The sequence below is a fragment of the Pinus tabuliformis genome, chromosome 4_2, assembly GCF_031772625.1.
Source record: "Pinus tabuliformis cultivar Carrire ecotype Pingquan chromosome 4_2, CPIR1, whole genome shotgun sequence".
Classification (NCBI taxonomy): Eukaryota; Viridiplantae; Streptophyta; class Pinopsida; order Pinales; family Pinaceae; genus Pinus; species Pinus tabuliformis.
Genome location: NC_142304.1, coordinates 51094450 through 51213927, shown reverse-complemented (window position 1 = coordinate 51213927; position 119478 = coordinate 51094450). Strand labels below are relative to the sequence as shown.

Here is a 119478-nt window from a genome sequence, read left to right as displayed (position 1 = left end):
AAACCAAAACTGAAGAACAATGCCTAGTCTGATCAGCACACCTGTAACACAGTGAACTTGAAATGCAGCGCACCTACTACACTCGGGAAGTGCACTGAATTTCAGATTCACAGAACAGAGCCTGCGCTGGGCCAAAGACGAGACTTTTCTTGGGTTCCAAGTCACAGTTTACAGTTCAGTTCAGGGGTTTTGGCCGAGCAAATGGTAATCAGTAAATCAACAATCAGTGGTAGATCTAAGGAGGTTACTAGAGCTACCACCAGGGAAATCAGAGAGTTTGTAAATCAGTTGTTTAATTCATAAACAAAACCCGGAGATTGACTGAAGCGGCGTTTATCTACTTTGCATTTGCATAGAAAATGCATTTCGAAAGCTACCTGGCTCGACTTCAGGCTTCGTCTGTAAGTTTATAAAATAAACAACAAGGAAGATAAACAAACAACCTAGTCGCTCCCCAGTGGAGTCGCCATTTTGTTATAGGGAAAAGTGTCTATATAGAACTGCTTATCCCACTAAGGTGTGGTAGCTACCTTAGAAAAAAACAAAGTAAAGCTACTTTTGTTTTTCCTTTATGAAAGATAGATGAGAGTAGAATACAAGAGACCAACCTCTGTCTTACGCTTGGCTCCTAGTTTGATTCCTCTCTCTTCTAATAGTCTTTTACTACTTGCTTCCTTGTACGCCCAGCTTCACAGAGTACCTGTAGAATCAGAGTAGCATAACACTATACAAGAACATGGATCTATAATCATAAACAATCTAGGATCAGATATAAATTGACCATACAAATGCATAAAACATAAATGACACAAGAGTATGGAGGAAAACTTGAATAGCTTTTATTGATAATCAAGAAAGAGCCAAGGGAGTTACAACCAGTTGTTCTGACCCAACATCATCCTCTCAGCAAGTAAGCCCTTCTTCACCTCATACAAAGCTTATATCACCCAACACTATGATGTTGTCTCAAGAAACCAACAACAATTCCTTACAAGATGCAAAATTCCAGCCTCTGGATCTCTGGGATGAAGGATCCATATATAGATATCTGTAAGGGAGATGAGTCGGCTTGTGATTTGATTAGTGTCTTCCCTCTGATAGTTCTTGCTTCCACATGGAGATTGATGATCTCTTACTCATCCTTGGTCGAATTCAGAGAGGCAAGTGTCACATGAGAAGTTTCTGGAAGATTCCATGCCTCTCCACCTCGCGGATTGACACTTCCATTTGTCACTTCTCGCCCATCGCACCCCATAGAAGGGCTTTTTGAAATGAAACACACCCACAGAGTGTACTTAGGTGAGATGCAACGCACTTTTCCTATGGAGCAGCTGAAATGATCCTGTTTTGACCAGTTCTGAGCAATTTTTCATGGAGAACTTCTGGGAGAAGCTGTAATCAGTTGACCTTGTTCCTTTAGGGGTTAGAACAACACTTTTAGGGACTTAGGAGCCCTTGGTTTATGGACATTTTATGCTTGGGGTTGCAGTGCCCAAAAATGTCTATAACACATGTCTCCAAATATTTCAGGTGTTCATCCATCACTCAGTAATGCAGGATTAATGGCCTCAAAGAGAGCAGGATCAAAGGACACCAATGTAAGCACAACTGGAGTAATGGTTGAGTGAGTGTCTACAAGTTTTCTGATCTATGAAGACACCAAGTTGATTGTAGACAAATACATCAAGCTGACATGGAAATAGGTCAATGATCCATTCTTAGGCACATTACGAGAAGATCTCAAAGTCCACCAAGTATATGTGAACATTCACAAGTCCGGCTTGTGCCAGATTGCATGCAGGTATCCCTTGTTCCCATGCACAGACATGATACACTGGATCATCTTGCACACAGATCCCGAGACGATGAAGTTGAGAAGTGTCAGTAGGATTGAGATTTCTACCTTTAGGGCATAGGATTATCAGGAGATGTGCCATTTTTTGAGGCCAGTGATCACCATGGAGACACCCTTCACCATACCCAGCAGAATTCCAACCCTAGGGATATCTTGAAGAACTAGGTAAACGAGCCAACCAAATTCAGGATGACACCCAACCAAATTTACAAGATGAAGATACTTCGAAAGGTGTATCAATACTTGGTAATCTTTGCATGTCACTTGTATGACCAAGAGAGCATAGAGACCTTCCTGCAGAGTTGGGTGATCGCGTTGGACCAACTGGACAGTGAAGGAAAAGCATGTAACTGGTCTAACATGCTGGATCACAGGCTGAAGGAACAAGTAGCAAGAGCTAGACAATCTACCAAAGGTCAAAAAGTAGAAATCTACATGTTCGTGTACATATTGGATGCAATCTGTGCCCGTCAGCATGATGGGCCTCTAAATTAAACATAAATTAAGCCCCATGCCTATAATTTAAAACATAAGTTAAGGCCTATAACCATCCTTCACCACATTAAACCTCTCTTTTTGCATTAGATAATTTATTTTTAACTTTAATAAATTCATTAGGAAGGTTTATGAATAATTGAATATTTGTGCCTAATATTATTTATTTTTGTGGAATATTATGAGAATATTGGGCATATTATGAAGAGTTGGAGGAGGAGATAATTTATGGACTTGTTCCCTACTACTGGAGGATCAATAATAAATAATAAGTCTACAAGATATTATGGAATTATGGCACAAATTGTGGAACTCCAATGATTGAGAAAATCTAGGAATGTGTTCCACTAATCAAGGGAGCATATCCACCAACCAATGGAGTAGATCCACTTATCAAGGGATTTTGGTGGGGAAACCTTCCTCCATCCATGGGGAATGATTCTTAATCAATTTGTATAAGTACCAAGTCGAATTTTCCTCTAGGGAATGATTGAGAAAATCTAGGAATGGGTTCCCCGTCATTTAATGCATATTCTTAGTATTGGGGACTAGATCCACTAATCAAGGGATTTTGGTGGGGAAAGCTTCTTCCATTTATGGGGAATGATTCCTAATCATTTTTTATAAGTATCAAGTGGAATTTTCCTCTAGGGAGAGATTTTCATTAGTGTTATTGTGGAGAGAGCTTGTATTCTTTCAGCTCCATTGTATTTTCAGCAATGTAAACTTTGAAACAGGAACTATAAACTCAAAACGGGAACTCTTGCCAAAAAACCCCAAAAAAAATTAAAAACAGTGCTAAAAACGAAAAGTGTGTATACTGGAACAATGGTTTTTTTTTTAGGGTCAATTTTCAACATTTTTAAAATATTCTAGTAAAACCGAATTTTTATGTGCAAAAAAACAATTGTTTATGAGGAAAAAAACACACTAATGTTTTTGGTAGAATAATATTTTTATTTCCTAAGTATAAATTCAACATTTTTTCAACCATAACATGCTAGATACAAAATAAATTGGAACTTTTTCAACGATAAAATTAAAAAACCATGACATTATGAACAAATTACATGACTAAATGAATCAAAATGTCATTATTTGTATATTGAATGAAACATACATTATATCACTAATTTAATGTTGCATTGTAGATATTCTAAACAATAAAAATTATCATAGTTAAGACATAATCAAACAACATAAAAATGACTCATAACTTCTAATTTAACACCATATGGAAATCAAAAATTTTGTTTGAAGATACGATGCAAACATCACTTATATAAACTATCTTAGACAACTATTCAAAATCACTCATATTTTCTTGCACACCATGAGAATTCACATCTTCAGATGAATGACTGGATGCAGACGAAGATGTTCCATATTCTTCTCTTTCATCAACTAGTGCCCCATCTGAGTCCACATGCATGCCCACCATTTTAGGTTTCAAAATTCTTCTAGATCTATGACTGGTTTCAGCAGACTCCCATCTCAAAATTGTTCCTTCTGGTAACAACCTTTTAAGAATCTCTATCGTCATAGCCAACCCAGACACGAAATTGGTGTATGAGACCCCCTTGTCTGTGGGACAAGAGACCCACCTCCATGCAACGATTTGATTATTATGTCTATGAAGGCATACCTACTCTAACCCCTTCTGGTTTTTGAACCTGTGACCTCTTAGGAGGAAACACATGCTATTAACCATTAGGCCTATTCATGCTCTAAGAAAGTGGATTTGATTAGCTAAAGATAGTAATCTAGAAACTCACAATTATAACTCATGATCACAATATATAACACACATGTAACACACCTGTAAGATTACAAATTATGATAATATGTTTGAGAATGCAAGCATAACTATTTCCTTTTATGCATTTCCAATGGGAATATAATTGTGAACTTGAACATTCATGCATTTTTTTTCTTCCATTAAGACGTTCATGCAAGTTAGTAAATTGGCGGCAACAAAAAAGTTGGATAAATGACTTTGGTTAACTATTATGTAGTCAAAGAAATCATTTTTGGTTAAATCATGATCATTCATTATTTAAAATATAATCTTTAACTATATATAGATTCAACACTTAAAAAAGTTCTTAAAACTTTTTAACTAAAAATTTAAAGCCTTTTAACTAAAAATTCACAATTGAAATTTGTGATTTTAACAAATTCCTACCAACTTATAAATAAATTTAACCAACAAAATGTACTTCAAAACTATAAACCATATAACACTAACACAACAAATGAGATAACATGGATACAAGTTGTCGTAGTGATAGATTTCCATAAATGAATTACCAAATCCTATATACTGACCTACCAAGAGTACAACCCCCACCAACATCAGCACCCGACCAGCCTATGGTTCCAAATCCAAAGCGGTTGTCAGCACCTATAAGGAGATGCATGATAAATTTTTTTTAATTTTTAATTTTTAATGTTCAAATGTTGGTTTCGGAAATATCGCTTCTTTCCGCATAACCTTTTCATACATATTTCTATGTAGAACAAGGACCTCATTAGTTTATTAAAATTGTATATTTTTTAAGATGGATGTAATGAAGTAAGGTAAATAATAACCATGAGATTTATTCATTCTTTGTGAGGTTTAATTTTATTAGGGTATTAAAGATAATTGTTTGTTTAAGAACTAATTAAACAAAATATATAGCATAATTGCTAGAACAATATCACACATTCTATCATTCTCAAATCTGATCAGTTTGATATGTGCGGGTGCAGTCGTAATATGCAAGGAAAATTAATTCTATATTATATGTGGGAGGAGTCGTGAGTAGCCATAGCTATCGTCAACCACCATTACGAGCGTGCCATCAAAGAGAGCCGCAGCTCTTGCCGTGACTGCAGCCGCATGTTTTTAATCTTTCGGTTGAATTTTTACGTTATCATGATCTAGCGTACAACAAACATGAAGAAAGAAGTGAAAGAAAATTCAACATTACAGACACAAGAAAGAAGTGAAAGAAAAGTTGGCATTAGAGAAAGCACAAACATAGTTATTTTGGAAAGACAAGTCAACCTTCTTGTAATGCACTTCGAAGGAGTCAAAAATATTGTCCATCACGTGGGAAAAGTATAAATAAAGATTTTTAGATGGGTAATTCCATCTGTCGAATTTGAAGTAAGAGGGTGATTCTAAGAATCGCCCTCGCCCCACCACCATGATCACCAGAGGTGGCGCTGAGAATCGTCCTATTACTTCAATTTCAACAGATGGAAACACAACGAATAAAATACTAAAATGTACCTCCTTTTCTGTCATGTGGCACCAGCTATGGCTGATCTACTGTAATTTCAGAAAGCCAATCGATTTCAAAGGACATTACCTCATTTTTCTTACTGATATGGTGATGGAATCCAAGAGGTGGCAGGGCGAGGGCGATTCTCAAAATCGCTCTATTACTTCAAATTTGACAGATGGAAAATTTAAGTAATATGGTGATTATGAGAATCGCCCTCGCCCCGCCACCTTATAAAAAATAATGACGGTTGCAGAGTTTAAGTCACGTGCTTGCACTCAACACTTCATATATCTGCATCAACTTCTTCTGTAAAGAAAATACCAGCATTATCTATACTTTTTGTGAAAAATTGAAGTTGTTGTGTGTGCGTGCAAATTTATAAATGAGATAAAACATGGATTTGGCGTTATGCTTTCATGCGCATGCAATTTTGCAGAAATATTATATTCCAGGAAAGCTGCAGGAAAAAAAAAAAGTAAAGTTGCATAGTGGGCGAGTTGTTGAATAAATATAGTTGTCTGGTGCAGTCGCCCCAGTTTTACCAGCCCTTGGGAGCAATGATTTTGTCCATATATGTATATGCAAACACCATTCTTGAAAAACTCCCCCATGCCCTTCCAAGGTAAAACGCCCCCACTCCTGTTACTTTGCATTTCACGAAAGAGAACCTTGTTGCCTCCAATAAGCTATCCCGCTTCTGCGCTATCATAGCTCCATATCTACTTGATATGGCATGCAAGTGACATTCTTGAGAGTGTTGTCAATCAAATGAAATATTGTTGGGTTACAATGCGATATTGACTCAAGCTGACTGAGCTGACTTGTAGATTCTAAATCGAAATCTAGCAGTAAATAGTAATGATACCATTGATTTTCTCTAAAATATTTGTACATGTATGCAGAAAACCAGGAAATAGTAATGATACCATTTCTTTTGTTAACACTCCAGTTGTTCCCTTTGACTCCAAAGGGAATACAGCCGAGGTAACCACTAACCAATATTTTAGCCACAGGTCCTAGCCTACCTACAACCAGAGAGGGCTCTCTCTTTCTGATTTAGCTTTGTTTGGTGAAATTTTAGGCTAGTTATGATGCACAGGATTTTGTTTTGAATTTGTTAGGATGATGATTTCAATCAGAACTGGCATGTTTTTGCAGAATAATCTAGGCCATTGGGCATGGAGTCAATGATGGTGAACTGCTGGAAATGCTTTTTGAGGGAAAAGGTTATGCTACAGAGCCAGACAAGCATCTATGGAACAATTGTTTCAAATCTGTAATATGATGGGATGAAATCAGGGAGTGAAAGGCAGCTAAGGATCTTTCACTAAACTGATAGAGGGAATGGTGGGAATATTATCTAGGAGCATTTAAGAATTACTGAACAACATTCATGATGATAGAATGAATACAAAAATGAGCAGTTAAGAATTCATGTTTATGATTAATTCTGAAGAAAACACATTTAACAACAGAGATTGAACAGAGGGTGTACTCAAACAATTCCTCTACTATTCTTTTTCTCTTTTGCTAAATAAATGAAACATATATTTGAGTTAAGAAAACATAGAAAGACAAAACATAGTTTAGGATAACTTATTGCTCCATCAAACAACACATGAATTCTGTAGCAGAACGCAGATCATCACTTTGACATCAAACAGTGCAGAGATCAGGAACTTTTCCAACCATTTGTATTAGATAGTCTAAAAATTTACAAAACAGTGTCTCAGAGAGAAAATCACCGACCCCAAATACGTTGTATGGGGAGGTATATATACAAAAATTAGATACAAAATATCTAGCTGATGAGTCAATAGCTCATAAATTCTATGCCAACCCCTGAGGAATTACAGCTGAAAGAGTAAATGCTGCAGTAAATACTTAGTGCATTAGCTGTCCATCTTGTCAGAAAGTTTTGACTTTTGTGACCAACTGAGTTGGCTGGAGCTGCGTTGTCCAAAATCTGCGTTTTTTCCCTTCTTGGGCTTGCTGTCCCAATATTTTAGTCATTATTCTCACCTGCTCTGCCAGTTGTCTTCATGCTGCATTAAATTTCGTTGACTTGAGGCTGATTAGAAGAGACAAAACTGAGATCATTAGGGCAAAATTTGCAGCATTGCTTGCCACCAATCTTCTTTAGGCAGTTGGTGTCTTCGTATTTTTATTAGAGTTTCATCTGCCTCTGTTGTACCTGTAAAAATTGGGTGGGACCTCAAACAGGTGATTAATTTCATGCTCAATGTAAAATAAATTTTCTAGCTTGTCATAGAGGCTCTGCCCTGATGGAGGTCCTGCATCTTCTGAAGTGCTTGTGGATGTTGTGATCTGATTTGAAATGAAATTGGTCATCCTAGTGGCATACTTCTCACGGGTGAGCAGTCTTCCAGCACCGGTCAATAGGCTGGGAAATCCTTTGCCTTGTAATGCACCCATTCTTAGCTTGTAGTCATCTACCTCAGCCTGCATTTCTTGACATTTTCTCTCCAAATTCTGCACAAAATTTCTGAGGGTCGGCACCTTTTTGGCTGTTAAAATAGATCTATTCTGTTTTTGATGTCTAAGGCTACCAAATCCTCCTTGGTGTGAGTGTTGAGGAAATGTATCATCCTGCTAGCCTGCTCAGGCATATTTCCTAGTGCTACTCTGGCCTTTTGGCTTTCAATTTGAGCTTGGCCTATTAACTCAATCTGCTCATGCTCTTTTTTGATTGATTTCCACTGTTTGGTGATAGAGTGGTCAATCCGGGTCCACAAAATTTTCTTTATTTCAGCCAGAGTCTTCTCTAAATTCAGTTCCTTTTCCAAGGCCTTTATTCTGTCTTTCAGGGCCTTAATTTCTCTGGTCTGCTCAGCTACTGTCATTTTGGACTTGTCATATTTTGCTTCTAGCTCAGCCAATTTTTCTTTTGCTTGTTTAATCTCTGTTGCTTGAAGCTCTAGCTCCTTGACAGCTTTTGTCAAATCATCCATGCTTATGCTAGACTCAGGAGCTGTTGTTGTTGCTGCCGCAGTATCTGAAGTTGTTGTAGCCATTGGAGGGGTCACTGCTGCTTCTGTAGTTGCTGCAGTAGTTGGGGCAGTTTGAGGAGGCTGGGAGGACGACTCTCCCTGCTTGTTTTGCAATGCATTTTCCAATTCTTCTTCCATTTGGACTATTATTTGATTCATTTGCATTAGGAGGTCCAATGTATCCTCAGCTTCTTTCTCTTTTACTAGATCTCTCGTTTGTGGATGCATGGTTGAGGAGAGCCTCATTTGCTTTTTTAGAGCAGCAATATCGTCCTCCTTTTTCTTCATTAGAGCCTTGATAGCCTTGGGATTCTTAGGATCGTGCCCCAGGTCTACAATAATGTCCTCCAATGTTTCAATTCTGTTGTCTTTGGCTGTGGAGGACATTCTTTCTAAATCAAGCTGAGTATTAGTGTTCCTCAGAGATTCTTTTAACTCATGGGCCATTGTGGCCTTGTCTACCAATGTGGCATAGACCATTTCCCCTGTTTGCTTATGCAGTTCTATTTGATCCATGGGGCGAATGTCTTTTTCCATAACCTCCAACTTCGTTCCGACATAATCTGTAGCCGACTGAGTTTACTGAACCTTAGGTTTAAAATGGCTGAGGATCATTTTTTCCTCTTTGATGTCATATGCTGCCATCAACCTTTCTTGTTTGGCAGGTGTTTCCTTGAGGAATTGGTCATATAACTGCACTCTTAGCAGCTCATTTTGTGCTTTAATTTCTTTAAAGGTGGCCTTAATGCTAGTTGGCCTCTTGCTTTGCTGTGTGGAGGAGGACACCTCCATGCCATGCTGCCTTTCTTGCTCTTGTTGAAAAGAGCTTGTAGCTGTTTGTTGACTGTCTTCTTTATCTTTCCTTAGGCTTCCAAGGATTTCTTCACTGATTTCCTCCACAACTGGAGAATCAACCCTTTGCCTCTTGGCTTCGGGCTACTGAGTGGACCCACTAGCAGGTGTGGACTCATCTCGGTCTTGTTTTTTGCCTCTTTCCTCATGGGTAGGAGTCTGCAAGGTAGGCACTGTTGGTGCTTCTGTCTGTTGTAGAGGAACCTGTACTTGAGGTTGCTCCATTGAAGAGGCAGGCTGTTCTGTGACCACTTCCTTTTCTGTACCCATTATCTCCTTCCCTTTTGTTGTACCTGTTGCTGATGTAGATGGTCCCTGGGCGGCTTGTGTGGCTGCAGCAGCGGATGTACCTTCTCCAATTTGATGTGGCAACTTGAATGTTACCTGCTGCACAGAATCCAAGTCAAGATTTTTTTCTAAATTCTTTACATTTTTCTCCATTATTTCCTCTTGAGTTAATTCCTCAACTAATGTACCTTGCAACCACTCATCTTTGTTGGCATATTGCTCAATTTGTGGATATTTACAGTGGTCATAACCTAGTAGCCTGTATTTAATTCTTCTGGCACTGATAAAACCTTCCAGGTCATAAGGGACCCACCAGAAGCTCCTCTTTAGCTTATATTTGTCCCTGAGAATTTGATCAGCATCTTGCCAACCTTCTTTCTTGTTCATGATGAAGGGGCCTAGATGGTCTTTGAATTTGAGGTGGGCTTTCTTTCTGGAACTATGAAAATCGGTGAGATCCGAACTAATGAGTTGCCTATAGTATTCCAAGGCAAAAAGTCTCATTGGTACATACCTTGGAAACCTGTAAGGACAAAGCTCACAGCCATAGATTCTGATGACAGTATGGTTTTGATATAGGTACCAATCACCTATTTTATAGCTCTTGGACAGCTGCAAGGTCTTCTGAATCTCAAACGACAATCTAGGAGGAGGGGATCTCATTAGGAGGCAAGATAATGGGTATACAAATTCGTCAATAAACTCAGAGTAAGAAAATGGAGAGTTTTGAACTTCATGGAAAACCGATAACCAGAAGATGACAGACCTCTTTTCACCCCTAGAATCCAATGTCTTGATGGGGCATTAGAAGCTTTCAGACTGGTAATACATTTGTGGTAGATATATGATGAATATTTGAATACTCCCTCCCTATCCACTTTCAATAGCTGGTCATGTATTTTATTGGCTATAAACTTGGCAAAGTTATACTTGTAAGCAGGGGGCTGGCCTAGACTATATGCAGCTAATAGTACCAACATTGTTTCATCAATGTGCTCACTAGTTTTGAAGCCCAGCACATAAGAGATCATATCAACTAGAAGCTTTCCCACCTCATTAAAATGGACATATACGAAAGGAGGTGGCCCTGTAGGCTGGCGGTCTGCCCTCATGAATGTCTTGGTGATTTTTTTAATGTCAGCACTGGAGAGTTTGGAGCCTGCATCCAGCAAATAGTTCATGGAGAAGGGAAACAAAAGCTGAGTCTGCTTGAAGTTGAGCATTTGGTTGATGGAATCAGGAGTAATGTGGAAAAGTATGCTCCCAGATGGAGACTTAACAGCTCTCTGAGTTGGCTCATAGTTCTCAGCACATATGCGGATGATATTTGGAAAAATATTAACAGATGGGAGGAAGTAATAAGGCAGATTGGACTCCCATATACCATACATGTCATTGTTGCTTAGATAGCTATTTCTCAACTAGCATAAAGTTTGCAAGTGGTTTCTGTCACCAACAAGATCTTGGATAAGGTAGTCTCTATCAGCAAGAGGCATGGCTTCAAGCTCTTTGTTTGGTGGATTCATAGGAGTGACACTAAGAGCTGATGGAGTAGCCATTACAGAACTTTCAGATGTTATCTTTAGAATGAAATTTTTGAGCAGAATAGGCTGAGGATGATAGCTTGTGAGGACTTGAAGAGGAGTGGCAGGATGAGTTTAGCTGAAGCCAAAGTCTTCAATATTTTGTGGTTGTATTGAAAAGAACAAACTTTGCAGAGTTTGATTTGAGCTTTGGTTTCTTTTGGAAAACTCTCTAAATTTAGAGACAATGAGGGCAAATGCAGAGGAGAAAGGGATTATACAGCTTGATGTACTGAAAGTTTGAAGTGAAACACGGCAAAATGGAACAATGCCGGGCAGGTGTAAAACTGTATTGGAAATTCAAGCCCGAAAATGGATTCTAGCATGGTGAAATTATGAACAGTCCATGGTTCTCTTAAACAGGGGGTGCATTAGATAATTTAGGCCAACATTTAAAGGACAACACCATTAAATTTAGGAGTTTGTAGGCAATTTAGTGAAAAAATTCCAGAGAACGGGAAGAACACGGGCAAACAGGTGGAATTCGGCAAATACCTGGATTAGCTAGTGCCGAGGGTGGTTGAGTTGATTGAAGGGCGAAGATTGACGTCGAATTTGCAGGTGGCGGCGTCCAAAGTGTTGAAATTTGAAATCTGGAGGCAGTTTGGTGTGAACAGCAGAACAACACACCCGAAACTTTCCATTGAAAATGACCGAAAACTGTCACTTTCGGTGTTTTTAACGAAAAATTTGGCGCATATGCACTTTTGGTGCTTTCCCATGATGACGTCAGCATGATGTCATCAGTGGGTCCCAAGTACGGATGGGTGACGTGGACGCTGACTGGGATGATGATGTGGCGGGACACAGTGGCACAGCGTGGGTGCGGGAGGACAACGTGGCGGGCGACGTGGGGCAGCGGTGGAGACCGGGTGTGACGTCATGGTGACAGGATTGTTGACGTAGTGACAGGACTGTTGACGTAGTGGGACGGAGGGCGGTTTCTTGGACGACGGTTTCTGGTTTCCCCGCACCGTCTTTGAGCAGAGGCAGTTTCGGGGGGGAGGCCTCCGAACAGTCCGGGCGATCGACACGTGGCGGGGGTATGGCGGAAAAACCACCCACCCCCCAGACGCTAAAGCCCGGCGTGTTGTGGGCTGAAAACACCCGCCCATCGTTGGATCGGGCGCGGTGGGAGATCAACGGCTGGCGGGGCTTTCGGAGCGGGTCCCACCCGCATTTAAATAATATATTACAGCTGCGGGTCCAAACTTTAGCTCATGTGGGTTTTTTGCGGGTCGGATTAATGTGGGTTAATGTGGCACAATGTTTACTTAAAAACATTTTAACATTTAAACATTGGGGTTTAACTGCGGGGGCAATTTGGAAGGGTTTAGGTGGGTGAGGGTTTAGGCATAGGCTATTAATCTTAACCAGAGGTTAGACTAATTCCAGGGTAAGGACGCAGAAGGGTTGATTATAGCCCCAAATGGACTAATGTCTCCCATAACTATGTTACTTAGCTATAATGCTAGGGGGTGGGATAGTTAATATGTTTTTGGGAACTTTATATAGTTTTTGTAGAAAATAGGGGTGGGGATGTACTAGGGAGCTATATAATAGGGTTAGGAGTTAATATGGGTATGTGAGGTGAAGTGTGAGAGAGAAATTGAGCTTGAGAACTGAAACTTAGAAACCAGAAATGGATGAAGTATGAAGTGAGGGTTTTACACAAGAAATGTGGCTTCTTTTTTGAGGAAGAAGGTCACAACTTGTCATGACTTTCTCAAGGGAGAAATGTAAGTAGGATTGTTTAGGTAGATCCTAAAGTCCTCAAGGGGATATCAGTAAGAAACCTTTTGAAGGGAATGAGGGAAGTTAGACATGCTTTGATAGTTTGCCATATAGACCATTGTTCTTGCCCTTATCTTATTGATGAGATGAGATATGATTTTCAATATATCAGGTGGTCATAGCTTGCTTCTACAACCCCCAACTGCCTACCCTGCCTAATAGACCTAACATTTTCTCTTCTTTTGGATGGGTGCACTTAGCCTTGCAAACCCTGATAATCCTCTTTTCTTTTGGCTGCCCTCCTATCTAAATCTACCCTTATGTCTTCCAAGGGCCCAGATTAAGCAGTTGGGCTCCTTCCTTTCTCTATCTAGCTACTCATCTGCCAAGCTTGAACTGTTTGGACAAGTATTCATTCTCTAGTCTAGAGCAAGCAATTTAAAACATGGCATGGTCCAGTTTGAACTGTTGGGCCATCCATCAAGATAGCAGTGGCACTTTTGTCAGCCACTTTCATGGTCTTTCCTTGGGGTTCATTCTAATTATTTTTTCTGACCAATTCATTTTCTTGCCTTTTGATTATTCTTTTAAGGCATACCCTCTTTACATTTTTTAACTCTCTGTTCCTTTCACAAAATACGGAACCTTTGTAGCATCAAAGATGAACATTTTTGGCACTTCCCCTATCAATCATGAAAAATGAAACCCTATTGGTATAGGAGACTAACAGTGGCTCCACTTGGGGATGGCTTTTCCAGATGAAAAGCCAGGAACAGCAGGTCAGATCGCCTTATTTTCCCATTCTTGCTGCAGTCCGAATTTTCCTTTTGTTAAAGACCATTGATCTGAATCCTAGAAACTTGTATGACATACCCTTTAAGTTGATTTGCTGTGAAATGAAAACTCTGTTTTTGCTTGTTTCTCTGAGTATTCCTCATCACCTTAATAGTTCCCAACTATTTTCTCTTGCTTTCCAATGATAGGATCAAAACATATATCAAAAAGATGGTGCAGTACCCTGGTCCTCCTCAAAATCTACTTCACTTGGTCCTTTATCTATCTGTTGTAAATGAAAAAAATGAAAATAGAAATATTTTATGTACAATATGTGGCTATGTAGTGTTTCATCAAAGGGGGTCAAAATAATGTTTGAGCATTCTCCCATTGACTGGGCCTTCCTCAGTGTTTGAGCCATCCAAACCAAGGATAATTTTAGGGGCGAATGTTCGCCCTTTGGCGAAATTAAGGGGTTTTAAATTTTTAGTGGGCGAATATTTTGTATCATAGTACATTTTTACAAATCACCTCAAATAGCCCACCTTATTTTAAGGGAGAGGGTAAAAAAGGTAAATTTAGCCCTTGAAATTAGGACTTACAACCTTCCATTCGCCCATTTTCAAGAATAGGTTTTATTTAAGTGAATCCTATGGGCCAAATACCATATTTATAAAAGAGGTATGGTAAATTAATAAAAATATAAATAAATGAGAGGTATGGTAAATAAATAAAACATTTTTTGTATTTACTCCATAAGTCACCTTATATACATGTAACGGTGTAAACAAATAAAAATATAAGTAAAGTGGAGGTATGGTAAATAAATAAAACGTCTTTTTATACTTACTCAAATGGTATGGTAAATGAATAAAAATATAAATAAACTAGACGTATCGTAAATAAATAAAACCTCTTTTTATATTTAGTCCATAACCCTCGTTCTATTTATGAAGGCTCAAGAAAGAGGTTTTATTTAAGTGAATCCTATGGGCCAAATACCATATTTGTAAAAGAGGTATAGTAAATTAATAAAAATATAAATAAATGAGAGGTATGGTAAAAAAATAAAACATTTTTTTATATTTACTCCATATGTCACCTTATATTTACGAACACTCAAAAAATGGGTTATATTTAAGTGAAACCTATGGCCAAAATACTATGGGACAAATACCATGGACTAGATTGTTATTAATACCATGCAAAAAACCATTATTAACCCTAATATTAGAATTAATAAAAATAAAAATGGCACATGGTATTGACCCATGGTATTCACCAAAATGGCACATGGTATTGACCCATGGTATTCACCTAGAATGTAGCCTATTTAAATGGGGGAATTAAACCAACATGTAGCCTATGCTAAGATTCACTAGGACTTTACAAAGTTTTATTATTTAGTGAAAGACTCGCCAAGATCTTACAAGATTTTATAATTGAGTAAAATATTCGCCATGCCTGGTGAGAGATTCGCCAAAAAATTATATATACATATTATATTATTGATAAAATCGCCTTCCATTTTCCTATATACCATGGAGATTCGCCCATTTATTATATTTATAAATTTAGGGGGGGGTTCTTAAAATTTTCCCTGATCCAAACTCTTTAGAAAATAGGTGTTATTACCTTGTATAGCATAAATGACATAAGGTCCCTTCCACAAGAAATCAAACTTGCCATGTTTTCCTTTGTCCTCTCTCCTAGAATCCCATCTCAACACTTTGCTTCCTATGAAGAAGTCTTCAGTTTTGGTTCTTTTGTCAAATATTCTCTTGAGGTTATCTTGCAGTACTTGGGTTCTCTGATAGACTTCCTCTCTTGTTTGTTGTAGGTGAATTGTCTGATTGATCCTTCTTTGAATGTCATTAGGCTCAGCTTGTATCTTGCAGCAATTTGATTACAGGGATCCCTAAAGATGAAGGAAATCTTGCTTCCATTCCATAAACTAGTTCATAAGGGCTTGTGCCAATAGATCTCTTGGTGGTCAATCTGTCTGCCCATAGTGCATTTACCAACTTCTTATGCCAATTCTTTTTGTTCTCCTCCAAGACCTTCTTGATGATGTTGATAAGGCTTTTGTTGGAAGACTCAGCTAGGCCATTGCCTTGAGGATAATAGGCAGTGGAATGGCCCAAGGTCATGTGATATTTATGGCAAAAGTTGATCATTTTTTTGGACTTGAAAGCAGCAACATTGTCTGTAATAATTTTATCTGGAGATCTAAACCTGGACAAGGTGTTGGTTTCTAGAAATTGCATAATAATGGAGTCATTGGCTTGCCTACAAGGGATGGCTTCTATCCATTTGGTAAAATAGTCTGTAGCAGTCTGAATCCACCTATGCTGACCAGAGGATGAAGGGTGGATTTCACCAATAAAGTCTAAACCCCATTGCTGGAATGGTCTCTCAGTTGAAACAGGTTTGAGTGGTAAAGGTAACAACGTTCTCTTGCCTTCAAAAATTTGGCATTTGTGACAAGACATTACAAATTTTCGTACATCAGTAAACAAGGAAGGCCAATAAAATCCAGCCCTTAGGATTTTATCAGCTGTGGATTTCCAGTATAAGTTGTCCTCCCCAGTCACCTGCATGAAATTCCTTGAGAACATTGTTAGTTTCATCCAATGTTAGGCAATTAAGTAAAATTCCTTCATGATTTCTCCAAAACAAAACATTGTCTATGATACAAAACTTTGATGCTCTCATTTTCAAGAACCTTTTCTTAGTTCTGGACAACCCTGGAGGAGCTTGCAGGTTTAACAATACAAAACATATATCAGCATACCAGGGATATTGCAAAAAGGCTTGATTGATCTGTGGAGTCGCCATCTCCTCTTCGTTGTCCAGTTCATTAATGTCAAGGGCTTGGAAGTTGGTTTCAGTCATTAGCTTGGCTAGACCTTGTCCTTTTATCAGTTTGGTAGGCTTGATTTCAATGTCATATTCTAAGATATTGGCAATCCATTTGCCCCTTTTGCCTTCAATTCCTTCTTGGGTTAAAATGTTCTTAACCACTGCATTCGGGACATAGGTAATCACATGAGAGTATAAAATATAGATTCTAAAGTTTTTGATGGCCTTTACCAATGCATAGGCTTGCTTTTCCATAATATGATATTTTAAGGGAGCATCTCTAAGAGCTTTGCTAAAAAATGCAATGGGTTTTTCACATCCTTGGTCATCTTTTTGTAATAGGACTGCAACAATTGTATGCTCAGATGCAAAAGAAAAAATGATGAAATCTCTATCAAACCTAGGACTTGTTAGGACTGGTGTGTTTGTCAATGCTCTTTTGATATCCTCAAAGGCCTGTTTAGCTTCCATGGTCCATTTGACCTTAGAATCCTTCTTCAACATATTGTTTAACAGTATTATGAGCTCAGCCAAATTAGGAATGAATCTTCTCAAGAAGTTAATCTTTCCTAGAAAGCCTTGTAGTTCTTTGATGTTTCTTGGATGAGGCACTTGAAGGATGGCTTGAATTCTGTGCGGATCAATCCTAATACCATCTTTTGAGATTATATGACCTAGGAGCTTACCTTCCTCTAGGCCAAACAGTGATTTATTTGGATTCAAAGATATGCCATATTTTCTACAAATTAAGAAAACCTGCCTCAAATGTTCTAAGTGTTCTTGATCTGATTTTGAAAAGGCAGTAAGATCATCCAGGTAGACCACTAGAAAATCATGGATTTCTTTGGCAAAGGCTATATCCATTGCTCTTTGGAATGTGGCCCCTGCATTCTTAAGCCCAAAAGGCATTTTGACATATTTAAAAGTTCCCCAAGGTGTTGTAAAGGCAGTTTTGTCTTGATCATCTGGGTGTACTAAAATCTGATTGAATCCAGAGAATCCATCTAGTAATGAGATCCTAGAGGCTCCCACTACCCTTTGTAGGATATGATCCATTTTTGGTAAGGGGTAATGGTCTTTGAGAGAGACTTTTTTCAAATTCCTTAGGTCAACACACACTCTAATCTCTCCCGTCTTCTTCCTAGTGGGCACTAGGTTTGAAATCCACTCTGAGAACCTGATTGGAGCAATGATTCCTGCTTCATACATACGTTTAACTTCTTTTTCAATGAGGGGAAGGAGAACATGATTCACTCTCCTAAGCTTTTGTTTAAAACATTTTTGGTTTTCTTTTAAAGGTATGGTGTGTTGGATGACTGAGGTATCATAGGACTTGAGGTCCTCATAACTCCAAGCAAAGATATCTTGGAATTCTTTGAACAACTCAATGTATTTCAACTTCTGATCAACTGTTAATGCCTTGGATAATTTTATCATTTTGGGATTTTCTTTGGTTCCAATGTTACATTCTTCAATTTCAACATTCAGTGGCTGCATTTTTGGTTTCCTTGAGATATCATTTGAATCAAACAAATCCTCCAATGGGGTAAACCTATGGGCAGAAAATTGTTTTTTAGATCAATTACTTCGGCTTTTGTCTCAACTATTTCATCCAAGTCTGTTTGCTTCAGCTCCTGTACATTCTAGTTATTAAAGGTAGTAGGATGCAAAACTAGATTCGCTGCTTCAGCTGATATATTCTGCTTGATTGTGTATGCCTGTTGTTGATCATCCATAGTGCTAGTATCAATGTTAATGCCGGAAAATTCTTCTTTTAAAGTAAGGAAGTTATTTATCTATGTGTCACTCTCAAAGACTTTCCAATTCTTGATGTTATCCGGGACTGCAGGCCTATGTTTGATTTCAGCAGTGAAATTGTGATTGGGTCTGAAAGGTAGCTTGCAAGTGTTGGCAAAGGTTGCCAAGCTATGAGCATGTAAATTGAGCTTTCTTGAAATTTTGGTTAATTGAGATTCTGAGAAAGTGTCAAGTACTTGAATAGCTGCTCCCTTATAAGCTCTTAACCTTAGATAATTTGTGATCAAGTTTCCTTTCATCTGTTGTATGATCAGATCTGAATCTCCTAAGATTGAAATTTTGCTTGCACCTAAATTTTTGATGAGTTTGAGACCTAACAAAAGGGCTTCATACTCAGCCATATTGTTTGTGCATCAAAATTTTAACCTATATGCATGACCTTCAGCCTGGTCATTCTGCATATTGTGAATCTAGACTCCTGCCCCAGCTCCCAACTTGTTTACAAAGCCATCAAATTCTAAATACCATAAAGTTTCATGGTCAAGGTTTGTATTGAGACTCTTAGAAGGTTGGATCATGGGCAGATTGGTTTCTTGCAAGTCATTTGATGTAACATTCTCCTTTGTTGTATCAATTATATCAAAAGTCTTTTGGTATTGAGAGGCAAATTGTTCATTCAATCCCTCTGTCTGTGCTGCCACTAATAGTTTGGGATAAGCTTTGGTGCACATGTCAGCATTATACAGAATGAATGAATCCATGTCTAAATGTATTGAATAGATGGGTAAGTTTTGGGGTTTTTCTTGACTACTCACCACATATTTCATTAATGTTTCTCGGTATAATCTCTTAGGCTGTCCAAAGACTGAAATGGTGGCTTAGGACATGTCTAGTTGCAAAGATACTTGGAGTTTGGCTCCCCAAGATCTGGATAAAAGCATACTGTACTTGGGTGGAATGTCAGCTACCACCACATCCATCAAAATCGTTTTGGTTGGGTAATGGACCAGGGAGACACACAAATCTTTAATTAAGCCTAGGCACCTGACTTGGCTTGAATCAAATGAGAATAGATCTTTGTAAGGTCTTGTGATATCTAGGTCTAGTTTTTCCATTACAGATTTGGGCATTAAGTTATGTGAGGCCCCGGAATCAAACATTTCATTGTGTAGAACCTTGTCATGAATGTTTAAACTAACATAGAAGGGTGGAACCCCTCCATTTGCTGTCTTTCTGTTAACCTCGGGACCAAACAGCAATTCAGGTTGATCATCTAGAACATTTACAGCATCCCTATTATCTGATATTTGGAGTGACCTATTGATTTGCTGTCTATACACTTGATGTTTGACTAATTCAGAAAGAGGGACAGCTATCTTTAGCTTACTTATTTCTATTTCTAAGTTGAAGGGATTTTCCATTTGAGTCTTGGCATTAAGTGCAGCAGATTTTTCCTTTTCAGCTGGATTTTCAGTAACCCTTCCTTCATGATTGGTATGATTTTGAATGAAATCAGTCCTAGATTTATTTTCAAGGATGCTGTTTGAACTTGCTTTTGAAGGGTGGGATGGGGATGGCTAGTTTCCAGAGGGCTGTGCATCTGATATATCCTCCATAGTGACTTCTCTTGGATGCGGGTCTGTTTTATCAGAGGATTCTGGAAGAACAATTTTATCTTTTATCTTTTTTGGGTGTTTATTGTCCTTTGGTTTGATAGTTTCAGGCACATCTATGGTTCTACTCCTTAGTTTATACTGTTTATGCACCTCATACACCACTGCATCATAGCCTTCCCTAAAGTCAAAAGACTCTCCTGACTTGGTTTGATTGATTGCAGTTATAAGCCTCTTGATCTTCCTGTGTTAGAAAGACCTGATGTTCGCTGTCCAGACCCATTAGGTTGATGTGAGGGTCCTCGGTTAGTTCACTAGATGTTGAGGCCTCAGCATAATTTTCTTGAAAATGAGGTCTAATGTTTTTGTCAGGATCAGCCCTTCCAACATTTGGATTTTGATTCTTTCTAAAATTTGGGTTTCTAGCAGTACTTGGTTGACCTTCCCATGATGATTTTCTTTCTATGGTTTCTACCCTGTCCCCAAGTCTGTCCATGCCTTTGATGATTGAATCTAGCTTTTGTTCAAATGCTGAAGGTTCTTCCTTAAAAGTGGTTCTTCTCTCAGCTCTTGCTCTATTTCTTTTAGCAATAAGGTTTGCCTCTACACTGACAGCTATGTTTTGCATGTCTGCCAAGGTTGCAGGGGCTCTTTCCCTCAGTTGATATGCCATGTCAGAATCAAATCCATCAGGGAATTTGATTAAGGCTAAATTAGGTGGAGGTCTAAGGTTTTGAGAAATCGCATTGTAAACATTGTTGAATCTTGCACAATAATCTAGGACAGTTTCTTGAGGGCCTCTTCTTATGGTGTCATACTTAGATAAAATATGTAGTGGGTCTTTTTTCTTTTCCCATCTGTTCAGGAAGGATTGGTAAAGAGCACCCGGATCGGCTATGGAATTTGCAGCAAGTGCTCTGAACCAAATTCTTACTTCACCTGTTAAACTTTGGACAAAAAATTTCATTCTCACATCATCATCATCTATTTCATAATTTTCAAAGTAGTCTTGCGTTTTCTTGGTATGCTGTAAGGCAGTATATGTGTCAGTACCATCAAAATAAGTGATCTTACTTTGGTAGTCGTGAGGCATAGCCCCAGGATTACTAGGCAGCTGTAGAGGGGCATAATTATTTGCCATATTTACAGGGATAAATGGGACAACATGAAGGAAGGGAACAGCTGGAACAACAGGGACAACAACGACAGTTTTTGCAGTGGATGGAGGTGTGAAGAATATGTTTTGATAAGTGGACGAGGAGGAAGGAGAAGAAGGATTTACGTGAGGATGAACTGATGGCGTAGCAAGGGTTGGGATATAACTTTGTTGAACTACCTCAGGGCTGGAATCAACAATATCTTCTTGTTCTTCTTGCTTCCTAAGAACCTTAGGGATTAAATTAGGATTGTCAAAAATATTTGGAGGATTTGGGTCAGGATTTGACCTGGTATACCTAGTTTTCTTTTTAGGAGCCAACTTCCGAATTTGTTTTTTTTTTGGTATTTTTGGGAATGTGTTTAGAATTAACAAGGAACTGCTCAAATTTTGGAACAACTATCTAGAGTTTTGAAACTAGCATGAAGTTTGACTGGAGCAGCTTTAATTTACTCCTGTAAATGCAAAGCAAGAACAATTTCAAAGGCTTCCTGGCTGACATTCAGGCTTCATCTGTAGTTTTAAACAAATAGACAGCAACTGAAAAATTCGTTCTGTTCCCCAGTTGAGTCGCCAATTATGTTAACACTCAGGTTGTTCCCTTTGACTTCAAAGGGAATACGGCCGAGGTAACCACTAACCAATATTTTAGCCACAGGTCCTAGCCTACCTGCAACCAGAGAGGGCTCTCTCTTTCTGATTTAGCTTTGTTTGGTGAAATTTTAGGCTAGTTATGATGCACAGGATTTTGTTTTGAATTTGTTGGGATGATGATTTCAGTCAGAACTGGCATGTTTTTGCAGAATAATCTAGGCCATTGGGCATGGAGTCAATGATGGTGAACTGCTGGAAATGCTTTTTGAGGGAAAAGGTTGTGCTACAGAGCCAGACAAGCATCTATGGAACAATTTTTTCAAATCTGTAATATGATGGGGTGAAATCAAGGAGTGAAAGGCAGCTAAGGATCTTTCACTAAACTGATAGAAGGAATGGTGGGAATATTATCTAGGAGCATTTAAGAATTCCTGAACAACATTCATGATGATAGAACGAATACAAAAATGAGCAGTTAAAAATTCATGTTTATGATTAATTCTAAAGAAAACACATTTAACAACAGAGATTGAACAGAGGGTGTACTCAAACAATTCCTCTACTATTCTTTTTCTCTTTTGCTAAGTTAATGAAACATATATTTGAGTTAAGCAAACATAGAAAGACAAAACATAGTTTAGGATAACTTATTGCTCCATCAAACAACACAAGAATTTTGTAGCAGAACACAAATCATCACTTTGACATCAAACAGTGCAGAGATCAGGAACTTTTCCAGCCATTTGTATTAGATAGTCTGAAAATTTACAAAACAGTGTCTCAGAGAGAAAATCACCAACCTCAAATACGTTGTATGGGGAGGTATATATACAAAAATTAGATACAAAATATCTAGCTGATGAGTTAATAGCTCATAAATTCTATGCCAACCCCTGAGCAATTACAACTGAAAGAGTAAATGCTACAGTAAATATTTAGTGCATTAGTTTTCCATCTTGTCAGAAAGTTTTGACTTTTGTGACCAACTGAGTCAGCTGGAGCTGCGCTGTCCAAAATCTGCGTTTTTTCCCTTCTTGGGCTTGCTGTCCCAGTATTTTGCTGAGTCATTATTCTCATCCGCTCTACCAGTTGTCTTCATGCTGTATTAAATTTCGTTGACCTGAGGCTGATTAGAAGAGACAGAACTGAGATCATTGGGGAAAAATTTGCAGCATTGCTTGCCACCAATCTTCTTTAGGCAGTTGGTGTCTTTGTATTTTTATTAGAGTTTCATCTACCTCTGTGTACTTGTAAAAATTGGGTGGGACCTCAAACAAGTGATTAATTTCATGCTCAATGTAAAATAAATTTTCTAGCTGGTCATACAGGCTCTGCCCTGATGGAGGTCCTACTTCTTCTGAAGTGCTTGTGGATGTTGTGATCTGATTTGAAATGAAATTGGTCATCCTAGTGGCATACTGCTCACAGGTGAGCTGTCTTCTAGCACCGGTCAATAGGCTGGGCAATCCTTTGCCTTGTAATGCACCCATTCTTAGCTTGTAGTCATCTACCTCAACCTGCATTTCCTGACATTTTCTCTCCAAATTCTGCACAAAATTTCTGAGGGTCAGCACCTTTTTGGCTGTTAAAACGGTATCTGTTCTGTTGCTGATGCCTAAGGCTACCAACTCCTCCTTGGTGTGAGTGTTGAGGAAATGTATCATCCTGCTAGCCTGCTCAGGCATATTTCCTAGTGTTGCTCTAGCCTTTTGGCTTTCAATTTGAGCTTGGCCTATTAACTCAATCTGCTCATGCACTCTTTTGATTGATTTCCACTGTTTGGTGATAGAGTGGTCAATCCGAGTCCACAAAATTTTCTTTATTTCAGCCAAAGTCTTCTCTAAATTCAGTTCCTTTTCCAAGGCCTTTATTCTGTCTTTCAGGGCCTTAATTTCTCTGGTGTGCTTAGCTACTGTCATTTTGGACTTGCCATATTTTGCTTCTAGCTCAGCTAATTTTTCTTTTGCTTGTTTAATCTCTGTTGCCTGAAGCTCTAGCTCCTTGACAGCTTTTGTCAAATCATCCATGCTTATGCTAGACTCAGGAGCTGTTGTTGTTGTTGCCGCAGTATCTGAAGTTGTTGTAGCCGTTGGAGGGGTCACTGCTACTTTTGTAGTTGCTGCAGTAGTTGGGGCAGTTTGAGGAGGCTGGGAGGACGACTCTCCATGCTTGTTTTGTAGTGTCTTTTCCAATTATTCTTCCATTTGGACTATTCTTTGATTCATTTGCATTAGGAGGTCCAATGTATCCTCAGCTTCTTTCTCTTTTACTAGCTCTCCCGTTTGTGGATGCATGGTTGAGGAGAGACTCATTTGCTTTTTTAGAGCAGCAATATCGTCCTCCTTTTTCTTCATTAGAGACTTGATAGCCTTGGGATTCTTAGGATCATGCCCCAGGTCTACAATAATGTCCTCCAATGTTTTGATTCTGTTGTCTTTGGTTGTGGAGGACATTCTTTCTAAATCAAGATGAGTATTAGTGTTCCTCAGAGACTCTTTTAACTCATGGGCCATTGTGGCCTTGTCTACCAATGTGGCATAGACCATTTCCCCTGTTTGCTTATGCAGTTCTATTTGATCCATGGGGTGAATGTCTTTTGCCATAACCTCCAACTTCGTTCTGACATAATCTGCAGCCGACTGAGGCTACTGAACGTTAGGTTTAAAATGGTTGACGATCATTTTTTCCTCTTTGATGTCATATGCTGCCATCAACCTTTCTTGTTTGGCAGGTGTTTCCTTGAGGAATTGGTCATATAACTGCACTCTTAGCAGCTCATTTTGTGCTTTAATTTCTTTAAAGGTGGCCTTAATGCTAGCTGGCCTCTTGCTTTGCTGTGTGGAGGAGGACACCTCCATGCCATGCTTCCTTTCTTGCTCTTGTTGAAAAGAGCTTGTAGCTGTTTGTTGACTGTCTTCTTTATCTTTCCTTGGGCTTCCAAGGATTTCTTCACTGATTTCCTCCACAACTGGAGAATCAACCCTTTGCCTCTTGGCTTTGGGCTGCTGAGTGGACCCACTAGCAGGTTTGGACTCATCTCGGTCTCGTTTTCTGCCTCTTTCCTCATGGGTAGGAGTCTGCAAGGCAGGCACTATTGGTGCTTCTGTCTGTTGCAGAGGAGCCTGTACTTGAGGTTGCTCCATTGAAGAGGCAGGCTGTTCTATGACCACTTCCTTTTCTACACCCATTATCTCCTTCCCTTTTGCTGTACCTGTTGCTGATGTAGATGGTCCCTGGGCGGCTTGTGTGGCTGCAGCAGCGGATGTACCTTCTCCAATTTGATGTGGCAACTTGAATGTTACCTGCTGCACAGAATCCAAGTCAAGAGTTTTTTCTAAATCCTTGACATTTTTCTCCATTATTTCCTCTTGAGTTAATTCCTCAACTAATGTACCTTGCAACCACTCATCTTGGTTGGCATATTGCTCAATTTGTGGATATTTACAGTGGTCATAACCTAGCAGCCTGTATTTAATTCTTCTGGCACTGATAAAACCTTCCAGGTCATAAGGGACCCACCAGAAGCCCCTCTTTAGCTTATATGTGTCCCTAAGAATTTGATCAACATCTTTCCAACCTTCTTTCTTGTTCATGATGAAGGGGCCTAGATGGTCTTTGAATTTGAGGTGGGCTTTCTTTTTGGCACTATTAAAATGGGTGAGATCTGAACTAATGAGTTGCCTATAGTATTCCAAGGCAAACAATCTCATTGGTACATACCTTGGAAGCCTGTAAGGACAGAGCTCATAGCCATAGATTCTGATGACAGTATGGTTTTGATATAGGTACCAATCAACTATTTTATAGCTCTTGGACAGTTGCAAGATCTTCTGAATCTCAAACAACAATCTGGGAGGAGGGGATCTCATTAGGAGGCAAGAGACTGGGTATACAAATTGGTCAATAAACTCACAGTAAGAAAATGGAGAGTTTTGAACTTCATGGAAAACCGATGACCAGAAGATGACAGACCTCTTTTCACCCCTAGAATCCAATTTCTTGATGGGGCATTGGAAGATTTCAGACTGGTAATACACGAATAAGTGGTAGATATATGATGAATATTTGAATACTCCCTCCCTATCCACTTTCAATAGATGGTCATGTATTTTATTGGCTATAAACTTGGCAAAGTTATACTTGTAAGCAAGGGGCTGGCCTGGACTATATGCAGCTAATAGTACCAACACTGTTTCATCAATGTGCTCACTAGTTTTGAAGCCCAACACATAAGAGATCATATCAACTAGAAGCTTTCCCACCTCATTAAAATGGACATATAAGAAAGGAGGTGGCCCTGTATGCTGGCGGTCTGCCCTCATGAATGTCTTGGTGATTTTTTTAATGTCAGCACTAGAGAGTTTGGAGCCTGCATCCAGCAAATAGTTCATGGATAAGGGAAACAACAACTGAGTCTACTTGAAGTTGAGAATTTGGTTGATGGAATCAGGAGTAATGTGGAAAAGTATGCTCCCAGATGGAGACTTAACAGCTCTCTGAGTTGGTTCATAGTTCTCAGCACATAAGCGGATGATCTCTGGAAAAATATTAACAGATGGGAGGAAGTAATAAGGAAGATTGGACTCCCATATACCATACATGTCATTGTTGCTTAGATAGATGTTTCTCAACTGGAAGAAAGTGTGCAAGTGGTTTCTGTCACCAACAAGATCTTGGATAAGGTAGTCTCTATCAGCAAGAGGCATGGCTTCAAGCTCTTTGTTTGGTGGATTCATAGGAGTGACACTAAGAGCTGATGGAGTAGCCATTACAGAACTTTCAGATGCTATCTTTAGAATGAAGTTTTTTAGCAGAACAGGCTAAGGATGATAGCTTGTGAGGACTTGAAGAGGAGTGGCAGGATGAGTTTAGCTTAAGCCAAAGTCTTCAATATTTTGTGGCTGTATTGAAAAGAACAAACTTTGCAGAGTTTGATTTGAGCTTTGGTTTCTTTTGGAAAACTCTCTGAATTTAGAGACAGTGAGGGAAAATGCAGAGGAGAAGGGATTATACAGCTTGATGTACCGAAAGTTTGAAGTGAAACACGGCAAAAGGGAACAATGCCAGGCAGGTGTAAAACTTTATTGGAAATTCAAGCCTGAAAATGGATTCTAGCTCGGTGAAATTATGAACAGTCCGTGGTTCTCTTAAATAGGGGGTGCATTAGATAATTTAGGCCAACATTTAAAGGACAACACCATTAAATTTAGGAGTTTGTAGGCAATTTAGTGAAAAAATTCCAGAGAACGGGATGAACACGAGCAAACAGGTGGAATTCGGCAAATACCTAGATTAGCTAGCGCCGAGGGTGGTTGAGTTGATTGAAGGGCGAAGATTGACGTCGAATTTGCAGGTGGCGGCGTCCAAAGTGTTGAAATTTGAAATCTGGAGGCAGTTTTGTGTGAACAGCAGAACAACGCACCCGAAACTTTCTAATGAAAATGACCGAAAACGGTCACTTTCGGTGTTTTTAACGAAAAATTTGGCACATACGTGCTTTTGGCGCTTTCCCGTGATGACGTCAGCATGAAGTCATCAGCGGGTCCCGGGTACAGATGGGTGACGTGGACGTTGACTGGGATGATGATGTGGCAGGACACGGTGGCACAGCGTGGGCGCGGGAGGAAAATGTGGCGGGCGATGTGGGGCAGCGGCGGAGAGTGGGTGTGACGTCATGGTGACGGGACTGCTGACGTAATGGGACGGAGGGAGGTTTCTGGTTTCCCCGCACCGCCTTTGAGCAGAGGCGGTTTCAGGGGGAGGCCTCCAAACAACCCGGGCGGTCGACACATGGCCGGGGTACGACGGCAAAACTGCCCATCCCCCGGACGTTAAAGCCCGGCGTGTTGTGGGCTGAAAACACCTGCCCATCGTTGGATCGGGCGCGGTGGGAGATCGACGGCTGGCGGGGTTTTCGGTGCTGCGTGCAACTTCGGAGCAGATCCCGTCCGCATTTAAATAATATATTACAGCTGCGGGTCCAAACTTTAGCTCAGGTGGGTTTTCTGCGGGTCAAATTAATGTGGGTTAATGTGGCACAATTTTTAATTAAAAACATTTTAACATTTTAACATTTAAACATTGGGGTTTAACTGCGGGGGCAATTTGCAAGGGTTTAGGTGGGCGAGGGTTTAGGCATAGGCTATTAATCTTAACCAGAGGTTAGACTAATTCCGGGGTAAGGACGCAGAAGGGTTGATTATAGCCCCAAATGGACTAATTTCTCCCATAACTATGTTACTTAGCTATAATGCTAGGGGGTGGGATAGTTAATATGTTTTGGGAACTTTATATAGTTTTTGTAGAAAATAGGGGTGGGGATGTACTAGGGAGCTATATAATAGGGTTAGGAGTTAATATGGGTATGTGAGGTGAAGTGTGAGGGAGAAATTGAGCTTGAGAACTGAAACTTAGAAACCAGAAATGGATGAAGTATGAAGTGAGGGTTTTACACAAGAAATGTGGCTTCTTTTTTGAGGAAGAAGGTCACAACTTGTCATGACTTTCTCAAGGGAGAAATGTAAGTAGGACTGTTTAGGCAGATCCTAAAGTCCTCAAGGGGATATTAGTAAGAAACCTTTTGAAGGGAATGAGGGAAGTTAGACATGCTTTGATAGTTTTCCATATAGACCATTGTTCTTGCCCTTCTCTTATTGATGAGATGAGATATGAATTTCAATATATCAGGTGGTCATAGCTTGCTTCTGCAACCTCCAACTGCCTACCCTGCCTAATAGACCTAACATTTTTTCTTATTTTGGATGGGTGCACTTAGCCTTGCAAACCCTGATAATCCTCTTTTCTTTTGGCTGCCCTCCTATCTAAATCTACCCTTATGTCTTCCAAGGTCCCAGATTAAGCAGTTGGGCTCCTTCCTTTCTCTATCTAGCTACTCATCTGCCAAGCTTGAACTGTTTGGACAGGTATTCATTCTCTAGTCTAGAGCAAGCAATTTAAAACATGGCATGGTCCAGTTTGAACTGTTGGGCCATCCATCAAGATAGCAGTGGCACTTTGGTCAGCCACTTTCATGGTCTTTCCTTGGGGTTCATTTCAATTATTTTTTATGACCAATTCATTTTCTTGCCTTTTGATTATTCTTTTAAGGCATACCCTCTTTACATTTTTTAACTCTCTGTTCCTTTCACAAAATATGGAACCTTTGTAGCATCAAAGATGAACATTTTTGGCACTTCCCGTGTCAAACATGAAAAATGAAACCCTATTGGTATAGGAGACTAACAGCTTTTCTCTAAAATATTTATATATGTATGTAGCAAACCATAAATTAACATTGGTCAATGAAATGAATGGATGATTCTATATGTGGGCGCAATTTAACTTGAAGGCTTTTGTCTTTTTGGTTTTCTCTTTGTTTTTTTCCCTGTGCTAGAATTAGATAATACCCTTTGTTATAATTAGGCCATACCATTTTTAAGATGGTGTTATTTAATTATTAGGTAATAATTTTTGTCAGGATTAGGCAAACAATTTTTAAGATGGTATTATTTACTTATTTTAGATTGAGTATTCAGTAGAATTTGGCCAAGCAATTTTTTTATTCTAAGGTAATGCCATTGTTAAGATGGTGTTGTTTTATTATTTTATGCCAAGCTTTTGGTTGAATTTGGCCCAGCCACTTTTGGTTAGATTTTTTTATTAGATTGGATTTTTTGGTTGTGGTTTGAAATTTGTTTTTTAATAAATAAAAAGGATTTAGTGTTATAAAAAATGTGTAGGGTTTTCACAAATATTTTTGTGGTTTATCAAATTTTTGACAAACTTGATCACAAAATATATCCTCAAAACTCTAGAATTTATAACAATTAAATTATTTTTTATTAGTATTATAATTTTTGGTAAATAAATTTTTGAATGAATTCAAAATCCTTTGGTTATGTAGATCTGAACAAATCTCTATCAAAATTTTATTAAAATTTACTTAAGAAATTTGCCCCAAATCAACAGATAAACCAATTCCAATAAAAACATAAGAATATTATAAACAAAGCAGGACAATAAACATTCCCATAGGTGAAAAATTTCACAATGGTTTTTGATAAATGGGTTTTGGAATGAACATATTCCAACAAACCACTATGTACAAAAGTAATTGGAAAATATGACTAGAGTCCACAAACAAACAAATTGCAAAAAAAAACACAAGAATATTGTAAACAAAGTAGGACAATAAACACCGAGAGAAAAAGTTTCGGTTACAGCAGAAAAGTCTGACAATTGATCATGACTGAAGCCTACCCAGGAAAACACCAAAGAAGTAATTAATATAGAAAAGGGGAATGATATTGCAAGAAGAATGCCAGAGCATTTCTGCGCTGAAAACCATCATAGAAAAATGACCAGTTTGTAAAGAGGTTGCTTTTGTATTATTTCAAGTTCCCAGTAAAATTTGATACGGTGACTTTTCCTAGTTATCGTCTCTCGAGATTCAGTGATTAGCTCATATCTGTACAATCCAATGAGTTAGTTATAATGAAGGAATTAATGAAATTCACGGCCAGCTAAGCTCATAAAGTGAAAGTCCATTACTGAAAATGAAATCGATTGAGCCTTCGATGTAACAATCTTTGAAGTAATGTCGTCCAATGTGGTCATACAGTGTATCCTATGCACCCAGAAACTTGTAGCCTAGAAACGAGGTTGTATCTCCTGATATTTTGAATGACACAACTTGCTTTCTAGATGCTCCAGAAGGAGGAGAAGGGGTTATGTTCTGCAATACTCTAAACATTATATATCTAAAAGCATATAGGATAATATTTTATATAGTAAAAGCCATTCCATAACCACAAGGCAACAAGGTAAGCATATTCCACCATTTTTGCGCCCACACAAAACACAGTAGCTGGCATAGAACAGAATAAAAAGAAAAGGCAGAACTAGAAGATTCAAATGTATAAGAGATGTGAGAGATTAGAACCTTGAAAGTTAAGTTTTTAGCAATGAAATAATTAGAATTGACTGCAACCGTTGCAGAGAAGTAAGTGCCCATGGGGTGTCCATTAGATCCTGGAGTCCCATCATTGTCCCCTCACTGGATCACTGTTTTGTCTACCCCTACACCCTGAAATGTTATTAATGCCTTAGTTGGTGGGATGTCCACTTTTTCCCTGCACACACAAGCTTATATTGTTGAAGAAACGAGAATATATTTATATATTGTGGAGAATTTTCTAAGAAAACTGTGTAAAGGATTTTTAATCAGAACCAACTGAGCAAAATATTTATAATTTGTACAATGTTTGGAGATGATACTCTATTCATCATCCAAGCCAAAAAGGAATGTCTACCCAAAATATTGGAGTAATGTAATATCCATCTAAAAAAGAGTATTCACCCAAAAGATTGGATATGTTCACCCAAAACATTGGATGGATTAATGAATATCCACCCAAAACATTACAGGGGAATAAAAAAATCTTTACACTTTTTTTTCTAAAATTCTCCAAACTATGAAAATCTACATTGTCTTACATTTATATACATTGATCCATAACAATTCAAGTTGCGGAAAATTACTCACGTGTATACACCCGGATTGGTTTTCTGCATACATGTACAAATATTTCAGAGAAAAGCGATCGTATCATTACTATTACAATTAGATTTTGATTCAGAATCTACCAGCCAGCTCAATCAGCTTGAGTCAATATCGCATTATAACCCAGCAATATTTCATTTGATTGACAACACTCTCAGGAATGTCACTTGCATGCCATATCAAGTATATATGGATCTCTGACAGCGCAGAAGCAGGATAGATTACTGGAGGAAACAAGGTTCTCTTTCGTGAAATGCAAAGTAACAAGATCGGGAGTGTTTTACCTTGGAAGGGCATGGGGAAGTTTTTCAAGGGTGGTGTTTACATATACATATATGGACAAAATCATTGCTCCCAAGGGTTGGTACAACTGGGGTGACTGCACCAAACAATTGTACTTATTCAACAACCCACCCACTATACAACTTTCCTTTTTTATTTTTCTTTTTTTTGTTGTTTTCCTATAATATAATATTTCTACAAAATTGCATCTGTGCGAAAGCATAACACCAATCCCTGTTTTATCTCATTTATCCATTTACACACACATAACAACTTCACTTTTAAAAAAAAAAATATAGATAATGTTCGTATTTTCTTTACGGAAGAAGTTGATGCAGAGATACGAAGTATTGAGTGTGAGCACGAGACTGAAACTCTGCAACCGTCGTTATTTTTTGCGAGGTGGTGGGGGGAGGGTGATTCTCAGAATCACACTATTACTTCAAATTTTCCATCTGTCGAATTTGAAGTAATAGGGGAATTCTGAGAATCGCCCTCGCCCTGCCACCTCTTGGATTCTATCATCATATCAGCAAGGAAAACGAGGTATTTTCCTTCAAAATTGATTGGCTTTGCAAAATTTCGGTAGATCAGCGATAGCAGGTGCCACATGATAGAAAAGGAGGTACATTTTAGTATTTTATTCATTGTGTTTCCATCTGTCGAATTTGAAGTAATAGGGTGATTCTGAGAATCGCCCTCGCCCCGCCACCTCTGGTGATCATGGTGGTGGGGCGAGGGCGATTCTCAGAATCACCCTCTTACTTCAAATTCGACAGATGGAATTACCCAACTAAAAATCTTTATTTATACTTTTCCCACGTGATGGACAATATTTTTGACTCCTTCGAAGTGCGTTCCAAGAAGGTTGACTTGTCTTTCCAAAATAACTATTTTTGTGCTTTCTCTAATGCCAACTTTTCTTTCACTTCTTTCTTGTGTCTGTAATGTTGAATTTTCTTTCACTTCTTTCTTCGTGTTTGTTGTATGCTAGATCACGACAACGTAGAAATTTGACCGAAAGATTAAAAACATGCAGCTGTAGTGATGGCAAGAGCTGCGACTCTCTCTGATGGCACGCTCGTGATGGTGGTTGACGGCAGCTATGGCTTCTCATGACTCCTCCCACATATAATATAGAATTAATTTTCTCTGCATACTACGACTTCACCTGATTAAGTGCGATGCACATCTCAAATTGATCGGATTCGAGAATGATAGAATGCGTGATATTGTTCTCGAAATTATGTTATATATTTTGTTTAATTAGTTATTAAAAAAACAATTATCTTTAATACCCTAATAAAATTAAATCTCACAAAGAACAAATAAATCTCATGGTTATTCTTGACTTTACTTCATTACATCCATCTTAAAAAATATACTATTTTAATAAACTAATGAGGTCCTTGTTCTGCATAGAAATATGTATGAAAAGGTTATGCGGAAAGAAGCGATATTTCTAAAACTAACATTTGAACATTATAAATTTAAAATTTAAAATAAAATTACCATGCATCTCCATATAGGTGCTGACAACCACTTTGGATTTGGAACCACAGGCTGACCGGGTGCTGATGTTGGTGGGGGTTGTACTCTTGGCAGGTCTGTATATAGGATTTGGTAATTCATTTATGGAAATCTATCACTACGGCAACTTGTATCCATGTTATCTCATTTGTTGTGTTAGTGTTCTATGGTTTATAGTTTTTTAAGTATATTTTGTTGGTTGAATTTATTTATAAGTTGGTAGGAATTTGTTAAAATCACAAATTTCAATTGTGAATTTTTAGTTAAAAGGCTTTAAATTTTTAGTTAAAAAATTTTAAGGATTTTTTTAAGTGTTGAATCTATATATAGTTAAAGATTATATTTTAAATAATGAATGATCATGATTTAACCAAAAATGATTTCTTTGACTACATAATAGTTAACCAAAGTCCTTTATCCAACTTTTTTGTTGCCACCAATTTACTAACTTGCATGAACGTCTTAATGGAAAAAAAACATGCATGAATGTTCTAGTTCATAATTACATTCCCATTGGAGATTCATAAAAGGAAATAGTTATGCTTGTATTCTCAAACATATTATCATAATTTGTAATCTTACAGGTGTGTTACATGTGTGTTATATATTGTGATCGTGAGTTATAATTGTGAGTTTCTAGATTACTATCTTTAGCTAATCAAATCCACTTTCTTAGAGCATGAATAGGCCTAATGGTTAAGAGCATGTGTTTCCTCCTAAGAGGTCATAGGTTCAAAAACCAGAAGGGGTTAGAGTAGGTATGCCTTCATAGACATAATAATCAAATCGTTGTGTGGAGGTGGGTCTCTTGTCCCACAAACAAGGGGGTCTCATTCAACAATTTGGTGTCTGGCTTGGCTATGACCTTAAAATTGGATAATAATAATAATTAGGATATAGATTGTTAGAAATTCATAATCTATAAGGGTGAAGGCATGGAGCTGGGTTACACTTTTTGGCAAGAGATGGCACGTTTGGGTGGAAAAAATGATTGCTCGATAGATCCCTTTTTAAGCGCTCGATCGAGCTGTTTGAGCACTTAAACAATGTAACCCAATGTTATTTAGGAGCTTGATTTAGCCATGTCTTTGTGGCAGTCAAATGAAGGAGATTGGGTCTTGGATTTATTTTCGAGCTCAGGTAAGTTTTATTATATGGAATTTAATTTCAATATTTTATTTATTAATTTATATGTCATTGTAGTAATTTACTTCATTATTTCTTTTGGGCTTGATAATTAGATACAACACTAGCATGTTGCCTTCAAAAAGGGAGAAATTGCATTTTCATTGAAAAAGATCCAATACAGTGCAATTTTATTTAGCAAAGAATTAATGCTCTTCAATTTCTTCCAGATGCAATGAAAGAAATTGGGTTGAAGAAAGGGGACTTTAGTGAATCACGTGTGGTAAAAAAGGCAAAGGAACCCCAACCACCATTACACGGAATGATTGGAAAGGCATACATTGGGAGATTCACAGACATCAAAGATCCATTAGAGGAAGAAAATGAGCAAAATGAAGCAAAAAATATTGTGGAAGAAGACAATGATGAAACTCCAAAGGATGAAGAGTTTGGATTACGTGACATTGTTGATTAAATTTAAGTTATGCTTGGAAATCAAGCTCATTTTTGGAAACTATTAATTAGTTATACTTGTAATGTTTTGACTTTGACATTTTATGAGAAGAATAAGCACTCAATTAAAGTTGTTATGTGTTCAATATTTGTATTATGTGATTTTCGCATTAATTTTTATGTTAATAATTATTTTTTGAAAAAAAACAGTGATTATTATTATTTTTTGACATGAAATTCATTAAAAAAACTATTATTTAACCATTTTTAGTTAAAATTTTCCTATAAAAATTGTGATTTTGACATGTCATCTCTAGCAAAAAATTATCAAAACGTGTAGTTTTTTAGTTATATTTATGTTAAAAATGGTTATTTTTTTGTCAATTGTTAAAAATTATTGTTTTCTAGAGACAATTATTTCATTTGGATTGAAATATCAATTAACTATGTATAAATATGTAGAATATCGAAAATTCAAATTATCAACCTTCTTCTTTAAATATGCAAAACAATAAAAACCTCACTACAAAAAAAATAAAATAAAAACAAGAATATATGAAGAAGAAGACCACTTCAAAAATTATTAAATTTAGAAAATAATTATTTACATTTCATATATTAGAAAATTTAAATTCAAAAAATAGGTTTTTTTAAAAAATGGCCTCATGCATAATTACCACTTTTTAAAATCAGCATGAAAATCACTACCATTCTAAAACGTAATGTACATAAAAAAATTAAAGTGCCAAAAACTATGCTCTAAAAAAGACGTGTGTTCTACATCACCCCTTTTCAAAATCGGGTCACTTTTTTGCTATCTCTACAAAACGGGTAACAGTATCAATTCCTGTTTCAAAGTTTACATTGTTTTTCTTGTAGGTATGTAATTCTATTGATGAAAATAATGAAGATTGGTGTCATGTTCAGCTTCTAAATATTGTTCTCCTGCATATGTCTCTGAGTTTTGTTGGGCTTGGCCATCCCAGGAACCTCAAAGCTTTTTTGTATCATTTTCTTTCTTTCTTTTCACTGCTTATTCACATGCATCTCTAGTTTTTTTTCTTTCTATTTCTCCATTTAGTATTAATGATTTCTTGCTATGGGATTGAGTTAAATGGTTGACGTAAGTTATTTTGTAGGATCACAAGTATTATTTCATCCTTGGAGAATATTTTGAAGTTCATAAAAATCATTGAGTTGCTTGGATTAGTCTTCTTATTCCCAAATCTAGATCGCTGGACTCCTTTTTAGCAAAGAACAATAAATTTATGCTATTTTTTAGAGCATCCTAACGAACTTCAATCAAATTTATTCCACTTGCATTAGATCACAAAAACATTCCAGCTCATAACAAAACTTACCCCATTGGATTTTCACTTGATTTGGTTAGACATTTTTTAGATTTACTAGCTCACTAGTTCTCAAATTCCTAAATTTTCGACTAGTAATGTTTTTCATTTTTTTTAGCATGGGTTAACAAAGGTCTTTTTGAGTGATTCCACTTAGAGCGGGGACCTAAGACATCCTAGTTAATAAAAAAAAGTGTGCCATCCAATTTGGATTTGAGTTGCTTGGCCATTAAAACCTCACCAATTTCATCATTTCACAAGGAAACTTCTCCAAGCTTCTTGAGAAAATCCATCCATCTCCCAACTTTGGTTTGAGTTCTAAACGATCCTAGGAATTTTCCCACTCCATTCCACCCATCACACACCTTTCGTAGGCCTCCCATCACCTCCAACACCTCACATTTTTCTCTCGGCTCTATCTTGTAGGTTCACTATAATTCCTACAAGATCATCGTGTAGGTTTCTAGTACATCCTGTAGGTTTTCCTAAAATGGCCTTTTTTAAGGCCGAATTGATGGAAAACCTCTAGGAAGTCACCAAAAGCCTACCAAGGGTCTCCCACACCATCCAACCATCTTCTAACCCTTCCATCCAATCTCCAACATCCTTAATTCACCTTCCACGTCACCAAAAGAAATAAATTTGCATACTTGATTTTGCATGAAAAGACAAAAAGACAAAAATAAATTTATTTCAGTCCCTTTACTTGCACATTAGTGATGTTTGATTCTTCTTACTTCCATGCTTAGATAGTAGCATTTGGTTCATGATAGTTTAGCATTATCGCAAATCATAGTTTCTTGGCAATTAATTAGGAAATGGTGTGATTTAGCATTGAATTTCCATCTCTTTCCTTGTACTTTCTTTCTTGCAATAGGTTAATGTTCCATTTCGAACATTTCATTTTCTGCAATTATTTTAGAATTTGACTTCAATACATGCACTCCATTACATCATGATAGCAAAGGAAGGACACATTGTATGCCGCACATATACTGCAGACACCTCTTAAGTTTGTACGAAGCCCGAGTTGATAATTAAAGTCGGTAGCCTTGGCAATTGTAGCATTCTTGTTGCAATACTGAGGCTCATCACTTTTTGGTGTCGTTGCCAGGGAGGTGTCAAGATATGCATTGTTTTCTTCCCTAGTTTATTCATTTTTTTTTATTTTTGCAAAAACAAAAAAAAATATTTTCATTAGGCATATTTAATTTCAAAAGTATAAAATTGCATTGCATTATAGTTTTCATTCAATAATAAAAACAAAAAACAAAATTCTCCAATACCAACCCACCCCCCCATTTGATCACATGGTGCAGTAAGATCCATATCAACATTCACTTTTGTAGGTAGAAGAAGAATATGGCGAAGAATGTAGAAGAAATTGATGGCGAAGATGACAATGAGGAAAATCCTCTCGGATTTCCCATTCAATATATGGATATCAAATGTGCACATGAAGAACATCCCTCCATCTTTTCTTCTAAAATTTCATGGTCTAAGGTCAGAGGATCCAGAAACCTTTCTCTTTGAATTTGAAATTGTGTGTAGATCTTATGGTTACTTATTAAAAACTCAAAAATTGAGATTGTTTCCGGCAACATTGAAGGATAGAGCTCTTTAATGGTTCATGAGTTTAGGGACTAATTCAATAAGATCATGGAATGATATGCAAAAGATATTTTTAGAAAAGTATAAAAATCATGGTATTAAGGAAGAAATATTTAGAATGAATCAAAGAGAAGATGAGAGCCTTGAGGATCTAGTAGAGAGGTTCATGTATAATGTTAATAGGGAAAAACTACATCATTTAGGATTCAACACACTAAAAACTCTCTTACTTAGAACAATTATGGATGAATGGATTGATATCTTTAATCTCGTGAGTAGAGGTGATGTTTATCAATTATCATTTGAGGAAATTTGTCAACCATGTAAACACATATCAAGAGGAAAAGCAAGAGTAGGTAAATCAGCATCAAGATCAGTAAGTCAAGCTAAACTTGGAAATTTGTTTGATGATTTTAAAACAAAAATTCTTAGCAATCTAACAAAACAAGTAGAAATGTTAAGAATGCAAGATGAAGGAAAAGAAAATGCTGATGTTAAACATTGTCCATCATTACCAAGGTTGAAAGAAGTTCACCAAGAGGACAATGGAGCAAATCAATCACCAATGCAATAATGTTATGTAGCTCCAAGAGGACCATGGTAGCCTATTTAGACTGATATGATGCAAGAGACTAATTCATAATTTCAAGGTTATGCATATCCACCTCAAAGAAATTGGAACACACCCTTTCCTTGGCAACATTTGCCATATCAACCCCAAAACCAATCTTGGCAACAAGGTTGGCAAGGAACTTATAGGAGCCATCCACAATATTTTCCTCAATATCCTCCATACTCAACTCCATGTTATCCCTACCCTTCATCTCCACCACAACCACAACCCCAACCACATCCATCTCAAATATCCACTCCCACTCAACTACCTGTACCACCATTTCCAAACCCACACATTGAAGTAGCTCAACCGACTTACAATGCTGAGGTACAACACTTCCAAACATCTCCTCTTGAGATCAATGGTATTCACCATAGCTCAGGAAGAGTATTGCAAAAAAGAGATAATCTTGATATTATTGAAGAACCACATCTAGAAGAAGAAGATTCAAATGAGAATACCAAAGGATCATGGGTTGTATTTGATGAAGAGCAGATAAAAAAATCAGAGGTCGAGAAATATCCCTCATGGTTACCATCAAATCCTCCATGTGGTCAAAAGAACATTCAACAAAAAGAGGAAGATTTGAATGTCATGGAAGAAGAAGACATCCAAGATGATCCAAATTAGCAAGTGGACCAGGGGCATCACAACTATATTGAAATATGGTTCTAGATAGTCATTAAGTTGAAACCATACCCTCTTCTTCAAATGTGCTTGATATCAGCAAATTCAAATCATTTGATCTCTCAAATACAAATACATGTCAAAGCATACATTTCATGCCTCCACATCATTTTTTCTGTCATCTTGATGTGTACATGGCTCCATTGGAAGTGTTCTTATACTTGAAAGAGATTTTGTTTTTCAAGTAACATAGGGTAGAAGAAAAAAAATGAAAAATAAGAGAAAAAATAAAAATCTAAGGTGAAAACCTCCTTGGAGGTGCCTCACATAGGCTCATTGATTGAAAATATCCATGAGGTAATCAATGGATTGGAAAAAAGAAAGAAAAAGAGAAGAAATAAAAGATCCTAGGTGAAAACCTCCTTTGAGGCGCCTAGGTAGACCTACTAGCTGAAAACCTCATTGAGACGGCTAGTAGGCCTAGAAGAAAAAAGAGAAAAATAATAATAAAAGAACTCGTTGCTCCATGCATCTCTTTGATGAATGCATGTACTCTCCAACATTTGCAAGCAACAAGAACAAGTTGGTACCAAAATAAAAATTGGTCAAACCTAGTCCAAAGAAGTCAACTTTTGACTTTCTCCTCCTTCGCTCAAATGCTCCAACAAGACCAAGGTCATGCCAATCCCTCACCCTCATCTATTTTCACCATCCACCCATCATTCTCAAGCTTCTACCACTCGTTTTCCTTGTTGTCCTAAAAAAGTACAAGATGCTCTGTTTTACTACAAGACAGGAAAATACATAGAGTAGAATTTTTTTTTTGCCATAACTTGTAAACCATGCATCCATTTTCCAAGTTGTTTCAATGGGAGATGCATATGGATGATGGTAACATGCTCAAGTAATTTCAGTAAATTCCAGTCCATGGTTTTCAAGAAATTGGCCTCCATCACCTTCAACCACTTTTGCATTTTCTCAATATCAATGCATCCATTTAGAAAGCTATTCCATGGGAAGATGCATATGGATGATGGTAACATGCCCAAGCAATTTCAGAAAATTCCAGTGCATGGTTTCCAAGAAATAGGCCACCATCACCTTCATCCATTTTTAGTTTTTCTCTAGGTTCGTGCATCCACTAACCGAACGTTTTCTATGTGGAGGTGCAAAATGATGATGGCAACATGCTCAAAATGTTTCAGCTCAATCTAGTCTACTATTTGGGAGGTATAGACAAAACAAGTCGTTGTCCTGTAAACCTATAGGATATAGAACAACACCTACAGGATTGGTAGTGAGCAGTTTTAAAGGAGATCCAGAGGTTAAAGAAGCTCCTCCAGAACTTAGTAGTAGCATTAGGATCATCAACATCACCATCCAACACCTGCACATCAACATCAACTTAGTAACAGCATGCATGTCTCTCTTACAACCATTAGGTAGGTACAGGTAAGCAATATTATTGACCTCTTCTCTTAAGCATATTATAATTAGAAATTTATTTCCGACGCATGAGAGATGAGGTTTTATAAGCTAAGGATTGGTCAGCAGTCTCAGCCACCTTCAACTAGTTAATTTCAACTCACTCCTTCACTCATGCAATGTTGGAAAGTCAAACTATGAAGGGTGATGATTTCAAGGAATGAGGACAGCAGTTAAAAGAATAAATTTTTGCAAAGAACAAGGTCACCACAACACTCCAAGCCCTCCATACACTTCATATTCACTATCCATTCATCATTCATCCATCCCATTTTATTCTTGAAAAAAAAACAAAGAGAGCATCCTCTCCATTTTCATGAAATTTTCACTTGCATGTCAGCAAGAAGGATGGTCAAAGAGCAAAGGAGTATCACAAAGAGACCCCTATCACTCACATTTTTATTTTATCACTCATTACTATTCATTCCTCCACCATTTCTGTCATTTTTTCCACTCCTTTACTTCCGTTTACAAAGGGACTGTGTTTTCTATAGGACAATCCTGTAGGAATTACAGTGACCCAGAAATCCTACACGAGGCAGTGCTAAGGCAAATAAATGACTTTCTATGCCAATAAAATGCCAATAAATTACTTGCTAAACAAAAAATAATTCAAGAACTCATCTTGAATAAGGGCAAGAAAGCAAGCTAATGGTCTCAAGAAACAATTATTTTTCTTTGAACAAATATGTTTTTGGGCTTCTCCTTGCAGAGATTACAGCCAATATTCTTAATGCAAAAGAGAGAAACCACCTGGGCCATGGATGCGACACAATGAGGTCACTAAGTTTCTCAAGGGATGAGCAACACTTTTAGCAGGGGGATATGATGGGCCTCTCAATTAGACATAAATTAAGGCACATGCCTCTAATTTAAAACATAAATTAAGGCCTATGACCATCCTTCAGCACATTAAACCTCTCTTTTTGCATTAGATAATTTTTTTAACTTTAATAAATTCATTAGGAAAGTTTATGAATAATTGAATATTTGTGCCTAATATTATTTATTTTTGTGGAATATTATGAGAATATTTTGTAGATTATGAAGAGTTGGAGGATGAGATAATTTAGGGACTTGTTCCATACTACTGGAGAATCAATAATAAATAATAAGTCAACAAGATGTTATGGAATTATGGCACACATTGTGGAACTCTAATGATTGAGAAAATCTAGGAATGTGTTCCACTAATCAAGGAAGCAGATCCACCAATCAATGGAGCAGATCCACTAATCAAGGGAATTCGATGGGCAAAGCTTCCTCCATCCATGGGCAATGATTCTTAATCATTTTTTATAAGTACCAAGTCAAATTTGCCTCTAGGGAATTGGTCCAGGTCCAGGTGTGAAGAAGGACCCTTCCAAGACCTTTTACTTTCGTGATGTGTTAAAATTGCTTTTTAGAATAACATTAATGAATACATATGCATGCGGAAAAGAAGAGGAACATAACAATCATTAGCACATGAAGACATTGGCGTTGATAATGGAGTTCATCCAGGAGGGACTACGTCTCAGGGCCCCGATGTCAACATGGTGTAGGCCATTGCATTAGGTGTTGTCAATAAAGGTGATGTACAGAAGAGATGATGCCTCGACCATACAAGGAAAAATTCTCTTACGCAGGAGTGGCTCTAAGAGATGTTCAACAACTAGAACTCTGAATCAAAAGACTCCTATCAGTATGATACAAAAACATGCATGGTAAACATCCCACCAACATGGCACAAAAGGGAATCATGTCAAAACAAACCACATGCATGACGACAACAAGAGTATCCCAGTAACATACAACAAGGGATCTCAACATAACATGATGAGTTATGACAACAAGTACATCATATAAAAGATTCCCATAACATGAAGCAAGGAATCATGACAACATGAAATAAACAAGATCATGCATCAATATCAATCAAGGATCCGTGCAACATAATGTAAAAGAAGAAGTACATGGACAATAACCATATACCTCACACAACGGACCATGTGGAGAAGTGGATGTCTCACTACTGAAGTTTTTTAGACCATCGATCTCAAGGCATCAATGAAAGTAGATCGTTGCTCACACAAGAATGTGGACATCTGACACATAGCTGTCAATAAAAAGCTGAAGCTTACTGAACATCGATTTCTTATTATTGATTGGAAGAAGAATCAAACAAAGAAGAATCAATCAAAGAAGAATTGATCAAAAGATGAATCAATCACAAGAAGAAGAATCGATCATAAAGAGAAGAACTACTCTAGAATCTCGGCTCTGTAGCTCATTGGTTATCTGGCTCTATAGCACTCTGGCTTATGTCACTACAACTCTGGATGTACCTGAATTTCAAGTGTTGTGACTCTATGGCTATCTGCACTATGAATTTATCAAGCTTTGTAGCTCTATGGGATTCAAGCACTGCACTGGCTTTCAAGCTCTCTCTGGCACTCAGGCACTCAGGCCTCTTCCTTGCAGCCTTTCCACGCAACCTCTTAGGCTTTCTGTCATACTGCTCTCACCCAATGTTACATAGCCTTTTTGAATTATTTTTTTCTTCTTGGCTCTCTATCACCATCGTGTGTTATAACACATTTGGATCAAAGCCATGCTTAAAAATCGAAGGTTGGTTTTGTTCAGAATAGTATTCGTTTGCTTAAAAGCATCGATTGGTGCAACAAAATCCTCGCAATAGTCTTCTTTATGTTTAAAACAGAAATACACTAAAAACTAATAAATCCGACCAAAATCCTTTAAATCCAGACTTCAAAACATTTTAAGTCAGCCCTACAAACCCTATCGGGTCCACCTTTAGACACTTGTCGCAATTGCTGTGGCCTGAGGTCCTGCCTTTGGCATCCCTGATCGTAGACGCCGATTGTTCTGATTACCGATATTGATGATCGCTAGTCGTAATCACAATCGGCCCAAAGTTCCAGGTCTTTTGCCTTGGGTTTCTCCGACCCAATCCACTGATGTCGACATTCCGTCGCCGATTTGCAAGCACCGATATCTCTGATTTGACTTCTCTGACCCCATATATCGGCAATCGCTGATTGGGGGTCTTAAAGTCTACACTTTACACGATTCCCAATGGAATTTTCCTTATAAAGGCTTTAAGTCCATTTTTATGAGAAAAACCTCCTTTTCTCAAAGGAACCAAGGCAACTCTTTTTGCGATAACTTCATCATCTGGACTCAGATTGACAAACCGTTCACACCTCCGCGATCAAGAAGACGAGAGCTATGCTCTGGTCCTAGTTCGAAGTCATTCTAAGTGCTTTGATTTTTGAGCATTCATAACCCCTTTTTATCCTACGTGTCTTTCTAGAGCCACCTGGATCAATCCTCCCCACTGAGGAGCTTTTGGTCCTCCAAAAGCATAAAAAGTAATCTGTAACTCTCTTTGTAGCCTGTATGCATCACAAGCATCCTGAGAGGTCTCGCTTCCATCTCCTTCACCTTTGTTCTTCAAAGCCTTAAGCGACGAACTAACACCTGCTACATCTACAGTCTGTAGTACATTGTTTTGCAAATTACATGCTCGAATGACATGACGAAATAAAGACCCAAACATCCCACACTTGCCACAAGTTTATAACTCATACTCAGTGGTCAAGTTTACACTAAGATGGACGTAATATTCTAGCTATAACAACAAGGCCAACCTATCATGGTTGCTTCAAAAAGTGATGGAAAACACATCATCACTACAACACATGATTTACATACATAAGGCTATAGACTATTGTGTGGACAAGTGATGGAAACATAACATCACTTTCAGAGTTTTGATATGCGACTCAAAACATTACCAAATATCATTGTTGTTGACCACGTGATGGAAACACCTCTTCACGTTTACATTTTAAAATGCAACAAGTGATTTAAAAAAGAATTACCATGAAACGACAACATGTCTAGAAACCATTTCTCACTTATCGTTGTGAATGGGTCACCTCCTTGATGTGGTTTTACTTTTCGAATGACCGCTCTTCCTGGTTCACGCACCGACGCTTTGTCGTTAAAGCGCTGCTCTAGATGGAGCATCCATCAAGTGGCTTTTTAATGGCCATTTCTATCACAATGACTGCATTAGGCTTTCTTCCTCCATATTTGCCTAACCCGTTTCTTTCCATGCTATTGAGAGGGTATTTTAGGCCTCATGAGTGTTTCCATTCTTTTCCAACACTTGGAAAAGGTATGGTTATGTAAACCACAAAAAGTACATGTTTTTCGATGCCTTGATCTTCATTCATTATTAGCAACATGATCATAATCAAAATGAACATTCAGAGATAGAAAATGGTCATACCTTCCTTTGCTATTTTTGATGTTCGTATGGCGATGAGAGCTCGCCTTGGCTCTCTCCTTGCAATGGAAACTTCCATGGAATGATGGGGATGTTTTCCCATCATTCTCTTTCCTCGACGATGTCTCGGACAAATATAACACCTTTGAGCACTCTACTTTAGTGTATCTCGAGCATAAAAATCGATGTTCATCCAAAACCTCCAAAAGTTGAGTGATTCCTTGGTTATTAGCACCAAGTTCTTCTTTCTCCTCGTGCCTCGTCTTTGTAAGGAGCCTCACGTTTGTCCCTGTAATTGGGATCTCCAAATCTCCAACAGACATAATACTATGAGAAGATGAAATCGAAAGGAAATCAACATCTTTTGCCTTCTCTTTTGATTTGGAAAGATCTGATGAGGGTTTCTCATCATCCATTGTTGGTGGTTTGCTCGCTATCTCAACGCATTCCCAAACTTCTTTCCTGACATACCCAAGTCCTGTTTGACATGGTAATTCCTCTACTTTGATGGGATTGACAATGCCTTGGCCATTAACGCCCAAGCCTTTTTCTTCATACCCCATTCTCTTCAACAGTTTGGAGCCAATTCCTGTGGTATGATTTTCAAAAACAACGAAATCATCATCAGGAAACATACATTAAGATGGAGAACTCGTTTTTACCTCACATGGGTCACGCTGCAGCTTTTCCAAGGCCTCGTCCTTTTCTTGCAGCTGTCGTAGCAAACTTTGTTTTTCCTCTTTCTCTTCATGTAAGTGCATATTCAATTCATCATTCTTTGTTTGAAGATTATGTTTGTTTTGCTTCAGTTCCTCCATGGCCTCTTCCGTGGCTTTCAACTGAAGTTGTAACCACTCCTTTTCCTCCATTTCTTTCTGTAGAGTTTCATACACAATTTCCACTTTCTTGGAAATGTCGAGCATGGTCTTGCACATCGCTCTTTCATCCTCTATCATTGCACGTTTCATTGTTCATGCTACAATTCACATACACATAAAGACCACTCCGATACCACTTGATCCAGGTCCGGATGTGAAGAAGGAGCCTTCCAAGACCTTTTACTTTCGTGATGTGTTAATTTTTTTTTTTAAAAGAACATTAATGAATACATCTGCATGCAGAAAAGAAGAGGATAATAACAATCATCAGCACATGAAGACATAGACGTTGATAATGGATTTCATCTTCGGGCCCCAGTGTCAAGATGGTGTAGGCCGTTGCATTAGGTGTTGTCAATAAAGGTGATGTAAACAAGAGATGATGCCTCAATCATACAAGGAAAAATGCCCTCACGCAGGAGTGGCTCTAAGAGATGTTCCACAACTAGAATTCTCAATCAAAAGACTCCTATCAGTATGATACAAAAAAATGCATGGTAAGGATCCCACCAACATGGCACAAAAGGGATGTCAAAACAAACCACATGCATGAAGACAAAAAGAGTATCCCAGAAACAAACAATGAGGGATCTCAACATAACATGATGAGTTACGACAACAAGTACATCATATAAAATACTCCACATAACATGAAGCAAGGAATCATGACAACATGAAATAAACAAGATCCTGCATCAATATCAATCAAGGATCCATGCAGCATAATGTAAAAGAAGAAGTACATGGACAATAACCATATACCTCACACCACGGGCCATCTGAAGAAGTGGATGTCTCACTGCTGAAGTTGCTCAGACCATCAATCTCAAGGCATCGATGAAAGCAGATGGTTGCTCACATAAGAATGTGGACATCTGACACATGGTTGTCAATAAAATGCTAAAGCTTGTTGAACATTGATTTCTCAGCATTGATTGCAAGAAGAATTGAACAAGGAAGATTCAATCAAGGAAGAATTGATCAAAAGATGAATCAATCACAAGAAGAAGAATCGATCATAAAGAGAAGAACTGCTTTGGACTCTCGGCTCTGTAGCTGATGAGCCCCAAAAATGGGTAACTTATTGGGCTCATTTTGCCTACTGTTCTTCATCAATCCACCATTTTTCATAGTTTATGCATGTTTTTTTAGTATGTTTATGTTATTTGAATGAATGAGGGTGGTCACTTTACCAAGAAGGTTGATACATGGTTATTTCAGGTTTTTGGACAAATTTTGGAACAAGGACAAGCAATTATGAGCCAGATGACAGCCAAGCATGAAGGAACAGGGGTTAGGATTCATAGGAAGGGTGTCTCTTGCATTAAATAGCCCTTCCTTGAAATCTCCACCCTAAAACTCGGAGCTCAGTAGGCCACCAAAAGGAATCCTAAAGGCAACCGAGCAGCTTTGTGAAGAGTGACTGTTTACTGGTAGTTTGAATAGTCAATCCCCTTGAGTTAAGGAGGGCTGCTAGGACCCTCGTAGTGCATAAATAGGAAGGCTTCAATATTCGTAGTTTACTTTTTGGACTGTTGTTTTTTTGCACTAGAGTGTTGTTATTCTCCAGCTCATTTTGTAGCTGCTACTGTATAAATTTCTTGTGACATGGTTATTTTTGGGTAATGAAAAGAAGCTCTATTTGGCATCAACTCTGAGTTTTTTATAGGAGCTTGTAGCTCTTGGGGTTGGGCCCAACCCAAGTGCGAAGGCCTCCTTTGTGTACCGTTATTTGTTTTTAGTATTTTTGCATAATAATTTCTGTTAAGTAGATTAGAATCTTGCTTGGTTATCTAGATCATAGTTGATGGTTCAGAAGGACTTTCATGTTCATATTGACTTTATAGGATAATAACAGGGAAGATCTTCAAAAAAGGGCCATCAAGCACCTCTGATTTCACCTCTCCCTCAGTGGGATCAGGAGCTGGGATCAAGGTGACCTTGCTGCCACCAAAAACATTGTCTTTGCTTCGCCATGCAATCATTAGTGTTCGATTTTTATTTGAAGAAGTTGGTTACATGTTCAGATTATTGATTGCTTCGTTGGATAGTTATTTCACATGGTTTCATTGCAAATAAACTTATGTTCATTCTCTTTACTGTTAGCTAGATCAGATTAGGTTAACGTAACTAGGTCTCTGATTTTCCAAGTATTTGTTGGTTCAGTTGGATAAACAACTTACAGAGCACCCGTACCACTTCTCTATCTACCCATACTCCATCAATCCCACCTGCTCCATCCTCTGACTCGGGTTCTTGCTTCACGGTTGCCACCTTCGCTCATCTTGCCCTAATTCACACATTTCTGTACAACATCGCTCTACCCCTCCTTGAACAAATCCAACCATCCTCACCATTCCTTAGCTCCATCCACCAAGTCTTGGACCTCCTCACACCCTTGTCTAACCTCCGTACCCACTTCTTCACCTTTCTTCCTTCATCAACCCTCAAAAATCCCCTTTCTGGAAATCCTGTAGAAATTACAGAGTATCCTGTAGAAAACCCAGAACATCCTGTAGAACCCCTGCAGAGTTCCTGTAGAAGCTCACGAAAGCAGTCTCTTGATAGGAAAACTTTGTGAAGCTCTCTAGAAGGGTGTTAGGGACCCTTTAGGCCCTCTCCAAACCTTCCCGACCTCCTGCAAGCATTTCCTCTCGCCCATCCACCTCTGCATAGCCAAAAATAGTTAAAGCACATGCATGATAATTTTGACAACTTATTCCAAAAATACAAAAAAGATGTTTTCTTCAAATTTTACTATAGAAGCAGCTTAGACACGTGAACTTCACCTTCCTAGAAGTTAATGGCATCCCTTCCAGTAGCTTGCGTCCTCTTTCTTGCATCAGTAAGGCTAGCTGGTAAAATTAGGGTTTGCTAGGGTTTGATTTCCTTTTAGCTTTTCAGTTTCTTTTCGCTAGCAGAATAGCTTCCCTTGAGTTAGCTTCCATCCATCAGCTAAAAAGCTTCTTCTCAGAGCTCATAGGAGTTGGCTTAAGCTCCTAGCGGACTTGTGCCAGCTAACCAAGTGACAACTGCGGCAAGAGCTAGTACTTGTGCATACAGCACCGTCGCTTCCAAGTTTGTTACAAACTACCGGGTTGATAAGAGTAAAGAAGGGAGTCCCAGGAGTTGCAACACTATTGTTGCAATACTGGAGCCCACCATATTTTTGGCGCCGTTTCCAGGGAAGCGTCAGAGTATTTGTGATTATTGCTTTTCTTCTATTTTCTACTACAAGCTTCTGCTAATTAGTTTAATTCATTTCCATTCTGCAATTTCATTTCCGCAAAAGTAGAGTAGACATTTCCTGCTTTCGTAGATTAGCATTTCAATTCTACAAGCACAGATTAGCATTTCACTTCCGCAATTTCAATTCTGCAAGTGTAGCCTAGCATTTCATTCCTGCAATTTCATTTCAGCAAAATAGATTAGTCCTTTAATGCTTTCATTTCAATTCCGCGTTTTCATTTCAGCAAGATAGATTTTAGTTAGTTGCCATTTAATCTATTTCAGTTTTGCAGGTACAAGCAGAGAAAAAAAAAAAAGTAGCCAAAATCTTGTCATTTCATGCCTCGTAGGAATAGAGACAATACTGGAAAATTCCTACCCAACACCCCCACCACATCATTGAGTCACCCTTCTCTCTTCTTTGCTGGCAGTGATCCAGAAGAACCTATAGGTGAACCTCCTGAGATATACGAAGATACCATAACAGAAGAAGAGCAAGAAAATATTCCTTTTGAGACCATGGCTGAAAACAGAAATGGTAGAGAGGATGATGAGAGAATAGAAGGTGCCTTGCCCATCCGAGAGACCAATGGAGATATGAAAATGAAAAACATAAGTCCCTCCGCCTTACCTCAGTTCCATGGATTGACCACTGAAGACCCTGATACCTTCCTGTTTGAGTTTGTTGTCCTTTGTCGAACTTATGACTATGCAGAAGACGAGAAAAACTTGAAACTCTTTCGCTCTACCCTCAAGGATGCAGCACTACGCCGGTTCATGGGGTTACCTGGAAACAGTATCACCACTTGGGCTCAGATGCAACAAGCCTTTAACAATAAATACCGGGACTACTGTCGATTAAAGGAAACAACGGGAGAAATATTTCGGATGACCATGGGGAATGACGAATCTTTAGAAGACTATGAGGAAAGGTTCCAACTTAGTTATAAACGGGTCAGGTGCACACTTGACCCTGAATCTCTGAAGCTGGTTCTGCTCCGAGGAGTCCCTGAAGACCTTCTAGTTACCCTTCGCATGCCAGCTGGAGGAGACATCTACCAACTACCTTATGAGGACTTAAAGACTGTGTTTAGAAACCATTCTAGGGCAGCCCGGAAAAGAGGTAGGGGGAATCCACTTTCAGCTAGTACCACCTTCTCCAAGAATGAGTTTTCTAATCAGATGGAAGAGCTCAAAAGTGAGATGAGACAGACCATTTCCATGCAACTTGATACTCTTTGAATCCAACAAAAGAAAGAGTAAGCTGAGAGGGCTTTGGCCATTTTTTTTCCGAGATGTACGAGGAAGCACCCTAAGAACGAGTGTCCATTGCATTCAGTAGAGGTATGTTTCGTTTATGAGAAAAACTACCCCACAAAACAATGCCCAACCTTGCCTGGATTTAAAGCCATGTACCTGGGGACTGAGGCAACCACTGAACCTCTCTACTTCCTCAACCAAAGGAGGCCGCATGGGCCCAGACCTTACCAACAGGGGATGCAAGGCACATCCCAAGCTTATTATAGCCCCAACCAATCCGCTCATATACCTCCATGGGGTCCCCCTGCTCATCCTTCCTAGTCCGCACCTCCTCCGTGGTATTATCCATCTCAATACCATACTCAACCCACTGCTCATTCGTTTCACTCACATGTCCAGCCACAACCTCAGTGGAGTGCACCTCAACCGGGGTGGATGCCCCAATACAACTCTCCTCCCCCCATTCTGCCTCCACCACCAGCTCAACCACAACCATTACCTCCTGCTCCTCCAAGACAACCCGAGATTCCTGCTCAACCGAACCCGAACCCCAACAACAGATAGGCCCAACAGGTATACACTGGGGAGACAACATGCCCTACCTATGCTGTGGAGATCCAGGAGATCAACCTGTGATCTGGGAAGGTCCTTCCAAATCGCCAACCTACTCCCCCGGAGGATGAGGAAGATAAATAGGAAAGTGAACCCAAAGCCATTCCACCCTTTCCTGGGCGACTAACAGTAACCACGCAACCAAACCCAGAGGAGACTGAACTTCTGGGAGAACTCAAGAAGTTGTGTGTGAAAATACCACTTCTCTAGGCCATAAAAGATGTACCAATATACAACAAATTGATCAAAGAGAAGTGTTTCAAGCACCCAGGCAGGTGCAAGAGAGATGCCCCGACTATCAATGTCATAGGAAAACTGTCCGATCTAATGTTGGGAAAAGTAATCTACCCAAAGTATTTGGACCCTGGGAGTCTTTTAGTTGATGTCCACAGTAATGGCACCATAATCCCCCACACCTTGATCGATCTAGGGGCTGCCATTGATGTGATGAACATGGGCACTATGCTTAAACTCAACCTTTAGAGTTCCTTAAAGAAGACCTCGACAGCACTATAGTTAGCAGACCACTCCACCGTGACTCTCGAAGGGATTGTGGAAGATGTCCTGGTCTCTATTGACTCTTGGGAGTACCCTGTGGACTTCTTGGTCCTTCAGCCAAAGGCAAAGCTCACTGGATATCCCCTCATTTTTGGAAGGCCTTGGCTAGCTACTGCGGATGCTTACATCAGTTGTCGAGATGGAAGCATCACCATCAAGAATGGGCCTATGTCCAAACAGTTAGTCCTATACCCTCCTGCCCAACCTTTGCTAGAACATGACTTACCACTCTGGTTGGAAGAGGGAGATGAGGATGAGGTCTACTCTGCACCTTTGTGCGTAGTGGAAATCACCAGGGGAGGCCCTCAAACCGAGGACGACTTGATTGAGAACTTGATTCAAAATCCACCTCCCAGTGCACTGTCCTTAGAAGAGTTGGTGGAGGGTACCCAAGCCAGCACTTTAGTGGACCTCTGTGTGACTGATCTGACCTCTCCCAGAGTTAAGAATGTGGAGTTTGGCCCCAAAAGAACTTTAAAGATCAACTCCTCCCTATCTCCCTCCCAGGAGAAGGAGTTGCGTAGCTTGTTGAGCAATCATTTGGATGCTTTCACTTGGAGCTATAAGGAGATGAAAGGTGTCCACCCATCGGTCTGTACCCATCACATTTACATTAAAGAGGATTGTAAACCAACCAGGTAGCCTCAGAGGAGAATGAATCTCGCCCTTAAAGACATTTTCAAAGAAGAATTGCAAAAGTTGTTGGATGCAGGATTCATCTACCCCATCTCTGACAGTGAGTGGGTCTCACCTCTAGTGCTTGTGCCTAAGAAAAACGGGAAGTGGAGAATCTATGTAGATTACCGAGAACTTAACAAAGCCACCAAGAAGGACCATTTGCCTTTACCTTTCATAGATCAAGTGTTGGATGGACTGGCGGGGAAGAAGTTCTTCTCTTTCCTAGATGGGTTCAGCGGGTATAGTAAGATCCAAATCAGCCCGGAGGACCAAGATAAGACCACCTTCACTTGTCCATGGGGTACATTTTCCTACCGAGTCCTTCCCTTTGGGCTATGCAATGCTCCTGCCACTTTCCAAAGAGCAGTATTGAGCATATTTTTTGAGTTGGTCCATGATTCGGTAGAAATCTATATGGATGACTTTACTCCTTATGGGTCCAACTTCCAAGAAGCATTGACCAACCTGGGAAAAGTTTTAACCAAGTGCATTGAGATGAACCTGTCCCTCAGTCCCGAACAATGTGAATTCCTGATGACTGAAGGGACTATGCTAGGTCATACCATTTCTCGGCAAGGATTGCAGGTGGATCCTAACAAGATTACTATCATCCAAAAGGTCCCACCTCCTCAAAAGGTAAGAGATGTTCGGAGTTTCCTAGGCTTAGCAAGATATTATTGAAGATTCATTAAAGATTTCAATAAGATAGCCTCGCCATTGTTTGGCCTCTTAGGGAAAGATGTTGAGTTTAAATGGACTGACGACTGCCAAGGGGCTCTGGATGAGTTGAAAGATAAGCTGGTGTCCGCCCCGATCTTGAGAGGTCCAAACTGGGCCCTACCTTTCCACATCCACACTGATGCCTTGAACAAAGCCATAGGGGCATCCCTAAGACAAGTTGAGGAGAAACTACCATATGCCATAGACTTCGTCAGCAAAAACCTATCCAAGGAAGAAATGAACTATACTGTAACCGAGAAAGAGTTCCTAGCCGTAGTCCATTCCCTAAACAAGTTCAGACACTACATCACTAGTTATCAAACATTCGTACACACTGATCATGCTGCGATTAGATATCTAATGAATAAGCCTGATGTGAATGCTCGTACCATTAGATGGTTACTTTTGTTACAGCAATTTGATTTGACTATTGTCAACAAGCCAGGTAAGGAAAATGTTGTTGCTAACTTCCTATCTAGATTGGATTTGCCTGCAGGTGAAGAAGGGACAGTGGATGACCAGTTATTGGATGAACACTTGTTTGCTATCTCAGTACTCTCTCCATGGTTTGCTGATATAGAAAATTACTTGGTCTCAGCACAGTTCCCTCCGCATCTATCCTCAAAGGAGAAGAGCAGAATTGTGAGGAAGAGTGCCCCATTCACTTGGATCGGGGGAAACCTATTTAAACTTGGGCCAGATTAGATATTGAGGCATTGTGTTAGGGAGGAGGAAGTCTTTGACATCCTCCTAACCTGTCACGATGGGCTCTTTGGAGGCCACTTTGCAGCAAAAAGGACCACCTTCAAAATTCTACAGGCAGGCTACTATTGGCCTACTCTTCATCAAGATGTCAAAAGATACCTCAGCCGGTGTGACCGATGTCAGAGTATGGGGAAACCGACTCCAAGGGATGAAATGCCTCTCTGGCCCCAAGTGACCTTCGAGCCATTTGAAAAGTGGGGCATGGATTTTTTGGGTCCTATCAACCCTCCTTCAAAGCAAAGGTCTTACATCATTGTGTGCAGCGACTACCTAACCAAGTGGGCAGAAACAAAGGCAATCAAAGCAGTGACAGAAGAAAAGGTGGTTGAGTTTTTAAGGGAAAATATCTTCTACAAGTTTGGCTACCCACAAGAGTTAGTCACCGATCAAGGAAGCCATTTCACCTCTAACTTGATCGAAGACCTGCTCGCTCATCACAAGATCAAACACAGAACTTCCACCCCATATCACCCACAAGAAAACGGGCAGGTGGAAGTCACTAATAAAGCATTGGAAGGAATTTTGACTAAGGTGGTGAGTAGCAGTAGAAAGGATTGGGCAGATCCCCTGGTTGAGGCCACTTGGGCCTACAACACCACTTGGAAAACTACAACAGGTTTCACACCTTATGAGCTGGTCTACGGGAAGAAAGCTTTACTATCCATCGAGTTTGAGTACAACACATTGAGGGTGGCAGCTCAGTTGGACTTAGATCTCAGCCATGCTCAACATGAACGATTACTACAACTGAATGGATTAGATGAACAAAGAATGCAGGCCCTCCTCCACTCAGAAGTAGTTCAACTCCGGAGGAAGATATGGCATGACCGACACATTAATGAAAAGCAATTCTAGCCAAGAGATTGGGCACTGTTGTATGACTCAAGATACAAGGATTTCAAAGGGAAGCTCAGGACAAGATGGTTAGGACCATATGAAGTGGAAAAATGCAATGACAATGGGTCAGTCCTTATCAGGACCATTGATGAAGAAGCCATCCCCATGCTTTTCAATGGGCATCGATTGAAAATCTACAGGAAACCCCTTTCGAAGTAGGAGTTCATTGAAACTTTGGGAAAATCAATTCTAGTAGTGGAGCAAGGCTTTACCTCTATTCCACCCACACCTTGAGCATCAAAAAATAAAATAAAAAATGGGAATAAAAAGATCCTTGGGTGAGAACCTCTCTGAGGCATCCAGGGCAGACAGTGAGGGGGAAAACCTCAGGGAGGCGCCCCAGCTGTCTCTCAAAAAATAAATAAATAAAAAAAAAACAAAAAAAAAAGAGATCCTTGGGTGAAAACCTCTCTAAGGTGCCCAGGGCAGATAGTGGGGGTGAAAACCTCATGGAGGCACCCTAGCTGCCTCTCTCTCAAAAAAAAAAAAAGGAAAAAAGAGTAAAAAGAAGAGGAAAAAAGAAACAATCCTAATCTCTGTAAAATTATTGCAGGTTGTAGGGAATACATTACAAATAAAGAAGGTCACGCAAAACGAGGACAGGGGTCCGTACTAGGCTACAGGACATCCTTACAGATACTCCCTCCATGGCCACTTGCCTATCCCAGGATTTGATCACATTCAAGTCACGATTCCACCTTCTACAAGAAGTTTTGGACTTTCGATTAGAACCTTTAAGTGGGCTAAATTCGATTTTGGAAGGGGATTTGAAGCTTGGAATCTGTTGGTTAGGCCTGTAGCCACCCCTCCATTCCATCCATCACTACATGTCACACTTGTTTCATCTCTTTCCACCGCCATTGCACCCACATGGTTACGTGTTCCTTCACAATCATACAAGGAATCTTGTTTTTTCAAATGGACAGGAAAATTTTCAAGTGACAAATAAAGTAGCAAAGGCCCAGACACTCTACCTACTCAAGCCCCATCTAGACTCTTCATCAGTGAATATAGCCCTGCTCATTTAGCCTGGATCCCAGAAGGAGAAGTAGCTACAGGAAATCCTACAGGAATCCTGTAGCAGCTGATCCCTCTGGAAGACATACTCTAGAGGCAGGGGCAGCCGAAACCAAAAAAAGGAAACATGTAAAAAGGCTCCTCTTCGACGTGAAGACATCCATGACAGCTGATACCAAACAGAACCTATGCATGTAACGTTGCTAACCGAAGGATCGGGTTCCAAAGCTATGCATACAACATCAACCAATGAAATAATGGGTCCTAGCACCTGTGCATGAGGCAGCAGCAAGCGAAGTAGTCATTCCAAGTCCCAAATCTTGCATAACACGTATATAGCCACATAGGTAACTGTCTAACCTTATTCGTCAAATTGCATAAACTATATTCCGAAAACTGCATGTCTATGAAATGGTTCGGACTGAACAAATTTGGTGGCCAGTCAACTGGCCACCCACAGCCAGTCACAGAACTTCGTGGGATCTGAACCAACTTAGTTACATTCAAAATTTCCGACGAGACATGAAGCCGACACGTGTGGGGTGTCGAGTCGGGGAAAATCGGCGCACTAGCAGTGGTGGTGGCGGATAATGGCAGAGGGAAGTAATGGCGGCCAGGGACACGCAGAAGAATGATGGTCGTGACGTTGGATAACGGTTCGGTCTGGCCACCTCACCCCCCTCGCCACGAATTGCGTCGTAATTCAAAATGCTCGGTAGAAGACTCGCACCACCCGTTGTTCAATTGCACTCGCGACGTCCTCGGTCGAAGTACATGTCCTATGCATCCACATTCTGTTAACCTGTCGTCCTCCTCCAAGCTTTTCAGCCTGATTCAAAATTCTCCCACATACCAAGCTCCTTCAAAGGCTCAGATACATCCTACAGAATCCGGCCAGCGTTCTACGGGAAGAAGTTCTACAAGAAGTACAGCATAGCCTCCCGGAGCAGAGAAACCTGGGTTTTACTTCGACAAATTTGGAGTCCCGAAAGAGGTAGGCTTGAAAAACACTCTTCCATGCATGGTGTGTTTGAAAGGTGATGAATTGAACTATATAGAATAAGGAAGTGAGAGACAAGTCTTCCTGTGAGTCAAAAATAATGGTTTTCCTATGTGTTTCTCATAATTACTCAGTCGGTTCTACGTCAAAACTCTCCTCCATGGTCCTTGATAAAAATTTTCCTCCTAAAAAAAGATGAAGCACCGTGAGGGCTAACCTGCGTATGAAGAATTTGAATTTTCATGATTGTATGTATGCTGAGGATGAAAATTGAGCTCTGAGCCCTGTCTGTGAAAACCTGATTCTTCCTTTTACATATGGGCAGCCGAGTTTTGGGCAGCAAAAGTTTTCGAACCAGGGAATTGGTGCAGGTTAAAATTTTAAACACCCGAGAGATCTTTCCTTGAAGTTCAAGGGAGAGAACCATAAACAGAATTCCCCATTCTGCTCAGAGCATAAAACAGAGCACTCTCACCATGCTAGGGGGGTTTATTAGGAAGGAACCCTCGGATTCCAGAAAATTGTGTGAACATCCCGAGGTGGTGAACCTCTTCACTCGTGCCAATTGGATGACCTTTTGTGACAGAATTCAGGGCCATGATGATGAGATAACGGAGGAGTTCTTAATGTCCCTGCAACCTAAATCAAAGACACTGGCCACTTTCAATTTTAGAGGGTTGACCCTAAAGCTTACCCCACAACTCATTAGTCGAGTTACTGATCTGGAATTGGGGATACCCTGGAGCAAAGAGGAGAGGGCACTGGGCCAAAAAGCCAAGAAAGAATTCTTCCTACCAGAGGAACAGTTTTTAGAAGATAAGAACGGGGTCCAGAGAGCCAGCTTACATCCTTTTTGGAGTGAAGGTCAGTCTTCAAATCATGAAATGCATTACCTGTGAGCGGCAGTTCAGTATTGTCTACGGCTACCATTTCAAGTTGCTGAGTGAACTTAGACATGGGATGGATTTACCTCCAAAACAAAAGTTAAGCATCCCCTATTTTCTTCTGCAATCATTAATTGAGTGTGGCACAAAATTGAAGGAAGGGACACCGGATCAGCTAGCCACCATGGGCTCATCAAGCTTCTAGTGGAAGATGCCCTCCAAACCTACACTGTCCCTCTCTCCTGGGATATTTTCCGCAACATGTCCAGAGATGATGATATTTGAATTCTGGCCGAGGAACTCACTTCATCAAGCAGTGAAGAAAGGGAATGCACTGAGGCAGAAGAGAAAGCCAGTGGTAAAGAAACACAAGATAGACCACCAGAGAAAAAATAATAAGAGAAATGAGGGAAAGGCCAACTTGCTGAGCCTAAAACTGTGGGAGGAACAAAGGCACAAACACCAAGGGAGAAACGATTGCAAGGTAGAGCAGAGAGGACTGAAAAGGTCCAAACAAAGGAGGGCACAACCAAGGTAACCACACAAAAATTAAAAGGAAAAGCACATCCATCCAAGCAGACCGAAACAGTTGAAATAGTTTCTACAGGAAGCATGAAAACATTCGACACAGGACTTTCTACAAGAAGCATGGAAACGAAACAGAAAAAGGAGAAATCACCCGAGATTTTGGCTAAGGAGGCGACAACAATGCTGGGTGCCCTAAGCACATCTCCAAAGCAAAAAGAGAAGCGAAAAAGGGAGCCTTCCATGTTTTTTAAGGCAAGAAGGAGCATGCGGATAAAAACTGGCAGACCCCAGCCACAGTCAAAGGAGCCAATTACGATTGTGGACAGCCCAACTAAACAAAAGGAAAGGTCACCTTCAAAGGCTTCCATCACCTCTGAATGGGGAAGCCCGAAAACATCCACCTGGAGAGAACGGATGAAAATGCTGGACACAAAGACCTCTCTACAGGATGCTGAGACTGTTCTACAGGAAACGCTGGCTAGGCTAAATGAGACCGAAGAATTCAAACGAAAGGCAGCTAAATCACCACAGGAGGAAGAAAAGACAGAGAAAATTGTGGAACCAAGCCCCCAGCCTAGCTTGGGCTCCTACTATAACTTCTTAGAGGACGGAAAGATCTTTCCCCAAAAATTCACAGTGCCACTTTTCCTTGCACTAGAAGAAGAGAGAGTAAGGACACACACTTGGATGAAGATCACCAAGTCCAAGGGTGTGGCAGATATAGGTCCCCTGGAGAAACAACTTAAAGAGGCGAGAAAATAATTGGCTATGGTGAAGCATATGGGAAGCTGTCAGAGGGCCAAGCTATAGGAAGAAAATGAGCTGCTTAAACAACAGCTACAGCTATAGGGACTATATAAGGAAGACAGGCCCCACATCTTGGGAGAACACAGCAACAGGAAGAGCCCACAACAGACAAAGAAACCCCTGATGAACAACAGAGAAGGGATGGGTTACATGCTGAAATTGAGACACCAACTAGACAGCTACAGGAGAAGGACTTAAAAGTAGCCCCGGAGATACAACCTCTGAAATAGCAGGTGCAAGAAAAAGAGGCCCAACTGACCCACATGGCCAACTGGGAAATGGAAGCTCTGCAGTGTAGGAAACCTACCAAACCATACACCCTATACCTTAAGGATCAGTGGTTGCAGTTTCAGATTAACACCTTGGCCCAAAGGGGCATCACTCCATTTCAAAATTATCATCAATTTGTGGCTTTATGTGACAGTAGCTCATCAGAGGACAAGGCTAAATTATCAGAGTTCTATTTGCACAACTTAGCCCTTCCAAATATGAATTCATGGGATCCCAACACTATGGTAGGAGATGTCCAACTTATGGCCATGGCCTCTTGGATGAATCATGAGGAGAAAAGAGCAGCAAAGGTCTGAAATATTATGAGCAGGGAACTCAGTGAGCCACTAATGATCAGAGCAGAGCCAGAGGACCCTCAACAGTGATAAGAACCCACCAGCACTGGGCCAACAGCCCTCAGGATTTACCAGAGTACATTGAGCACCAAGCTCAAGCTATTGCCCACTTTGAGGACATGGAGAGACTGTTGGGGGATAACTGCCTTCATGTCTGCACAAGATGGTGGAACACACTGCCCCACAGCTTGAAGATAAAAGAATACCACTCTCCCACCAAGATGAGGGAGGCCTTGGCAAGGGTACCCCTCTACAAATAGTCAATGTAGAATTTGTAGGCCAATTGGATCGGCCTGAAATTCAGTCCTCCCTTGCTTTTGGGATTGCTAGAAGGAGTTAAGGAAGAGGAGGAAAACAGACAATGGGAGGAAGTGGAAAGGAAGGCAGGCTTTCAAAGCTGGGAAGAAGATATCACTGCGGAGGCCTGGGACGTGAGGGAGGCAGTCAAAGCTATCAAGGATGATGATCTAGATTAGTTGCTCAGAGGATGAGCAACCCATTTAGCAGGGGGGTGATGATGAGCCCCAAAAATGGGTAACTTATTGGGCTCATTTTACCTACTGTTCTTCATCAATCCACCATCTTTCATAGTTTATGCATGTTTTTTTAGTATGTTTATGTTATTTGAATGAATGAGGGTGGTCACTTTACCAAGAAGGCTAATATGTGGTTATTTCGGGTTTTTGGACAAATTTTGGAACAAGGCCAAGAAATTATGAGCTAGATGACAACCAAGCATGAAGGAACAGGGGTGAGGATTCATAGGATGGGTGTCTCTTGCATTAAATGGCCCTTCCTTGAAATCTCCACCCTCAAACTCGGAGATCAGCAGGCCACCAAAACGAATCCTAAAGGCAGTCGAGCAGCTTTGTGAAGAGTGACTGTTTACTGGCAGTTTGAACAGTCGAGCCCCTTGAGTTAAGGAGGGCTGCTAGGACCCTCGTAGTGCATAAATAGGAAGGCTTCAGCCTTTGTAGTTTACTTTTTGTACTATTGTTTTTTTGCACTAGAGTGTTGTTATTCTCCAACTCATTTTGTAGCTGTTGCTATATAACTTTCTTGTGACATGGTTATTTTTGGTTAATGAAAAGTAGATCTATTTGGCATCAACTCTGAGTTTTTTATAGGATCCTGTAGCTCTTGGGGTTGGGCCCAACCCAAGTGCCAAGGCCTCCTTTGTGTACCGTTATTTGTTTTTAGTATTTTTGCAAAATAATTTATATTAAGTAGATTAGAATCTTGCTTGGTTATCTAGATCATAGTTGATGGTTAAGAAGGATTTTCATGTTCATATTGATTTGATAGGATAATAACAGGGAAGATCTTCAAAAAAGGGCCATCAAGCACCTCTGATTCAACCTCTGCCTCCAAAAACACTACCTTTGCTTCGTCATGCAATCATTAGTGTTCGATTTTTATTTGCAAAAGTTGGTTACATGTTCAGATTCTTGATTGCTTTGTTGCATAGTTATTTCACATGGTTTCATTGCAAATAAACTTTTGTTCATTCTCTTTACTGTTAGCTAGATCAGATTAGGTTAACATAACTAGGTCTCTGATTTTCCAAGTCTTTGTTGGTTCAGTTGGAGAAACAACTTGCAGAGCACCCATACCACTTCTCTATCTTCCCATAATCCATCAATCTCACCTGATCCATCCTTTGACTTGGATTATTTCTTCACGGTTGCCATCTTCACTCATCTTGCCCTAATTCACACATTTCTGCACAACATCGCTCTACCCCTCCTTGAACAAATCCAACCATCCTTACCATTCCTTAGCTCCATCCACCAAGTCTTGGAGCTCCTCACACCCTTGTCTAACCTCCATACCCACTTCTTCACCTTTCTTTCTTCATCAACCCTCCAAAATCCCCTTTCTAAATATCCTGTAGAAATTACAGAGCATCTTGTAGAAAACCCAGAACATCCTGTAGAACCCTTGTAGACTTCCTGTAGAAGCTCACGAAAGCGGTCTCTTGATATCCAAACTTTGTGAAACTCTCTGGAAGGGTGTTAGGTACCCTTTAGGCCCTCTCCAAACCTTCCCAATCTCCTCCAAGCATTTCTCTCACCCATCCACCTCGGCATAGCCAAAAACAGTTAAAGCACATGCATCATAATTTTGACAACTTATTCCAAAAATAAAATTAAAAAAGATGATTTCTTCAGATTTTACTATAGAATCATCTTAGACACGTGCATTTCACCTTCCTAGAAGTTAATGGCATCCCTTCCAGTAGCTTGCGTCCTCTTTCTTGCATCAGTAGGGCTAGCTGGTAAAATCAGGGTTTGTTAGGGTTTGATTTCCTTTTATATTTTCAGTTTCTTTTCGCTAGCAGAATAGCTTCCCTTGAGTTAGCTTCCTTCCATCAGCTAAAAAGATTCTTCTCATAGCTCATATAAGTTGGCTTAAGCTCCTAGCAGACTTGTGCCAGTTGACCAATTGACAGCTGCGACAAGAGCTAGTACTTGTTCATACAACACCATCGCTTCCAAGTTTGTTACAAACTACCGAGTTGATAAGAGTAAAGAAGGGAGTCCCAGGATTTGCAGCATTATTGCTGCAATACTGGAGCCCACTAGTAGCTCGTTCACTATCTGGCTCTGTAGCGCTCTAGATTATGTCACTGCAGCACTAGATCTGCCTAAATTTCAAGCGCTTTGACTCTGTGGCTATCTGCGCTATGGATTGATAAAGCTCTGTAGCTCTATAGGGTTCAAGGGTTGCACTCGCTTTCAAGCTCTTTCTGGCACTCAGGCTCTTGGGCCTCTTCATCACAGCCTCTCAGGCTTCCTGTCATACTACTCTCACCCACTGTTACATAGCCTTTCCGCTTTTTTTTCTTCTCGGCTCGTTGTCACCATCGTGTGTTATAACACGTTTGGATCAAAGTCGCACTTAAAAATCGGAGGTCAGTTTTGTTCATAATAGAAGCCATTTTCTTAAAAGCATCGACTGGTGCAACAAAATCCTCGCAATAGCCTTCTTTCTATTTAAAACAGAAATACACTAAAAATGGATAAAGCCAACCAAAATCCTTTAAAGCCAGACTTCAAAACATTTTAAATCGGCCCTAGAAACCCTATCGGGTCTGCCTTTAGATGCTTATTGCAATTATTGGGGCCCAGGATCCTGCCTTTGGCATCCTCGATCACTGATTTTGATGATCGCTAATTGCAATCATAATCAACCCAAAGGTCCAAGTCTTGTACCTTGGGTTTCGCTAACTCGATCCACCGATGCTGACATTCCATCACCGATTTGCAAGCGTCGATATTACCGATTTGACTTCTCCGTCCCCATATATTGGCGATCACTGATTGGGGATCTTAAAGTCCACCCTTTATATGATTCCCGATGTGGTTTTCCTTATAAAGGCTTTAAGTCCATTTTTATGAGAAAAACCTCCTTTTTTCAAAGGAACCAAGGCAACTCTTTTCGCGATAACTTCATCATTCGGACTCGGATTGACGAACCGTTCGCAACTCCATGATCAAGAAGACGAGATCTACACTCTAGTTCTAGTTGAAAGTCGCTCTGAGCACTTTGAGTTTTGAGTGTTCGTACTGCATGTCTTTTTGGAGCCACCTAGATCAGGAATGATTGAGAAAATCTAGGAATGTGTTCCCCACCATTTAGTGGAAATTCCTAGTATTGGGGACTAGATCCGCTGATCAAGGGATTTTGACAGGGAAAGCTTCCTCCATTCATGGGGAATGATTTCTAATCATTTTGTATAATTAGCAAGTCAAATTTTCCTCTAGGGAGAGATTTTCATTAGCGGTATTGTGGAGAGAGCTTGTATTCTTGCGGCTCCATTGTATTTTCTTGTAGGGATGTAATTCTATTGATGAATATAATGAATATTGGTCTCATGTTTAGCTTCTAAATCTTGTTCTCCTCCATAGGTCTCTGATTTTCCTTGGGTTTTGCCATCCCAGGAACCTCAGTGCCCTTTTGTATCATTTTCTTTCCTTCTTTTCACTGCTTATTCACATGCATCTCTAGTTTTTATTTCTTTCTATTTTTGCATTTAGTATTAATGATTTCTTATTGTAGGATTGAGTTAAATGGTTGATGTAAGTTCATTTGCAGGATCACAAGCATTATTTCATCCTTGGAAAAGCTTTGGAAGTTCATAATAATCATTGAGTTGCTTGGATTAGTCTTCTTATTCACAAATCTAGATTGTTGGACCTCCTTTTTAGCAAAGAACAGTAAATTTCCGCTATTTTTTAGAGCATTCTAACGAGCTTCAATCGAATTTATTCCACTTGCATTAGATCATTCTAGTTCATAACAAAAATTACCTCATTGAATTTTCACTTGATTTGGTTAGAAAATTTTTTATATTTACTAGCTCACTAGTTCTCGAATTCCTAGATTTTCGACTAGTAATGTTTTTTATTTTTTTAGCATGGGTTAGCAGAGGTATTTTTAAGTGATTCAACTTGGAGTGGGTACCTAAGACATCCTATTTAATAACAAAATTTTTCCCATCCAATTTGGATTTGATTTTCTTGGTCATTAAACCCTCAACAATTTCATGATTTCACAAGGAAGCTTCTCCAATCTTCTTGAGCAAATCCATCCATCTCCCAACTTTGGTTTTGAGTTCTAAATGATCCTAGGAATTTTTCCACTCAATTCGACCCATCAGACACCTTTCCTAGGACTCCCATCACCTCCAAAACCTCACATTTTTCTCTCAGTTTTATCCTGTAGGTTCACTGTAATCCCTACAGGATCATCCTGTAGGTTTCTCGTACATCCTATAGGTTTTCCTGAAATGGCCTGTTTTAAGGCCGAATTGATGGAAAACCTCTATCAAGTCACCAAAAGCCTACCTAATGTCTCCTGCACCATCCAAACATCTCCTAAACCTTCCATCCATCCTCCAACATCTTTAACTCACCTGCCACATCACCAAAAAAAATTAGTTTGCATACTTGATTTTGCATGGAAAGACAAAAAGACAAAAACAGATTTATTTCAGTCCCTTTGCTTGCACATTAGTGATGTTTGATACTTATTACTTCCATGCTTAGATAGTATAATTTGGTTCAAATAATTTATAATTATTTCAAAGCACAGTTTCTTGGTAGTTAATTAGGAAATGGTGTGATTTAGCATTGAATTTCCGTCTCTTTCCTTGTACTATATTTCTTGCAATAGGTTAAGGTTCCATTTCAAACATTTTATTTTCTACAATTAGTTTAGGATTTGACTTCACTAAATGCACTCCATTACATCATGATAGTAAAGGAAGGACACATTGTATGCCCCACATATAGTGCCAACACCTCTTAAGTTTGTACAAACCCCGGGTTGATAATTAAAGTCGGTAGCCTTGGGAATTGCAGCATTCTTGTTGCAATACCGAGGCTCGGCACAAAATTTCTCGAGCATGAAGTGGCCATGGAAATCAGAAGAAACTTCTATGAACACTTATTGTAAGTTATTTTTCGAATGTAGCTTTAGAGGAGTTATCACCCAGTTGTCAGATCATTTTATCACCCACCTTACATGTTGAAGGCAGCAATGGAGTCACTGATCAATATTGTGTATTGGTATGCTTCACCGTACACCACCTTCATACGAATGTACAATGTAGAGAAGCCTCTGCATATTTTGTCAAATTTTTCCATGGACAAGCTTGTCATGTAGGAAGTATCATACCACATCTCGGCAGGACTGTCAACTAGGCTGCATCGGAAGAAGAAGGTACCTTGGCCCACTCTTCCATTACGGATCAGGCTGTACAAGATACGAAATCTCAAGCATGCAGATGTCGAGACAGAGGAAATTAAGGAATATCCATTTAACATTCGAAGCTTCAATCCGTATGAACCACATTGTATTGTGAAAGATCACTGCGCAAGGGTACAGTTTCTATGGATCCATGGGGCACATCACTGGGTAGAGGAAGACCCATGGAGATATTGTCATAGCTTCTCCATGCCCAATGAACTATTCAACATCATTGTGGAATGGTTAACGAAGTAGTGAGAAGCAGTATCTAAGATAGCACCACCACCAACAGAAGTAGAGGTAAAAGTCCAGTGTGCGACAAAGTTAAGAGGAAGATTGTCAACAGTGCGGAGGAAAAACAAAGCTACAAGTTTAGAGAAGACGCACTTGTGTAGAAAGTAGCTTTGGCAATAGAGGCGAAGAGGCAACAATGTCACAAGAGGAACTCCCAAAGGAAAAGACAAAAATGGAGAATGGAGGAAATAGAGAAGAAGTTACTTGAGTTGAAGGAGAACCTCCGGAAGGAACAAGAGCTGCGAAAACAAGAGAAGGAAGCGCAACAGGAATAGGTAAAACAGGGGGCACAACATGTACAGATAGATGAAACTGTACCGGTATAGGTAGTATACTCATCCGAACAGCTAGCACCAAGTAGAAACGGTGAAACGTCACAGAAGAAGGACTTCGCTCAAGAGATAGAACAAGCACTTCAACATATGGATACAAATATGGAGCATCAAGAGTTAGAGAAGGACATCAACCTCATGCCTTACCACTCAGAGGTCGACCAAGGGACCAAGGAGACACTAAGATCGTTGGAGACAATCCACAAGGAGATGCACAACATATCATTCGACGAGTCATAGCATAGATTTGTGCAATCCTGCAGAGTGTCTACTTTGAATGATAACACATCTCCTGTGTAGTTTGAGAAATGAGTGATCGTGTCTGACATGCACAAGCATCCAGCAGCATTGGCCAATGCTACCAGAGCATATGCCAAAGCAACTATCTTGAGTGTTCTCTTCTTGATATCTGAGAAAGAGAACTGGTTACAACATCCACCCAAGCAGAGTTGAAGAAGGCAATACTAGATGAAGTATTGTCCCTTGAGGCAGTCATGTGGGCGTTGTATTCCAAGTTTGGTACCGTGCATAAGGTAGTTGTCCATCTCAACGGTTGGCATAAGCGATGTGCTAGGAGAGCATGTAACTTGTTAAACTTGCATGCTCCTTGTTAGTGTCATTTAGTTCTTCCTATCACCAGTGATCAAATACGCTTTTACCAAGTTTTGTTAGGGGTCTGAAACTCAAATTTTATCATGTCACTAGGTTTTCAGAATAAAATTTGGTCATTGGTTAGTGTGTCTAGGGTTATTTCCACTCTCTCAATAATTCCACATGTTGGTCACTTTCATCACTTACCTAAGTGTATCATCATTAAGAATCACCATCATGTCAGTCATCACCATCATGATTTCATTCAATTGAGTGTCTCCATTAGGTCATGAGGGTTTTAAGGTCACTAAAACTCTCATTTCATCCATAAAATTTGGAAAAGGAGGAGTGGTAATAAACAAGTCTCTTCAATAAATTATGATATCAAATGTAATTTTATTTTTTATATGTAATAAGTACTTCAAAGTTCCAAAGGCTACAGTTCAAAGTTCCAAAAAGACCCAATGTCTTAAGAAAACCAATAAAGTTACCAAGTTTCCAATTTCAAAGGTTATAAAGTGTCAAGGTTCCAAATTAAAGTTTAAAAGTGTAAGATGAGTCGTTTTTAAGTCATTTTCACTCTTAAAATTTCAAGTATCTCTCAGTCATCATGGTGCAGGAGAAAACTTTGTGAAAATTGAGGGTTTTGTTCTCAGTCATCATCGTGTAGGAGAAAACTTTGTGAAAAATGAGGTTTTTGTTGCATTTTGGGAGAAGTGTGACCCTTCTGAGAGAAGTGCAACCGTTCTGGGAGAAGTGTGACACTTCTAAAGAGAAATGTGATCCTTCTATGGAGAAATGTGACCTTTTTGAGGAAAAGGGCCACCCTTCTGGTTCTGGTGTGACCCTTCTGGAGAAGCCTTGGGAGAATGAGTTTTTGGAGCCTTCCCATGGGTAATTTTCAAAAATTCAAGATGTTTTGAAAACTAGACAGATAAGGCTAGTTTACCTTTCTTTCAAAGTTCGATTTTGACTTCAGGAAGATACCTATAAATGGTCTCAAACTTGGTGCAACCCTTTTGGTTCTAGCTCGACCCTTCCGGTTCTGGCGTGACCCTTCTAGAGACACCTTGGGAGAATGAGTTTTCGGAGGCCTTCCCATGGGTCAGTTTCTAAAATTAAAGATGTTATGGAAACTAGACAGATAAGGCTATTTTACTATACTTTCAGATTTAAATTTTGGCTTCAAGAAGGTACCTAAAAATGGCCTCAAACTTGGCACTACTCTTCTGCAATTTTATGAGATTTTAATTAAAATTTTCACTGTGTAATTTTTCAGAGTTTCTAGTTTGACTTTTGTAAAAGTAAAAAGGTGAAAGTGGATGAATGTTAATGGTCAAATGTAAATGTAAATGGGTTACTATATGGGTAAATAGGTGTCTTATCGTCCATTTAATGATTTGGATAAATATCCTGTGATAGTTAGATAAAAGACGAAATGGTTGAGTAACCTCCCTAGTATGTAGCAGTGATCAAATAGGTGCATGTATTTGACTTTATTTGATTGAAATTCGACCTCCTATGGAGGATTTCGAATTTAGAGCCTATATGAGGCCATTTTTAATCATTTTCAAGGGTTGGATGCAGAAGAATTGAGCCTGGAATGCTAGTGTAATTGAGAATTTGGCAGGAACTAATAGACATAGTTTGCAGTTGTTGTAGTGGGATACCTATCAAATGTGTTTTAGCAGTGTTTTTCCTTCTGTGATCATAAGTTTGAATGTGTTGTATCTTTCATTTTCATTTCCATGTTTCATTTTTTTGTTTCCTAAGATAATAAATAGAATTCATTCATGTAATGCTCTCTTGTGGAGAAGCTTTCACATTATTGTTCATTTTTCTTATGGTATAAATGAATTCGTGAGACTCATGCTTGTTTCGAAACCCTACCTATCTCCCATATACACATTGACAACCCTAAAGTGCTAAAGTGTGTGCCTACCTTTCCCCATTACATCTCTGCAAATATGATTCTCAAAGCCTAGACCTAGCTTCTTAGACCTATGCCACCATCCATCAAACAATCAAAATCAAATGAAACCTTGATCTAAACATATCTAGCCTAAAATCCTTTACATTCCAGTCATTTCTTGACTTTGATTTCATAGAGAGAACCCTCTCTGGATTGGTAGGGATAGCTGCCAAACTAAAATCTTGGTTTGTGGTTACCTCCGTCGATTCCTCTCCACCTGGGACATTGTGGGGGATAACACTGTTGTTGACTACATACAAAAATGGACAATGAGATACAAGGAAGCCCCATTAAACTTGCCCAAGATGATGAAGCCCAGAGCGGTCGAGCTTAAACCATACATCCAAAGTCAGATCTAGAATTCTGAAGATCTCCCACCACTCATCACTAGTTTACAGGCTTCCCATGCACTAATATTCAAGAGTATGTATGTTGTTGTGCACGCACATGTGATCCCTTCTATTGGGAAACTCACCGAGGAAAAGACAAAGGAAAAAGTCTCACTAGAGCTTGAATTTTACTTTGACAAGTTGTTGTGCATAGCCAACATCACAGACTTGGTGATCAGTGTAGACACCATGCATTAGTATGTCGTTGGTCTAACTGCACTTAAGACAATGATGCACATGCTATCAGACGAGTTGGACAAAGGAGCTAGAGCAGTGTACCCAGATGCTAAAGAGGTAAGAGTTCAGCTACAAAAAGATGTCACCATAGAGTACACGGACACCATTGTAGACTACTAAGCTTGGCATCAGTTCGCTACTGTCGACCACCGTGAGGATGTCGAGGAGATGTTCTTCCCATAATTGTTCGAGTCATAGTGATGTCTTGCATTACTTTCTTAAGCCTATTTTGTCTCACGTGGGTACATGTGCAGATTGTATGTAATGTCTTGTCAAGTGGAAGTTCAAGTGTCAATAGTTGGATGTAACAGTCATAGAGTAGATGAAGATTCATGAGGGTAGATGAACTGTCACAAAGGCGATGTCAAGGGACACCCCACCCTTTGTCATATATAGTCCCTCATAACTCATTGTAGAGGCTTTTGGTTAGCCATTCCTCCGATAGGAGTATCTTAGAGAAATATTTGAGAGTATTGCAACGAGCCTTGGCTTCTCCAATGTGAAGAGCTAGTATATCTCTTTGGAGGAGCAAGTGGCAGTGATTGTAACGTTCCACTATTGGAACTCTTGGTTCATCATGGTTGTATTGTATGATTGGAACTTTCACCCCTTAATATAACAGAGCTAGAACGTTTCATGCATATGTCGTATTGTACTTCAACTATCTTGTTTACTCTAAATGATATATGTATCTGTTTTCTTACGCATGTATGTGTACCTATTTTCTATATATGTATGTATGAATCTTACTGAAATTTGTTGTTGGTTTAACCACCACTTTGGATTTCTAGCTTACTTGCCTTCCATCTTGTGATGCATATCTGCACATGTGTTTCCGTCTTAACTCCATGCTTTCACAAGTTTCAAAGGGGCGCACTCACCTCACCCTCCATGTGTTAGAAACACTCATGTACCTTCCTTTACTTGCTACATATTTCACAACCTTTCTACCAATAGGGACATCTTACTTGCCTCTGTGTGCAGCCACGGTCAAGGCAATACCATACGACCCACTGCTGGGACTCCTCAACCAAACGGTCTGAGGTCTAGTTGGGACTTCTTACCAGGGAGATCCCATGAAATGTTGGCGGGTCCAATACTGTCAACATTTCTAGCGCTAGAAGGAGGGCCAGATGAAAAGTTGTGTCCTCTTATCCTCTTTTGAACCTTTTCACATCTATCATGGATTCCGTTATACTCACCCCTCCACGATTTTTTTTCCATGTCGAACCTCTCAACATCACGAGGGAGGTCTTTGATCTCTTTTTTCAATTCACGTATAATGGCAAAGGCAAAGTGGCATGGCCTATGTTCTTACCAGACTTCTTTGCCATGTTTGACAAGGCAGATGAATGCTCTGATGAAGAGGCCAACCTACTTCTTGCATACACACTTCATGAATCCCCACAACGGTGGTGCTACATTTTTCCTACTGGTAGCATGCATTCACTTAAGTAGTTATATGATCTCATTGAATCTACTTTCCATCATTTTGACCCAGAACATCTTGACCAAAAACTGTGACAACAATGGAAGGCCCCGCATGAATCACCTATGGATTTTTGGCAGCTCTTCCGTGATTTGCAGTTTGAAGCTCCCAATAGCCAGATGAAATTTCCATATCTTTGGATAGATTCAAATATTGTCTTAACAAATCAGTCCATCCCAAGAAGAAGTTCGAGTTGAAGCCCCACTCAACATACTTCGATGGTAGAGTTGCGCAATCACTGACGAACACGGTCGCTGTTACAAGTGACTATAAATCGTCCCCTCATCAAACAAAAACACCATCGCAGAGTGTTGTGGGAGAGCAGGCATGCACATATGTTCAACTGTCACATCCTCCCAACATCACTTCTCTCAATTTTCACACAGATTTGGTTGTGAAGCTCGTGCATTGTCACATGACCATTTTACCTTGACCTTTATCTTCGTGTTCTGCTGATCCTCCAGATTTCACTATCTTCTGTTCTTCCGCTCTAGACTCTACACTTGTTGTGAATGAGGATAAAGCTATCAACAGAGTTGGTGTTACACAACCAACCTTCACTGTCATTCATGAATAGTATGACTGGGAGCTTGATCATCAATCCTTAACGAAGGATGACTCCCTTCTGTCCAAGCCTCCTAAGTTCTTTCTTGACATCTTTGGTGATTGTGTCATCCATGATTTCGCATGTGTATCTCCATCTAAGGATGCACCCATTGTTGATCATTCGTAGAACAAACCGATGTCAGTCCATCATCTGACAATGAAGAGGATAAATTATTCACTAAAAATCCACTTGACTTTTCATCTGCTTTTTCCAAAAACACAAAGGGTGAATTTGTCTGCTTCTTGTCTACCACTCTGTTTGATTCATCAGATCATGAGGATGCCAATGAAATCATTGATTTTGCTGATCATAGCTATCATGATCTATTTATTCATGTATTCGATCATGATGATGATTCTATCAAAGTTGATTTTTTGAAGCAACCTATTTATGATGATCTATCTGTTTATGAAGTCAAAACCCCCTAGAATTTCGAGGCACTCCAACCCAAGATGATGGTTATGTCAGGCCCTCACTATCCTGTGGTTGGTTTCACTTCCGATTAGGAAATTGTTAAAATACCCAATTCTCCTCATCCCTCGTCTGTATGCATTGAAGATCAATCTGACACATAGATCATGTTTCCTCCACTCAAACTACATAATCCCATCACTCATGCATTGGAGGAATCTTACATAGCAAGCACACGTACATGGCACAAATTGTCTTTGTTTCTTCTGTTTGCCTTCATGTCATAGTCAATAGTATGTGTATGCTTAACAGCTCCACATAGTGTCTCACAACACTGGGATAAGTCCACGGATTACATGTCATGTACTTGAACTCAGTTATGTTATATGGACACATTTAAACATGGAGTGTGTTTGTATTGACTTTTACATCTTTCATGTTGTCTATTTTGCACAACTATGTTGCTCACGAACCCTGCCTTCACCAACATGGGTCAACCAATGCACTGGTGGAGGCATTGGAAGTATCACTTCATGTGATTGGGCTCATGCACCGTTAACTTAGGAGTAGGAGTAGTATTTTATTGCATGCTTATTTTCTTACTTACCTCACATGTTTGTTTGTATGCTTGTTTGTTTGTTTATCCACTTTTCTTACACATTTACTTTTTCTTTTTCTTTGTTTTGTTGTTCATTTTATTTTTTATGCTCATAGGTTAGTTTCGCATGGCTGTGTGAGACTCTTGAAATAATTTGGGTAAAGAACAAGAGGATTTGTGGAGTTATTAATACTTGGTTATCTGTTGTCTTGCCTTTGTATGAAGAAATCGCTATCTTCATTCCATGATACGTCAATGGAAAATATGTTCTGTTCGAAGTGAACCTTGGTGAAAACACAACACTTGCGCGCTGACTAGTGTCACCTACTCTAGTTCACTATTTTTGGCTTAATCCTTGTCAACTCAGTCAAGTAGAGTAAGGTGAGGTGGAAAACCTGAAAAATCACGTCAAAGGTATTAATAAACTACTTCTCTGAAGGATAAACCTCTTCTAGTCTCAATAAGTAGGGATCCTTCTTTCGCCTCGTAAATGAATAAGTGTTATGCGCAGTTATGAAAATGAAAAATGAAAAAAATGAAAAGTGAAAAACTTCGAAAAAAATAAAAAATGAATAAGGTGAAATAAGAGAAAGGCTTCCTGAGTAGAGAGGTGATGCAAGTAACTTCACCGAGGTACTGACCAGACTCAGTGGAGACAAAGAGATGCTTGTGTTTCTTCGTGACTCTGACCGAGTAATGTCCAGGCCTGTTGGCAGTGGAGCAACAGTATAGATGAAACTAAAACTCTGACGGCTATACTACTTGTCCACCAATATATACATCGTCCCCAATTGAAACAACTGTAATGGATTGGCTTGGAATGTGTGTCGACCAACCAAGGGCTTGACAGATGCTACATATTACAATGAAGCAAATGTGGAAACCAAGATGAACAGAGAACTGAACAATACATCCAGAGGTGTTAGACTTTCTTTTCAAGAACAAGGTCCATTCAAAGAGCTAGAGTTCTACCATTGTGTTGCAAAATGTTGTAGCGGCTACAACCACCCTCCAAAATTTTTCCTTAGCTTTGTTTTAGAGCCTCCCTACCAACCATCCTCAACAGCATGTCTTGCACTATCAAGTACATGAGCTTCAGTGGTTTTCTAGCAGATTGTCAACCTATGCATGATAGCTTGTTTCAACCCCCTCACAGGCTGCTTCTCCACACTTGGTCTAGCTTCTGGTTGAGTAGATCCCTCAAGAAATTACACAGTTCTAGAGGGAAACCAGCCTTCCCTCTAGAAATTTCACAAATCTAATTGGCAGCATGCTAGCCTTAAAAACTATGCAATCCTATCAGTCAACCCTCCCAGAGAAAACTGTGCAATTTGGCCTAGTAGGACTGCTTAGGTCAGAAATCGCACAATTTTAGGCAGCAATCACATGCTTATCCTAGAACTTATGCAATCCTTCTAGACATCCAACCCACCTTCCTCAAGAAATTGCACAATTTTCTCCCTCAGGAAAGCAGGCTGTTGCATGTGCCTTCAAGTTAACCGTTTCCACTTGAGACCAAGGAAAATTGACTTGCATGCATGGGCTACTTTTTCTTGAAATAGAAAAAGGCAACATGCAAAAAGCATCCCTAGATATTATGGATCTATTTTTAGTAGTTGGAATTTAAATGCAAATATCGTTTAGAAGCTTTCCTCCAAGTGTCGCTTTTTCCTAGATTTGTGGCATGCACGTCATGAGCCTCAAAATTATTTATTTGACACTTCAAAGCTCATTATTCACATCGATCTTGGAGCTACAACATCCCACAACACATCCAAGATTCTTTGATACATCTGACTCAACTGTTTCTGGGTAAGTCCACTAACTTGTCTTTTGCAACATTTCTATCGATTTTTGTGTTTGGATTGTGTGAGTGTTGTCTTCTTGATTTCTGTGAATGCTTTCTATTGTTTGATGCATATTAGCTTGTACTAGCACTGTTTTAGTTTTCGTTAGCATCTCACTATTGTCGCATGCATGACACTATTTTGCACGAACGGTCATTGATTTGGCGACTCGTCTCACACACATGCATGTTGTTCCTTTTTTTGAATCTTGCACTCACTTTTTGCATGCATGATCATTCACCTCTTTCTACAGCCAGTATCACCATGCATTCACATCTTCATTTTCTTTCAGTTACTCGTTGGCGTGTCTGGGAAACCTTGGCCCAGAATCTACCTCACCAAGGCAACCTTGCACATTTTTGAGAGGGAAGGCTCTGCCTTCCTCCCTGAAAATGTGCATTTCTATCCAATGAATTTCCTCTAGTATTACCTTGCAATTCTAAGAGGCAGTGACTATTGGCCAAGAAAATTGGCAATGCAGTCCCTTGGCCTACATAACTTGCCAGCTGGAATTGCGCATTGCACAATCTCAGCACCCAAAAGGCTGGTCTAGATTGCGCATTGCAAAATTCAAATAGCCAACCAGCCTTTAAATAGTTGAGAATACATTTTACACAATTTTGGTAGCCAATCTCTTGGCCTCCCAGTGAAAATTGTGCAACCCTTGCTAGTCAATCCTCAGGTACGTAGCATGTCATCCCTTAATTTTTCTTTGGTTTCAGCTGACAGATTTCTTGCCATGCTTGTCGTCATGTCTCCAGATATTGAACATGTTCATCCGTCGCTTAGTAGTGTAGGATCAATGGCCTCAAAGGGAGTGGGATCAAAGGACACCAATGGAAGCACAACTGGAGCAGTAGTTGAGCGAGTGTCTACAAGTTTGCTGATATATGAAGACACCAAACTGATTATAGACAAAGACATCAAGGTGAAATGGAAAGAGGTCAATGATGCATTCTTAGAAACATTTGGGGAAGACCTTCAAGACCAACAAGTCTATGTGAACATTCACAAGTTCAGCTTGTACTGGATTTCATGCAAGTATCCCACATTCCCATGCGCGGACATGATACATTGCATCGTCTCGCACACAAATCTCGAGACGATGACATTGAGGAGTTTCATCATGACGTAGATTGCTACATTTATGGCACAGGATTATCAGCAGATATACCATTTTTCCCACTCTTCCATTGCAGATCGGATTGTACGAGATACAAAATCTCAAGCATGCAAATCTCGAGACAAGAGATCAAGAAATATTATTTCGACGTCTGAAGCTTCAATCCGTATGACCCACATTATATTGTGAAAGATCACTGCATGAGAATACAATTTCTATGGATCCACAAGGCATATCATTGGGATGAAGAAGACCCATGGAGATATTGTCATAGCTTCTCTAGGCCCAATGAACCATCTGGCATCGTTGTGGAATGGTAAACGAAGTAGCAAGAAGTAGCATCTAAGAGAGCACCACCACCACCACCACCACCAGAGGTAAACATACTAACGCACGACAAAGGCAAGGGGAAGATTTTGGACAGTGCAGAGGGAGAAAAAAGCTACAAGTTTAGAGAAAACCCACTTGTGCAAAAAGAAGATTTTTCTATAGAGAAGAAGAGGCAACAACACTATAAGAGGAATGCACAAAGGTAGAGAGAAAAATGGAGAATGGAGGAAATAGAGAAGAAGTTGCATGAGTTGAAGGAGAAACTTCGGAAGGAACAAGAGCTACATAAACAAGAGAAAGAAGTGCAACAAGAACAGGTATAGTAGGGGGTGCAACATGTATAGACAGATGAAATTGTGCTCATATAGGAAGTAGATTCATCTGAATAGCTGGCATGAAGCAGATAGGGTGAACAGTGGTAGGAGCAGGACTTCGCTCAAGAGATAGAACAAGCACTTGAACAGATGGATACAGATATGGAGCATCAAGAGTTAGAGCAGGACATCGACCTCATGCCTTACAACCAAGAGGTCGACCCACCAACTTCACCTGATCTGGAAGCGGAGCAAGTCCCAAGCGAGCAAGGAGACACTAAGATCCTTGGAGAAAATCTAGAAGGATATATGCAGAACATATCATTCGACGAGTCACAACATAAAGTTGTGCAATCCTTTAGAGTGTCTACTTCGAATGACAACACATATCCTGCACAGTTTGAGGAACGAATGATCGTGTCTGACGTGCACAAGCATCCAACAATATTGGCCAATGCTACTAGATAATATGCCAAAGAAACTAGCTCAAGTTTTCGCTTCTTAATAGCTGAGAATGAGAGAATGGCTAAGGAGCTACAAATGGCCAAGCAGGGAGGAGAATTTGTTATAGCATCCACCCACGTAGAGTTGAAGAAGGAAATATTTGATGAAGTATTTCCCCTTGAGGGAGTCATGCGAGTGTTGTATTCTAGGTTTGGTACCATGCATAAGGCAGCTATCCATCTCAACAGTTGGCAACAACGATGTGATAGGATAGCACGTATCTTGTCAAACATGCATGCTGTTGTTGACTACATAAAAACATGGAAAATGAGATACAAGGAAGCCCCATTACACTTGCCCAAGATGATGAAGCCCAGAGCAGTCGAGCTGAAGGCACATATCTAGAGTCAGATATGAAAGTATGAAGAGCTCTTATAGCTCATCACTGGTTTACAGGCTTCCCATGCATGGGTATTCAGGAGTAGGGAAGTTGTTATGCAATCACATGTGATGCCACCTATTGGGACACTCACTGAGACAAAGGCAAAGGCACAATTCTGACTAGATCTTGACTCATACTTTGATGAGTTGATGTGCATAGCCACCAACGCAGACTTGGTGATCAGTGTAGACACCATGCATCAATATGTCGTTGGTTAGACGAGTTGGGAAGAGGAGCTAGATCAATGTTCAAAGATGCTATAGAGGCCATAGTTCGGTTCCAAAAATATGTCACCATAGAGTAAACGGACACCATCACGGACTACTAATCTTGGCATCAGTTTGCTACTATTGACCACTGTGAGGATTTCAAAGAGCTAGTCTTCCCACAATTTTTTGAGTCATAGTGATGTATTGTATGGCTTGCTAAAGCTTATTTTGTTTCACATGGGTACATTTGCATATCGTATGTAATGTCTTGTCAAGTGGAAGTTCAAGTTTCGATAGTTGGATGTAATAGTCATAGAGTAGATGAAGAGTCATGAGGGTAGATGAACTATCACAAAGGGGAATGCCAAGGGCCACCTCACCCTTTGCTATATATAGTCCCTCATAACTCATTATATAGGCTTTTGGTCAGCCAAGCCTCTGATAGGAGTATCTTAGTGAAAGGTTGGAGAGTATGGTAATGAGACTTGGCTTATCCACTATGTAGTTTTAGTATATCTCTTTGGAGGAGCAGGCGGAAGTGACTGTAACATTCCATTGTCTGAACTAGTGGTTGTTCATGGTTGTATTGTATGACTGGAACTTTTACTCCTTAATATAACAGAGCCAAGATGTTTCATGCATATGTTTTATTTTATTTCAGCTCTCTTGTTTACTCTAAGTGATATATGTATCTATTTTCTTATGCATGCATGTGTAGCTATTTTTTTTATATGTATGTATGAATCTTACTGAAATGTGTTGTTGATTTAACCATCAATTTGGATTACTAACTTATTTGCCTTCCATGTTGTGATGCATATCTGCTCATGTGTTCCCTTGTTAACTTCGTGCTTTCACGAGATTCCAAGGGGCGCACTCACCTCACCCTCCGTGTGTTAGAATCGCTCATGCACCTACCTTGACTTGGCGCATATGTCACTCCCTTGCTACCAACGAGAACATCTTACTTGCCTTTGCGTGCAACCATGGTCAAGGCGATAACATATGACCCACTATTGAGACTCCTACACAAATCAGTCTGAGGCCTAATTGGGACTTCTTACCAAGGATATCCCCTGACATGTTGGTAGGTCTAGCACCATCAACATTTTTGTTGCTAGAAGGAGGGCCAAATGACAAGCTGTGTCCTCTCATCTTGTTTTGACCTTTGCACATCTATCATGGATTTTGTTATACTAACCCCTCCACAATGTTTCTCGCATGCCGAACCTCTCGACATCACGAAGGAGTCATTTGATCTCTTTTCTGAATTCACGTATGATGGTGAAGGAAAAGTGGACTGGCCTATGTCCTTAAAAGACTTCTTTGCCATGCTTGACAAGGCAGATGAACATTTTGATGAAGAGGCTAGCCTGTTGCTTTCATACACACTTCGTGAATCCCCACAATGGTAGTGCTGCAGTCTTCCTATTGGCAGCGTGCACTCACTTGAGCAATTCGTTGATCTCATTGAATCTACTTTCCATCATTTTAACCCAAAACCTCTTGACCAAAAACTATTACAACAATGGAAGGCCCCGCATGAATCACCTATGGATTTTGGGCAGTGCTTCCATGATTTGTAGTTTGAAGCTCCCAGAATCCAGATGAAATTTCCACATCTTTGGAATAGATTTGAATATTGTCTTAACAAATGAGTCCATCCCAAAAACAATTTCAAGCCCAAGCCCCACTCAGCATACTTCAGTTATGGAGCTGCACAATCACTGATGAACATGGTCATTGTCATAAGTGATTGTCCATCATCCCCTAATCAAACAACTCCACCATCATAGAGTGATGTGGGAGAGCAAGCACGCACATCTGTTCAACTATCACATCCCCCAAAGTTCACTTCTCTCAATTTTTGCTTAGATTTGGTTGTGAAGCTCGTGGGTTTGCACATGAGCATTTGACCTCAACCTCCATCTTCATGTTCTACTAATCCTCCAGATTGCATTGTCTTGTGTTCTTCTACCTTGGACTCTACACTTGTTGTGAACAAGGATCAACCTATCGACGGAGTTGGTGTTGCAAAACCAACCTGTGCTGTCATCCATGAAGAGTATGACCGGGAGCTTGAGCATCAATCCTCAGTGAAGGATGACTCCCTTCTATCTGAGCCTCCTTTGTTGTTTCCTGACATATTTGGTGATCCTATCATCCATGATTTTACATGTGTAACTCCATCTACGAATGCACCCATTGTTGATCATTCGCAAAAAACACCAGATGTCAGTCCATCATCCAACAATGGAGAGGATAAATTATTCACTAAAAATCCACTTGACATTTCATCTTATTTTTTTGGAAACATAGAGGGTGAATTTTCCAATTCTCATCTACCCCTTTGTTCAATTCATCAGATCATGAGGATGCCGATGAAATTAGGGATTTTTTGGATCGTAGATATCATGATCTATTTACTCTTCTATTCAATCACGATTATGATTCTATCACAGTTGATTTTTCAAAGCCACCTGTGTATGATGATCTATCTATCAACGAAGTCAAAACCCCCTAGACTGTCAAGGCACTTTAGCCCAAGCTAATGGTTATGTTAGGCCCTCGTTGTCCTGAGGTTGGTTTCACTTCCGATCAGGAAGTTGTTGAAATACCCAAATCTCCTCATCATTCGTATGTATGAATTGAAGATCAATCTCACACATAGATCATGTTTCCTCCACTCGAACTACATGATCCCATCGCTCATGCATTAGAGGAACCTTACATAGAAAGCACACATGCATTACATAAGTTGTCTTTGTTTCTTTCGTTTTCTTGTAGGTCACAGTCAAGGGAATGCATATGCTTAACAATTACACATACTGTGGCAACACACCACGATAATTCCATGGGTTGCATGTCATGTACTTGCACTCACTTATGTTCGGTGGACACTTTTAAACTTGGAGTGTGTTTGTCTTCATTGTTTTATCTTTCATGTTTGCTGGTTCACACAACTGTGTAGCTCACGAGCCATGCCTTCACCACCATAGGTCAACCAATGCACTATTGGCTGCATTGGAAGTATCACTTCACGTGATCAGGCCCATGCATCATTAGCTTAAGAGTAGGAGTAGTGTTTTATTTTGGTTGTTTGCTTTCATGCTTGTTTTCTTACTTACCTTGCATGCTTGTTTGTCCACTTGCTTGTTTTCCTTCACAGTTACTCCTACTTTTTCTTTGTTTTGTGTTTGTTTTCTTGTTTTGCGCTCATAGGTTAGTTTCGCATGAAACTGTGTGCGACTCTTGAAACAAGCTGGGTAAAGTACAAGAGGACTTGTGCAGTTATCAATACTTTGTTAGCTGTCATCCTGCCTCTTGATGAAGAACTTTTTATCGTCAATCCATGATATGCCAATGGAAAATATGTATTGTTCAAAGTGAACCTTGGTGAAAACACAACACTTGCACGCTAACTAGTGTCACCTAATCTAGTCGGTTGTTTTTGGGTTAACCCTTGGCAGGTCTGTCAATTAGAGTAAGGTGAGGGGGAAAACCTTAACAAGAAAGTCAGAGGTATATAATAAACTACTTCTCTGAAGGAGAAACCTCTTCTTCTCTCAATAAGTTGGGATCCCTCTTCTGCCTCTGAAATGAATAAGTTCTATGCACAATTATGAAAAATGAAAAAAATGAAAAGTGAAATTTTTTGAAAAATGAAAAATGAATAAGGAAAAAGAAGAGAAAGGCTTCCTAGGCAGAGAGGTGATGTAAGCAACTCTGCTGAAGTACTGACCAGGCTTGCTGGTAGCAGAGCGATGCTTATGTTCTTGTGTGACTCTATTGGGGTACTGTCCAAGCCTACTGGCAGCGGAGCAACACCAGAGATGAAACTAAGACTCTGACGACTATACTTCTTATGCACCAATATAACTCTCATCCCCAATCGTAACAACTATGTTGACTTGTCTTGGAATGTATGTCAATCGACCAAGAGCTTGGAAGATGCTACATCTTACAATGAAGCAAGTGTGGAAACCAAGACGAACAAAGAGCTAGACAATACTTCTTGAGGTGTTAGACTGGATTTTCATGAACAAGGTCCATTCAGAGAGCAGGAGCTCTACGAGTGTGTCACCAAGTGTTGTAGCAGTTACAACTACCCTCCAAAAATTTTCCTTAGCTTCGTTTTGGAGCCTCCCTACCAATCATCCTCAGCAACATGTCTTGCGCTGTCAAGTACATGAGCTTCAGTGGTTTTCTAGCAGAATGATAGCCTATGCATGATGGGTTGTTTCACGCCCCTCACAAGCTGCGTCCCCAGACTTGGTCAAGATATTGGTTGAGTGGCTCCCTTAAGAAATTGTGCAATTCTAGAGGGAAACTAGTCTTCCCTCCAGAAATTGTGCAATCCTGACTCACAACTTTTTGGGCTCAGAAACTGCGCAATCCTGTCACTCAACCTTTGAAGTGAAAACTACACAATCTCGCCTAGCAGGATTGCTTAGCCCAAAAATTGTGCAATTCTGGGCAGAAGTCAGTTCCTCTTCCCATAAATTGTGCAAAGCCTCTAGGCAGGCAGCCCAACTTCCTCACAGAAATGTGCAAATTTCTCCCTCAGGCAAGCATGTTGTTGCATATGCCATCAGGTTTACTAGTTCGACCAGGGACCGAGAAAACTTGACATGCGTGCATGGGCTAATTTTCCCTGAAATAGAAAAAAGCAACATGGAAAAAGCATCCCTATATTTTAGGGAGCTATTTTTAGCAGATGGAACTTACATGCAAAGATGTTTTTAGAAACATTCGTCCAAGTGTGGCTTTTTCCTAGATTTGTGGCATGCGCATCATGAGCCTCAAACTTACTTATTCCATGCTTCAGATCTCACTTCTTGACATCGATCTTGGAGCTCTAACATCCAACAAGACATCTAGGAGCCTTCGACACGTCTAGCTTAGCTATTTCTGGGTAAGTCCGCTTAACTTGTCTTTTGCAACATTTCTGTCACTTTTTTTGTTTTGGCTTATGTGAGTGTTGTCTGCTTGATTTCTATGAATTCCTGCAGTCATTTGCATGCATATTATCTTGTACTAGCATTGTTTCAGTTTTTGTTAGAATCTCACTGTTGTCGCATGCATGACACTATTTTGTGCAAACGATTGCCAATTCGACGACTCATTTCATACACATGCATGTTGTTTCATTTTCTAAATCTTGCATTCACTATTGGCATGCCCGATCATTCACTCCTACTTACACTCAATATTGCCATGCATTCACATCCACATTTTCTTTCAATTTCCCTTCAGTAGGGCTAGGCAACCTTGGCTCAGACTCTGCCTCACCAAGAAAACATTGTGTAATCTTGCGAGGGAAGGCTCTTCCTTCCTCCTCGAAAATGTGCATTTTTTCCCATTGACTGTCCTCAAGTCTTGCATTGTGTAATTCTGAGAGGCAGTGATTGCTGGCCTAGAAAATTATGCAATGCAGTCACTGGGCCTACAACCCTTGCTAGCTGAAATTACGCATTGCGCAATCCCAACATTCATCAACCCAGTCTGTATTGCGCATTGCAAAATTCCAATAGTCAACCAACCTCCCAGCAGTCTAGACTACCTTTTGTGAAGTTTCGACAACCAGTCTCGCGGCCTCCAAGGAAAAATTGCGCAATCCTTGCTAGTCAACCCCCAGGTATGTTGCATGTCGTTCCTCAAGCTTGCTTTGGTTTTAGCTGACACATTTCTTGCCATGCATGTCGCCATGTCTCCATGTCTAGTAGGTGTTTTTTTGCCTCGCAGCAGTTCAAGATCAATGGCCTTAAAGAGAACAGGATCAAAGGACACTGACGAAAGTGCAACCGGAGCAGCAATTGAGTGAGTGTCTACAAGTTTTCTGATCTATGAAGACACCAAGCTGATTGTAGACAAATACATCAAGTTGAAATGGCAAGAGGTCATTGATGCATTCATGGGAATATTTGGGGAATACCTTGAAGACCACCAGGTCTATGTGAACATTCACAAGTCCGACTTGTACCAGATTGCATGCAGGTACCTCGCGTTCTCATATGCAGTCATGATACATTGGATCGTCTCGTGCACTAATCCCAAGATGGTGACATTGAGAAGTGTCAGCGGGACAAAGATTGATACCTTCAAGGTGCAGGATTATCAGCAGATGTATCATTTGTCAAAGCCAGTGATCACCTTGGAGACACCTTTTAGCCCACACAGCAATAATGCGAACTCCAGGGATATCTTGAAGAACTAGGTAAAGGAGCCAGACAAATTTAGGATGACACCCAACCATATTTAAAAGACGAAGATATTATGGAACGCATATCAATACTTGGTCATATTTTCATGTCACCTATATGTCCAAGAGAGAACGAAGACCTTCCCACAAAGCTGGGTGATCACATTGGACCAACTAGCTAGTGAAGCAAAGCATGCAACTGGTCTGACATGTTGGTTCATAGGTTGAAGGAACAGGTGATAGGAGTTTGACAACTACCCAAAGGATAGCAAGTAGAAATCTATATTTCCACGTACATGTTAGATGTAATCTGTGCCCATCAACAGTTCCAAGGCATGAACTGGGCATGGACATCGGCGGAGTCATCTGTGAACAATTATTGTAAACTTTTTTCTGAATGCAACTTCAGAGGAGTTATTACACAGATGTCAGATCATTTTTTCACCCTAGTGTACAAGATGATATTTGATAAGGATCCACCTTTCATGTCAAAGGCAACAATGGAGGAACTGATCGATATTACGGATTGGTATGCCTCACCGTCCAGCACCTTCATACGGATGTACAACGCGGAGAAGCCTTTGCATGTTTTGCCAAAGTTGTCCATGGGCAAGCTCATCATGCAAGAAGTCTCATATCACATCTTGGAAAGACTGTTAGCTAGGCTGCAATCGAAAGAAGAAGGCACCTTGGCCCACTCTTCTGTTGCAGATCGGGTTATACGAGAAACAGAACCTCAAGCATGCAGATGTTGAAATAGAGGAGATCAATAAATATCCTTTCAATGTCTAAAGCTTCAATCTGTATGACCCGTACTATATTGTGAAAGATCACTACGCGAGAGTGCAATTTCAGTGGATCCACTGGGCATGTCATTGGGTAGAGGAAGACCCATGGAGATATTGTTATAGTTTCTCCAGGCCTAATGCACTAGTCGACATCATTGTGGAATGGTTAACGAAGTAACATGAAGCAACATCCAGGAGAGCACGAGCAACAACAACAACAGAGATAAACATATCGGCGCGCAACGAAGGAAAGAGGAAGATTATCGACAGTGTAGAGGCAAAACAAAGATGCAAGTTCAGATTAGACCCACTTGTGTAGAAAGAAGATTTGGCAATAGAGGTGAAGAGGCAACAACGTGACAATAGGAATGCAGAAAGGCAGAGAGAAAAGCAGAGAATGAAGGAAACAAAGGAGTTTCATGAGTTGAAGGAGGAACTCTGAAAGGAACATGAGCTACACATATAGGAGAAGGAAGCGTAGGAAGAACAAGTACAATAGGGGCACATCATGTACAGATAGATGAAACTGCACCTGTATAGGTAGTAGAATCATCAAAACAGCTGGCACCAAGCAAATAGGGTGAGCATTCGGAGAAGCAGGACTTCGCTTAGGAGATAGAACAAGCACTTGAATATATGGATATTGATATGGAGCAACAAGATTTAGAGCAAGATATTGGCCTCATGCCTTATCATCGAGAGGTCAACCCACCAGCTTCACCAGATCTAGAAGCAGAGCATGTCTCGAGCAACCAAGGAGACACTTAGATCCTTAGAGACAATCTAGAAGGAGAGATGCACAACATATCGTTCGACGAGTCACAACATAGAGTTGTACAATCTCACAGAGTTCCTACTCCAGATGATCACACATCTCCTCCACACTCTTAGAAATGTGTGGTCATGTATGATGTGCACAAGCTTCCAGCAGCATTGGCCAATGCTACCAAAGCATATGCCGAAGCCACTAGCTTGAGTGTTCACTTCCTGATAGCAGAGAACAAGTGAATGGCTAAGGAGTTACAGATGGCTAAGCAGGGAGGAGAACTGGCTACAGCATCTGCCCGAGCAGAGTTGAAGAAGGCAATATTGGATGAATTATTGTCCCTTGTGTCATTCATGTGGGAATTGTATTCCAAGTTTGGAACCATGCATAAAGAAGTTGTCCATCTCAACAGTTGGTAGCAACGATGCACTAGGAGAGAACATATCTTGTAAAACATGCATACTTCTGTTGACTACATGAAAACATGGACAATGAGAGACAAGGGAGCCCCATTACACTTGCCCAAGATGATGAAGCCTAGAGTGGTCAAGCTGAAGGCACATATTCTGAGTCAAATCCGGAACTATGAAGACCTCCCATAGGTCATCACTAGTCTACAGGCTTCCCATGCATGGGTATTCAGGAGTATGGATGTTGTTCCGTGCACAGACATGATCCCATCTCTTGGGACACTCACTTAGGCAAAGACAAAGGCACAGGTCAAGCTAGAACTTAACTTGTACTTTGACGCGTTGATGCGAATAGCCACCAGCGTAGAATTGGTGATCAATGCAAACACCATGCACTAGTATGTCGTTGGTCTGGCCGCACTCAAGACAATGATGTGCGTGTTATCAAATGAGTCAAATAGAGGAGCTCGAGCAGTTGACCCGGATGCTATGGAGGTAATATTTCGTTCCAGAAAGATGTCACCATAGAGTACACAGACACCATCGTGGATTACCAAGCTTGGCATCAGTTCGCCACTTTCAACCATCGTGAGGATGTTGAAGAGTTGGTCTTCCCACAGTTGTCAGAGTCATAGTGATTTCTTGCATGGCTTTCTCAATCCTATTTTGTCTCACATGGGTACATGTGCAGATTATATGTAATTTCTTATCAAGTGGAAGTTCAAATGTCAATAGTTGGATGTAACAGTCATAGAGTAGATGAAGAGTCATGAGGGCAGATGAGTCATAAAGGGTAATTTCAAGGGCCACCCCACCCTTTGCTATATATAGTCCCTCATAACTCATTGTAGAGGCTTTTGGTCAGCCAAGCTTCCAATAGGAGTATCTTAGAGAAATCTTGGAGAGTATTGTTATGAGCCTTGGCCTCTCCACTATACAAAGCTAGTATATTTCTTTGGAGGAGCAGGCGGCAGTGATTATAACATTCCGCTATTGGAACTAGTGGTTGGTCATTGTTGTATTGTATGACTGGAACTTTCACTTCTTAATATAACAAAGCTGGCACGTTTCATGCATATGTCATATTGTATTTCAACTATCTTGTTTACTCTAAATGATATATGTATCTATTTTCTTACACATGCATGCGTAGCTATTTTATGTATATGTATGTATGAATATTATTGAAATGTGCTATTGGTTTAACCATCACTTTTGACTCCTATATTACTTTCCTTCCATGTTGTGATGCATATCTTCTCATGTGTTCCCTTCTTAACTCTGTGCTTTCACAGGTTTCCAAGGGGCGCACTCACCTCACCCTCCGTGTGTTAGAACCACTCATGCACCTTCCTCTACTTGCTTCATATGTCACACCCTTGCTACCCACAGGGATATCTTACTTGCCTCTACACGCAACCACGTTCAAGGCGATACCGTACGACCCACTAGTGGGACTCCTACACCAAACGGTCTGAGGTCTAGTTGGGACTTCTTATTGGGGAGATCCCTTGACATGTTGGTGGGTCCAACACTGTCAACAGTTGGTAAAAATAACAGTGTTCAACGATGATAGGATACATGTGGTAACATTTGATAAGAACCTAAGTACCAACCATTGGCTATGAGGCTTCACGAGAAACTATCAATGATGCTCAAGTTCAATCCTCGATAATTGCTCAATTATTTCAACCATTGCTATACTATGCTCCAACCAATTTTTCAATAATGGCTTAGCATATCGAAGTGAATCATCCAAGAAGATAGAAACTATATTTTCTTGTAACAAAGTATAATTGACCGATTCAATGATAGTATTTGAAATCTCTCAGACCTCATTCACAACAACCTCAACTTGTTTCATTATAATCTCCCATTCTCGAAAATTGATTATATTTTGAGCCCTGTCGATTTTGCGAATATTTGCTTTTCTTCCTTCTGTACTTTCTTTCCAACTCAAGAAATCAATTAATTTCTCATTTACTTCATCAAAATAATTCATCATTTCATACAATTGATCAACAATGGAATGACTTGTTTTACATTGGTCCTGAATTAACACAATCTTATTGCAAAAGATATTTTGTTGATTCCTCAGCAGAGAATTCAACTCTTTGGCTTCTTGCTTAAACTCTGTTAGCTGAGGATTGACACGAAATTGTTCTAACTTTCTTTGCATCTCTTGAATCTGATTATCTTTTATCTTTGTCTCCTTATTGCATTTTAATCTCAATGCATCAAACATTTTTTGTAATTCTTCTAATTCATTATGCCACTATTCAGTAATATTCTTCTTTTTTGCATTGAAGGTTTATTCCATTGAGATTATCTTTTAATCCTTCTCCTTTAGAAGTCCTTGAATTTATACTTCTTTATCTATTATAGCTGAAGCATAAAATCTTGTAAACTGTGTCAATTCTTCTAATTCTTCTATTGGTGCAGCTGAAGAACCTTTCCATAAAAAATTAAAGGAAGAAACTTTTGCAGGTACCAATGTGTGAGATTGATCAAGTTTTCTCCTCTTTCTTCCCTTTTTGACTACAACCTTATGCTAAGTCCTATAGAATATATCTATAGGAGGAATTTCTTCCACATTGAGAGTGACCTTGGTAGAAGGAAAAGATGGAATAATTTTGACATATTTCTTCTCATGAATAGCAGATTTATCAGTAAGTTCTCGTAACCTTGTATCATGTTTAGTACTCTTATGAGTATCTTGAACATTGACCTAATGTGAGGAAGTTTCAATTTGAGTGACTGTGGTTTGACCATTGGTATTTGGACTAAGAGTTATATGAAACTCATTTTAGGTCACATTAAATTGAGGATTAAAAATAAATTCTTCTACCTGGGATGTAGAAGGAACTATGAGGACCTCTTACTAGCCCTGAGGAGGAATTACTAATTGTGAGGAAGTATCATGATGAATAGTGGACAAAAATAATTTTTCATGATGTATCTATAACAAATCTCGTGGAATAGAGGCTATCCTGGAAGTTATATATGGAGTAAAATGAGTTTTTTCTTCCATTGTTAATAGTTCTTCTACTCAGTGAAACACTGTTGCATAGGAGGAAGACTGTACAAACATTTCATCTAACTTATCTTCCTCATGAATGAACTTTCTAATCCCCTAGGATGTAGTAGAATTTCTTACAACTGACCTTGGATCATACTGCCTATCACGAATAGTGGGAAATTTGAGGGCTTGAATAGCTATGATTTCCTTTTCAGCATGATGGTAATTATCCAATGCAAATATGAAGAATCACATAGGAAATATATGACATGCCCTCTTGTTTGACTCTTTCACCACTTTAGTTATACCATAGCCCACAATCTGATAGGCTACATCTTTACTAACTAGCTTATCTAGGATAAATAGAGGCAAAACATGAGGGTGAGAAAGGCTGCCCCAGAGTTTGATATAAGTGAATAATTCTTCACCAAACAAATTTCCAACCTTTCGAAGATCATTCATAACTTCTTCAGACATTATAGGTGGCTAAGATTAAAAAATGGCATCATATATCAAAATCATCACTTTATGAAATGTCTGGTAGACGTGATCAAAGTATTTGGTTTGCCATAATATGTCATGATAAATTTGAATAGGTTTTGGGTTCTGAATGGTCCATTTCTAACCCATTGCAGGAAAATCCATAGAAAAAGATAGGGCATCCATAACATAAGAAGACATATAAAAAGGAGCCAAATTATCTTTACAAATACTTCTAGCACAATGTAAAGCTAAAAAATGGGAGGCTAAGCTATCAGAAAGAATGGTAACCCAATCAAATATAAAACCTCAGAAGGACCATCGATTAAAGGCACCGAGTTGTTTAAGAACATTCACATGTTAGGTAGTGCATACAAATGACACAACATGGCCGTGACTTGGGAAAAAGGGGAAGCGAGGGAATCGAGTGAATACCTATTCGATTCTTCAGCTTTATGGATATTTGGGTCTTTTCTCCATTCCCTTATTGGTACTGACAGGTGTTCATGCTCCTTTATAAACGCCTCATCGTATTCCTTATTATATATACATTGAGGATTTGGCAGGTGATACATGCTTTGGAGATCCTTACTGGTGAAAGAACCAATCATTGTTCCCCTTTTGGTTTGAATGCATCTCCCAGAAATATCCAAATTCTCAACTACCCATCAGACCATGTTTTTATAAGGAAATAATCATGTCTTGCCCCAATTCTGTGAAGGAATGAGTTGGCTACATCCCTTGGAGTGGCTTCCAAGGCAAGATTTTAATCTTCCACCATGAATTTTCTAACAGTAACCTTGGGCTCTTCATCTTCGAAATGTTGATAAATTTCTTCCCAAGAAGAAATTCCAAAATATCTAGTACATACTGTATATGAGAACAATCCTGCTCGTAATTTTTTCATTGAAATCTTCAACAAATGGGCCTGTGGATTGTTGTTGAGGAGTCTTTTTTTGGATTTATTCCCTTTCTTATTTTCTTCTACGTATCGGGGATCTGAGGTCACCTGAAAGATAAAAACACAAAGATCAACGGGAATTTTTTTTTTTACATAAGCTCACAATGGCATAACTGGAATGTAGTATACCAAGGGGGGATATTACGGGGTATAGAGGGAGGTACCCAAGGGAATAATGTAATAATGTGATGCCATAGTTAATAAATAAAGTGGTTAACCTGCATCATGTAAGGAACCACAAATAGTAAGGAATAATGTGATAAGACCATTGTATTAGATGTATAGTATTGAGAGATCCATGGTAATGACCCATGGTATTGTATTGGGCTAGAGACTCCCCATTGAGAGATGTCAAGGATTATTGTATTGGAAAGCGTATGGCTTGTGGAGTGTTCTCCTTCCTTAAGGAATGATTGTATGGTGTTACCCTATCTCAAGGGTTTTGATTATTAAAGAGAAGCATTTCTATATTTCGATCTTGTTATTTATGAGAATATTTTCAATTTTCATATATTTGCAAATCATATCTATTGCGAAACACAACATAAAAACACTTAAAAAATCAATTGACAAAACCAAAGTTTAATTAATGTGAGTATTTTATCTATTTTAGGTCCTTTATTATATCATTAATTCATTTAAATGAATAGATGATGGACCATGTGAATATTGCCATGTCAATCATCGGAACATGAATATCAGAGGACAACTTCAAATAAAGGTATGGTATGTGGTTGCTATGAGATGAAAAAGTCTGAGATTGAGTTTCGATATATAAATTCTGTGATATAAGTTTTGGGATAAAAATGTTCTGATATACAAGAGCTTCTTGGAAGGGATCATTCTCGTAAGTCTTTTAAATAAAAATTGTGATATGCAAAGTCTCAATAAAAAAAGACTTGATATACTATATCATACTCTGAGGAAGTAAAACTTGGAAGAGGAAAATCTCGTAATATTCTATTAAAAAGTCCCGATAATTCTATTAGGATATTATTAATCTCAATTTAGAATAATTATTTGTTTCTTTAATTATATTTTTAATTTTTTTCAATAATTTTCAAATTTAATTTCCCTTTTGTCTTATTCCTTTTAAAACTTAAGATAATGTAAAAAAAACTAAAGGATCCCTATTATTGTTATGACTTAAAATAAAATGGGGTTGTTGTTGTTTACCACAACAATTGGTGATTCATCAGATGAAACAATTATATTTGAATAAATCAATGAAATTCAAAAGAAAAAGGAATAAATATGAAAAGATCAAAATGCTAAAGTTCAGATTTTCTATAAAAATCTCTCTGAAAAATGAAAAGAAAAAATTTATCATTTGCAAAATTCACCACCTATTTATATGAAAGAGTAATTTATCTCTAACAAACAGTTATTAATGTCTGCTATATTGAAGAGAGAAAGCCTATTTTTTATTTTAATATAAAGAAAGACTCTAATGTCACAGGTAGTGCCACTATTGCCAGCAAACATCCATAGCCTTGACAGGGTTACCTTTTAACCAAGAAAATACTAGTATCCCATCCACTAATAAATATTTTAGAGGAATTTAGTTTAGAATTCTTTGTTGTTGTTTTCTTTTCCATCAAAATTCATTGTCCTAGCTTGGTGACAATATATTGACAATGTCATTCAAAAATATTAACAACAATGAACAAGTCAGCTCGTGATGAGACCACCTGTCTTATAATTATTGTCTATAAGCCATTACCCTAGTTTGGTGGCCAAATTTGGTAATATCGATGCCATTACTACCCATGATCATGGTAAGCTAGCTCTTGATGAGACCCCCTATCTTTCAAGTTTTATATTTTTGAATTACACTCTAAAAATATTTAATTAGTGGATGGGGAGGCAAATCCACTCCTTAAGAGATGAAGATGACAGATAGAGTCATAGGAAGCTAAACCATTTTTATAGTCTTTGTCCTTTTTAAGTAGTTGCTTAAAGTTATGGCTTGTTATGAGACAAAATTTTCCTTTTATAGATTTTAGGTTATGAGTAGTTCACAAAATAATAAGGAAAAAATCATTAATTCAACATCAGAGATTCTAATATTTAAGAAATTCTAAAAAATAACATAATGATATCATATTATTAATAATTTTCCTTTTAAAAATGAATTTCATAAAAGTGATTTGAGAATATATTAATACATAATACCCAAGTATGGGACCAAAAGAGTAGCACTCAACTAACCTAATAAAATAACTAAGAGGCAAACTGGTTTATACATATGATTATTTACATATTTACAAAAAGTAGCATGAATTTCAAGAAATCAATTTTTTTAGGATGAGCCCATTTACAGCAAAAGGACTCTTTTTTTCCATGAAATTCTTGGAGAATGAAAGTACATGGGCCAAGTTTTTCCACAATCTGAAATGGTCTTAATCATAGTTTCTGAAATTTTGTGTGTTTAACTTTCTGTTCATGTGCTTTGTCTAATTTTAGTACAAGATAACCAACTTCAAAAACTTTATTTCTGACTAAATTTGAATCGAACCATGATTTAATAGTATTTTTATGTTTAGCATAAGTTTTCTTTTCCTTATCCCTCCCTTCTAATTTCAATAAATGTGATAAAATTAGTTGAAGGGAAGAGCATGGTTCTTCTTCAATATATTCAACTAGAGTTAATGAAGGAGAAACAAACATTGGGGTGAAGACAACTTCTCTTCTGTAAACTAAATAATAAGGGGAAGTCCCTAAGGAATATTTGTGATTTATTCTATCTGCCAACAAAGAAAATATTAGAGCTTTATGCAAGTTTTTATGATTTTCATCTATGGTTCATGTTATAATTCTTAACATAATGTTTTTTGTTTATTCTGCTAGTCCATTCCCTTGGGGATAATAATTTGTAGAATATTTAATATTAACTCCTCTTTTTAATCCAAATTCAGTTATTAAGTTTCTAGAAAAATAAGATCCATTATCAAACAAAAGAGCACTTGGAAGGCTAAACCTGGTAATAATATGTTGCTCAATGAATTCAATTATAACTTCAAAGTTGACCAATTAAAGGAAATGCCTCTACCCATTTAGTAAAATAATTGGTAGTAGTGAGAATGCATTTATGTTGCTTAGATGAGAGAGCAACAATATCACCAATAATGTCTAACCCCCATTTCTCAAATGGTTGTTCAATATTCACCAGTTGCAATGGTAAGGCTGCCTTCTTTTCTTTCCCTGAAGTAGTTTGACAATTTTTGCATTTCCTAACATATGCATGTGCGTCCTTGAATAAAGTTGCCCAGTAGTATCCAACATGGAGGATTTTTTGAGAAGTGGTATCTCCACCGTAGTGTCCATTAGTTGGTTCATCATGCATTTCTTACAAAACATTTTCGTTATCTTTATATTATTTTAGAAATATAAGCAGTAAAAAATCATAATTTTTTCAAAATAAAATACCATTCAGAAGTTGATATTTGTTTTCTTTTAGTCTCAATGCTCATTTATTTTTAGAACAAAGTTAAAATAATGCATAGCCATTATTTAAATAGAATATGAGATATGCATATTAGGATTCAATTTTGACAAGGAATGCCTCTAAAGCTTCAATATTTTCACCTGTATCAGCTTTAGATGTATTCTCGGATGCATCAAATACCAATTTGCAAAAACCTTGTCCTCTAACAATTTTAGTAGGTTTGATTTCAATGTCGTTTTCTTATAAATTTTTAACCCAATTAGCCCTATTTTCTCTTAATTATCTTTGAATTAGTAATTGTCTAACATCTGGGAATGGTACAGTTACCTTTTTATGTGACTTTAAGCGAAAAAGGCCTAAAATGTTTGATTGATTTGAATACTACAAACACTTTCTTCCCAATTTCTGAGTAATTTAACTCTACTACCTGTAATGCTAAACTGAAGAAGGAAACATGAGCTTTGAATTGTTCTTGATTATTTTGAGCCAAAACTGATGTGTATGAGTGATCGTAGACAAAAGTATATAAAAAAAATCTCTATAATAATCAAGAGAAGATAATGAAGGATCATTAATAATAGCATGTTTGATGGATTCAAAAGACATTCTTTCAGTCTATCCCAATTTATAAATTACCTTCTTTTTTTATCATATTTTGCAGTGGTATAACAATTTACAAAAAGTCTCGCACAAAACGTTTGACAAAATTAATTTTCCCTAGAAATAATTGCATTGAATTTTTATTATGTGGCAAAGGAATCTCAAAAATGGCTTTGACCCTTTCAGGATCTATATTAATTTCATCTTTTGAAACAATAAATCCTAAAATCTTTCCTTAAGTCAAGGCAAGGAATGATTTCTTTAGATTAAGTGATATTCCAAACTTTATGCATCTTTCAAAAGTCTGTTTTAGATCATGAAGATGATTACTTCTCTTGTTGAATAGATTGTGATATCATCCTAGTAGACAACTACTGATTTGTTTAACAACCTCTAAAAGTTATGTCCATGGCTCTTTGAAATGTTGCTCCTGCATTTATCAGAATAAAGGGAATTTTGTAATATGCATATGTTCTCCATTTGGTTCTGAAGGTTATCTTCAACCTGTCTACAAGATGAACAAGAATTTGATTATACCCAGAAAAACCATCTAACAAAGACATTATTCAGAACCTACAACTGATTGTAAGATCTTCTTCATAAGAGGCAATGGAAAATTGTCTTTCTCAGATGCTCTATTTAAATTTCAGAAATCTATACAAATTATAATATCCCCATTCTTTTTCCTAACTTGAACAAGGTTTGATACCCATTTGGAATGTCTAACCAAGAATATGATTGTATCTTTGAGAAATTTATTCAATTCAATTTTAAACTTTGAGTCAAGATTGGGGTGAATCTTTCCGAGCTTCTGTTGTACAGGTTTAACATCTGGTAACATTGGTATTGTATGTTGAATTATATAAGTATCATAAGTTTTTAAATCATCATAACTCCAATAAAATACAACTTTGTATCTTCTAAGTAAATGAATAAAATCAAGTCTTTCATCACGAGAGAGTCTAACTCCTAGATTTATGTTTTGTGGTTTTTCTTCAAACCCTAAATTGATGAGTTCAAATTTTAAAGTAGTTATTTGGAGCTTGCAATTAGTTGGTTGTTTAAATATATATTTTAAATCATACTGATCTTCTAATTTAACCATATATTTTGGCAATGAATTTTCGGTTTGTTCATCATCAGAGGAAATATTATGATTTTTATCGTGCACATACTCATCAACAATATGATTTGCGTACCACATCCTCATCAATAATATGATATGTGTATGTTCCTTCGGATGTCAGAAAACAAATAATATCAACATCTTCATTAAACACTCTCCAATTAGTAATGTTATCAGGGATAGAGGGTCGAAAAATAAATTCAATGGAGAACGTATCAAGACTAAAGTCATCAAGAGGAATGATTTTAGAAGCAATGTTGGTTAATAGATCTGTGTTGGCATTTTGGATTCTAGGGATATGAGATATATTAAATTCCAAGAAGTGGGAAGTTAAGTATTGGACCAAACACTAATAACGTTTTAAGTGATTTGAAACACAATGGATATTATTTCTTAATTGTTTAACAACAACTTTAGAATCACCAAACACTTTGAGAAATTTAACATCAAAGATAATAGCCTTATGTAGTCCTTGAATGAGTGCTTCGTATTCATCCACATTATTAGTACATTCAAAATCTTTTTTGCATGCAAGCATAGTATTTTCTCCATTCAAACTTACTAATATGCAACCAACTCCTCCACCATCATTGGGCTTAGATCCATCAAAATAAAGAGTCCAAAAGAAATGATCAACAAAGTTATTGAAAGGTAATTCTACAATATTTACACACCTAGATGAGTATTTTTGTGAAACATTTTGAATTTGTGTTGTAACAGACTCAACAGGAAAAGGAGAAGATTTTGCAGGAAAACTACCGAAGAAATATTTAGAAGAACAATTTCCCAAGATGTTATTAGTGAAGGCAACCGATTCATTTTCTTCATCTAGATCAATCACAATATATTTCATGTGTTTCTCCCTATCAATTCTAATCTGATTAGGTTTTCCATTTTAGGTAAGCCAAAGATGAGTGTAATCTGTAGAAAAGTAGCCATGTAACTTTTCATACCAATCCCTACTTATAATAAGACCACAGTGTTTAGGGATATTGACAACCAAAATATCTATAATCTAAAACATATTAGAGTTAGATGATAGTCTAATTAAAAATTCATTCATCTCTCCTATAACTTTAAAGTTTGTTCTATCAAGTTGGGACTATTTATACGATAGATTTATGGGGTTTTATTTTTAATTTCAAGCGTATTGAGTAAGGCATAATGTTCGAAGAAGCACCCGAATCTACCAGACAATTATTAACGTAGTTGTTGAAAAAGTTAAAAAGTTAAAATCAAAGGAGATGTATGTGAATTAGTTCTATCTCTAATTAAAATTGCATCAGAGAGGTCAAGCTTATCATAAGGGGGATGTGGAGGCTTATTCTTTCCTTTAGAGGTTTTAGTGGTAACAACAGTTGAAGGTAATGGAGAAGCAAGAACTGCATTCAACTCATTAAGTAATATTTTTTGTTGTTGCTTCAACTTACTAACCTCATATAGAGAAATATTAACCTTGGTTTTCTTCATTTCCTCAACTATGTTATATTCAATAGTATCTGACACTGTCAAGGTCTTTGATGTTGAATAAGTAGAAGGAGAATTACTTGATGTAGACCCTCAAGATTTATTAGAAGTCATTTTAAGCCTACCTTTTTCATTTCATGAGCTATTTGGGATTTTTTTATTCTTCTATACTGAATCTGCAGGTCCTTTTCTTCAAGTACTAATAGGAGGAACCTCTTCTTCTTATTCATTTTCTAAAGCAGTAAGAATAAAATGCCATATGCCATTTTATTTAGTTAGTTCTTCTTCCTCTTCTTCTTCTGCTACTGATAGTGTTCCTTCTTCCTCTTATTCTTCATCTGAACCAATGGTAGATATTTGAATAGGTGGTTGCGATTGAGCAGCCTGATTTCTTTTCATCGATCTAAAAGGTTTTCTTGTTGAACTTTTAGCTACATTTTTTTTTACTTATACCATCTTATTGGAAATAGTTTTTAGGACTTTTTGTAAACCTTCTAGATTGTAAGGATCTTTGGAAACTTTATTTTTTTTTTTCCTCTTTGAAAGTGAAATTTATAGATGGTTTTCTTTCCTCGACAACAAATTTCTTCTCGAGGGATAATACCCTTTTCTCAATAGCCAACACTTCTATCATATTATAGGTGAGTACTGTATTTTGATCTCTATCAATGAACATAACAATATTTGAAGGAAGGGAAATAATGTACCATTATATTTGAACATCGACACCTGGTATGGAGGCAATTGGGATTTTATTCAAAATTTTATCAAATCTTGAATTAAAATCATTAATTTTCTCATGAGGAGACGCTTTAACATTAGAAAAATCATTAATTAATGTTTCTATTGTTTTATCATCTATAACTTTATTAAGGAATTGTTCTTCAAATGTTTCCCAATCGGTAATTGACCCAACAAATAGGGAAAAATACCAAGACCTTGTTGATCCTGCGAATGTGTAAGGAAATAATCTACACACTACATCTTCTTCAGAAACTCCATTAAGATTAATTGCCAACATAAAGTTGTGTAGATGTTCTTCTACAAGAGTTCCATAATCACGATTCAATTTATGCAATTATTTCTCTGGATGTTTTGGGAGAGGATGCAGATGATTATTCATTGCAACTGCTCCTGGATTGTTCCAGGGTCCGTTTTCCATTCTGGGATTAATAATATGACTAGTGGTTAATGAGGTAGATCCAAAAGTATATGTTCTTTATGAAGGGTCATTTAAAGTATTAAAAATCAATATTGTCGCCCAAGCATAACTACTAACGATAGTAGTACTAGTTGTTTGTAAAGAATAAATATGAGTGGATGAAAATATATTTGTGGATGAAAGTTTCAAAGGATGGTAAGAATATGGTAAAGGAGAATGTGAATAAATTTGAGAGGAAGTAGAAGGAATAGTAGGAGTATGAGGTGGAGAATATGTAATGTTATCACTAGCTAAGGAAACAACACCAGAGGTATGCTTCTTTTTCCTGTGTGTTGGTAATGGTAATTCAAATGGTTTATCTCCAAGTTTCCCACTTTGTGATCTGGTAATGACTCTGGTATATTATAGTGAAGAAGTAACACTCCCTTTAGAAGATTTGGGATGAGTAATTTGTTCGCCAGAGATGAAAATTCGTTCGAATTTTTGTATGATAGTTTGGAGTTGAGGAGCTTCGATCAAATGATTTGAAAGTAGTGTATTTATAAAGGATTCATTAGTTGATTCTCTAACAGGGCTAGGAGGTTTGAAATATGGTTCAATAACTTCAGATCGAGAATCAGGTGATTTTGAATGTGACATAGAAGTGTAAGGAGATTTTGGAGGGGATTGACTCTTGGGATGGCCTCTTGGTTTAGTGTGTGATCTCCTTGCCATTCATAGTTTTTTGGCCCTCCTTCTAGTGCCAAAAATGTTAATGGGATGATTTGACATCGTCAACATTTGGGGAAAACCACCCGGTCAGGGCCCCAATTAAACCCTTTTCCATTTGGAATAGTGGCTCTGACTAAAATTATGGGACCAATAACACTTTAATAGAAAAAATGTATGAAGTGGGGTGAATGTTAGTATATTCAGACACATAGGAAATAGTTAAGTATAACTTGTTCTAATGTAGAGTTAGGTAAAGTGTGTTTCTTTACTATCTACTTTTGTAACTTACAATCTAACAATCACGATATGTTCTAGACATGAAGTGATCTGATGATTCATTCTCTCCTTGGTATTGTCGACACCTAATCCGTGGCTTAACACCCGATTGGTCCATGATCTCTATTTAAAGAGCATGGAGGGTCATTTGTAGGGTGACCCTTCATGAGAGAAGCTTATGTAAATTTTCTTTATTTTACATTAATAAATTTCCTGAAGTAGCCGTATTGGCTTAGGTCATGGATTGTTTCCCTCTTTGAGGGTTTTAACCACATCAAGAATATTGATGTATTGATCTGTGATTTGTTTGAGAGCAGTGTATTTTGGTGTTCTATCTGAGGAACTTACCCTGTAAATCCTACATGGTATTAGAGCTATTTGAGGGTCACATCTGTTGGTGATCCAAATCTGAATCCAGTACAACTGCATCCAACTATCATTTCCTAGATCTATTGTTTCTGACCACTTTCAAGAAAAGAGGACTACTCTGTTGTGTTAGGAGAATCTATTACAGTGAGGAACCCCTTTCGTTTCATGCGAAAAGTTTTCTGGTAGCCCTAGCTACGTCATTTTTAAGATCTGGAGGTATACAGTGTTTACTTGTAGTTTTAGTTATTTTCTCTCTATTTATTTCGATTTATTTATCTCTTTTTTTTTAATTATCGGACCTATACCTTTCATTTATATGTATTCTCTTTGCCCCACGACTCTGTGCGATTTGGGAAAATCAAAAAAAGAGAGGAAGGATTTTTCTCATGTTTATGCTCTTTTCTGCCACGCCTTAGTGTGATCTCAAAAAATCAGAAACATTGAGGAAAAAATTTAGTTTCTAGCAAAATCTAACTTCAAGCCACAAGGTTTGGTTTTTTTTTGCATGGCTGTGTTGGGTTGTGTGGTTTTCTGTTTTGTAGGCAAAAAAAGTTTTTTCAATTAAGCACGCAACACAAAGCTTCAGTGACAAAACTATTTTCCAAAAATTACTAACATTTTAAACTAGCTCACTTGGTCCAAAGTTACTTTATGAGAATAGAGGTCTTGAGTTCAAGTCTTTCTTTCTGTTCAGTTTCTTTTTCGAAAAACATGTGTAACTTATATTTTAAAGTTACCTTATGTAAAAGTATTCTCATCCATTATAAAAAGTGAGTCACTTTTAATTCTGAAGTCTCTTTATCTTTTACTTAAGTTACAATTTAGTGGGTATCTCATAAAAAAGTGACTTTCACTTATTTATAAAAGTGGGTCACATAAAAAAAAAATTTAAGTGAGCTAATTAGATTAAGTTTGGAAGGGGGGCAGATTTTTTTTAGATATAACTTTATCATTCACTTCCGCACATTCACGCACTTCATCGACATCTTCAACAACTTTTCTTCAAAAAGCCATAACTTCTTCATCCAGAAGCCACTTTTAGAGGCGTTTTTTTTAATCAACCTAATTTTTTGAGATATTTCCATTAGAACACTTAGTTTTAGTATCTACAACTTTGGTTTCTATTAAAATGGAAATTCCATGCCAAGTTATTCTTGACAGCACCAACTACTTCCAATGGTGGTCCTACATTGTGGATTTACTTACAAGTAAAGGTCTTTACAGAATAGCCTCAGGCCAAGAAACTAAACGTAAAGATGAAGATAAGGCAGCCAAATGGGAAAATAGGAAAGATCAAGGATGTGGGTTGATAGGGATGTCAATTTCTCTAGACATTAGATTCCATATCACAGAACTTCATACCCCTAATGAAGCAATGAAACATCTCACTAAAGTTTTTGGAATTAAAAATGAAATTAGAGCCCATCAACTCAAAAATGAGTTTCTTACGTTGGACACCAATAAGTTTTCTTCCATTGAATATTTTTTGTCCAAGTTCAAGACCCTTAGACTTCTCTTGGAAGGTGTTAAGGTTAAGAAAGAAAATGGTAGCCTTATTTATTCCATTCTTACTAAGTTGGGACCAACCTACTCTGTGTTTGTTTCCACCTTCTATTCTACTATACAATCCTTTATTTCTCATGGACAAGACTACAAGTCGCCCTCTTTTGATGCATTTTGTGATTCTTTAATAAGAGAACAAGAAAAACTCTTACATCTTGGTCTTCTTAATCTTGGAAACTATTCTAAGAAAGCCTTAGCCACCCAACAACAACCAAATTCAAAGAATCCTAAGAAGTAGTATCCTAAAAAGAATGGTCCTAAACCAAACAAGGGTCCTAAGCAATTTCAGTCTCAAAATGAAAAATCAATTCAACAAAATGATAAGGAAAATAAAAACAAAGGGAAGAAGACTGATAGACATTGCAACTTTTGTAATCGAGATGGCCATTTAGAATCCAAATGCTTTAAGAATATGGAAGCCTTGGAAGCAACAGTGAAGAAGCGTAACATCCATTTGGAGCACTATTGAACTTCAACTTCATCTTCAGGAATAACACTTTCTGCATGTGGTTTGCAAGCATCTCGGTCTAGTTATGCACTAAATGTATCTTATTCTTCTCATTCTCATGATGGCTCATTGATTCTGGAGCTTCTTATCACATGGCCAAAAAAAAACCCATGTTTTATTCTATAAATGATTGTAACACCAAAAATATATATGTTGGTGATGATAGATCTCTTAGTGTTGTAGGGACTAGAACTGTTCATCTAGACAATGGTCAATTTAATGATGTATTATGTGTTCCAACCTTATCTTGCAACCTTCTATCTGTATATCAAATAACTCATTCAGGTGAAGGTAAAACTACTAAATTTTCACCTCACAATGTTGTAATTAAGGACCTAATATATCCTAGACAGATTTTAGCTACTGGCATTGCTGATGATTCTACAAGGTTGTATAAGTTTAACAACTTTTGGCCATCAACTCTTCCCCCAGTATTTGTTGCTCATAATGATGAAGTGAGCAAACTTTGGCATGAGCTATATGGTCACTTAAACTATCACTCCCTTCAAAATCTATGCAAAGAAAATATGGTGACAGGTCTTCCTATGGTATCTTGCAGAGATTGTGTTTGTTTCGGATGTGTACTCAGAAAACATCATCAGGATAGTTTTGAAAAACGTGCCTCTTGCAACGCCTCATCCCCTTTACAGCTTGTGCATAGTGATTTATGTGGTCCACTTCCAGTTGTTTCATTATTTGGCTACAAGTATTTCTTAACTTTCATTGATGATTTCTCCAAACACACTTGGGTATACTTCTTAAAACTCAAGAGTGAAATATTTAACATGTTCTTTTCCTTTAAGCCCTTTGTTGAGAAACAAACTGGACATCAAATTATTAAGCTAAGATTTGATAATGGTGGAGAATATGTTAACAACAAATTCATCAACTTTTGAACTGAGCATGGAATTCAAATGCAACATATTGTTCCATATACTCCACAACAAAATGTTGTAGCTGAAAGGAAGAATCACACCTTAAAGGAAATGGCTAATTGTATGCTTCAATCTAAAGGACTTAGTCTTAATTTTTGGGCAGAAGCAATTAACTTTGAAAATTACATAGTAAATCGCACTGCTACTAAGGTTTTAAAGAATATCACTCTAGAAGAAACATGGAGCTTAATTAAACCAAATTTAAGTCACTTTCGTGTTTTCGGAAGTGAAGCATGGGACCTTATTCTAGATGATAAACATAAAGCTTTAGAACCTAAGAGTGAAAAATGTATTTTTGTTGGATACTCTGAAGATGTCAAAGGATATAGACTTCTTTCACCTAAATCCAAAAATGTTAGCATTAGAAGGGATGTAAAGTTTGTTGAAAATATATTAGCCTACAAGCCTAGTTCAGCGAATGTGCCACCTCTCTCTATCCCTTCTATTTCTGAAAATATTTCTTCTTCAGATGATGACAACGTGGATGAGAATCCTCCCCCACCTTCTCAGGATTCTCCTTCAGCTCCTCAACTTCCAAAATGGGTCTCCACTACTCGGGATGCAGCAGGTGCCCTTGCAGGTGATCCTACATATCAACATCACACATGTTCTTAGTTTGATAGAGCCTCTTCTTTACTGGCTCAAGCTTCAACAATTTATGATCTTGACACCTTTGCCGAAGCTTCAGGTCATCCATATTGGGACACAAATATGAATGAATAATATCTTTCATTATTGGAAAATGATAGATGGGATCTTGTTCCTCTTCCAAAGGGACAAAAACTTGTTAGATGCAAATGGGTTTACAGAACCAAGTTTGTACCAGATGGAAAAATTGATAAACATAAAGCTTGTCTTGTTGCTAAGGGATTTTCACAAGTTGAAGCCATTGACTCTACTAAAACCTTCTCTCCTATTGCCAAAATGAACTCTATTTGTCGTGTTCTTTCCCTTGTTGCCTCTTTCAAATGGGAAGTCCATCAGATGGATGTTAAATCTGCCTTCTTGCATGGGGACTTGCATGAAGAAATCTATATGGAACAACCTCCTGTATTTATACAAACATACTCCAACCTTGTATGTTGGCTTAAAAAATCCCTTTATGGTCTCGAGCAAGCCCCTTGGGCCTGATCTGCCAAAATGGATAGCTTTCTTTTAGATACTAGCTTTTCTAGGTGTCATTCTGACAATACTGTCTACACCAAGAAAGTGGGTAAGTCTCTTATCATTCTTGTTCTTTATGTTGATGATATTATCCTTACTGGTAGTGAATCCAACCTTATAAGCCATGTGATGTCCAGCCTTAAAAAGCAGTTTGAAATGATAGACTTAGGACACTTGCATTATTTTCTTGGTCTTTAAGTCTTGCAAACCAAGGAAGGTATTTCCCTTTCCCAGTCTAAGTATGCTTGTGATCTTCTACGCCACTTTCACATGGAAGACTTTAAGCCATCCCCTTCTCCCTTTCCATCTAGAGCCAAAATTTCAATCACTTGTACTTCCCCTAAAGTTGATGCTACCTTATATCGTCAGCTTGTAGGAAAACTTTTGTATTTGACCCATACTTGTCCTAACCTTTCCTTTGTTGTTGGCCTTATTGCTCGATTTATGCAAAACCCACATAGAAGTCATTAGAAAGCATCTAAAAGAATACTTTGTTATGTTTTAGGTACAATTCAATTTGGGATTCATTACAATGTAGAAGCATCTCCTCTATTCGTTGGTTTCACTGATTCTGATTAGGCTGGTGACCCTGATGATCATAAGTCTACTACAGGTTATGTCTTCACTCTTGGTTCTGGACCTATTACATGGGCTTGCAAGAAATAAAGTGTCATTTCTCTTTCTTCAGCACAAGCAGAGTATCATGGTGTCATAGAAGCTAGTAAGGAAGCCCTATGGCTTCGTCAGATCCTATCAGAGTTTGGGTTTCAGCAGCAACATTTGACTACACTTTGGTGTGATAATCAAAGTGCCATTCAACTATGCAAAGATCTAGTCCAACATCAGCACAACAAACACATTGAACTACACATGCACTTCATCAGAAATCTCATTCATGATCGTGTTCTTGAAGTGCAATACTATTCAACACATGATCAAGTTGCAGACATCTTTACAAAGGCTCTCACAAAGGCGTAATTTACTAAACTTCGATTTATGGTTGGAGTTCAGGAAGTTATCACTAAGGGGGGATAGGCGCTAATGCCTCCTTCCTTCTCCTATTTCTGTCATATTTGTACATCCTTCAATCCTATCCCAAGTTGTTTTTAAGGGGGGATGTCAAGATATTCCGACACATAGGAAATAGTTAAGTATAACTTGGTCTAGTGTAGAGTTAGGTAAAGTGTGTTTTTTTACTATGTACTTTTGTAACATACAATCCGATGGTCACGATATGTTCTAGACATGAAGTGATCTAATGGTTCATTCTCTCCTCGCTATTACTGACACTTGATCTATGGGTTAACACCCGATTGGTCCATGATCTCAAATTAAAGAGCATGGAGGGTCATTTTTAGGGTGACCGTTCATGAGAGAAGCTTATGTAAATTTTCTTTCCTTTACATTAATAAATTGCCTAAAGTGGCCGCATTGGTTGAGGCCGTGGACTTTTTCCCTCTTTGAGGGTTTTAACCACGTTAAGAATACTGGTGTATTGATCTGTGATCTATTTGTGAGCGATGTCCTTTGGTGTTATATCTGAGGAACTTACCTTGCAAATTCCTACAATGAATGATGATGATAAGTGGTCATAAGTAATATATTCTAACAAATTAATTATAAATTACTATAAACTATTATAATACCTGGGTAAGATGAAATAACGTGCTAAAAATATGTCATAATAAACACAATAATATAGATTATTATGAGATTACGATATTAATTCACTCAAAGGAAAATTTAGTTAAGTAGTTAATTAAATTAATTTAAATAAAACATCACATATGATAAGTATTTCATTATTCACTATATGAATTAAATGTCATTCAAACATATCAGAAGTGATCATGAATGACTGACAAAAATACGTATATGTGAACAATATCAATAAACAATTCCTTTCAAACCAAAGAAATAGAAATAATGGATAATAGTAGCCGTGAGACTGAAAATATGCTCATTATGGAACTGCTAGTGGTCTAGATTTATATTAAGAATAAATTAAATAAAAAAGTGCAATTTAATTCATTTCTTCTCAAAATTCAGAACCCCTACCCCTCTCTCAGAGAGGGAAATTTATAGTCAAAGTAAAAATAAGATTAAAAATACCCCTCCATTAATTTCTCAATAGAAATAAATGATGAAGGACTAATAACGAAATTGTTATAAAAATCTTGAGTCTAGGGTGAAGCTTTCCGAATGGTGAGTTGTCGCATCATGTAAACATCCAGCAAACTAGTGAGCTCACAAGGATGCTTAGGCTTAAATCTTATCTGGCTAGTAAAAATAGCATTCTTCAACGATGACAACATTTCCATGGTAACATTTGATAAGCACCTAAGTATGAACCATTGGCTATGAGGCTTCACGAGAAACTGCTAATGATGCTCAAGGTCAATCCTGGATAACTACTCAATTCTTTCAACCATTGTTGTACTATTCTCCAACCAATTTTTCAATTATGTCTTCGCATCTAGAAGTGAATTGTCCAAGCAGTTAGAAACTAAACTTTCTTGTAAAAAAATATTGTTGATTGATTCAATGATATTATTTGAAATCTCTCAAACCTCATTCACTGCAGCCTCAAATTTTTTCATTCTAATATCCCATTCTCAAAAAATGATTATATTTTGAGCCTCACTAATTTTGGGCAGATTTTCTTTTCTTCCTTTTGTACTTGCTTGCGAGCTCAAGAAATCAGTTAATTTCTCATTGAATTTATCAAAATAATTCACCATTTTAGACAATTGACCAACAAGAGAATGACCTATTTTACATTAGTCCTGAATTAACACAAGCTTATTGAAAAATATAATTTGTTGATGCCTGAGCAGAGAAATCAACTCTTCGGTTTCTTGTTTAAGCTCTACCAGCTAAGGATCGACACAAAATTGTTAAAAAATTGTCTGCATATCTTCAATATGGTTATCTAATCTCTTTGTCTTCGTATCATGCTGTAATTTCAATGCATTAAAATTTTTCTATAATTCTTCTAATTCATTCTCCCACTATTCAGTAATATTTTTATTTTCCGCGTTGAATGTTTGTTCCATTGAGATGATATTTTCTTCCTTCTCCTTTATAAGTCCTTGAATTTCTACTACTTTATCTATTGTATCTAAAGCATAAGCTCTTGTGAACTAAGTCAAATTTTCTAATTCTTCTATTGGTGCAGCAGGAGAACCTTTCCATAGAAATTGAAAGGAAAATGTTTCCAGGTACCAATGCCTGAGATTGATCAATTTTTCTCCTCTTTCTTCCCTTTTTGACTACAACCTTATGCTGAGGACTGTAGAAGGTATCTAAAGGAGTAATTTCTTTGAGATTGAGAGTGACCTCGACAGAAGGAAAAGATGGAATAATTTTGAAATATTTCTGCTCATGAATAGAAGATTTATTTGTAACTTCTCCTAACCCTGTATAATGTTTAGTACTCTTAGGAGTATCCTGACCTGATGTGAGGAAGTTGTAATTTGAGTGACTATGGTTTGACCCTTGGTATTTGGATTAATATTCATATGAAACTCATTCCAGGCCTCATTCAAGTTAGGATTAAAAATAAATTCTTCTACCTAGGATGTAGAAGGTACTATGATGACCTCCTTCCAGCCCTTAGGAGGAATCACTAGCTGTGAGGAAGTACTACACTGAATAGTGGAGACAGATAATATTTCAAGTGGTAGCTGTAGAAAATCTTGTGGAAGAGAGGCTATCCTAGAAGTTCTATACTGAGTAAACTGAGTTTTTTCTTCCATTATTAATTGGTCTTCTAATTTTTGAAGCATTTTTTCATAGGAGGAAGATTTTACAAACATGCCAACTAACTTATCTTCCTCATGAATGAACTATATAACCCCCTAGGAAGAAGTAAATTCTTTTACAATTGAACTTGGATCATACTGCCTGGTAGGAATAGTCAGAAATTTGAGGGCTTGAATAGTTAGGATTTCTTTTTTATCTTTATGGTAATTATCTAATTCATATATGCTAAATCTCATAGGAAATATAGACCATGCCCTTTTTTTTACTCTTTCAACACTTTAGTAATACCATAGCCCACAGTCTTATAGGCTACCACCCTCCTCACTAACTTATCTAGGATAAACAAAGGTAAAAGATGAGGGTGAGAAAGGCTTCCCCAAACTCTGATATAAGTGAATAATTATTCACCAAACCAATTTCCAACATTTTAAATATCATCCATAGCTTCTTGAGATATTGTAGGTGGCCGAGATTAAAAAATGACCTCATATATCAGAATCATTACTTTATGAAAAAAATGGTATAAGTCATCGAAGTATTTGGTTTCCCATAATATGTCATGATAAATGTGAATAGGTTTTGGGTCCTGAATGGTCCATTTCCAACCCATGGAAGTAAATTCCATATAAAAACACAGAGAATCCATAACATAAGTAGACATTTAAAAAGGAGGAAGCTTATATTTGAAAATACTTCTAGCACGCCGAAAATATAAAATATGGATGGACAATCTATCATAAATAATGGTAGCCCAATAAAATATAAAACCCACAGAAGCACCATTGATTAAAGGCACTTAGTCATCCAGGAACTCTGACACGTTAGGTAGTGCATACAAATGAAATAGCATGGCTTAGACTTGGGAAAAAGAGAAAGCAAGGGAATCGAGTGAATACTTACTGGATTCTTCAGCTTTATGCTTGTTTGGATCTTTTCTCTATTACCTTACTGGTACTGACAGATGTCTGTGCTCCTTTATAAAGGCCTCAGCGTATTCCTTATTATATATACATTGAGGATTTGGCAAGTGATACATGCTCTGGATATCCTTACTGGTGAAAGAACCAATCACTATTCCCCTTTTGGTTTGAATATGTCTCCCAAAAATATCCAAATTCTCAACCACCCATTGGAACATGTTTGTATAAGGCAATAACCATGCTCTTGCCCCAATTATGTGAAGGAATGAGTTGGCTACATCCTGTTGTAACATTATTTGGTTTTGATGAGTTAGTATATTAGTCAAAAATAATTTTAAAATGTTAATATAGGATATGGATGAAAAAGAAAGAAAAGTCAAAATGTTAGGCCAATTTAATGTTTTATAGGCATACATATCAATAAAATGTTAGGTGTTAGCTACCCTAATTAAAGAAGGAAAAAGAGAAATAAAATGTTAGGGAAGCAAAAAGAAAATAATGGCTTCATTTCATATTTTTATAAATGCACAGGCTGCTAGTAAACACGAGTAAAGGTTTTTCTCTGAAGGTTTTATATATCAATTAATTTTGGTATTAATCCCTATTCCTAAGTTTTAAACCCCAAATCATCCCTCTGCTCATACCTTGATGTATTAATCACTTACTCCTAAATCGATTACCCCCTCATACATTACAAATATTCCCTATCATTCACTAAATTAATTCTCGACCCCACCAAGATAAAACTGTCACGTCATGAGTTAACCCTCTAACACCTCTCACTCCATCCCTGCTCATCTCCCAATATCTGATGGCCTAGATGACATTTCGGCCCCTCCTCACCATCCAAGCTTTACCGTCAGGGGGGTGGGGTCCGAAATGGGCAGTATACAAAACCGCACCCTCCCCTACATGTCAACGCTAGAGCTTTCCGACCCTGCTTGGGCAAAATTGATAAACAATCCCCTCCCTCGAAAAAGCTATTTCCCTCACTTCTAATACCACTCTCCTCCTTGTTGTGCTCCCACCACTTACTTTCCACCACCTCATTCACCCATTAACTCCATTTAATTATAATTGTTCCCTCCCGAATTAACTCGTTAAGCAATTAATTGTTTAGCCGTTAATTTAACGAGTCTGTGTCACCTTCAATGGAAAACCCAAATTAATTATATAAACCTCCCTTTCACAGGTTAACAGGTTACTGAATTCATGCACTATTAGTATTATTGATTTGTTACAGGTTTGCTAGACTAAAAATTCAACTCTTTCTACCCGCCAATGACACTATTTTCTTATTCTTTTTAGCCTATTTCCTCTGTTCTTCCCTCCAAAACTTGACTCCTCTCTGCTATTCAAACTTCCAATCCAATTTTGATTCTTATCATTAGTTTTATCCAAAACGCCTTCAAAGAAGAAAGGACCAGAGTGTTGGGCATAGAATCCCCCCACAACATGTTTTGGGGCTTAAAGCCCAAGTCTTGAGTTGTTATTATTGTAAAAATTCTGCGAATTACGGGCGCGGAGCGCAAATTGTATGTTAGAGTCATAGGGTTGTCTTCCCTAAGTTTTGAATGTAGTGTCGGCCTACCCATGGTCTACGGACCATGGGATTGTATAAATAGAGCGAGGCTCTAAGTTGTAAAGAGGAGAGTTAACCAGTGGATGGAATCTGTAAGATAGCAAGCATAGAGTAAGAATCTAAGTGTCTCGGGTTGTAGTAGTAGGAAGAGGCTCTGCAGCATAGTGCACAGAGGCCTAGTAGCATCTTCAATCGAGAGCACGGACCCTTGTAACTAAGTGCGTAGGGTAGAATCGAGTCTATAACAAGAGAAGGAGATAATAAAGAGAAGTTTGATTCCAAATCTTGTGGATCTATTTTGAATTATTATATGGTTGATATCTTCTGCAATTATACTATTTGATTTATTGCGTGCACTTATATAAATGTTGAACATTGTTAAGTATAACTAACCACGTACATATATCTACTTTGATCAACTAATATCGGGTTGATAGTGAGGATTTGGGTAATAACACTGTTCAGGCTCGAATAGGGCTGTGCGAGGGCAGCATCGCAGGCTGCGAGGTACTGATAGGTGCGCATAGCGACGTGCGCACAGGGTCAAACTGCGAACCACTGGAAATCATCAGACATCTCTAGGGTACAGAAACCTAGTTCTAGCACTCTCCCATACTACTTCAAGTGAGACCTCAGTCCGTGCTCCGCGGACTATTGCTGAAAGGGCCAGTAGTATCGGGATTTGTTTGGTTGAATCACCTCTGAACCTAGGTCAGACCCCTAGAAGCCAACAAATGGTTTTGTTGTCGGGACTGAGATCTGCATAAGGGATGTCCGATGTCATGTCACTAGAATCCAACAAAGAAAGAAATTGAAGGGTGGTTGGAAAAGAAGATTCACAAGTTCGCAGCGCAGGAAAATAGGAATCCATGAGTATCTAAGGAACAATGGTTGGAGTGCTACTTATATATGGAAATCCATGAAATTTTCTTTGGATCCTTTCCCTTTGAGATGTATGAGTGGATCGCAAATCTAGTAGACTGTCAGGGAAGGTGTAGGCTTGACAAACCAATCCTATGGACTCTGGAATTAGTGTGCAGACTAGAAGCGTCAAAAAATAAGATTGTGTGAGCTGTGGACCATTGGCTCGATCAAATCATAGGGGGATTTATCACTGAGTTCACGGTACACATGACATTCAGCTACAGTGAGGTGGAACGTCATTTCCTCAAGAGACCGCAAGGTAAGTACATTAAATATTTGAATACTTGGATTAAAATGCTATTGTGTGAAAAGCGGGTTGTGTGAATAAATTAATGTTTGGGACTACGCGAAGTGGGAAGATCTACAGAAACAGAAATAGTGAAGAATTAGAAACTAGTCCGTTAATTTCACCCTCACAGGAGAGTGAGCAGGAGCTCGTGAAAGTTTCTCCAAGAAGTGCGATTAGTCTGATAAGGCAACGAATTCCGTGCTTACCACCTCCACCTACACTGCCACCAATCTCACCATCTTCACCTCCATCTTTGCCCACCCCACGTCTGCCACCTCCACAGTTCAATATGGTGAGCACGATCAAACTATCGGTATTCAGAGGGCTAGGGAACAAAGATCCAGACCAATTTTGGTTCGTAGTAAGGGCGATATTAGAAGCACAAAGAGTCGTGGATGACAATATAAAGAAGGCTACACTGGTAAGTGCATTGCAAGATCGTGCACTAATGTGGTACATTAAGCATTCTAATGACCATTGAAACACAGGAATCATAGAGATCCACGACGCGCGAAACAGGGAATTTAGCAGACCAAAGTTAGAGACACAATTGATTATCAGGTTTAAGGAAATCACGATGCTTCCAGGCGAGACCCAATGGGATATGGATTAGAGACTAAAGAGTATGATTCACGAAGCCCACATGACCTTGACAGATGGGCAGCACCGTGCATGGTTTCTAGCGTCACTAACACCGCATTTAAGGACGACGCAGTCACAATAAAATATATCCACCTAGGCCGAAGCTTTGGAGATTGCAATGAGATTGCACGAGACCCCTATACAAGATCCTTGTCTGGGAGTCCAAAAAATCCACCCGCAACTGCAAAATTTGTGTCTAGAGATGCAGAGTTTGAAACAGGACAAGACATCTCAGCCAGAGGCATGCGAGGAGGTATGGTGCATAAAATGCAAAGGCTAGGGGCATGACAAAGACCACTATCCAGTTTTCGTGAATTACTTGGTGGGAGGAGGGCCAATGTCGTTAAGACCGGAGGCACAAGTAGGACCGAGTGTGGTGCCAGCATTGTGGTGTGTGATCTGTCATATAGGAGGAAAACACGCTAAAGATAATTGTCATCTATTGCAAAAGTATACGCAGATGTCCCAACAATTGTTTTGTAATTTCTGTAGGTCGATAGGCCATGATGAGCGCACCTAGAGAAGATACGAGCTAATGATGGAATAGACCCTTGCCTATAGAGTGCATATCGAAATGCGAGCCCTCGATCCATGTCCAGGAATGGCGCATGCTGGATTTCAGGGGAACGGACAAGGTCGAGGTGGAATGGGACTAGGAAGGGGTCGTGGACAACCAATTTGTTACAATTGCAGAGGGCCAGGACACTATGCCCATGATTGGATGATTTCGACGAGAACATCATGTTTATACTGTACTTAGTTTGATCATGAGGTAGAAGACTTCCCTAGACTGATAGCGAGGCTGTGTGAGAAAGGGGTACTCCAGCCTCCCCCGACTCAGAATTTGCAAATGATGGGATCTGAGCCACGCGAAGAGGACCCGATTGTAAACATAGTGCTCAGAAGCCGTATCACAACCAGAGATGACAAAGATAAGCAGCCAAAAGAAAGTGCTTGGGTTCACAAGGCTCCTACAAAGGAACCTGAATTTGATATGGAGCGCGTGAAGGAGACATTCATGGAAGCTAAGAAGAGCTTCACAGAGGCATCCACTTCAGCTAGTAAGGATCAACTAGAACCAGAGATGGATCCTTCAATGCTCACTACCTTTCTGGAGACATGCATGAAACTATTGTGCGACAACAAGGCTATAAAAATACTGTAGGAACTTATCACTAGGTGCGCAGGGTCAAGGGAACCGCGCGTAGTTCGGAAACTTGGAAATCATGCATTGCAAACGGGAAGGGAAATGAGATTGACTACGCAAATCAGAGAGTACGAAATGGATCTGGTAATTCTGGATCTCGGATTGGACGCACATGTACTGCCGAAACAAACATGGGAACGCATGGGCAGACCTATGCTACAATGGTATCCTATTCAATTCAATTGCGAATGACAAACCAACATAAGATCTTACCCAGGGGAAGATTGCAAGGGGTAATGGTGGATATTGAAGGTGTGAGCGCGCTGGCGGATTTAGAAGTGATAGATATTGTCGATGATAGCAATCCTTATCTCGTGCTATTGGGCATAGATTGGGTCACTGATATGAATGGAGCCATAAATCTAAAGAAGCAAAAAATGATTTTTGAGAAAAAGTCACTACGCGTAGTAGTACCGCTATATCCTGTCGAAGGAGTGCGATACACTAAACCGGTGTGTGACGATGATAGTGATGACAATCTCGATTGTATTTATAATATAACCGCGTGAGAACAAGATTGGGTGAATCCAATAGCAAATGGTATGATTTTGTGGGAGCGTGAAAGCTCTTGTACTTCGTATTCAGATGAAGAAATAGAATGATGGCAAAACCTGTTACACGAGGTAACCATGCTCAATTGCAACATGATGGTTAGATCATTGTGCTGCATGAAAACGGAGATAAGGGATCTACCTAGGTACTGTGGGTTGACAGTGGTGGATGAATTACTGAACAAATTTGAAAGCACAATACCGGAACAGCAATGGTTCGATGTTCTGAAATGGGCACTGCACACAACGCCCGCAAGGTGGTGGGTTACGCATCAGAGAAGTATTGAAGATTGGCACGAATGCAGAAGGATGATGCGCCTACAATTTGGGAAGTCATAGATGTGGCTAGTAGACAAGTATGATGGACAGGATGATCCATGTACACCTCGCGAAATGGACCAAGGTCTACAGGGAAGATCCACAGCCTGAATGGGTACATTTGTTCTATCATACCCTGGATGTCATACTTGTGAACTGGTATACTGAGACAGAGCTCCACCATGGTACGAATGAATGGGATATATTGTGTGAGGGATTTCTGTTAACTTTCATGTTTGAAGATCATTGGTTGGATACTGTTGACGATGCACTAAAGTCAGTAAAAACAACTATCTTCAAAACACCCATGGAGCCCATGGAAGTACTCCAGCCAGAATGGGCGACACAGCTGAGCTGCATGCTAGAACGTTACAATGTAAATGTTGAGGAGGATGATGAGGACCCATGAAGTACCAACATTCCAGAAACGGAAGGCTGTCGCGAGGTTCAAGGACCATCAATTGATGATCCCAACATCACTGCTCCGCTAAAAACAAAGCAGGTAAACATTGGAATGGAGGCAAAGCCAAAGTGCGCAATGCTTGGGGACTATTGGGATGATTCCATGGTGGATAAGGTCGCTGAGTTACTCCGCGAGTACCAAGATTTGTTCCCGACCAAAATTACGGAATTAAAATGGATCGTTGGCAACTTAGGAATGATGAAGATCACCCTGAAACCCGACGCAAAGCCAGTTAAGCAGCGGTCTTACCGCATGAATCTAGAATATAAGGAAAAGGTCCATGAAGAATTAGACAAAATGCTTGCAGCTGGAGTTATTGATCCAGTGGAAGAATCCGACTAGATGAGTCCTATTTTCATGTAGGAGAAAAAGCAAAAGGGCGAAATAAGAATATGTGTGGACCTTAGCAAGCTGAACGACGCCTATGTACACGATCCATTGCTGACACCGTTCACAGATGAAGTACTCAAGAATTTTGGCGGACAGGAATCATACTCATTCATGGATGGGTTCTCAGGGTACCATCAGATCAAGATCGCGCCGGAAGACAAGAGAAAAATGACCTTTGAAACAGAATGGGGCTGCTTTCAATACACTATTATGTCGTTTGGACTGAAGAACGCATCAGCCATCTTTTCATGCATCGTCGTGGATGCATTCAAAGTATACATCCACAAGTTCTTGGAGTTCCATCAGATGATTGGACTATCTTTGTATTAGTCAAGCACCATGTAGCAAGCTTACGCTTGATGCTAGATACTTGCTGCCAACACCATATTGCACTTTTTTTCCACTGGAAAAATCCGTAATATTTCATTATAAATATGAAAGATTACATATGTAGATGCTTTGTCGCATATGCCAAACTGTTCAGTGCATTTTCAAGATATTTGCAGATCAGTGCTGTATATCTGTCTGTTACATTTACAAAAATTGTGCAAAAATGGTGCCATTTAAGGCAAACCTCGATCTATTTACATATATATCATATTGTGGAGTCAAATAACAAAAAAGACTGATTGTTAAGTCGCTTGTAGACCCGCAGTGGGATATGACGGGTCTATATATGGCCGATGGTGGTATTTCTGCTCCTGCTGTTCCAAAGATTCAGTGATTTCCCATAAGCCATTTTCCATCACCGCGGCCTCCTTGGAAAGCTTGTCAGCAGTCTAGTTATGTTCTCTGTATATATGAGATATGTGAAATGAGTTAAAAGCCTCCATTAGTATAAAGACTTCATCAAGCAGTATATTTAGAGTGTGTGAGTGACATGTAGTAACTCTATTGACCCAATTAACGACAATCTGAGAATCTCCATAGATGTTGATGCTGGTGCAATGATGGCTGAGTGCAAAATGAAGTAAGTGGCGGAGAGATATGAGCTCAGAGTAATTGTTTGTGCCAGCCCCCAGTCCTACTTTGATGTGATAGAAGTGCCTCAATGATTTGTGTATAATGATGCCCCCTCCACAGCCATGTTCGTTTGCAGCCCCATCGAAGAAAGCCCAAGGTGAGCTCATGTCGATATTGGGAGGAGGGGTCGGCCGTCGCTGTTTTGGGGGAGGGGGATTCGGTAGTTCGTTATATGCTGTAATGATACCAGCTTCAACGAGAGACCATGTAGGCTCCCATCCATCGAATATCATTCTGTTCCTAGTCTTCCATATAGACCAATTTACTATGATCGAAAGGTTTACAGATTTCGAACCACTGTGTCTGTTCCCCCAATCCATCCACGCGTTGATAAGGTCTGTACCAGACCAATCGCCCGAAAACTGTATGTGATGTTTGATATGATGCCATAATTGATTTACAATGGGGCATCTTAAAAATAGGTGTTCGGTGGTCTCTGTGTCTGCTTTGCACAGCACACAACGCGAAGGACCGGATACCGCCCTGCGCTTGAGGTGTTCGTCAGTGGGGATGCGGTTGCGAAGGACACACCAAGTAAATAACTTAGACCTGGGCGATGCATTAAGCTTCCAAATCTGGTGCCACCATCTATCAAGCACCTCCGGCTTTCTGTGAGAAATAATGACTTTGTATCCCTCACGAGGAGAGTAAATCCCACTATCAGCAATCTGCCAGATGAGTTCATCCGGTCCATCCACAATTCTGATATGGGATTCTGAGAGGGCGTCACAGTATGCTTTCCATGGTTCGTGCCATCTGATCGGGATGTCTAACTGTGTGCCAGATTTCCAAGCCTGATGCAATATGTCCGAGCCCTCAGGGTCAGCGATCTGCGCAAGCACTCTAATGCCACGGGAGTTTAGGAGGGCAATCAGGTCTGAGTGAAGTCTGTGTCTTCCTCCGCATCCACTCCATGGATCCATTCCGATGCGTGCTCTGTTCCCACTTTTTATGCGCCATATGATGTTGCTCCTGAGGAGGGGGAGGGAGTGTAGGAGGGCTTTCCAAATGGAAGAGATGCCCGTTATGTTCCAGCTTGGGAGTCTGGCCCAATCGATGATGTCGAGAGGCCAGATGTACTTATGGTATACAATCTCTGTCCATAAACTGTGGGAAGTCAGCAATGCCCAACCCATTTTAGCAGCGAGGGCTTTTGCAAAGGATGCCAGGTCCTTTAATCCCCAGCCCCCCCACTTCTTAGGGAGGGAAATCTTACTCCAGGAGATCCAAGCAAAGGTGCGCTTCTCTTCCTTTCCAGCCCACAAATATCTGTTGCAGAGTCTCTGAATCTTTGAGAGAATTTTTCGGGGAATCCATGCTAAAGCCATCCAAAAAACAGGAGTTGCTTCCAGCACAGATTTGATCAGAGTTAATCTGCCAGCTCTGGATAGGTATCTGAAGTACCAACAAGTTATTTTCTTTTCAATCTTGGTGACAAGCCATACCCAGTCGGCAATTTTTTGGTTTGTAGGCTTTAGCCAATATCCAAGGTATTTAAGACCTCGATCCAGAGGTTGTGTGATAAATGGAAAAGCCTGCATAGCCGATTGTGATTCAGCTACAGATGTACCAACCATAGTGATGGAAGACTTCTCATGGTTGACCACCATGCCCGTGGCATGTGAAAAAAGATTAAGGATTCTGTTGAAAGATGAGGTATCCTGAATACTTCCATCGAGAAGTATAAGGACATCGTCCACGAATAGAAGGTGAGTTAGGAAGCAAGCTTCTGAGATCTTTAGGCCCCGGATAGTTCCTTCCCTCTTTGCATCAATGATGAGACGACTGAGCGCTTCTGTAACCAATAGGAACAAGAGGGGGGAAAGGGGACATCCTTGACGAAGTCCCCTTTCAGAGTGGAAGAAATGGGATGCAGCACCATTTATCAGAATACTATAAGTAGGAGAGGTAATGCATGCCATAATCCAAGTGATAAGCTGATGTGGAAAGCCCAGGTGAATGAGAATCATTTTGATGTAAAGCCAGCTGACTCTATCGAAAGCCTTTGAGAGATCGATTTTGAGAAGAATACTCTTGAGGTGCTTGGTCCAGATAGAGTGAATGGCTTCCTGGGCAGAGCCAATGGCTTCATGAATCTGCCTGTTTTCCAAGAAAGCAAATTGCTGAGGAGCAATGTGATTGGAAAGGATGGGTCTGATCCTGTTGGCTATGATCTTGGATATGATCTTGTAGAGTACATTGCATAGCGAAATGGGACGAAAATCAGCAAAGGATGATGGCGAGTCGGACTTGGGAATAAGCGCAATGAAGGTAGAATTTATAGCATGATAGATCTGACCTGAGGTTCTGCTTTCCTCTACCACCCTTAATATGTCCTCACCCAAGATGTCAAAAAAGGCCAGATAGAATTCAATGGTCCATCCATCAGGGCCCGGGCTCTTTTCCTTCTGAAACCATTTAATGGTGTTCTCCAATTCAATCATGGTGACAGGAGCATTTAGATCCTCCAAGTCTTCATTGTTTACGAACCTCGGGAAATGGGAAGCGACACGGAAGATTTCAGCCAGGTTGGAGCCCTCAGGGCATTTGAAGATGCCTTTGAAATAGGAGGTACCCATGCTAGAGAGCTTGTTGAAAGAGTCTGCCAGACCCCCATCCGGATAGGGAAGGTTCCAGATGGTATTTGCAACCCTCCTCCCATTTGCAAAATTATGGAAGAATCTGGAATTTTCATCCCCAGCCTTGAGCCAAGTAGCTCTACTTCTCAGCCTGATCGATTCTTCTCTGAGTCTGAGAATGCTAGACTTCTGCTCTTCTAGATCAACCAGCCTATGCTTGCTTTCCACAGAGATAAAGCCCAAGTTTTGTTCATCCAACAGGGCGTGTATGTCTGCTTCTATCGTGGTGAGCAGTTCATCTTCCCTTGCCTTTTTCCTCTTGGCCCATTCAATCACAATATGCTTGAGTTCCGACAAATTTTTTACAAATCCCCTGGCCAAAGAGGGTTCTCTGTCAATAGGGTGAGCTGCCCAAAAATCAGTGACCAGCTTAGAGAAACCAGGGTCCTGTAACCAATGATGGTTGAATTTAAAAGGAGCTTTTGGTTTAGGGTGAGGGCCCAGAATTTCCATCAGGATGGGAGAGTGATCCGAGATTCCCCCCGAACTTACCCACTGTTTATAGTGATGGAGATTGCGGAGCAACGGTCCCTTGATCAGATAACGATCAAGTCGACGAGCCAAGGCTGCTGATCCGATCCTTCGGTTCCTCCATGTGGGAAGAGGGTGATGCATAGGGATGTCGATGAGATCGTGCTGTTCAAGCAGATTCCTCATGAAGTCTGAAATGGGATCTGATTGAGCAGATGAGCCCCAAGATTCACCATATCCCAAGGAGAAGTTTAGGTCGCCTCCAATGATCAGGTTTTCCTCTTGCAGCAAAGAACGATTAAGGAGGGTGCGCCAGAATCCTTCCCTCTGCTGACAAGGACCATAAATATTGATGATGCGCAGTGGCATCCCAAGGTCTTTTGAAAAAATGTCAGCACCCAAAAATCCTGGTCCGCCCCATGAGGAGTCCAATCTGATGGAAAGAGGGTTGAGCCCAATGGCCAGACCACCTGAACGGCCCATAGCATCCAACCCCATGTATTGCCACTTTGGCGCAATCGATTTCAAGGCAAGAGATATGGCTTCAGCAGAACCCAGGGTTTCTTGAAGGAGGATGATGTCAGGATTTTCGACCTGAAAAAGTCGTTTTAGGGCTAGCTTTTTCGGGGTGCTAGCTAGACCCCTGCAGTTGAATGAGAGACACTTCATGGGGGAACCCTCCGAGGGGGGTTTGTAGCTCTAAGGGCCCCGACAATGGTGGATTGACGTCCCGAAGCAACTTCAGCCCCAGCACGCCGAATGGCTTTATTCAAATTGGATTTTCGACCCCTGGATGAGGTGTGACCAGGTTCAGGGGGAATAATGCACAACCCCGAGGTACCCTCAGATACAGATTGAGAGGGACGGGGCCGGAGTGAATAATGGTGAGGCGGATTTGATCCAGAAAGAGGCACATTGGGGCGAGGTGGGGACAGGGAGCGATCATGGGTAAGGGAAGGGGGGATAGTGGCAGTAGTAGGAGGGGGCGGCGGAATTGAGCATTGAGCCTTAGATACAGAGATAGAGTGAATGCAATCAGATGTAAGGGAGAGAGATTGTGATAAGGGAGGTAAGTCAGTACCTGATTTCTGATAAGCTGCCGCAGCTGCCCTTGTCCTCGTCATGGGAGGAGTGGCTGTGCCCTTTGCAGAAGACGGTGGATGTTGAAACCCTCCCTGTGGTGTTGATGAAGCCATCTGAGGCGGGGAGATCTGTGGCGCCGATCTTCGGGAAACAATGGGAGTATGCTTTGGTGGACTGTTCCCACGATTATTGAGAGGGCAATCCTTATAGAGATGCCCTACCTGGTGGCATCTGTTGCACCGAAATGGGACACCCTCGTAGTCCAGAATCTGGATGCGCTTGTGCCTTCCCCATTGCAGGGTGATGTCCTCCTCCAATCCTTCCCTGGTGTCAAGATGTACCAGGATGCGAGCCAAGGTTCTTCTCCGAGTGTCTATATAAGAGCGGTCATGATCCAGGTATGTCCCCAGAGCGTTTCCTATTTTGATGAACGCCTCCTCATTCCAATATTGCCTAGGGAGTCCAGGCAATCTTACCCACAGAGGTCCAGCAGCGATCTGCTCCCGCTCAGGGTCAAATAGCGGGGTCCAACGTTTCAGGAGTACAGGGGCTGTTTCTATGTGCCAATAGTTCTCAAGTACGATGTTCGTGTGATCTTCGTGCGCAAATTGGAGTGTAAACCATCCCC

General features: G+C 39.1%; 1 pseudogene; it reads right to left on the bottom strand.

Annotated features, from left to right (window-relative positions):
• Positions 1–6031: 6031 nt before the first annotated feature.
• Positions 6032–118265, bottom strand: LOC149168239 (uncharacterized; annotated as a pseudogene).
• Positions 118266–119478: the final 1213 nt, after the last annotated feature.